Here is a 125,254-nt window from a genome sequence, read left to right on the forward strand (position 1 = left end):
AACGGTTTAACCGCTTAACCCCGGGTTACTGGGATGGTGCAAGTCTAAGCGGAACCTAAACGCGGGCTATTTTATCTCTAAGGCGTAACTTTTATTAGAAATGGAATGGAAAAAATATGAAATGATAAATAATTCAATATGCATTGTTATTATAAGGATTGTTAAAAAAAGTAATAGATTATTATTACCCCTCAGGGCTACAATAATCCGCGTTTACGGAACTTATGATAAATTCAGATGTATCCAACCTCTCAAATGTATTGTATTATTGTATATGTATGTTTGATAACTAAAATAAGCAGCTTAGTAACAGCAAAGATGCATTGATTGTATAAGATTGTAAGTCTAAAATAATGTGGCACAGGATAAATAATAGTACTAACTACCATACAGAAAGGACACTTCCTACAAAACCGAAGTTTGACAGCGATTCAGGGACGAATCATGCTGTCCCTTTCTAATGTATGGCTATCCCTTTCCGCTATTTAGGGTTGTCAAAATTCAGGTCATCTTATCTGTGGTCGTGCACGCAAAGGGACGTCAAGTTGTGCCAACCCTAATAATTGCTCTGAGCAATGCTGAGCCGAACGGAGCCGAGTTTGCCCTAAAGGAGTGTCGCCCCACTTGTTGTGTGGTCAGTTGGTCACTCTGTCAAAAGATGACATTTGACAATTCAGTTTCCACAAACGTATGACGACAGCGCCATCTACTGTCAAACTCGTACACGATTTTCTAACTTTACACTATACACATCTTATAAAATCAATGAATCTTTGGTAACAGTATTGAATCACACGCATTTACTTAGTATTATTTTACGATAATAGACCCTAAGTCTTCGCATTAGAGACCAAAACCAAAACAGTATTATGTTCTACGACCATTTTAGAAATATCACTAGATTTAAATAGGTAAGTTTTATTTAATTTACTTATCATTCTTATTTAATTTACATACAGGAAAAAACATTTTACCAGTGACAAGTGAAAAAAGAAGTGTACAGTTTGGCAAATTTGTATTTTTTTTTACATGACTCGTTTTAAATGTTCAAATTATGTATTTCACTCAAAAGAACTTGATTTAAGTACATACAAATATTAAGTAATGAAATAAATAATATTCATGAACTAATTCAAATTCGATGTATTCTTTAAATACATAAATCAATATGTACAAAACTGCCACTATTTCGTTTTTTCTATAGGTACTGTAATTATTGAGATTATATTAAGACTTATTTTTACCAATTGACAAGTATTCAACATGAAATAAAACCAAGTTTTTTAACAAACATGTTCCAGGGTCTAACCTAACATAACTATATGTATCTAAGTTGTATGTTGGGCCTTGGTAATTATGGTCGGAGTTTGGTAACATTGACTATTGACAATTTGACAATTGTGAATTGACCGTTATACATATATATGAAGCTAAGACCTACCTTTTAAGTAATGTCATAATCCTTAGCTTAATATACACAGAGTTTTTTAGTTACTTATTTCCGACTATACATACTTTGGTGTATACAACAACTCTTAATATGGGTCCCGAACCCCGATAAAGCAAAAAAAAAACTTGTCTCCTACATTTCGACTCATGTGATTCATATGTCAATATTTTCTATGGAATAGTAATTTTTTTCTTGGGTTGGCTCTGGCTGAATAGTAAAAGCTGTTCGATATGACCTCGGAGTATTGTCAGATATAACAAAATCACTGTATTTAACTGTAAAATCCCAACTGTCACAACACAATTCTTACAAATCTCCGACTAAGTATATAACATTTATAATGACTTACAGACGCTCTCAAATGCGGGTTAGAGGTTTAAAAACGAGTCGTTCACTAGGCAATACAATTGCGATGTAAAAATCGGGTTATTTCACTAGTTTATTACAAGTTCTCAGGTGGTATAAGGTGATTATAAAATTACCTGTCTCTTAGTGCGAAAAACCCGTAACGTCCATAAGCTATGGCAATCACTTGCTAGTATGTAGGTCTTGGACCTTTTAACCTCGTGGTATATCACAATTATTACGATTGTACTACCTAAATCTAAATGAACGACAGATCTTATTTCTAAGTGTACATAAAATAATTTTAGAAATGATTTTAGCTAAGAACCTGTATATATTTAGTATGAGCCATTTTAATAATAAGTTGTCGCATGTAATGATCAAACTATTTATGATTTTATAGAATTTGTTTCATGAAAATGTATTTTTAAACCTTTGATCGCCAAAGACGTGAATTCACGCGCGCGTCTACATCCTAATATCAACCTTACTGCATTCCCACAAGGTTCACGATGGCGTGGCGTTCAAAGGGTTGTGTCTAAATCCAAGCAATATTATGCCTGTATTTATGAAATAGCATAAGTGACGCCTGCTTAGACGTGCCTTACGTTTATTGACTGAACTTAAACACCACACAAAGTGAAAATACATAATTGTCCAAATAAAAAACACATGAAAAGTTACCTGTTAAGGGGCCCACCGATTACCAGTCCGCCGGACGATATCGGCCTGTCAGTTGTTCGGAACTGTCACCTTTTGCGTTTAACTGACGGGCCGATATCGCCCGGCGGACTGGTAACCATCAGTGGGCGCCTTTAAAAAATAACTGTCGTTATTGAAAAATATGGAAAACCCACAATAAGCTAACTTAGAAAGTAGAAGTTTGATATTTACATAAATTTCACTTTGTGGCACAGTAATGAAAAATTCTCTTTTTTGGTTATTTTACAAAGCACGTAAAATGATAAAATATTAGAGCTGTGTAACATGCTACTATATAGCCGTTTCGAGGGTAACTTTAACTTTGCCATAATATTGAGGTTATTATGAAACAAACGCATGCACGCGTATGGCAAAGTTACCCTCATTGTATCCATGGGCAATGTTGCCCAGGTATTATAGAATAGACATATGTAATACTCTGCATTTGAAATGGATTACATTTTGTACAAGTACTTTTGTAAATAAACAGTATTTTAATACAAGAGTTGTTTTCTTTAACCTTTTCCACGCCGTGTCAAACACAAATGCTGTCACTCAGACGCCACATCCTTGAAGTGTCAAAACTGAAGTTGAACTTTATGTATATGCACGTAGGTCGATGTTGCTCTGTGGTCTGTGACCGATTAATCGGTCTTTCGAATCGAATCGATTAAAGGTTAACCGTTTGACCGCCAGACGTGAAGCGCGCGGCAGCCCAATATCAACCTTCGTGCATTCTGATAAGACACACTGCCAGGCGTGGCTCACTCCGCGATTTCGTCGCGTCGCTACAAGTACATGCGGCCCACACCAATTTTGGTGTCTAGCCATAGATGAGCCATAGCAGTTGCCGCGCATCGCTACGGAACGGACTGCTCGCGCTTGCGCCACCTAGCGGTCATATTTAGCCTAATACACACGTTTTAGAGAGTAAACCTTCTACACTTAGTACTATTATTTATTCTGTGACACTGCAAGTCAGGAAAACTGGGACAGAATAGAGGTATCATCTTGGGTCGACCCATTCGTTTTTCGTCAAGTTCTTAAATTAGTCCTATTCTGCTTTCGTCACTCATTCTACATTCGTCACAATCGTCGGTGGCTTTCAATGTAGAATAAGTGACGAAAGCAGAATAGGACTAATTTAAGAACTTGACGAAAAACGAATGGGACGACCCAAGATGATACCGAAAAATCACAGACGATAGGGAATTTGTCAAAGATGGGCTCATTTAGACGGCGCACGAACTGGTACCCGATTTTAGTTACATTGCGGACCATTGAGGTTACATCAATTCAGCCGACCGATCAAATGACGCAATGTAATCAAACTCGCATGCGAGTTCTCATGCGTCTAAATGAGCCCTACAACTCGAAATGAAACAAGTAATATAAATCACGTATTTAATTTCATGCTACATTTAATCGAGTGAGACACCAGGCCGCCCTTCCCCTTCTTCGAGCAGTTGCATAGGTGACACCTGTCAATTATAAAACAAGAGTTTCAATAATGGATAATTGTATAGAAGTAGACTGGTGCTGCTACTTGACAATAGATGCCGCGACGAACGAAAAGTCTGATGCTCAACAATGGGGTTGGCCGGTCGAAGTATTTACAGGCGTGTCTCACTCCGCGATTTCGTCGCTTTGCTACAGGTAGCTAAAAGTACATCCGTTCCACACCAATTTTGGTGACTAGCCATAAGCCGCGCGTGGCGCTGTCGCCACCTAGCGGCCATATCTGTGCTGATCGTAACAGACGCGTTTTGTTAGAGAGTGAGTCTTCTGTACCTAGTACTATTATTTATTCTGTGGTATTTAGCAGATAGCGCCATCATAGCTTGCCCTGTCGATCCCTAGGATTGTGTCAAATTTATGTTTTTTAATGCCCTTTGAGCCAAATCTCATAGAAAAAGGGACACGCTATAATGGCGCCATCGATGCAAACCTTTGACAATAGTTGCCAACCCCATTTTCAGCTAATATTAAAACCGGATTCACCAGAACTCTATTTTCAACTCCTTCTGTTTACAATATTAGTTTCAAATTGACGAGCAATACACTTTTTGTCAGTCGCGACACTCGTGACATCTAGTGTCAAGTAGCAGTACTGATAAATCTGCTACTTGATGCTGGATCAGGCGTGTCTCACTCCGCGATTTCGCCGCTTTGCTACAGGTAGCTAAAAGTACATCCGTTCGGCCCCAATTTTGGGGAAAGCCATAAGCCGCGCGTGGCGCTGTCGCCACCTAGCGGCCATATCTGTGCTGATCGTAACAGACGCGTTTTGTTAGAGAGTTAGTCTTCTGTACTTAGTATTATTAATTATTCTGTGGCTGGATGTCGACTACGAAAATCATAAGCGTTTTGGTAACAAAACTGATGTATGGAGTGAACACCCTATGCTTAATTATTTTATTTATCTATGACCATGGATTTGGATATGTTACCGTAAAACTGGAAACACTCGTCAGTTTATAATCTCGCTAGAGATTATACACTAATCTAACCTACGTTAGATTATAAACTAACGGGTTCACAATCTTACGGTGTCAGATACAAAGTCCTTGTCGAAATCTTAGATACAATGTTATTATCTCACCTGGTTTTGAAGTGTTGTATCAATTCCTTCAGAGTTTCCACACGGTGGTCACACTCCGTGCACTTGTAAGGTTTTCCCTTCTTATGCATGCTGTAATAGGAAATAATGTAGAAGTTAATATTACAATGATAAGAAAATACAGACTATATAACCATATACTAACCCATACTAATATTGTCGTAAGAGTTTTATTAGCTCCGTGCGCCATCTAGTTTATTAGTGTGAACTAAACATTTGCCTACAAGTTTATGATACTTAGGACGGTGCGCTTTTTTAGTATGGGATTGGGTATCTCTAGTCTCTACTAGTATTATATGATCTATGCTAATATTATAAATGCGAAAGTGTGTCTGTCTGTCTATTACCTTTTCACGCTTAAACCGCTGAACCGATTTAGTTGAAATTTGGCATAGAGATAGTTTCAGTCTCAGGGAAGGTTAAAGACAGTTTTTATGTTGAAATTTACCCCTACAGGGGGTGAAAGATGAGTGAAATTGAGATAATTAATGAATGGCCTGATTGATGAGCAATTAAGCTATGCTCAAATTGATTGCTATTAGACTTTATCCAGGCACTATCCTTACTCTAGCTCAGTGGTTCCTAACCTGGGGGTAATTACCCCCGTGGGGGTAAAACTGGTATTTTACAGGGGTAATAAGTTAACCTAATATAACAATACAAGAAACGTACACGTTTTATTTTTTTATTACCATTGGGAGGAGGGGTAAAATCAGGTTCCCTAGTTAGACATAGGGGTGACCGGACTGAAAAGGTTAGGAACCAGTGCTCTAGCTGCTGTTACTAATTCCACGCAGACGAAGTCACGGGCAAAAGCTAGTATTTAAATACATAGAAAACTAGCTTTTGCCCACGACTTCGTGTGCGTGGAGTTAGTAATTTGGGTAGCTTATTTTTACCGAATCTGCTTTTTTCGATTTTCCATACAAATTTCCACCCCCTTAAAGGGTGATTTCTGGATACAAACTACCCTATGTCCTTCCCCGGAACTCAAACTATCTCCATACCAAATTACAACTAAATCGGTTCAGCGGTTTAAGCGTGAAGAGATAACAAACAGACACACTTCGCATTTATAATATTAGTATGGATTATGACCACCGATGAACTTACCTCATGTGTATCTTCAAACTCGATTTCCTCTTTGTGTAATAACTACACTCCGGACACTTCTCAAACTTCTCTTTAACGTTACAGCACGGGCACGGCACATACCGTGTCTTCGGTGCCGGCCGCTCCGGCTTCTTGTGTGTGAGCGAGTGAGCCTGCATTGCATCCTTCTTTAGCGTTGCGTAGCCGCATATGCTGCAGTGGTACACCGCTTTCAGCCCCCGTATTTTGACGTTGTTTGGTATTTTGGATAGAGGCCTCAGTTCAGTTAAGCTGCAATTTTAGAAAGGTTACTGATCTGTGGTGGAGGTGAAGGAAAGTGATAATTGGCATGATAATGTTTCATGATTTCGCTTTTAATTCAACGGTATTGAATACAGATGTCTACAGATTGTTAAGCTAGCTACCACACGCGTCAAATAAATAAATAAATATTATAGGACATTTTTACACAAATTGACTAAGCCCCACAGTAAACTCAAGAAGGCTTGTGTTTTGTGGGTACTCAGACAACGATATATATAACATACAAACACTTAAATACATAGAAAACAGCCATGACTCAGGAACAAATATCTGTGATCATCACAAAAATAAATGCCCTTACCGGGATTTGAACCCAGGACCACGGCTTCACAGGCAGGGTCACTACCCACTAGGCCAGACCAGTCATCAAATCTCTCACAAAGTAGACCATTTTATGGAATACCCCTGTCAATAAATTGGAAGTACTTAGCTGTTACCTATAACAGTTGCATCTTCAACTACAGATGTAGTGCATAATTATTTTCCTTCATATTTTCATGGAAACGTACGAACCTGTCTTGCTATTTCAGTCAGTCTCAGTACAAAAAGTACTGAGATTGACAGAAGTAGCATGACAAATACGAATGTTTCCGAGAAAATACGATGGAAATAGTTATTTGTTTTACAAGCGGGCAATGTTGTTGTTTAACCGCTCGTGCTAATATTGATACCCGAGCAAGCGAAAGATTTCAAAACTGAACCACGAGCGTAGCGAGTGGTTTGAAAATTGGAATCTTGAGCGTTGCGAGGGTTTCAAAGCACGAGGGTTAAAGAAAATTTGCCCCCAAGTGAAACACACAATTTTTCACCACACCAACCCGAAGCAAATATTAAATGTAAAATATCAAACCAAATCAAATTCAAATGAATGTTATTAAATATTTATCATCTAAAATCATCATTTAAAAGTCAATTCTACCAGCAAACATAAGAAAACAACTCAAAATTTGCATTTGATTACATGTGAATTACCGATAGCAAAGTGCAGCTTTGCTATCCGTTTTTGAGGTGCAAAGTAAGCCTTTCCGAGCTGGTGTGGTGAAAACTGTTTTATTATGCACTACATCTTTACTATTATGGAGACTAGAACCTTGAACCCAATTTTCTTAGATACACATACTTCACTGTGGGTTAAACAAATTCGTACTTACTTATAATTGTGGTCTAATAACGGATCAGGCAGGTAGGTCTCGGTCGTCTCGACTTCCACCTCTATCTGCCCTGGAGACACCTCTTCCAGAAACATAACAGGGCTCTCAAAATCCATGACAAAAATCGGTGTCACACACTTGAGATCTGCACTATTATTAGTTATTGAGATCACTTGGAAACTACTTGTATATTTAAAATAGTATGTGCAATGTTTATACACTTTATTTCTTGAAATATGCAGTGAAAATTACGATGCTAAAAAGCTAATTAAAATTTTTATTTATGAATTTTGACATATGTCATATGTGACATTGATAAGCGCGGACCGTTCAGAAACTAGAAGTTCTTGAAGATGTAAAATTGTAGCGATTAATTTTCATAAGATATAATTTCAAAAATACATTGCATTATTTTATTTTGTTATGTTTTTTTTTATGTATTTTAAATATTTAATATATAGGGGAATTAACTTAACTTGCTCGTGGCCGGTTATCTTAATTTACTCTTTGTCGGCTATCAAAAGAAAATCATAAATAACGGGCTTAATCTGAACGCATTGTGTGTGTTGCCAGGTCTATGGTATTCCTGCCCTAAGTAATAAATATCCTGCCACCCAAAAACGAAACCGCCATCTCACTATGAATGTCGAAACCATAGAGAAAAAAATACATAGAGTGCTCACTCCATACATCAGTTTTAGTACCAAAAAGACTATTAGCATCTAGCATCGAGTAGCGGAACTATCAGTACTGCTACTTGACAATAGATGTAGCACCGACCGGAAAGTCTTATGCTGTTGAGATAAGACTTTCCGGTCGGTGCTACATCTATTGTCAAATAGCAGTACTGATAGTTCCGCTACTCGATGCTAGATGTAGATACTGAAATTAATAGTCTGAACTGATGTATGGAGTGAGCACTCTTGTCTTACTTATTTCTCTATGGTCGAAACTAATATAAATCACTGTACAGGTCAAAGATGGCGCTAGTAGTACTTACTATAAACGCTGTTTTTTTTGTGACAATGGAAAAAAAATGTTTAAGTTCTAATGTAATTTTATTTACATTCATGCAATGCACATACACATGGAATAATATATATATTATAAAAAGACGTATAAAAGTAAGTATTATTAAACATTTAATTACTGTAACGTGATTGATTATCTAACGTTTATGATACAATATAATTTACAGTATTTACACATAATTCAGTTCAGTTCAATAATTCAGTCAGTATATATAATAATTTTGCTTATTTCTTTCACATCAACCTCACGAAATTTATCGTCTGAACCATTGTGCCCTAGAACAGAAAACAAAAGGAGCAGATTTTTTTAACACTTTACCTTTCTATTACAATCAATAACTCTTTGCTCATCACAAACATTTTCAACTCCAACTGCAATCCTCATTACGTACAAGGAAAGCTTTCTCATCAGATATACTCATACAAAACTTCCTCTTAGCGTGCCTGTAAAAAGTGTCTTTCCTAGAAAACTGCGTTCCGCACTTATTGCACGAGTATGGTTTTATCGCACTATGAGACAACATGTGTTCGTTCAAATCCGCAGACCGAACAAATTCCTTACTACATATGTTGCAGGCATATGGTTTTTGCGTATGCGTTAACAAATGTATTTTCAAACTATACTTCTGTTTAAATTGCTTTTGACAAGTGTCACAAGTGAAACGTTTCTCGTTATTATGAGTGTGTCTATGGTCCTTCAGAGCGCCGGCGTTGGAGAAACATTTTTCGCACATTTCGCACAAATAGGGCCGTTCGCCGGTGTGGATTCGCGTATGTCGTTTTAATTCGTACGCTTCTTTAAACTCCTTATTGCATATATTGCAGGAGTATGGTTTCTCTGAGTGGAATCTTCTGATATGGTTCCGTAGTTTCTTTCTTGTTAGTAAATCTTTGCGGCAGATGTTGCAATATTGTTTTTCGTGCGTTTGCTGGTGGTTTTTCAAGTTGTTGATTCTGTTGAATACTTTTTGGCATATGTCGCAAGTGTGCTGTTGTGTGGGCTGTTTTCTTTGGGGTTTCTGTGGGGTGTTTCTTTTTTGCTCAGCTTGTTTTAGTATACCTGGAACAAAAAGTACCTACATTTAATATACTTGGTCAAGCAAATCTTGTCAGTAAAAAAGGCGCGAAATTCAAATCTTCTATGGGACGATATCCCTTCGCGATTACATTTTTCAAATTTGTCGCCTTTTTCTACTGACAAGATCTGCTTGACCAAGTGTATGTTAAAATGTACTCTGGCACACCCACTTTGTCAGTAGAGAAGGCGGCAAAATTAAAAAATGTAGGCGCGAATGGTTGACCTTCCATAGAAAATTTGAATTTCTCGCCTTTTTCTACTGACAAGGTGTTTGAGGATATAATAAAATGCATAGAGTCTGTGCGGAAAGAGAAGAGTCGTGGAAAGTATGGGGGCCAATACATTCCACGACTCTTCTCTTTCCGAACAGACTCTAATAAATGTGGCCGAATATTCGGTGTTTGACCAAATCGCAGACATCCTTCCCTTGTTTTGTATACCTACCTGATTATCAGTTAATCCTATAATTTACTTACTATAATATAATATGAAATGTCAATTAGGCCAAACACAAAACTTGCCAGTCTTGCCACTGAAAATATTATGAAATAAAAAACAGCGTGCGGTTTTCAAACTTTTTATTTATTATATATCTTGATTACTCCTACAAAAACAAAATGAGATTTGTAAACGTTTTTTTAAATAAAACACTTTTTTTACAAGCTTTTATTTAACTTGCATGTTCGGGTCAAATATTGCAAGCTGAATTAGATCCACTTTAAATTATTTGATTGAGCTGAAATTTCACATATTCGTCCATATGTAAGTTGCGTGACAATGCAATATTATGGTACCATCAAGTTGATCTGATGATGGACACACAGAGGTGCCATAGGAACTCTGTGACAAAACAACGCAACCTAATTGTGTTTGGGTTTGTTAGAATTGTCTTCATGTCATGAGTATTAGTTGCCTGTTGAAACTGTCAGCGATAAAAGCTTGTAGGTATTTAAAGTGTTTTTTTTTTACAAACATCTCATTTCTTTTACTGTTGTGGATCCACTTTTTTGAACTCGTCTACTGCTTGAGTGAGCTTTTTAGATGTCCTCAAAAACAGAAATTAGTATTTTAACTCACATTTATAGGCGGGTCTATCGCGAAATTTATCCAATTACCTTATTTACCGACGTTTCGACACAGGTTTCACTGGTCGTGGTCGCGGCTAACTCTAAGCAAGCAGCAATTAGTTTTGTTACTACCGTTTTCAGTCTTAATTATACGTCTATTACATCTTCATATTTTTCCCCTACATTGTAACGCAAAAACAAAGCTTTCATCTCGCTCAATGTTCTCATTTAAAAGTAACAGAGCCATATTTTTAACTTTTTTCCATATAAAAACTGAAATAGATGTCATATACTAAAGAAAAAGCGACGAAACCCTCCAGTGGAGGCCGGATTCGAACCGTCTTTAGCTATCGCGGCTAACCCCCAGGCTATCCGCCACGGCGGTGCCCGTCCCAATTTCTCGACTACGCCATCTTGGAAAGACTAGGCGTCTTTGACCAACTCTAAGGGCGAGCAATTGCCTGCACTTCCTATGAACCCTTTACGGGCTTACGAAGTTACGAGAGATTTTCTCCTTTTCTCGTTTCCTTGCAGCTTTTTCTCGCCAGACCTCCCTTGCTTCCTTTTGTTCACGGGGACTTAAATCCTTGATTGTCCTAATCAAACCTTTAGTTTTCTTCTCGAAGTATCTTTCTCGGTCTTTTTTCCTTCTCTCCTCAAGTTCTTGTTCTGTCATTTTTGCTCGCGCCCGCCGATTGCTCATTTTTTTCTCTTCTCGGCGAAGTTCTTTTTTTTCTTCTTCGCTTAACTCTATTCTGGATCTGATTGTGCGTCCCATCTTCTCTGAAAGAAAGAAACACCCGTAATGTTTGTTAAGAACCAATACTAGACAGTATTGGTTCTTAATAACTAGAGCTGCGCAGAGCGAGGATTGGTAAACGAAGTTATTCTATTGGTTCTTAACAAACATATCCCTCACTATGCATCCGCGCATCTGGTTGAAACGCAGCCTAAACGCTTTTGCATTCAAGTCAAATGACTGAGTGGCTAAGTACTCCGTGTTACCAGTATTCCACTTTTTTTCTCTTTTGTTAGTAACTACAAAAAAAAGCTACATAATTCTTATGGCACCAAAAGCAATATATAGAACGTAAGAAAACTTTTTTGGTGCATTTTGTGTTTGACCCAATTGCAAACTGTGTGTGTGTGTGTGGCGGTCGTACAATACGTGAACACGCCATAAAGAGCTTATCATGTGTATGGATGTATGTAACTGTACATAATTAGGCATTAAAACACGAGAGTGGGTTTATGAAACGAGCGAAGCGAGTGTCACAATAATACGATCACAAGTACCTATAGTTTCATATTAAGACCACGACTTCATAATAGTACGTGAGTTACCCGTCTAAAATAATTTTAATTGTTATAATAAGCCTTTAACTTATAAATATTTGGGGACACTCTTACACAAATCAACCTAGCCCCGAGCCCCAAAACTAGGCAAAGCATGCACTATGGGTACTAGGCAACAATACACACTTACTTAAATATGAGAGCATTATCAGTACCGTCTTTACCATAAGGGCACACGGGGCCCGTGCCCAGGGCCCCCATCCTCAGGGGGCCCCCAAGGACAGACAGTAACAGTATATTTAATTACCCATAATAAATAGAAGATCATAGTAGAAACATGTTAGTTTAATTAGCTTTTTTTATTTTCCAAAAGGGCCCCAAAATTCTTATGTGCCCAGGGGCCCCAGTATAGTTTAAGATAGCCCTGAGCATTATAGTAAGGTACTTTACTACTTACTTTCAGTAGAGACAATTTAGATGAGAATGAATTACTGCACGTCGAACTAAAGGTGACAGTCCATTTCCAACCACAGCTGCGCTACTGTTCATTTTATTATGGAAATTGACAGTAACAGCGACGCGTTCCGTACCAGTAGTGCAGCTGCGGTCAGAGGGCCTACCGCGAACCACGTCCGACGTGTTTTCTCCCTGTCACACTTACGCACGAACTTACAAGTGCGACAGAGAGGCAACACGTCGAACGTGGTTCGCGGTAGGCACTCAGAAATGGAATGGTACCCTAAAGGAGATAAATATGAGGACAAACTTCAGAATGTCAGACTTAAGTCCAGTTCTGTCCTCAAATCTGTTCTGCAGGAGAAGATTTGAGGAGAACAGTGTGGGACTGCCACTGGAACAGGAACCTGCTCCAACTCCAGGGTATTGGGTTACATGATTGCAACAAGCGATCATCGAAAGACCAGGCGTCCCTGCACTACATCTAAGGTACTTACTGCAGATGCTGCTCTAATGAGATGGGACGATGACATCGCGCAGGTAGCTGGCCGTTCCTGGAGTAGAGTGGCAATAGATCGGAGAGAGTGGAGAAGGTTGGAGGAGGCCTTTGGCAAAGGGCAAGCAGACAAAGAATACAAAAGATGGGAGATAATAGAGAGACACTGCAAGTGTTCTTTATTCTGTAAATAAAGGCTAATTTATTTTTATTTATTTATTACTTACTGCAGGCAATAGCCGCGGCTGCTTTCAAATGCCCCGGCCTGAGCTCTCTCTTTGCCCGGATGGGGTGCGGTGTGTTTCCATCCTGCTGAATAGTGTGCGGTGTGCTTCTGTCTTCCCAGACGGGGTCTGCCTCGTGTTCAACTGTCAAGGAAAATTTGTTTTTTGTCAATGTAATTGGTTGTTGTCGTAATGACAACAGAGATCTCATAAACTAAAATTCAGCAAGCTGTACCTGCACCTTTTTCATTACTTACACAATTTTTTGCACAATGTTTAGATAAATACTTACCTACTTACTTCATATACCTAAGATGGACTAATTACCTACCTAACCCTTATATTTATTACACAAAGGGGTCTACCGCGATATAATTTCATTGTTTTTACCTTTAATTCCGACGTTTCAGCTGAGTTGCACCACAACAATGAAACAATATCGCGGTTGTACACAATGATACAATGAAATTATATCGCGGTAGACCCTTTGTGTAATTAAATATGTTTAAAGTGTTATAACCCTTATATTATACCTAAGAACTGATGTAAAAAGTGATGAAATAAATGCATTTGTATTGTATTGTATTGTATTGTAAACTACCTATGTTACAACATCGAGAAATATAAGTATAAAGAGTGGTAACTCCATACATCAGTTTTCTTACCAATTTTACAAAAACGCGAGTTATTTCGTAGTTGACATCTAACATCAAGAAGTGGACATCAGTTCTGCTAGTTGACAATAGATGTAGCGGCAAACAAAAACTCTAATGCTCGACAATTTTTAGCTAATATCATAACCGGATTAACTGGAAGTCTATTTTCAACTCCTTCTGCTTATAATATTAGTTGTAAATTGTTTTAGTAGTACATTTTTCGTCAGTAGCGACAGGTGTTGTGACATCTGGTGTTAAGTAGCGGTACTGATAGTTCCACTATTTGACGATAGATGTCGACTACGAAATAACTCGCGTTTTTGTAAGAAAACTGATGTATGGAGTTACCACTCTTTCTTTACTTATATTTCTCTATGATTGTATGTGCTTGCTTGTAGCACTCTCGTTCTACGCGCGTGCGCCACGCTTCCGCCTACGCCTCGTGTGCCGAGTGCCTTAGCGTGGGCTTATGTGGATGCGTGGGCTTATGTGGATACGCGTTCTTACAGGCAAGTTTGTGGATAGTTAGCGTGGTCAGAGTGTACCAACTCACCTGCCAGCATCCCCGACACTTCAGGCTCCACCACGATCTCTTCTTTCACCTCATTCTCATACGTCCTGCCTTCCGTCTCGCTCGCACCCGGGCGCGAACTGTCCTCATCTTCACGTTCCACCTTTATGTATACTTCTACGATGTCACTCATTTTTTTTTATTGTTTTTTTTAAAAGGTGACTTAAGTAACTGTATTATGCCTGTATCTCTGGATATTACCAAAAATTCTATGCTTAATAGCACAGGAAAACATTTATTTCAGCAGCATTTTTTACTAAATTATTAATACATACATGTATGTAAATTTCAGATATTGGGCATGTCCAAGTGCTCGAAGCTATATTATTACTTGTAAGATCGTTGTGAATAATATAAGCAACAATAGAACAGTAAGAAAACGCGGAATTATACAATAAAATCAAATATAAATTAGCGTCACTAACAACATAAAATCCTCGTAAACGCTGTGGCAGTGACACTGACACTGACTGACAGCTCAGTTCAGGTGTGACCAGTTTTGGATTATAAAAACTACTATAGTCTGTTAAGCCATTTCAATCAGTAGAAAAAGGCAGCAAATTAAAAAAATGTAGGCGCGAAGAGTTATTGTCCCATAGGCGGGTGGCCTGGCCTATGTACGCGAACCATAGAAGGTAGCATCCTATAGAAGTGGTCTACGCGTGCCTCCGTGAGGGACAAAACATATAAATTCGACCAATCTTAGCGTCGCATTGCGCCGCTATGATTGGTCGAATTTATTTGTTATGGTGGGCAACAAATGAATTCGACCAATCACGGTGGTCAATTTACGGTGGGGAATAAAACAAGATGTGAGACTGTGACAAGGACAAACAATAATAGCGCTTTCGCTGCTACTCCTACTGAAAGATACATAAGACTATCCCCTTCTGTCAGTTATCCCCACCACTCATGCCCAACGCGAACACAGAAAACACGTAAATCGAAGTTTGCAAATTGCGGCTATCTCTCTCTGTCAGTCTAATTACAGACACTGGGCAAGACAGGACAATTTTTCGCCCAATCTAATTAAATTGTCAAATTAGTTGTGTCGTGTAGACGTAAAGACTTGGTATATTTTCGAATTAAGGTTTTAAGTTTTGTAGTTTAGTTATTTAATTGAATATGTATTAAATTTGTACCTATGTTAATATTTCTTAATAATCTTAAAATTAATAAAGACTTGTACGATTATGACCCAACACCAACGTTCGCAAATTGTGGGCATATTTCGTCTTTTACTCTAATTAAGGCGCAATTAGAGTGACAGAAAAAGAACCTGTTAAGAGAATGATGCTTTCTTCAAGAAATAACTTTGATGCTGACTATATCTACATTAAATAACATAACGAGTTGGGTAAAAATAAAATAAAAAACTGAGCTCTTGTACTTATATTGTTTTATTTGTTAAAATTTAACAATACTTATATACATAATAATTACATTTATATTAATTAATTACTTCGCCTTTACGAGTAAATTATCGTAAATTAGTTAATAACATTACAATTGTACACCATTTGAAGAAAGTCAAACAGTAGTTAATATATTCTGTCTACTTTAACTTATACACCAATACAAAAATAAACACAGTGAAGTCGGTTAAAAAGATATAAGGTAAACGTACTAGTGCTCGACATGCTAATGATGACACCCTGCTGTCACCTCTATTGACAATGACTTAAGTTTCAAGATGACATGTACTGGGACCGCGTCGAGCACCTGTACATTTAACTTACTTCCATAATTAAAATCGCGCCTTTTTCTAGTTGACAAGTTGGAATGGTGCGTTAATTAACTGTCGTGTTGTCGTGTATATAAATAAACTAGCGACCCGCCCCGGCTTCGCACGGGCATGCACGGGTTTGATGATTCTAACATACATATATAGGGACAGACAGACAACGGGAAGCGACTTTGTTTTATACCAGGGATGTTGCGAATATCCGCATCCGCAACCGCGGAACTTCCGCATTATTTTCAGCATCTGCATCCGCATCCGCATAAAATCGATGCGGAGTTTAATACGGATGCGGATGTGGAACAGGTCGGTACAGGAACGTCTTAGCATCGGCGTAAGTGCTAGACTGCTAGGTAATTTAGTCATTAGCCAAAAAACCTATTAGAAATGAGCAGTCAAGCGTGAGTGGGACTTAATGTACGGAACCCTTGGAACACGAGTCCGACTCACAATTGGCCGATTTTATGAAATAAAAATTACTAAAATGTAATATTTGACGTTTTTTATGTACTTACCTATTTTGACATCCGCATCCGCATCCGCGGATGTGAGCCTTTAAAAATGCGGATGTCGAAAAATCGGCATCCGCAACATCCCTGTTTTATACTATGTAGTGAAGAAAATAATGATTAAAAGTAAAACCTATCTACGCGGACATTTTGGCGGCGGCCGCGGCGGCTAGAGCCGTTGCCTTATTCTTCTTGACCTGAAGCTTCGCCTGAAGCTCGAAAACTATTTAAGGGTAATCACGGTTCATATCCCGTTCCATATAAGTGATATAAGTCTAGTGAAACTAATCGTGAATCATTCAAAACTGTTAAGTCAAACAGTAGTTAATATATATATTCTGCCTGCTTTAACTTATACACCAATACAAAAAGATACACAATGAAGTCGGTTAAAAATATATACATGTATACATCAATAGAACATTTTATATTAATGTCGCCCCTTTTTCTAACTGACAAAATAGATGTTTTATTAATTTAAAATACAAAATAGATTCTAGACAATTTATTTACTAAAAAAATAGTTATTTACGATACAAGTGCGGAAAAGAGAAAATTCGAAACGGAAGAGAGTGTTTTAAATCGACACGAGTTGCGAGTTACCTATTCGCACGTGTATCGTACCACGTTTTACAGTACATATTTAAACTTTTGACATACACACGAAGAGTGCTATTTTACTCACTAGTGCGGGAAAATAGGGCCATATGTACTGTAATAATTATTTAAAGTAAAGCCTATCTACGCGGACATTTTGGCAGCAGCCGCGGCGGCTAAGGCAGCAGCCTTCTTTTTGACGGCCAGCGCGGTCCGTTGCTTCGCCTGGATCTTCGCTTTCTGGCTCTTTGAGAGCTTACGCTTCTTGTTAGCGTCGTTTGTCGCTGCTGTGGACAAAGTTTTATTTGAATTTTGTAAAATAGTTAGCAAGTTCGATAGAATAACACTTGGGCTGAATTACTATGTAGCGCAGGGCGGACACGCCATACATCAAAAATCATTTTAGATGTGTGCACGGCACGTCTGTACACGCATCATTGTGTATGTGTGGGTAAGTCGCTATACTGAGAGTACGCCAGAAGTCCGTCAGATTCATGTCGCGGCCAGTCGCGGGGCGAGGTAATGCGAGTCGGGGCGGGGCGGTGCGTGGCCGTTGTGTATGATAATACTATTACTTATTCTGTGGTTACAGTCGACAGTCATACCTTGATTAAGCGCGTGCCTGTTCGCAGCAGTACGAGCAAGCTCGCCGAACGTGTTCGCGAGCGCGACGCCGAGCCGCGAGCACTCGCCGCGACCGGCCGAATGTGCTCGGAGCGCTAGGGCCGCTAATCTGTTGAAGAGAAGTTAACTGTTGTAAACAACAACCACCCGAGTAAACGATATTTTAAAAAACTGGAAAATTTGACCGTAGAGAGGTTTTCAACTTTACTTGCAAGGCATAAGAGGCAAACAAACTTAAGCTGAGTATAACATAAAATTATTCATCTCGCCAACGAGAGAAAAACTACGCGCACAGCACTAGAGTCACAATTTTAAAGCCATAACACATTCCCGCACCGTTCAAGGTCACGGTGCGCCGCACCCATTAAGTGAGAGCGAGTAAAAGATATCTCTTTCTCGCTCTCACTTATGGGTGCGGCGCACCAAGATCGCGCTGCGGTGCGGTAGTGTGTTAAGACTTTTATCTTAGCCTACCTTTTTAACCTCCGATGCAAAAAAATTTTGGCTTTCGGCTTTTTTTTTTAGGTAATTTAATAGTTATTCACCCTACTTCTATGACTTCTATCTAATACTCGTATTCTGTGTTAGAGACATAACGTACCTTCCAGCGAGGTCCTGCTGCTCCGTGTCAAGGTCGCAGCTGACAGTGGTGGCGTTCTTCGGCTTAGGCATCTGCGAAAGATACTACATTACATTTGGTTATTCAGCTCTACTGAAGAATAAATAAATAAATAAAAATAAATATCATAGGACTAAGTAGCTCAAGAAGGCTTGTGTTGTGGGTACTCAGGCAACGAACGATATCTATAATTTACAAATACATAAATATATAGAAATCACCCAAGACTCACGAACAAAATTAAATATCTGTATTAATCACACAAATAAATGCCCTTTCCAGGATTCGAACCCAGGACCGCGGCTTAACAGGCAGGGTCACTACCCACTAGGCCAGACCAGTCGTCAATAGAAGAAATAACAGTTATTGTTATGTTTATGTCATTTGGAGTATTTTGGAACGAGGTTCTATCGCACGGTACGGACTTGGCGGATGGGGGTAGGCGAAAGGTAAGATAAGATAAGATAAAAGATAGTTTATTCAAGTACCTACCTAGGCTAGGCATATGCGCTTATGAACATCAAATAAAACTACACCGGCTTCAACGCTAGACCTCTGCCTCGAGAAGATTTAAATCCAGGGGGGATTTAAATCAAATGGGACCGGCAACAAACTAACCGGAAAAAAAAGCGTAACGAGTTTACGTCACGATAAACATGGCAACAATTGAGTATGGAAATTTCTTAAAGGCGTATCCAGATTAGTCAATTTTTCGCCAATCTGATTCAATTGCCCGATCGAATCAGGAGGTGCGGACGCAAATACCAACTTGGCTCGCCGAATTCAACCGCCGATAATGACCGATATTACCGATAAAATGAGGTGCAGACGCAAGAATACCAATTTGTGGGGCCAGTATTTTCGTTCTGGGGCATTTTTTCAATTTAGAGGGCTTTAATATTGTAACATGGCAAACCTGCATAGTGCAGCCACCGCGCCCACTGGCCGGTTGTAAAAAATAAAAACTAAGCCATGCGCCCGTCTTTTGTTTTTTCTCATCAATATTCTATTGGAATTCTGTTGCGAATTGCACAACTTTGATTTTATTTATTAAATACATATTAAATAAGACTCGATGCTTATGATTTGTATTAAAACCTAGATACGAAGGCTGCCACTAATGCAGCCTTTTCTTCTACCTTTAAGTTAAGTTACTACTAGTTACTACTTTAAGTTTAAGGTATTACTGTTGCTGCTTATTTTATGGATGTTTGCTGCTGAAGCTTTGCTCTGCGTGGACCTTGCTAAGCCTACGTCATCGGATGCGGTAGCACCCGCGGCCAGAATTTATCGTTCGGTTCGACAAAGATCGGGATTCAAGAACGTTAAGGCCAGTGACGATATTTTATTGGTTTAGGCTCACGTACTGACGAAAATTACTTTATTTTATTGTACATATTTTTAATATTATATTGTTTTACTATAATAACCTAGTTTCATTTTCTACCGCTCTAGTTAGCCGGCTACAATATCACCATAAATCTAATATTGGAAATTGACGCCACTTTCATTTCTGATCGAATCAACTGATTTGATCAGAGCGCCTACCGCGATTCACGTTCGACCTGTTGCCTCTCTGTCGCACTTGTAAATTCGTACGTAAGTGTGACAGGGAGGTAACGCGTCGAACGTGGTTCGCGGTAGGCCCTCAGTCCCGTCTGGAATCTGGATACCATTTCAGTTCCATTTTATTTAATTTCTACTTTTTTATGTCGCACTATTAAGCACCTGTTGTAAGTTGTGGAACAATTTGTTGCAAGGTATGTAGAGCCCATAAAACAATTGACAGCTACTGTTTTGTTGAAATATAGTTCAGTACGGTGTGTAAATAAACTAGAAACGGCCATTATAAAGCCATAAATGCGGACATTTGCAAACACTCCAGAACGACCGCAGACCATTAAACACGACGTTAAAGCTATTTACAGAATTCATAGTTTCTTTGAAATGTAAATGTGGGAAATGAAAGTTATAGCTAATACGAGAATATCAAAAAAAGAAAACGTACTGACAGTCAAATTGCGATTTTCGGTATTCGCGGTATTATTGAACTTACATAAAAATACGGAACCCTAAAAATTACTCATCTAGGGCCAAAATCCAGAGAGGAAAATGTAGAGAACGTTTGTAATGGAATAAAACCGGCCAAGTGAGATCAAGCACGAAGGATTCCGTACCATTACGCAAAAAACGGAAAAAAATAACACGTTTGTTGTATGGGAGCACTTAAATGTTTATAGTTTTTAGTATGTGTTCCTATAGCAGCAACAGAAATACATCATCTATGATAATTTCAACTGCCTAGCTATCACGGTTCATGAGATACAGCCTGGTGACAGACAGACAGACAGCGCGGGGTCTTAGATAGTGTTCTGTCTACCCTAGTGTGTGTGTGTGTGTGTGTAGTGTGTAGTGTTAGTGCTGATCATCTGTTTGGCTGTTTAAGGGACCTATGCCTTCATTTGATATGGCCATTTGAAGTTTTAAAAAGTTTGGAACTCGTTAAATAATGGAATTTGTATGCGACATTGCAGTCCCGAAATCGAGACTGCAATGTTTTTAACTTTTTAATTTTTTGAATGACCATAAACTACGCACTTCGCGACCTATTTTTTAACCGGCAACGTCGACTTTGCCGTCCATTTTTGAGAAAAAGCTATTTACAGAATTCATGGTTTCTTTGAAATATAAATGTGAGAAATGAAAGTTATAGCTAATACGAGAATATCAAAAAAAGAAAACGTACTGACAGTCAAATTGCGATTTTCGGTATTCGCGGTATTATTGAACTTATATAAAAATACGGAACCCTAAAAATTACTCATCTAGGGCCAAAATCCAGAGAGGAAAATGTAGAGAACGTTTGTAATGGAATAAAACCGGCCAAGTGAGATCAAGCACGAAGGATTCCGTACCATTACGCAAAAAACGGAAAAAAATAACACGTTTGTTGTATGGGAGCACTTAAATGTTTATAGTTTTTAGTATGTGTTCCTATAGCAGCAACAGAAATACATCATCTATGATAATTTCAACTGCCTAGCTATCACGGTTCATGAGATACAGCCTGGTGACAGACAGACAGACAGCGCGGGGTCTTAGATAGTGTTCTGTCTACCCTTTGGGTACGGAACCCTAAATCACCACTATAATGTATCCTCGTAAGCTGTGTAAACATACCTTGTAGCCGCTCGGACACATCCCGAAGAGGTACTTCTCCAGGGTCTGTTTTAGTTCGTCGGCGAACATCAGGGGGGCGCCAGTGTTGACCTGAAAATAAAAACAAATGAATACCTAGCTTCTGCCCGCGACTTTGTATGTGTGGAATGATTGAATTGATTGATAAAAACTACCCTATCCTTCCCCGGGCCTCCAACTATCTCCATACCAAGTTTCATGTCTATCGGTTCAACTAAGCGTGGTAAGGTGACAGACAAGAGTTACTTTCACTTGAATAATATTGGTAGGTACCTAAGTAAGGAATATCGGAATCACCCCAAGACGCCTAAAATACACAAATAACCCCAAAATCATTTAGTTCGCTGAATCATTGCAATCTGTAATCCGCGCTAAAAAAGCAGTAACGCGTTTAATTCACCGCAGACGCGTTATACATAAATATTAATAATCTGCCTGGCTCCAGGCCAGATCGCGAAGTTATCGAGAGGGCTGAGATACGAGCCAATATGTTTGGGTGCTGGAAAGTTGATTGGAAACATTTTCATTATGACCTTAACCTCTTTATATGTTTTATCGATCAAGTAATACAGACGACGGGGGAGAAAAAAAATTGAGGTATAGCTGGTCAAGCAAATCTTGTTAGTAAAAAAGGCGCGAAATTCAAATTTTCTATGGGGCGATATCCGTCGCGACATTTTTCAAATTAGCCGCCTTTTTCTACTGACAAGATTTGATTGACCAGCTATATGTTGACAACGCATCTGAGGGCCGTGAAAAACAAAAATCTAAATTTCTCTGTCAGCCTCCCTATCGCTCGAATTTAGAAGAGCAATAGAGAGACAGATAGGCCCCCTCATTATGGGTCGTAGGACCGATACAGACGGACTGCTGCCCGACTGCAATTTGCATGGGAACTGCACGCCAACTGCAACGTCGGTGTGCAGTTCCGTATCGGCCCGTAAGTTACTAAATTAATTAAGCATGTCTTTGCTGACTGCTGAACTAAAGGGCCCACTGATTAGCAGTCCGCCGGACGATATCGGCCTGTCAGTTGGAACAAAAAGTTGACAGCTCCGAACAACTGACAGGCCGATATCGTCCGGCGGAATGGTAATCAGTGGGCCCCTTAATTTAGGCCACCTTAGGCCGTTCGTCGATTACGCTACTCATTCTTGTGATTATCCTGAGTCGCGTCGCTTGACTATGGTGTGGTATAATAAAAGATCCGTTTAATAAATAATCTAAGTATCTTTAGACGTCGAATTTAAACTAGAGATGGGCCGAATATTCGATAATTATTCGATATTCGGCATATTCGGCGTATTTTTCAATGTTCGTACTCGGCCGAATAGTTCGGTTCTAACTGCCGAATATATACCGAATAAACAATTTAACGTCCGTCCGTTAAATAGCGCGGATACACTTCGCGATCAGGTATGAGATGTTTCGTCGTTTCATAAATCATGGTTGCAATAAACAATTATGATTATTATGGAGAAGGGTCAAAAACACGTTATGAGTGCAGACCGCGGACCTGAATGAACTCGTTCAGCGTTTTAGGCAGTTTCAGCCCAACCGAATATTCGGCCGAATATTCGTATTCGGCCGAATATCCGGCCGGCAAACTCCGTAGAAAAAGCAAAATATTAGCTTTTAATGACTTTGACGTGGTATATATTAATATACCGTATTTTAAAAGTAGAAAAAGTCAGTCTCGGGCGAGACTTGAACTCGTGACTCTGGATTACCTACTAGCCCATCGCGCTGCCAACTAAGCTACTGAAACTTCACTCGAGGACATCGAATATTATTTCAGTTTATTTCTAAGCTTTAATATGTAAGCAGTATGAATTATTCTGCTTAATTGCTGTATTTTTTTGGTGCAATAAATAATTATCACTATCACTACATAGTATAATTAAACAAAGTCGCTTCCCGCTGTCTGCCTGTCTGTCTGTATGTATGCTTAGATCTTTAAAACTACGCAACGGATTTTGATGCGGTTTTTTTAATAGATAAGAGTGATTCAAGAAGGTTTATGTATAATTTGTTAACCCGTGCGAAGTCGGGGCGGGTCGCTAGTTAATTATATTTTACAACACATAGGTGAGGTGTATACCTACGGGTGGTGTGGCCAATACGACCACTAAAGCAAGGCGCAAACGAAATATGTCTCAATCCAAACTTATACATGAATGGATACTGTTGAATGCAGAAATTAACTCCACACCTGCGTTGGGCGATTAATTCTCGAATATCGCTGGAGCTGCCAAAAACAACACTCCGATACAGAGTCGAAAGATACACAGAGGTACATTCAGCAGCAGAAGTTGCTAAGCGGGCGAGGTGTTCAAAATTACCTTGACACGCTCTTATTCTCTTAACAATAAAGTCGCGTCAAGATCATTTTGAACACTTCGCCCGCTTAGCAAGTTCTGCTGCTGACTGTAAGATAGCTCAAGATTAAACTATGGCATCTATGTGACAAGCCGTGTTTTGATCTCACACTCATTTATGGGGTTCAAGCAAGCTAGGGCATCCAATATCAAACGTATCTCGTAATTCTCGTACCAGTCGTACCTCTTGTACCGGATATATTCGTATTGAAATCCGAGTAAATTGCCTCTGTAGAGCCTTATCTAGATACATAATTGAGAGTACTCTCTCTAGGCAGGTACATACCTATTGTGCCTGGGGACCGAAGTCCACCGAGAGTTGGTCAGGAGTTGTATTTTGGTAACTGACATTGCCATGTGACAGAGGAGACGCCACCCCTAATACCGGAATCAATACCGGTATTGGACCATTTAAAATGCTCTTTTAAGATTAAAGGTTACTACTTCTTTTTCTATAAATAATGCAGTATATAAATTATATATATAATATATTATTATAATCGGTCTAAAAAAAAGAAGATATAAGTATATATCGATAATTCTGCAGTTGCATTTTGTAACGTGTCAATAAGTCACGTCACATACTAAACACATATTTAATAAAGTTCTCCATGAGTTAGCCTACATTTGTTTAGATTTATTTCCAAATTAGAAAATATTCCCAATTCCTGTTTTATTTACAACCATTCGCTTGTCACTTTGACGTTTGACAGCGAACTATTTGAGTTTCGTTGTCTTTGACAGATTCGGTAACTTTCATTCCAATGCCTTTAAAATTGTCTCAAACGTTTTCATATTTGATAAATTCTTCTTTTCGTTTAAATTTCGCAAGTGGTAGTTTTGTTTTAGGAAAAATAGATCCGACAATATTTGATAATATATTTAATAATATATTCGTCAAAAATTGTTCAAAATTTATTACAATTTTAGCATTTTGGTTAGCAAAAATCATTCTTATTTCGGATCTGGTAACATTTCTTCTTATCGATGGTTCGATGTGAATTCCGTCTTGTCATTTTACTGTCAGCTTTCTCATTGGAAAACAGATAAAATTTTGATCCGAGAAAATCATTGTAAATTTCCATTATTTTGGTGAAATACCGGCAGTGCTTTGTTCCGGAGGTTTGCTCCGTCCCTCAGGTATGTAGATTTCTATTAGTATTTCCATTTTATATGAAAATTCGGTCTCGCCAGATTTCACATGGAATTCCTCTTTGTTATAGGAATGGATTAGGGGCGAAAATAATGCCGCCACGGCAAACCCCGGCAACCTAATGAAGGGCTAACGTAAGTTTTTCCTCAATTTCCACAATCGTCTTTCGGAAAATGCGATTCCTTTTAAATTTTCCGGTTCGACTTTAGCTGACTCGCGCCATTTTTCTTTTCCAGATAAGGGGCGTGTTAGCCCTTATAACCCTTATAATCCTTTTAATTTAAAAAAAAGAACCTTCGTCTCCTCCATTTTCCCGCCGCTATGCGCCGGTTATGAGATCGCGGCGAGTGAGCTCATGATGCTTTTCTAACCTCCGTACCCCACGTGCTCGCCCGGGTCGGCGATGACGGAACAGCTCTAACCGCCTACACCTGCGGGAACGCTGATGACATCCTTTCCGGGCTCTACGATCTTTGACTCCGCGCAGTGGAGCTCGTGCCGCGTGAGGACCTCTGCCCAAGGCATCCCGCGGGTATTATGTAGTGCCCACCCACAGGTCGGTGACCCTTCTTTATTCAATGTGTCTCAAAAACCTTATTAGATTTATTTAGCTCAAATTTAGATACCACCTTCTGTGGGGCTGCAAAACCAATAACTTGTCAACCTAATTGTAACCCGCCTCCTCGATACAATATAATTTATAAGGCAATAAGTTTGTTTCCTTTCTCTCCTAGCCCTCCCTAGTATTAAAAGACTATTTTGCTCATACGAGGTATCTGGTCATTTAATCTGTTTCTGTGCTTTCTGCCAGGCGCCCGAACCTTTAGTTAAGACTTAATTTCTTTCTTTTTGTACTCTGGTAGGGTCTTTACCCCCTCCATAATTTAGTTGTTCAAAGAACTTCTTTAGGCAGAAGGTACAGACAGAATGATTTGTTGGAAAAAGTGGCTTGGCGGCCGCTCACTGAGCCTCAATCAGAGTTACATAGGGTAAGCCAATAAGGGTCGTTACATATTTGTCGTCGCGAACAGGGACTTGACTTTTTCTTGCTTTTTCAAACTTATTGCCTTAGCGGGAATTTAATTTTCATTAGAATATTGTACCTTTGAATTTAAGTTTGAGACACCTGTGGTATATTGTTTATTGTATTGTTTAATACTGTGTTTATCTTTCTTGAATTCCTGTGTGTGTTCCACAGCTTGTTTTGTAAAAATCTTCCACTTAAAAACTAAAGTTTTACATACAGTGATATAAAAAATAGTTAATCATTTGCAATTAAAATAAACTTAGTGACTAGGTATAATACCTACTTCAGGTCAACAACTTTTTTATATACAGGGTGATACTCGTTTAAGAATATACAGGGTGAGATTGAAATTGAGATTGATAGTAATTAAATTAAATTAAATTTTGAACTTAGAATATTTTGGCAACTGTGACCTTTGGTTATACAGGGTGGTTTAAATTTTTGTGAAGGTTTTAAAAAAAATTTTTCGACTTAGAAACTTTAATTGAATTTTAAATTCGGATTTATTTTGGAGGAACTTTTAGATTTTTAACTTTGAACTTTGTCTTGTTGTACATCCACGTAGTCGGTTTGATTTAATTTCAAGATGTCGGTCAATGGGGATCGAGAACCTGAGACTGCCCCAGGGGTTTCTCATCCTTCAATGGAGTCGATGACTACCGGTGAACGACACATTAGTGGTGCGGGTGACCAATTTCAATTTTTACCATCTCAGGGAGATTTAATAACACTCTCCGGATACCCTGGTGCTGGTCACAACAGCACGGACACCGGTGCGCAGCGACTTCCAACTGCACTCAACTTACCTCCTGTTAACTGAAACTGTATTGTTAGGTATATTTAGACATAACATGTTACCGTCTTTAATGGTACACTTTGTTGGTAAAACCACTTATGATATGGATGTTATTGTGCGGCTTAGTAAGGAAATTGATGCGTATACTATGACTGTACCTTCACAGCATCAAAGTACGTCTAACTCTAATTTGGACAAGCCTACTAGAAAATACAATCCCATAGACGTTGTTAAACCCTTAACCTGTTTGAAATGTGAAAAGAATGGTCACCACTATAGGGATTGTAAAACAATAAGAGGCACTATTTGCTTTAAGTGTAAAAAAAGGGACGTCACCACCCTAACCTGTGATATATGTAAGTCGGGCACAACTGAACCGACGAAAGTAGCGTCTCCAAAAAACGAGTAGACGGCGGTCGAACACCATTTCGTTCCGAAGTGAGGCGTGTTTCGGCCGGCCGTGATAACAATTCCATTCCCAGTTTAAAACCCTCCTCGGATGTTATTAAGTCAGAACTTCAAAAGTGTTTAGATTTCATTAGAGTTTATTCCGGCCTACATAGGATAGCGCCTATGTTGTTTGTAAAGGATGATGATATTAGACCCTTCTTGACTTTCCATGTGAACGGGGTAGAACATTCCGGCTTGTTGGATAGTGGTGCGTCTACTTGTGTTCTCGGTTGCAATATACATCGACGTTTTCTGGAAGCCGGTTATACTATAGAACCTAACGTACAGTATTACTTCATTCGTAAAGATTCTCCTTAGTAAATTCTTTGGTTATGTTGTGGACTTTCTTTTTCTCGTACTTTTTTAGGATTTCTCCCCATGTAGGGATGGGTAGTAGAATACGTTTCCCTACCGCAGCCAGAAGCGTGACGTAAGAGGCGTCTAACTGTGCAAACCAGTTCCTAAGTTCAGAAAAGGGACTATTCTAGTTTAGAAGTCCTTTTCCATTTCTCTCTTAACTTTTGTTGTAATTTAGCTTTTCTCTCCGCATGATAACTCTAAAAATTCCTAATTTATTCGTTCAAGTAAAATGTAGTTATTAAAATTATAAAATTAGATGGCCGATCGGTTTAGTATAAATTTAGCATAAGTATATTTCCCGGATTTGACTTTTACCTCCCCTCATTGGATCCCTGAGGAAGGACTCGGACTTTACTCTCACCACTTCCTCAGCGAAGTTGGTCATTTAAAAGGCTACACTATTTAGTGCTAGTTCCTTTCCTTCCATTGTGTAAGGAAAGCTGGTGGTGGTGTGCCAGTCACAATTGGTTTATTTGAGTTGTCTCAGTACACTCATCACATTTTATTTCATTTCCTTCCATTGTGTAAGGAAAGCTGGTGGTGGTGTGCCAGTCACAATTGGTTTATTTGAGTTGTCTCAGTACACTCATTACATTTTATTTCATTTCCTTCCATTGTGTAAGGAAAGCTGGTGGTGGTGTGCCAGTCACAATTGGTTTATTTGAGTTGTCACAGTACACTCATTCCATTTCCTTTCTTTTTCGATAGTCAGTGGTGACAGTACCTAACTGCACTCTAAATTCCCTTTTATTTCCAAATTAGTCAGCGGCGATGGTGCCTAGCTGCACTACCCCCTTTGTTAGTTAATAACAAATTCTTCTTTAACTGTAGGTTAATTTGGCATGTAAAGTGAAACTAGTCAGCGGCGTGGGTGCCTAACTGTACTAATCATCTCCTCGTTTTGTATTACCTTAAGTCTCTAATTAAATTAAAATAGTTCAGCACGTCAGCTTAGCATAAGACAGTGGCAGAGGTGCCTAACTGTATTATAATTCCCTTAACTTAGTATACTATAAATTTTGTTTCTTCATAAATAATAAAATTTAGTGGTAACCTCGTTTTCGCATGTTAGTAATTCCAGACAGTGGCTTTGGGGCTCAACTGTCTCTAATTGTTAGTTAACTTAATGCATTGCATCTGCACGAGTAGAGTATAATTGATTGGTTAGTTTTCATTTTACATCCCTTAAATTTAAGTTTGTTTAATTTCAATTCTCCTAAAATCAATGTAGAAGCGGAATTGAACTGTTGATAGGTGGTGCTGAGGCCCGTCGTTTCTCACTCTTTCCCTCTTGTACCGTAGAACCATTAATAATAGCAAGTTTTAAAGTTAGTCACAGGATTTTCAACTTTAGTTTTTCTATGTCCTATAATTACAATAATTACTCTTATAAGTTTACTCTAGTATTCCGCCCAAAGTATTCCTTGATAAACTCTAAGCTCTGCAGTTCAGTTCTAGTCTAGCGGTTATTTTTGAGTTAGCTTTTGTTTTCTTCCATAAAAAATAGTTCCTATTTTTTATTTTTCACAGAAAGGGGGTAATGTAACGTGTCAATAAGTCACGTCACATACTAAACACATATTTAATAAAGTTCTCCATGAGTTAGCCTACATTTGTTTAGATTTATTTCCAAATTAGAAAATATTCCCAATTCCTGTTTTTTTTTTTTTTTTTTTTTTGTTAGAATGGCTTTTGCTGCCAGGGCACTTTGCCAATGTCAAGTTTAGTTATAATATAAGGACAACCTGAGGAGTGCACCTAATATGATTTAGCCCAGAATTTTGAATTTAGAGAATTATACACTTATAAAAATAGTTTTAATAATATAACATTAGCAATAAACACATATATAGCTGAACATACATAAGAAATATTTATAGACTTATATTATTTTTATCAATAAAATATGCCAACAGTTTTAATACATTGGGTTCAGAACTAGCCAGAAGAGATTTGACATTACAGGGGAGGCAGACTTTGAATTTTATCAAGAGATCGTATAAAGAAAGACGGTTCAACGGACATTCGAAAAATATATGTTCAATTGTACCTACACCATACCCACATTGGCATTCCGGGCTACCTTTTACATTAATTCTAAATAGAAACTCCGGAGAGCACACATGACCCATTCTAAGGCGAATCAGAACACTTGTTACTTTTTTTTTGAACCTATGTTTATAAAACCAAGGTTTACGATAAATATTTTTTTGAATTTGAAAGAATTGTAATTTGTTATTAGAAACCCAAAGATCCGACCAAACAGAAAGTAGCTTTGATGACGAAACTACGTCCAAGTCCTTACTGAAGCATTTAAAAAAGGACCTACTACCATTTGTAGCCGCCTCTTTGGCAGCTTCATCTGCTTTTTCGTTACCGTGGATTCCTTTGTGGCTTGGAATCCATGATAACTGTACTTCTAAATTTAACAAGTGGCAAGAAAAAAGAGCTTCTTTAATTAGGCAAATTATAGGGGCTTTTGAGCAATTTTTGATAGAATTACAGGTAATGGCCTGGATCGAGCTTAAACTATCAGAAAAGATTACCGATTTGGGCACCTTGAGTTCTATTATATATTTAACTGCTTTCAAAATGGCTACGCATTCTCCGGTGAAGATAGAGCAAACTGAGGGAAGTTGAAATTTGCGGGTTGTCATCAAATTATCATGAATGAAGGCACATCCAACTAAACTATTGTTAGATTTTGAAGCATCCGAGAAGAGTAAATCCCATTCCTGCCACTTAGTTCTTACTGAAGACAGGAATCTGTCATTGACGTCAGTCGAACTACGGTTGACGCCAATGTTCACTGATTTCTGCTGGAACGTGAGGGCCTCGAAAGGAACTGTATAAATGGGGATCTTAGAGAATTTAGTTAAGGGAACCTCAATATTATTTAATCTAACTAGACTGGTAACAAGATTTGGTTTTGGTCTTCTCAGCCATAACCGATTCACATCAACATGGGATTGTAATATTTGAAGCTTTGGGAAGATAGGGTGGTTTTCTAATTGAGCAACACGGAATAAATATCTATCAGCTAGATACTGACGACGAATCTTTAAGGGGGGATCAGCGCATTCTACTTGAAGCGCTCTAATGGGGGAAGATCTCATGGCACCGGTAACTATTCTGAGGGCTTTAGATTGGATCCTATCTAGTTTCTTAAGATCTTTTTTGCGACACGGCTCAATTATAATAGAACCGAAATCGAGAAGAGACCTGACTAAGGCGTTATATAATAATTTCTGAGAATATGGGTGGGCTCCCCACCAGGAGCCAGATAGGGCCCGGATTATATTTAAATTTTTTTCACACTTTCCAATTGAACTTTTAATATGTTCGATCCATGATAATTTGGAATCAAAGATAACACCTAGAAATTTTACATTACTATGGACCGGGATGATTTGAGAACGAAAAAACACATTAATAGGAGGGCAATTTCGGCCTCTGAAAAAGACTAGAGCTGAGCTCTTAGAAGGAGACAAGTCTAAACCATGGGCCTCTAGCCAAAGACCCAGAGAGGCGAGAGAATTGTTTATGTAATGGGTCGCATCAACGACGTTCCTATGAGCCGAATATATTGCAATGTCATCCGCATACTGGAGGATATTGCAATGCTGATTGATGGACTGATCTAAGTCAGAGGTATATATACTGTAAAGTAATGGACTTAAAACCGAGCCCTGTGGAAGACCTCTCCAAACAAGTTTTGAATTATCATGCATGTTAATTACTCTTAATGAAATTTTCCTGCCTGATAAGAGATTATTAATGAAAAGAACAACTTTCTCCGGAATTCTCATGGAACGCAGTTTCCTGCAGAGTACCGGGAGAAGAACATTGTCATAGGCAGAGGATATGTCAAGGAAAGCAGCAACAACGGCTTGCTTTTGAGAAAAAGCTATTCTGACATCTGTTGATAATAGAGCATGGCTATCAGTAACACTTCTTCCTTTTCTAAAACCAAATTGGGTCTCCGAGAGAAGCCCCGAGCTCTCAACATACCATTCCAATCTGTTTTTAAGCATATGCTCAACTATCTTGCATAGAACCGAGGAGAGAGCAATGGGACGATAAGAGCTGAAGTTCTCAGGATCTTTTCCCGGTTTCAGGATAGGGAGAATGATTTGAAGCTTCCACAATTCAGGGACATCACCTGACTCAAAAGTTTTATTAATTAAATCCAAATAGAAATTAAGGCACGCTGGGCCAGCTTTTTTCAAGAAAGAGTAAACAATACCATCAGAGCCTGGGGATGAGTCAGTTACTGCAGCAAGAGCCGTTTTGAGTTCATCTAAACTAAAATCCTTATCCAATAAATTGTCCGATTTGTTAAAAGAGTAAGTAGCTGGAATATCGAGCTCATTAGGAGCAGTAGGAGGAGCTAGTTTATTTAAAAAATCATTTGTCCAGTTGAGAGACGATCCAGAGGCTGTTACAGGAGCAATGCCTCTGCGAAATCTTCGTATATTCCTCCAAACTGTCGTAGAGGGAGTGGAGGGGGAAATAGATTCGCAAAACGAGTTCCAACCATCAGATTTCTTGGTTGAGAGAATTTTACGACATTTCGCTCTAATTTTTTTGAACTTGATGTAGTTTTCAATAGTTATATTTTTAGCGTATTCTAATTCAGCCTTATTTCGTTCTTTTACCGCGGCAGAACACTCTGAGTCCCACCATGGTTGAGAAGGTTTATTATTACGACGGACAAAGGGTTTTTTGAGAGGGATAGATTCCTCTGCTGATTTGTGGATAGCAGAGACGAATGACTCGTGAGCAGAATTTAAGCTTGGGTGGGTGACAGAGAACAGGATCTGAATGTTGTCATCCAAAGTGGAAGAATATTTATCCCAGTCTGCTTTCCCTAGTCTATATTTTAGTAACGGAGGAAGAGAGGCTGAAGGATTAAGGTTTCCGGGTAAGGAAATAAATATAGGGAAATGATCACTATTGTGAGATAGTAAAGAGATATTCCATGATAATTGAGGGGCTAAATTGGAGGAACATAGAGTTAAATCCACTGCTGAGGAAAACTGATTTGGGGCCGTACGTCTAGTTGGTCTGCCATCATTCAGACAACAAAGGTTCAATTTATCCAATAAACCAAGTAAATACCTGCCATTTCTATCAGAAGTGCCTGAACCCCAACACGTATGGTGACAGTTCAGATCACCCATAATAACAATCGGATTGGGAATATTCTTTATTATAGAGTAGAATTCGTTCAGATTGGCTATAGAAGGATGTGGAATGTAAATTGAGACATAAGAAATATTATTAATGCTGGCTGCAACAATAAAAATGTCGTTAGAGTGAACGGGAATTTGTATGTGGTGGAAGGGGATTTTGTTATGAATTAAAAGGGCGGAACCATCCCACCCATCTATCCTATCATCTCTTAGCGCTAAAAACCCCGGCAATTTAAAGAATTGCTGGGGTTTAAGCCAAGATTCGCTTATGGCAAAAAGCATTGGATTATATTTGTTGCAAAGGAATGATAATTCCGATTTTTTGTTTAAAATACTACGCGAATTCCATTGCACTGCCGTACACATCTTGTAGTCTTTTGTTAAGCAATACACACAGGGATTCTATTTTAGGAGCAGCGTGGTACGGTAAATTGTCTAAACTAAGGAGCATTAGCAAGGTAGTTAAAAGAGAATCTAGAATTTTGTCATCTAGTTGAGCTTTCCCGCGGAAAGCGTTTTGGGGTTGACGGATAGTCGGAGGAGAGAAAGAGTTGGCACTGTCAAAATGATTCTCTAGGTCTGCGTTCGGCTTTTCGCGGAGAGCGCAACCATTTACAGGATCAGGGATTCTGTAACTATTTATTAATGCTTGATGGGCTACCTTGTCATATCCCGGTTGAAGAGGAGCTCTGGGTTTCCTGGTGATAGTAACGGTTTTCTTGTAGGATGATGGAGTAGCAGATTCGGCAATTTCAGCGTAGGATCGTTTTGATGAGGGGAAGAGATGAGAGGCTGTTCCTGTTTTATTTACAACCATTCGCTTGTCACTTTGACGTTTGACAGCGAACTATTTGAGTTTCGTTGTCTTTGACAGATTCGGTAACTTTCATTCCAATGCCTTTAAAATTGTCTCAAACGTTTTCATATTTGATAAATTCTTCTTTTCGTTTAAATTTCGCAAGTGGTAGTTTTGTTTTAGGAAAAATAGATCCGACAATATTTGATAATATATTTAATAATATATTCGTCAAAAATTGTTCAAAATTTATTACAATTTTAGCATTTTGGTTAGCAAAAATCATTCTTATTTCGGATCTGGTAACATTTCTTCTTATCGATGGTTCGATGTGAATTCCGTCTTGTCATTTTACTGTCAGCTTTCTCATTGGAAAACAGATAAAATTTTGATCCGAGAAAATCATTGTAAATTTCCATTATTTTGGTGAAATACCGGCAGTGCTTTGTTCCGGAGGTTTGCTCCGTCCCTCAGGTATGTAGATTTCTATTAGTATTTCCATTTTATATGAAAATTCGGTCTCGCCAGATTTCACATGGAATTCCTCTTTGTTATAGGAATGGATTAGGGGCGAAAATAATGCCGCCACGGCAAACCCCGGCAACCTAATGAAGGGCTAACGTAAGTTTTTCCTCAATTTCCACAATCGTCTTTCGGAAAATGCGATTCCTTTTAAATTTTCCGGTTCGACTTTAGCTGACTCGCGCCATTTTTCTTTTCCAGATAAGGGGCGTGTTAGCCCTTATAACCCTTATAATCCTTTTAATTTAAAAAAAAGAACCTTCGTCTCCTCCATTTTCCCGCCGCTATGCGCCGGTTATGAGATCGCGGCGAGTGAGCTCATGATGCTTTTCTAACCTCCGTACCCCACGTGCTCGCCCGGGTCGGCGATGACGGAACAGCTCTAACCGCCTACACCTGCGGGAACGCTGATGACATCCTTTCCGGGCTCTACGATCTTTGACTCCGCGCAGTGGAGCTCGTGCCGCGTGAGGACCTCTGCCCAAGGCATCCCGCGGGTATTATGTAGTGCCCACCCACAGGTCGGTGACCCTTCTTTATTCAATGTGTCTCAAAAACCTTATTAGATTTATTTAGCTCAAATTTAGATACCACCTTCTGTGGGGCTGCAAAACCAATAACTTGTCAACCTAATTGTAACCCGCCTCCTCGATACAATATAATTTATAAGGCAATAAGTTTGTTTCCTTTCTCTCCTAGCCCTCCCTAGTATTAAAAGACTATTTTGCTCATACGAGGTATCTGGTCATTTAATCTGTTTCTGTGCTTTGTGCCAGGCGCCCGAACCTTTAGTTAAGACTTAATTTCTTTCTTTTTGTACTCTGGTAGGGTCTTTACCCCCTCCATAATTTAGTTGTTCAAAGAACTTCTTTAGGCAGAAGGTACAGACAGAATGATTTGTTGGAAAAAGTGGCTTGGCGGCCGCTCACTGAGCCTCAATCAGAGTTACATAGGGTAAGCCAATAAGGGTCGTTACAATTTGCTCTGTCGTCAGCAATCTAAGTTGAGAACTTGGAATCTGCAGTTTCGCAAGCGCTAAACAGTTTTAAGACAATAACTTGGCTCTCAACTTATATGTAATTAGAGTAGTTCGTAAATCGTTTTATGTTTTGTACGAACAAAGATGTGTTGGACTATTTTATGTCTAAACAAAATATTTGCAAAAAACTCAGTTTAAGTCGTCTATTCATCATTTTTTGTAAAATGATAAACCAAATTTCAATACCGGAATACCAAATGTCCAATATTCTGATTTTTCAGGATTCCAGAATTCACAGGAACTATTGAACTTAGGCGGTTCGTCGATTACGCTACTCATTCTTGTGATTATCCTGAGTCGTGTCGCTTGACTATGGTGTGGTAAAATAAAGATCCGTCTAATAAATAATCTAAGTATCTCAGCATTGACTTGAATACAGATTCTGGGATTTCTGGGGCATGAATACAGATTCATGCCCCAGTTAGAGTTGTAAATGTGTGCGTGTCGCGCGTAAACACGGCGGCGTAACATGGAATCAGTTTCGTCTTACCGATTTTACCTCTGCCTGTTTATCAACTCTGTGATCTTTGGGCTCGTGACGTCAATAGGTAATGGCTTGATCCTTGTACCATAATAATAATACTCGTACATTTTAAACAGCTCATTTAAGTCTAGTACGTAAGGGACAACAGATATATGTCAACGATTTCTCTAATGGCGCCATTCATTTATTACGCCTGTTTAATAATGATTACGTAAGAATCTGTAAGTAATTTAGATTTTTTGATAATAATAATCCATTTTTGTTTTATTTTAAAGTTTTTCTTTCATTCGTCTTCAAATACGATTTTGATATGTCCAGGGACACAAAACCCAATCAGAAAGTAGATCTGCCACGGGAACTTCTCTGAAACAATGGGGTTTTAAAGTATAATCTTAGCTTTGCGCATTTTTGTGATCTTACATATAAGAACTGTCAAAACCCCTCTTACCCCCTTATAAGAAAAGATAAGACATGGCCGAACCCTCCCCCCCCTAAATCGTCTTACGACTCTTACGTAACAAATGAATGGCAACTTTAAAAATAAGTACGTATATTCGCACCAAATCGTCCCCTTTGCGCTTAATGTAGGTAACTACTTAAAATGCTTTTTTGTTTCAATGCTCCTGTAAGGAGAACTATCTGTGTATGAAAAAGTGTCCATCAAAAAATCTTAAACAGGTGGCGCCACAATACCTACTTACGAAAGACCTAAAATGATACGTGCATTCTGGATTTGTAAGTAGTATTAATTTACGACTGTTATTTATTTATTCTGCATCCTTGGTACAATGCCTCAAGGGCCCATTTTAGATTCAAGCTAGTTTTTAATTTCTTTTAGTAATACCACTGTATATATCTTGTTTGTAAATAAATGAGTTTTTTACCACTGTTATTTACAAAAAATACAAAACCAATTGTCGTCATACAAGAAAAAATCCTGACATTGGTCACTATTTTAGTTTTACGTTCGTAAAAATACTTAGGATAAATTGCGGCGACAAGACGAGGCGATGACAATTTCATATCGTGAGGGGGCGTTCGAATACTAGTGGCACACTTTTTAGGGTTCCGTATAAAACTTTGTTCACGGAACACCAAAGAGTATAGTAAGTAGCGGAACATTTATGGGATCGCTTTGGTCTTACTAATCAGTTATTTTATGAAAATTATAGTTAAGCCCTTGCTACACGGTCGCCGACAAGCCTTCTAACCGTCTGACCTTGGTCTGTCCTTGGTCAGTTTTGGTCAAATTTTGTTGGAAACAACTGTCTACACGGTCCGTCCAGACCAAGGCCACGCGGTCTGAGGGGCTTGTCGGCGACCGTGTAGCAAGGGCTTTAGGCATAGGTACTACGCCAATAAGAATACTAGATACTCGTACTCATATTTTTTGTGTGACAGTAAAAATGTTTCTTAAAATTCTTATTCTAAATAGGTAAGTAGTGGCCTATTGATATTCTACCGTTCCGTATGAGTTCACTGAACTGTGTCTTATGATTTTACTCTCCGGGATCCGAAACGGGACCCTATTACTAAGACTCCACTGTCCGTCTGTCTGTCTGTCACCAGGCTATATCGAATGAACCGTGATTGATTAGATCAGCCATTCTCAAAGTGTGTTCCGCGGAACCCTAGGGTTCCGCGACACCCCTGCAGGGGTTCTGCAAGAATTTAGAATAATATAGAATAATAAAATAAGCATAATTATTATGCTTATTAATAAAGAAATTCTTCTTCTTCTAAAAACTATTGTTTTATTGTAGGGTTCCATCAAGTATTTCGCTTTCCAAAAGAGTTCCGTCAAAAAAAAAGATTGAGAACCGCTGGATTAGATAGTTGAAATTTTCACAGGCATGAATTGTTACCGCGGCCGCTGTAACAACAAATACTAAATAACAGAATAAAATAAACAAACGTGATCATAATCATAATCATAATCATTTAATCGCAATCCATGGTATTACAGGTGTTAACTTAGATTAGGTACAGCATGGACCCTACAAGGGCGTGGCAACATAATAATATTATACATAAAGTCTATTTTTTTATTCGGTAGACTGAAATGACAGTTAATAGTATGAAATGACATTTCATGTTCATACTATTAACTGTCATTTCAGTCTACCGAATAAAAAAATAGACTTTAGGTATATAAGGGAAATTAAACTAATTAATTGTCCATAAACTCTTGCAGAGTGTATGGGCATTCGTGATTTTTTTTCCGTTTTTTGCTCGATATTACGGAATGGTACGGAACCCTTCATGCGCGAGTACGACTCGCACTTGGCCAGTTTTTGATACGATCATGATGAACGTCTCGGCGATTGGTCGACTGCGACGGCGACGAAGTGAGCAATCTTCAAGGTCGTATCAAAACAAAATCAAAACCATAACAAATAATTGAAACAGAATGAGCCTCCCGTTGTCTAGCCAGTGTCAAACTGACATATTAGCTGACGTCTGCGTATAGAAAGTAAGTTACGCAGACGCTAGCGAATATGTCAGTGTCCAGTGTCTGGTGATGGTGGTACCAGCGGTGGTAGGTAGAAACAGCAACATTCTTAACTGTCCATCGGTGGACCTTTTTGTAATTAGGTTCACGACCTGTCAGTTAACAGTGTGGGCGATGGTACTCACTGATCTCTGCCATCGAACGATTTGCCAAAATACTCTCGAAATATTTAAAAATCAACAAAAACATGAGCACACCTTCGCGTGACTGAAAATAAATATATTTATTGTTTACGTAAATTGAAGTTAATGGCTTAATTCTTTCTAAATGTGGATTATTTATATTGCAATTAACTACGCTCTATTTATTTAAAATATGCATTGGAATGTTTATCGTGTTATTTTTACCCGGCTGCTTAAAATGCTGTGAATTTGTATTCGATATATCGTCCCCTATAAACGTCATGTTTTTCCTGCGCCGAAAAATTCACGAAAAATCTGATTCGAAATTGATTAAATTCCTTCTAGAGTAAATGAAGAAAGGATAACCAAAGAAAAAGTGTATAGAGGGTTATTGTCATAGTAAATTTTGTGGTCACAGTAAATTTACTGCCATCTTTCGCTACAGGATTAATAATTAAAATGAAAATGAATAAAAATATCAAATATATACTTGGTCAACTAGATCTTGACAGTAGAAAAAGGCGGCAAATTTGAAAAATGTAGGCGCGAAGGGATATCGTCCCATAGAAAATTTTAATTTCGCGCCTTTTTTTACTGACAAGATTTGGTTGGCCAGCTATATTTATGGATAAATGATTATTTTTTTCACAAATAAGCCACTCGACATTATTCAATTTACAAATCGTCATCATTTTGATATTTGTTTTAAGAAAAACATAACCGAAAAATTAAACGTGTTGGTTAATAATAGATTTGGCAACAAACTACTAAAAGTGGCCCAAAAAGCAGTCCATATTATATTAGGTCAAGAGCAAGCGACGCGATAATCATAAAGAGTTTACTTTATTTTTGTAGCATAGGGACATTTTCTGCCTAGTTTTATTAAAATTAGATCTGTTAACGTAAAAGTGGTTTTTTCTCTAGAATTCTACTTAAAACAGTACAAAAAAAACATTAAACCTAACGATAAACTATAAACATATTAAAACGTTAACGTTATCTAATTAATTCTGAGTCTGCGCATAAATGGGTCAAACACAAAACTGTGTTAACGTCTTTTCTGTAGACATACCCGAAAGTTAAGGGCTATAAAGGTAATTTTTTTTATATATTTAACCCGTCGAACGACCATCATACAACAAATTGATGCAAAGCAATTTGACCCATATCAGGCGTGTCTCACTCCGCGAGTTCGTCGCTTTGCTACAGGTAGCTAAAAGTACATCCGTTCCGGCCCCAATTTTGGGGAAAGCCATAAACCGCCCGTGGCGCTGTCGCCACCTAGCGACCAATTGCTGATCGTAACAGACGCGTTTCGTTAGAGTGAGTCTTCTGTACTTAGTACTATTATTTATTCTGTGCCCATATTGATCTGTAGTAACACACGTCTGAGTCTACACGCTACGACCCAAATTGAGTTAGTGTCACACGTGTGATACTACAGCGCTCCACGGGTTAACCCTTATTCTTATAAAAAGGTACTCCTTTTATTTCGATAAGTATAATCAAATCATTACCTACATGCCCACAAGCTGTTAACTATTGTCCACTGGAGAGAAAACTTGATCAACCAGGTGAACTTTTTAGGCTGGTTTTAGTGTCATGCGGACCGTCCGTACGGATCGCTCCGCACCGCCAAATTGTATGAGAAAGCTGTCCGTGCGGACGGTCGTCCGCGCGGACCACTCTAAAACATTGGTCCGGTGCGGAGCGATCCGCACGGACGGTCCGCGTGACACTAAAACCAGCCGTAAGCATATTATAGTGTAAGTGAATTTTTATTGGATAATTTTGATAATTAATGGTTACTGTGCACAGCATGCAGTCATAGTCCATAAATAAATAATTGTATACCTATGTATATGACACCGTAAGATTGTGAACCTGTTAGTTTATAATCTAACGTAGGTTAGGTTAGGTTAGATTATAATCTCCCTAGCTCCCTACCGTCAGTTTATAATGTAACTAGCGAGATTATAATATGACGAGTGTTTACAATTTTACGGTGACATATATAAATAAATAATTGTATACTTATGTATATAAATAAATAATTGTATATCCATAACATAGTGATACCTATGTTAGACAAATAAATGTTTATGAGTTTTGACTTTTTTTACTCTACCAGCCCAAGCCGAAAAGTTCACCTGATATTATTAGCTCTACAATTCTCATTTAGCCATTCATTCAGCGAATTTTCGACCTTCACACGTAGGACAGTGTTATTTTCGAGTATATTTATATAAATCCTCAAATAAACGATGTTCCATTTATTTATGCCCGCGTAATACTCATAAACATCTATGACACCCGTAATAAAAGCTTTTTTTGTTCTGCGAGTATAATAATGTGATAATATTGTGATGACTTATGATTTGCGTAGTAAGTTTTTTTTAAATAAAAGGTGTCTAATTACAGAAAGATTTTGATATTACAGATGGTGTTGTTTTGATAGTGTTTTTCTCTGAAGTAAAGAAATATTTTGCGAAACAAGAACATTAACTTAAAATAATGTTGTATTGCATATACTTACTGTTAATTTATTGATTTATTTTAGTAACATAGGTTAGAAGTATTTCATAAGTTAGTTTTTTTTATTGTACAATATATTTAAAAAGATACTAGATAGGTACTAGATGAAATTAATATAAATAATTAATTAAATAACTAATTACTAAATAATTCTACTGTTACTTAGATTTTACGGTTTAATGCTTAACGGTGCAATCGGTGCATGCATTAATTTTACTGGTTTTAGCCAAAAATAATAATGTTTAAAACAATTATTATATTTTCTATATTTTAAATTCGAATTAAAATTTACTGTGAAAATTCTAAATTAAAAATACCCCCCCCCCCCCCCAGACCCGACCCCAGATGAGCTGGGAAGAGGGTTGGCCAAAGAAGAAGAGAAGATTCTAAATTAAAAATACCTATTATTTTAAACTGAATAAATTTTAAGATTATAAAAAATGAAATAAAATAAAATACCTTAGCAGTATGTTTAGTCTCTCCAACAGGCTCCGTCATTTCCGCCGAATCCTTCGCCATGACCGCACAAATAAATACCAATAAAATCATAGGCGGCAATCTCAAGCCCATTTTCAACACCATCATTATTCAAAAAATTCACCTTTCAATATAAATTTAAATAACACTATAATTTCAGTTGTTTGAAATAAAAAAAGTATTTTACGAAAATGTTGCGAAAAGCGCGGCAAAGTTGCGATTGCAATGGCGGCTTCCAGCAGACTGGAGGTGCGTTCGGAAACCGATAGACTGCAAGACGCGGGTATTTTTAGACGCATCGATGGGGCGTGATGGCGTGCGTCAATAAACGTGAACTTTGATGTTAAACGTGTTATTTATGCCGGTCTGCTGAATAATATGACTAACGCTGACAATCAAGGTGTTCCTTGGTTTTAGTTGCTTTGTTAAAAATAAATATATATTTAATAAATTGCCACATAAAACCATAAAACTAAAAAAAAATACAACATAATAAAACTTACAAAATTAAAATATAGTTGAGTTCTTTGGTCGCTGACTGTACTTTTCTTTCAACCGGCAACTAATACTCATCGAGACAATTCTAACATTTCTAACAAACACAATTAGGTTGCGTTGTTTTAATCACAGAATTCTTATGGCCACCTGTGCCCATCATCAGATCAGCTCGAACATGCATACAAACATTGCAAGGTAAATAAAAGCTAATAGTAAATATAGTATTAAAGCAGATTAAATAGAAAATAAAATGAAATTACGGAGACAAGTGGACAGTTCGTAGCCAAGAAATCCGTCCCGCTCAAATAATTGGAGTCGGTGAATCTGGAAGGCAATTGCCTTCACCTAGTTCACTTTCGGGTGGTATTCCACCTGTCCAATTTCTTTGTCCAACGTGTTTTGTCTCACATTTTGCTTGAGAGAGAGTGAGACGCTATGAGATTGGACAAACTGGAGAGATGGAATACCACCCTTATAAAAACACATATATAAGGTCACACATGCGCAACGTTATTTTTAGAGTTCCGTTCGTATCTTAGACTTCTAGAGTAGGGTTGCCATATGTGTGGGGACTCAGACCGGGACATTTAAAGAAAACCGGCCAAGTGCGAGTCGGACTCGCGTTCGAAGGGTTCCGTACATTACACAATTTTTAACAATGTATTTTTTCATGTGAAACGTGAGTGAAATGTCTATAAAAAACCCGTAGCATCAAAAACTAAGTAATTAAGTCCGACTCACGCTTGACTGCACATTTCTAAAACGTTTTCCTGTCATCGATAGGTAAAGAACTACTTATTTTGTGTTTCTTTTTTCAAAATTTTAGCACAGTCGTTTCGGAGATAAAATTTCCATGTGTTTAAATGACTATTCATTGACCAGTCAAGCTATCATGTAGATTCACAGGGTCAACCAGCAAAAAACGCGAGCACAGCGAGCGCGAATTTTTTTGTGAAAAAATTGTAAAAGCGTGTTGTAAGCGACGCGAATTTGTTTTGTATTTTTTTATATTTTATTAAAAGGAGGGTGCCTGGAAGTCTGAGTGGTATGTGCCGGTTCTGGGCGACCGAGGGGAACGGCCAGGGGAGGGGGACAAACGGATTTATGCTATTGGCTCTCAGCGGTCAGTCGATCAATGCAATTACGCGCAAAGGCACATGCTTCTCGCTGTCCAAACGCCCTTACGATTGTTACTTAAAAAACCTGCATATTATTTCACCACGTCATCTACAAGCTGGTCTTCGAACCGAATTCTGAATTCTGAATGATCCGGACTCCGAAACGAACAATGGTGAACACACGAAGCAGTGCTAAGAAACAAGAAGAAAAGCAAAAAGAGCTTAAGGCTGACAAGGAAATACCTACGCCGAAACAGGAACCAGTTTGCCAAGCGACTCAAAGCGACGAACCTGCAAAATTAAAGAAAAAGGAGCTACTCGATAAAACAATGACTGTCGATGTGGGTAGTGCAAGTGGAAAGTGCAAAATGGATGTTACATCTATAAAATCTACTCGAAAGTCGAAAGCATCAGGTTCTGCGCGTTCTTCAGTCGTGGCCCGAAAGAAGTTGCTAGAATTAGAAGCGGCAGAAGCGAAAGCGCGTATACAAATGGAATTAATCGACAAAAAGCTAGCGGCGGACCTAGCACAATTGGATGAAGAAAACGAAGAATACAGTTCACAATCGGAAGCTAGTGAAATTCAAACTAATAAAGAAGTGGAGAAATGGTTAGAACGTAGTCAACTAGAACTGAAAGGGCAGCCTGTGCCACCAACGGAAAATACATTGGACAAGCTGCACCCGCCGCCCGCGCCGCCGGCTGCACCAGCGCGCGACGGCACCGAAGATACAGTTCACCTACTGGCAACTGCACTCAAGGACATAGCCGCAGTCTCCTCTACTAACGGACCTAACGCTCGAATGTTGAGCCGCCTCTGCACGCCGCGAGATTTACCCTCGTTTTCCGGTGACCCAATGGAGTGGCTCCAATTCAAGCAGGCGTATGACGAATCAACTGAAGTGTGCAACTTCAACGACAAAGAAAACCTGTGGAGGCTACGAAAATGCCTTCAGGGACCAGCTAAGGAAGCAGTAACCTCTTTGTTAATTGGAGCCACCGCACCAGATCTGGTGATGTCTACTCTAGAGCTACAGTTTGGGAATCCCGATATTATTATATCAAAAATTGTACAAAGCATCAACAAACTGCCGGTGATGTCTCAAGAGTATCATAAGGACATAGTGTCATTCTCCGTGAAGGTTAAGAATTACGTTGCAGCAGTAACAGCTATTGGCCATGATGAGTACCTAAGGGGGATGAAAATCATATCTGTAATTCTGTCAAAATTGCCAACTGTGTTAATATCCAAATGGGTCGACTACAGTTACCCGCTTATCAACGAGGGCAAGAAACCACGGCTCGCTATTTTGTCAGAATTTTTAAATGACGAAGCTCTCAAAACTTCAAAAACAGCTGTTATCCTCGCGAACACTTACGGTGATACTAAACGTAAACAAAGTGACTTTTACCGCTCTCAAACCGTGCTAGTGCAGAATGAACTAAGTGACGATTTGTGTAAATTTTGTCGTACGTCTAAACACGACCTAACAGACTGTAAAATGTTCAAAAAATCGCTTCGCAAAGACAGGTGGGCTTATGTGAAACGTCATGGATTGTGCTATAAATGTTTAGTGTCGCGCCATAACAAAGAAACCTGTCCTGCGCCCTGTTGCGATAAGGAAAACTGTGGACAATCTCATCACCGCTTGTTACATTACATTTCGCGCGCTAATAATAATTCAAATCTTCAATCTAGTGTGAACATTACGGAAATAACAGACACCGATGTATGTGAAACGCGATCTGAGACTGTTACAAACATTAACTCGACAAGCTGCAAAGTTTTGTTACAAGCTGTACCTATTTACATACACGGACCTAACGGTATAATTAGTGTCACTGCATTATTGGACAATTGCTCAACGATATCACTGATAAGCGCCGACCTCGCCGCCCGCGCCGGATTGCATGGGACCAAACAAAAAATGTGCGTTAGTGGGGCATGGAGAAATACCGAACTTAAGTGCGAAAGTGAGGTAGTGGACTTTGATGTGTCAAACAAGGATGGACAGATGTTTACGCTACGTGCTCGCAGTGTTACAGACTTAGACTTACCTTCGCAAAATGCATCTAAAGTGAACCTTATGCACTATGACCTTAAGGTTGAAATTAAAGATCAGTTATGTAACACTCGTTACGAGAAGCCTCAGCTGTTAATAGGGCAGGATCACTATCATCTAATGATGCCACTGCAAATAATAAAGGGCAAGTCCGAAGGATCTTACATAACTCAGACTGTCTTAGGCTGGTGTATCCACGGTCGCACCACAGCGCCGCGCGACAAGGGCCAGCGGCTAGATTCGACCTTATTCATAACTGAGGACCTGCAAGTTGAAAATGAGCGTGCGCTACGGGAAATACACGAAGAAGTACGCCGCTCTTTTACCGTTGAATCCATGGGCGTCTCATGTAATCCACGCCAGAACTCCGAGGACCTGCGTGCACAGGAGCGACTGGAACAAACTGCTAAATTGCTAGAAGGCAGGTGGCACGTTGGGCTTCCATGGAAAGATCTTAATTGCAACATGACTGAATCCTATGGTAATGCACTTTCTAGACTTAAGGGAGTGGAAAGAAAAATGAAACGGGATGCTGGTTATGCATCAAGGTACACTGAAAGAATAAATCACCTGTTCGATAACGATTACGCAATGGAGGTCAGCAACCCTAAGCTCACGCCAAAAACATGGTTTCTGCCGCATTTCGGGGTTGACAACCCTAACAAACAAAAATTAAGGCTCGTATTTGATTGCGCATCCAAAAATAATGGGGTTTGTTTAAATGATTACCTGTATAAAGGACCTGACCTGCTCGTATCATTATACGGAATAATGCTTCGATTTCGCGAAAATAAAATCGGAATAACTGGAGATATCCAAGATATGTTCCTAAGAGTGAAAATCATCCCTGAAGATCAAGACGCTTTTCGTTTCCTGTGGAGAAACACATCTGAAGGCTCCGCTACCCCTGACGGCCCTATAAAAACATATAAAATGACATCTTTAATATTTGGAGCAAATTGTGCACCATTTATTTCCCAGTTCATAAAAAACAAGAACGCCGTGCGCTATGAGTCATCGATGCCGGCCGCTGTATCTGCAATATGTAAACAACATTATGTAGACGATTATATCGATAGTTTTGAGGACGAAGAAACTGCAATAAAAGTGGTTAAAGAAGTGGCTTATATACATAAACAAGGCGGCTTTAACATTCGTAACTGGACGAGCAACAGTGGAACATTAATAAACAGTTTACCAAAAGAGAACTTAGGTTCAACGGCCATAAGGTTCAAAATCGATCAACAAGATGATGGCGAACGTACACTCGGATTAGTTTGGTTTCCAAAGGAAGACTTACTTGGGTTTGATGTCTCTTTCAAACGCATACCGGAGGCAATCATTTCTGGAGAAAAGATACCTACAAAGCGAGAAATGCTGAGAGTTGTTATGTCGATATTCGATGTCTACGGGTTCCTATCACCGATAACAATAAGAGGAAAAATAATAATCCGTGATACCTGGAAACAAGGATTACTTTGGGATGACATAATTCCGGAAGAATTATTTAAAAAGTGGATTGAATTCCTCGAGCTATTGAAACGTGTAAGTTCAGTGCGCCTGCCCCGATATTATCAAAACGCCGTGCGCGCGAGTGAGACAGACGATGCACCGAATGCACCGAATAGTGAAGGCCGCCCGCCGGCTATGTATACTAACCTACAACTGCATTTGATGTGCGATGCGTCATCGCAAGCCTTATGCGCTGTAGCGTACTGGCGCTGGTTAGATAACAATAACAGCTGGCAATTAGCATTTGTTTCTAGTAAATGTCGAATTTCACCTAATAAACATAGAAGTATTCCACGATTAGAACTAGAAAGTGCATGCCTAGCAGCGAGACTGGCACATAGCATTATCAAAGAGCACAAAATGACCACAGAGAAAATTTATTACTGGACTGATTCGACCTGCGTGCTTCACTGGATTTATAACGATGCACGTACCTATAAAGCGTTCGTGGCGCATCGGCTCGGGGAATTAGACGAATTAACTCAATCTACTCAATGGAGATACGTACCTACGAAAATGAACGTAGCTGATATTGCTACACGAGACACCTGTGAACTCAGAATGCTGGAAAATGAATGGTTTCACGGTCCCGACTTTTTGTATAGCAATGAGGAAACTTGGCCTTCAAATAAACAGCTGACGAAACCTAACCCTATGGATCTAGAATATACAATGATTGTAAATGTATTTCCTGAAAACTTACCAGCGGTTCCTGAACCTGAAAGGTTTTCGTCGTGGTTAAGATTAGTTGGAGCTACCTGCGCTATACTTATGTTTATAAATAAATGTAAAAAACTTACCTGCGAGATTAATGGAGACCTGAAAGAAAAAGCGGAGCGCTTACTAATCCAATATTCTCAAGCGCAGTCCTTTCCTGAAGACCTGGAGAACCTGAAAAATAAAAGAAATTTAGATCGGAAAAGCAGATTACTTACCTTGACACCATTTCTCGATGAACACGGTATTCTGCGCGTTGACGGACGTATTGGAGCGGCCCAGGAGGTACTACCGGAGACAAAACAACCCGTAATCCTCGATGGAAGTAATCACGTCACTAAGTTGATTGTAAAACACTATCACGTGACGGCCGCACATGGGAATCGAGAAACAGTGGTAAACAACCTGAAACAGAAATACTGGATTATTCGAATTCGGCCAACTGTGAAACATGTGAGCAGCAAGTGCATGTTCTGTAAAATAAAAAAAGCGCAACCGCAACCACCTAGAATGGGTGACTTACCTCCTGCTCGCATGGCCCATCACCAGCGCCCGTTTACGTTCTGTGGTATTGATTTGTACGGACCAATGGAAGTAACAGTATTGAGACGCCGAGAGAAGCGGTACGGAGTTTTATTTACGTGTCTTACCATGCGAGCTGTTCACATAGAAATAGTCACGAGGCTCACGGCCGACGCACTAATTATGGCTCTGCGAAGGATGGCGGCGCGTCGTGGTTGGCCTCAGCAGATTTTCTCGGATAATGGCACCAATTTAAGAGGAGCTGATAATGAACTTAAGAAGTGTATCAGTGAATTGAATGACGCCTCATTAAAAGATTTAACCTTGAAATATGGCACCACTTGGAAATTTTTGCCACCAGTCAGCCCCCACTGGGCTGGCGCGTGGGAGCGACTTATCCGATCAATAAAGGCATCACTTAAGGTGGTATTAAAAGAACAGGCTCCGCGAGATGAAGTTTTGAGCACGCTCATGGCAGAAGTCGAACAGATGGTAAACAGCCGCCCGCTTACACACGTCACAGTTGAACCGAAAAGTGATGAAGCCCTTACGCCAAATCATTTTTTACTTGGCAGTTCTTCCAACTTACCTACTCTCGGTTCATTTGATCACTCCGACATGTATCTTCGTAAACAATGGCGAACCTCTCAACGACTTGCAGACCTATTCTGGAAGCGGTGGGTACGAGAAGTACTGCCACAGATGATCCCTCGCCAGAAGTGGCACCAAGACCAACGACCCTTACAAGTGGGAGATCTGGTATTGGTTGTGGATCCTGCGTCACCCCGTAACGTTTGGCCTAAGGGAATAATACAGGAAGTAATTCCGGGGAGAGACGGACGCATAAGAGTCGTGCAGATAAAAACCAAATCCGGAACACTACGTCGATCAGCTGCACGCGTCGCATATGTACCTACTGAGGTTGAGTAAGTGCTGATGCAGCACTGGGGTGGGGTATGTAAGCGACGCGAATTTGTTTTGTATTTTTTTATATTTTATTAAAAGGAGGGTGCCTGGAAGTCTGAGTGGTATGTGCCGGTTCTGGGCGACCGAGGGGAACGGCCAGGGGAGGGGGACAAACGGATTTATGCTATTGGCTCTCAGCGGTCAGTCGATCAATGCAATTACGCGCAAAGGCACATGCTTCTCGCTGTCCAAACGCCCTTACGATTGTTACTTAAAAAACCTGCATATTATTTCACCACGTCATCTACACGTGTTAAAAAGGCCGGGCCGGGCCTAAAACTCCGAAGTTCCCCAGTAAGGCGTGCTCTCATGCGAGGTCGAAGCCGTGCTTCAGGTTAAGCTCAGATAGAGCATAGACGCCAACCAATGTCCATTGTATTGAAAAGCGAGACCGCAGGCCGAGCTTGACGCAGCGAGGTCAAAGGGTAAGCTGAAGAAGAGGAGATTTGGAAGACAAACCAAAAATTTAGGTAAAAAGTGAGGCTGAAGGTCGAGCTCAGAAATTTTCACATTACTTTATAAGCCCGAAGCGTACTTTATAACCAGCGCGGTGAGCTTTCATGCGAGGAAAATGCCAAGCTTTTGAAACAAATGTTTACCTATATTTGTTAAAAATTAAGTGACGCCGAAGGTCGAGCTGTAAGAAAGCAGCGCTCTAACACGAACCAATCGTCAAATGTTACTCAACAATAATATGTGTCATATGTACAAGAGTTACTCGGAGGGCCGAAGTTGTTACATTGATGAGGTTTTAGGCCCTCGGGAGCCTGAAATTCGAGCTCTACATTACAGACTTTAAAAGCTATAAAATATCATAATTTACATAATCATCTAATGATTGTGTGTCTGAGAAACTGATATTGGACATTAGGTAAAAGTAGGTACCATAAAACATTTTTTTTTAAATTTTGGCCATATGAAACGTAGAAATGTAGGTATATTATTATTTACCAAGTCCAGCCCCCTACTAAATAACTATGATTTTTAAACCGGGACAATTTCCTTATCGGCCGGGACGCCGGGACACCGTGCTTCAAACCGGGACATGTCCCGGCGAACCGGGACGTATGGCAACCCTATCCTAGAGGGTACCCAACGGAACACTACTGTTTATTAAGCCTTCACTGTCTGTCAGTCGTCTCGTCTGTCTTTCAGCGGACCGTATCTCATGAACCTTAAAGGGTCAATTATTGTATTTCGTAAACTTTTTTCGGTGTTTTCTGGGAACACTCCATTTTGCGTAGTCCCGTTTAAAATAAACGGAAACTGATGTTTAGGGAAAGGGTGTGGTTGATGGTAGTGTCGGTTCCTCAGATTTCTTTAAAGACCGTGAATCATAGGTTTCTGGAACTTTCTGATTCGTATATTATTTTTGTGCAAATAGGTAATTATTTTGCGTTTATAAACTGTTATTTCTCAAATCGTTATTCGATAAGTAAACAACCATGATTGAAAACAGTCTTGTCAACCCACAAATATCGATTTTTACGACTATTTTTTCCCGCCAACCGCGCTGTCGCCCTGTTTGCGTTCCAAACCGCGCTAACGTCATTTATTTACCTTCGCTCACGGACCTAATGCCTTCGCTTTTTAGGGTTCCGTACCCAAAGGGTAAAAACGGGACCCTATTACTAAGACTCCGCTGTCCGTCCGTCCGTCCGTCTGTCCGTCTGTCACCAGGCTGTATCTCACGAACCATGATAGCTAGACAGTTGAAATTTTCACAGATGATGTATTTCTGTTGCCGCTATAACAACAAATACTAAAAACAGAATAAAATAAAGATTTAATGGCTCCTCTACACGTTGGGCCAACGCCGGCCACTCCAAGGGACGCATTTATGCGTTAGAGGGAGCAAGTGATATTGCTATCTCATTCTACCGCATGACTGCGTCCCTTGGAGTGGCCGGCGTTGGCCCATCGTGTAGAGGAGCCATAAGTGGGGCTCCCATACAACAAACGTGATTTTTGACCGAAGTTAAGCAACGTCGGGCGGGGTCAGTACTTGGATGGGTGACCGTTTTTTTGCTTGTTTTATTTGCTTGTTTTGCTCTATTTTTTGTTGATGGTGCGGAACCCTCCGACCCCTCCGTGCGCGAGTCCGACTCGCACTTGGCCGGTTTTTTAACGATTCGAACGTTAATTTAACGATCGTTTGGACATCATTGACGTTTTTATTCCGGCAAATACAAGTTTATTTTTACATCTGTCGATGGCATTCACGCATAAATTTTGTATTAGATCTAAATTTAGCCGACAGCATTAGATATCTTTGTACATTATCAATAGTTTGTTTTCTTTGCGTAAAAATATAAACAGTCGGAGTATTGTTTGAATTTTCCGTATTTCAAACAGGTGTCAAACGTAGACTGTTTTACCTGCCGTAAAACAGTTTAGTCTGGAATAGACACCTATAATTAGTAAAGAAAATAGAAAACGATTGTAGTTGGCTGTCGAAAAACTGGCTTCACGAAATTAGGATTGTTTTACGGAAATATAGTTGGTCAAACCAATTTGTCAGTCAGTAAGAACCAGGAAAACTATACTCATCGTTTTCTTTTGGGTGCTAGTACTAGTGTAAGGCAAAGATAATATAATTATGTCTGTCTATACTATGTTTGAAATGAGGCAGTCCTTTGACAAACTATATTCCTTTACCCAGCCTCTCTATCGCTCGCAAGAGTGATAATACTTAATACATTATTACAATTTCAATGCATTTGGGTTAGCCAAATAGATGGCGTAAGTAGTTCTCGAGTTAGCAGTGTGACAGACAGAGGCTCAAAGTTGTACCGTAAGGGTTTTAGGGTACGGAACCCTAAAAAGCTAGTATCAGATATTTTTTTGCGTGTTGCCCTGTCAGAGATAATTGCAGACAGACTGTACCAGACGCCATTGCCCAGGTCTGCCTGTCTCAACATTACACCAATAAGTCTAACTCGGATATATTGTCAGAGCCTAGTAAAAAATATAAACTGTCAATCTTAAGGTTGACTGGTAGAAAAAGCCGTATGGCATTAAGTTCGCCCTTTGTACATTAACAAGCTTTGTGTATAGCCATTTGACGTGATCTCCGACCCATAATTAGGTATTGTTGTAACGCTCATTTTCAAATTATTTCATGTTCTCTCCGAAAGAGTAAATATATATGTGCAACTGTGCAAGTAAAGTAACTACAAAAGTTTCCAAAAATTTCTTGAAACTTTCACATGAAACAGGAAACTTAACTTATGGAAATGAAAAAATTCTGTTCTCATTAGCGAATAGAACTCTAAGTATATAAATAAATACATATTTATAATGTTTATAATAGATACATATAAATAAACTCAAACTTAAATACATAGAAAACATCCATCCATAACTCGGGAACAAATATTTGTGATGAACACACAAATAATGCACTTACCGGGATTTGAACCCGGGACCTCCTGCTTCGTAGCAAAGTCTACCGACTAGGCTAGAAGACTCTTGGTTAACGCCATCTAACATTAGCGTTAATTAGGTACTTGAAGCCTCTAAGCACATCACTGTTAGTACTCGAGTTATATTAATACCAGTTAGAGCGAAACTCACCGGATGGCATTTAAATCAATAAAGAAAAACTCAATGACATTACATGTAACAGTTTTTCATGTAATGTCATTGAGTTAAATGAGATGATGGCCATCTAAATATTACGGTCACGTGATCGTCTTACGTTGTCTCGAGTTTAAAAAAATTTCCCCACCTCAAAAAGGACACAGCGCCGCTAAAGAAGTTTTCACTTCAAAAAGGCGCGAAATTCAAATCTTCTGTGGGACGATATACCTTCGCGCCTACATTTTTCAAATTTGCCGCTTTTTAGGGTTCCGTACCCGAAGGGTAAAAACCGGACCCTATTACTAAGACTCCGCTGTCCGTCCGTCCGTCCATCCGTCTGTTACCAGGCTGTATCTCACGAACAGTGATAGCTAGACAGTTGAAATTTTCACAGATGATGTATTTCTGTTGCCGCTATATAACAACAAATACTAAAAACAGAATAAAATAAAGATTTAAGTGGGGCTCCCATACAACAAACGTGATTTTTGACCGAAGTTAAGCAACGTCGGGCGGGGTCAGTACTTGGATGGGTGACCGTTTTTTTGCTTGTTTTGCTCTATTTTTTGTTGATGGTACGGAACCCTCCGTGTGCGAGTCCGACTCGCACTTGGCCGTTTTTTTTCTACTGACAAGATCTGCTTAACCAGCTATAGATACTAAAGAGAATAGATAGTACAGTATAGACTGCTATTAGTCTTTATTTTACATGTCTCTGTTTGTATGTACAGAATATAGAGAACCAAACCACTTGACACTTTTATGCGAGCTCTGACGGAACGCAGGCGCGACTGAAATAGAATGGCAATTAAACTGCTAGATGGGTGGGTATGCGATATTATTATTTAAAAACCGGCCAAGTGCGAGTCGGACTCGCGCACGGAGGGTTCCGCACCATCAACAAAAAATAGAGCAAAACAAGCAAAAAAAACAAGCAAAAAAGCAGTCACCCATCCAAGTACGGAGGGCCTACCGCGAACCACGTTCGACGTGTTGTCTCTCTGTCGCACTTGTAAATTTGTACGTAAGTGTGACAGGGAGGCAACACGTCGAACGTGGTTCGCGGTAGGCCCTCTGACCCCGCCCGACGTTGCTTAACTTCGGTCAAAAATCACGTTTGTTGTATGGGAGCCCCACTTAAATCTTTATTTTACTCTGTTTTTAGTATTTGTTGTTATTTATAGCGGCAACAGAAATACATCATCTGTGAAAATTTCAACTGTCTAGCTATCAAGGTTCGTGAGATACAGCCTGGTGACAGACGGACGGACGGACAGCGGAGTCTTAGTATAGGGTCCCGTTTTTACCCTTTGGGTACGGAACCCTAAAAAAAAAGAAACAAAAAAAATGCAAACTTGATTATTTCTTAAAATGTACTTCTGAGAGATTTGTGCCCTTAGGTATAAAATTATCGTAGGTACTGAAATTTCGTGAAATTTGATTGAAACCGTTAATGTTATGTACGAAATATCATTTGATATTTACCCACAGACAAGACATCCTCTAGACTAAGCATAGTAACGCTACCCCAACTGCCACTATATACGGTAGTTTTACTCCATCTTCGAGTCAAAGTGTCAGAATCCCGTGCCGTAATTGGTCCGTGTCTTTGAACCAGGGATGTTGCGAAGTTAGTAACTGTTTTTGTTAGGTCATGCCAATGTAGTGAACGAAACGCAAGTCTCCGTCGCACTAGTAAAGACGCGATAGAGAGAGAGAAGACTATTACGCTACGCCACGAAGCGTTAATGATTTGCATGTTGGCTAGCCACCCTGAAGTTTAACAAAACTGTACTAAAACGCTGTCGATTGCCGTAAACACATAAACCGTTTATTAATAACGGGTGACGGAAGCGTTTTAATGCGGCTTCCATTCGGTACCAATAAACACTATAAATGTAAAGTCAAACTTGTTTACGTTGCAAACCTTTGATGAGATTGATTACTTACATGAGAACTACGTACAGTCAGCAGCATAAGTTGCTAAGCGCGCGAGGTGTTCAAAATTACCTTCACGCGCCCTTATTCTCTTAACAATAAAGTCGCGTCAAGATCATTTTGAGCACCTCGCCCGCTTAGCAACTCAAGTCAAGAAAATGTGACATGTTGTGACAGGGGGAGGGGGGAGTCACAAACTTTGTGACGTCACTTTAACTTATTTAAATTATTTAATTCGCTATACAGTTAAATAACAAGTTTTTTGAAAGATAATAATTTTTATTCGTTAAATTTTCTTTCCTAATCAGTTTTGGGTTATAAAATGACTAATATTTCTTTTATCAAAAATATTTTGATAAAATATTAATAACAAAAACCTACTTCGATTTGCAGGTCTCGTTGAAAAAATGTGACGTCACACCAGGGGGGAGGGGTTTGCCAAATGTGACCAAGTGTGACAATGTGGGGGGGGGTAAAAAAACCTAGAAATTCGTGTGATGTAATTAATGGATGACCCCTAGGTAGGAAAACTATAAACTACAGTAGTGTTTTTAATGACATAACAATATTATATCTTATCATTAGTGACAAAGTTAATCATACTGTTAAAAATGGCATATCTGTTTAATAAATGTAATAATCTAAACCACTTCAGTATAAGATAAAGATGCTTACAAATAAAATCACTTGAATTATTATCTTTGTGACATTACAACGTATTTACTATTTATACTGTAATTATAGATATTTAAAACTTTAGTACTTTAACCTGACTTTACTTAACGATCACTTGAAACTATAGTTTGTCAAAGGACTGTCTCATTTCAAACATAGACAGAGAGAATCATACTATCTTTTTCTTACACTAGTACTAACGCCCAAAAGAAAAGGATGAGTACCTATATATTTTTTTGTTGTTAGGTATTTACTGACAAATTTGGTTTGACCAACTATACATAGAATGTAGCCTATAATTACGCATCTAAATTTGCATCTGAGAATCACTACATATTTTAGTATTAAAACTCATTATATTCTTTGGATTTAAGAGCACAGAATCAAGAGTAAGGTTAATGTATAAGTAATTTGTTAACCCGTGTGAAGCCGGGGCGGGTCGCTAGTAAGATTATAAAGACGACGTACATACGAACAGATAAACAATATTATGGTAAATATAAACTTAACTGATAACGAAGAAACGTGATAAACTCGACTGGCTGTTCACTTCTCGTTCCTGTGCCCGGCGAGTCAGACGTACTGAAAAAAAATGGTGAAGGTTCCGGTCGTTACGTTTAACAATGGGAAAACTATTCCCGCCATCGGTCTTGGGACGTGGAAGGTTAGTTAAAATGTCACTGGAAACTTTTGGAATAGGCTAGTTTTTTCATTAAATACTACATTTTTAGGGTTCCTTACCCAAAGGGTAAAAACGGGAAAATAGGGTCCCGCTATTACTAAGACTCCGCTGTCCGGAGTCCGTCCGTCCGTCCGTCCGTCCGTCCGTCCGTCTGTCACCAGGCTGTATCTCACGAACCGTGATAGCTAGACAGTTGAAATTTTCACAGATGATGTAGCTGGTCAACCAAACCTTGTCAGTAAAAAAAGGCGCGAAATTCAAATTTTCTATGGGACGATATCCCTTCGCGCCTACATTTTTCAAATTTGCCGCCTTTTTCTACTGTCAAGATCTGGTTGACCAAGTATATTTCTGTTGCCGCTATAACAACAAATACTAAAAACAGAATAAAATAAAGATTTAAGTGGGGCTCCCATACAACAAACGTGATTTTTGACCGAAGTTAAGCAACGTCGGGCGGGGTCAGTACTTGGATGGGTGACCGTTTTTTGCTTGTTTTGCTCTATTTTTTGTTGATGGTGCGGAACTCTCCGTGCGCGAGTCCGACTCGCACTTGGCCGGTTTTTATTCAAATTTGCCGCCTTTTTCTACTGTCAAGATCTGGTTGACCAAGTATAGTTTGTAGGCCCTATAATTCGTACCGCGTTTTACCAAATTGACCGTCCCTTAAGTTTTTTTTTTAAATTAAACCGTAGAGAAAAAAAAATATATTTCTCTATGATTAAACTCTGGTTTATGTAGCTATTCGACACTAGATGGCGTTGATTCAGTTTATAATTTATGATCAATTGTATTACTAATTACATAGCTAATTCATTTAAGCTTATCCTTATTTCATCTCAACCGTATTATGTTTAGTCACTTGTTTTTTATATACATTTAGGAGACATTTTTATTACTTAAACTATTATAAAAATTTAAACTATTAGTCAATCCACCACGTCACCGGCATCCGGCATTTTGTCGTTCTACTACTTCTACTTGTTCTGTCAACAAAAGTGTGAAAAGTGTCAAAACTAACTCCAAGTTTTCTGTGAATTTCTTCTTTTCGCGTCATAAGTTGCTATATTCGCTCGTAGAATTTGAGTTCCTCGGTCTTTTGCTATACTTCAAGACGTTTCTAACTCTATTTACGAAAATGGCTTCAAAAGTGCCTAAAGTAGCCTTCAACAACGGATTCGAATGCCCTATACTTGGCATCGGTACATGGAAGGTATTGTATGTTTTAAAATGTATTATACTGTAATGGTGGCTCGTATGTGATAGGATATTAAGCAAATCTGTTTATTCAATCTTTGTTGGTTCCAATTACAACCGGTTTAATAGTATAACCTCAAAAGTTGTTCTTTATTTAAACATCATCACATTATTGAGGCTGTTGTGAAACAAATTGTAAAAATTGTATCTTTGTGTTATTGTATGAAAGACTTAGTTTGTTCCTCAATATAGGTATTTTTATTTGTACAAACTCATTGCAACAAAAATATTTGGAAATGCCTGTGTAAATAGACATGATCAGATATTTTTGAGCAACTTTGTCACCCCAATATGTCTAGTAGCATCCAATTCCAGTATTAAAGTCTGGTTGCCACAATCATATCTATAAATCTGAACAACTAGTAGAGGCAATTAACATAGTTTGCTTATCTTCATTCTTCAATACCCGATAAACCATAACAGATAAATTGGTGTAAGCTGCATTTAAACAGTCATAGTGCCATTTTCACAACTGGTCTGGCCATGTTGGCCTGGCTTATCATCAAGGCTCGGAAAAACGCCCGTCATTTTGAAAACATTACCCAGTTCCGTACAACACAGACTTCTTTATATCAATGAGAATGATTACATATGCCTCAATGACATCCGTAGACCGTAAACGAACACTTTCGACTCGTAAATGGATCCTAAATTCATCATCATCATCATCATCATCATATCAGCCCTTTATCACCCACTGCTGAGTATGAGGCCTCTCTTCGAGTACGCCACTTATCCCGGTCCTGAGCCAATCTCATCCAGAAGTGACCCGCAATCTTCCGAATATCGTCTACCCAACGACCCAATGGACGCCAGACGGATGCGGGTCCTAAATTATGATTTGTTTTCAAAATGATGGGCGTTTTTCCGAGCCTTGCCTATCATCAATTTAAATAACTATTTTAAGAGTCCAATTTTAGAAATTTTGTTTTGATGTTCAATAAAAGTTTTTCACAAAATACTACAATAATTGCTTATGATGTTAGATTTTATTCTGATCGAATTTCTACATTGTAGAAGTAATTCAAGTATACATACCTATTAGGCCCATTAAAAACACTTCAGTTTACACGCATTTCTTATCAGTGACTTACATAATATGTGGGTTATCAACGTGACTTATCAGCCATGGGAGTACCTATGGTGTCTTGACCTCTTGGCAGTGACCATAATCATGTTATTTGTGGAAAATATGGAATAAATAAGAATAATATGAATAAGTCTTATGATAAGATGATGTAACAATTTATTCTATTGAATATAGATGACAATGAACAGCTTAAAGTTGGTCCAAGCATAGAGAAATAAGTAAGCATAGAATGCTCACTCTATGTAGATGTAGATGTAGTCATAGAGAAAAAAATACATAGAGTGCTCACTCCATACATCAGTTTTAGTACCAAAAAGACTATTAGCATCTAGCATCGAGTAGCGGAACTATCAGTACTAGCGGAACTATCAGTACTGCTACTTGACAATAGATGTAGCACCGACCGGAAAGTCGTATGCTGTTGAGATAAGACTTTCCGGTCGGTGCTACATCTATTGTCAAATAGCAGTACTGATAGTTCCGCTACTCGATGCTAGATGTAGATACTGAAGTCTGAAATTAATAGTCTGAACTGATGTATGGAGTGAGCACTCTTGTCTTACTTATTTCTCTATGATGTAGTGTAGGGACGCCTGGCCGGAAACAAGCGGGCTGTCGATCACGTGTCGCGTTCATTCAGCGCAGTTCCCTGGAGTCGGAGCTGCAGGTTACTGTCCCGGCGGCATTCCCATACCATTCTCCTCGAATCTTCTTGTTTTCCTGCAGAACAGAAGGACATCTTTAAGTTCGACGTCCTTTAGTTCGTTTTCTTTCAGTGTATCTTTCCCGAATGTACTATATCGCGGTGCCGTATACATAATACATTCCGCTAGTAAGTGTAAGCTAGTCTCCTCCTTACCACAGTGTGGACAGGAGGCGTCTCTGCTAATTTCCATTATCTTAAGGTGTCTGTCTGTGCTCACTCCATACATCCATGGGACCAAAACAGCACGCACCCGAGCTGCATACATTGCCATTGTTAGTAGCTCGGTACTACTTACAGGGCTAGTGTGTCCTATAGTAAGTCAAGTGTAAGTCTTGGGCAGCTATGTAAAAGTCTGTGACAACCCTACTGTGTTCTGTGTGTGACATCAGTGTTTGAAAGGATAATCAATGATAGTTATCTTGATAATTATCGTGATTTTTATGCCTGATAATTATCGATTTGATAATAACCTAAAATTTATAAAATGAGGTAACAAGTTTAAAAACAAATTACTCAAAAAAAAAACTTTATCTTTTACTATCAAAGAATTCAAAGAAAATAAATATAGCACCATCTATACCTCGGATAATTATCCGATAATTATCAAAGACTAATTATCTGGATAATTTCGAACACTGGTCGGCATTTAAGCAAACAGGCGTCGGTCCACTGTTACTTTTTACACTGTGCCTCGTTAAATACGTCTACGAGCACAGAATAAGTAATAGTATTATCATACAGAACGGCCACGCACCGCCCCGCCCCGACTCGCATTACCTCGCCCCGGACCCGCCCTGACGGACTTCTGGCGTGCTCTCAGTAAAGCGACTTTCCCACACCCCACACATACACAATGACGCGTGTACAGACGTGCCGCGCACACATATAAACGCAAATGATTTTTGATGTATGGCGTGTCCGCACTGTGTCTACACTCTTTAATAAATCTTTACATTGTTGATTATAATAATTTCAGTCCAAGCCCGGCGAGGTGACGCAAGCCGTGAAGGACGCCATAGACATCGGCTACCGGCACATAGACTGCGCGTTTGTCTACGGAAACGAGCCGGAGGTCGGCGCTGCGCTCAGCGCCAAACTCAAGGACGGAACTGTCACGAGGTAAGCTTAGTTCTTAATAGACACTAGATATACCGGCACATAGACTGCGCGTTTGTCTACGGAAACGAGCCGGAGGTCGGCGCTGCGCTCAGCGCCAAACTCAAGGACGGAACTGTCACGAGGTAAGCTTAGTTCTTAATAGACACTAGATATACCGGCACATAGACTGCGCGTTTGTCTACGGAAACGAGCCGGAGGTCGGCGCTGCGCTCAGCGCCGAACTCAAGGACGGTTGAGGTTAGCCTTATAGATTTAGATATTTATTCTCATAATACGAAATTACATTATAAATTATGCTAAACTAACCTACATGAATTTATATCATAAAGTAATAAAAATTCAAGTCTGTGATAACGCAAAGAAAACCGGCCAAGTGCGAGTCGGACTCTCGCACGAAGGGTTCCGTATCATTACGTAAAAAACGGCAAAAATATTACGATTGTTGTATGGGAGTCCCATTTAAATATTTATGATATGCTTTGTTTAGTATTTGTTGTTATAACGGCAACAGAAATACGTCATCTGTGAAAATTTCAACTGCCTAGCTATCACGGTTCATGAGATACGGCCTGGTGACAGATGGACGGACAGCGGAGTCTTAGTAATAGGGTCCCGTTTGGGTACGGAACCTTAAAAAGAAACTGATTTGACTATAGTTCGTTTTTTTTAGCATTAGAAAAAAAATAAACAATCTTGACGTGTCTTTTTATTGAAAAACACTTTTGAAAAATAAGTCACGGCAAATATGTAACTAATGTAACAATTATGAATTATACGATTATTTACATTATTTTGCTTTCATATGTAATAGTTACTGATTTTTAATTAAAAAGCGTTTTTCAATTAAAAGACACGTCAAGATCGCTTTTTTTTTCTCTAATGCTAAAAAAAGTTTGTAAATTCCGCCGTTCAGTGTTGCACCAATCGTCCGCTAGATGGCGCTGTTCCCGGCACCAACTAGTTAACGGTATTCGTCTTTAAAATGGTTACTTGATTTTATAAACGTAAATAAATTATTGTTTGTTCGAAACAAGGTATAAATCAATTTATTTTTGCAATCGATGTTTTTATCATATACGTCGATATGGTTATTTTCGATACAAGTGCGAAATAAAGAGGAAATTCGAAACGAGTGGCGATAAATTAAAACACGACCAAAGCATAGAGAAAAAAATACATAGAGTGCTCACTCCATACATCAGTTGACTATTAATTTCAGTGCCTACATCTAGCGTCGAGTAGCGGAACTATCAGTACTGCTACTTGACAATAGATGTAGCACCGACCGGAAAGTCTTATCTCAACAGCATAAGACTTTCCGGTCGGTGGCGACATCTATTGTCACGTAGCAGTACTGATAGTTCCGCTACTCGATGCTAGATGCTAATAGTCTTTTTGGTATTAAAACTGATGTATGGAGTGAGCACTCTATGTATTTTTTTCTCTATGACCAAAGGGAGTGTTTTAAATCGATACGAGTTGCGAATTACCTATTCGCACGTGTATCGAACAACGTTTTACAGTACATATGCCACTTTAAAGTTTCGACATACGCACGGAAAGTGCTATTTTACGCACTAGTGCGGAAAAGTAGCCCCATATGTACTGTAAATTATGTTTAGATACAGTACATATAGTTTGTCAAAGGACTGTCTCATTTCAAACATAGACAGAGAGAATAATACTGTCTTTGTCTTACACTAGTACCCAAAAGAAAAGGATGGGTATAGTTTTTTTTGTTCTTATTTACTGTCAAATTGGTTTGACAAACTATAATTATGGTGCTACCACAGAATAAGTAATAGTACTATCGTACAGAAAGGACACTTCCTAGAGTCTGTGCGGAAAGAGAAGAGTCGTAGAATGTATTGGATCCCATACATTTCACGGAAAGCGCACAGACTCTACAAAACCAAAGTTTGACTGCGATTTATTGACGAATCATGCTATCCCTTTCTTATGTATGTGCTATCCCTTTCGGCTATTTAGGGTGGTCAAAATTCAAGTTCTTATCTTATCTGTGGTCGTGCACACCTCAAGTGGTGCCAACCCTAATAATTGCTCGGAGCAATGCTGAGCCGAACGGAGCCGAGTTTTCCCGAAAGGAGGAGTGTCTCCCCACTGGTGCTACCAAAGATATATTATATAGATATATAAACTAGCATGGCATAATCTATATATTTAAACATGAAAGACCTGATTGACTTAAATCAACGCACAGCCCAAACCGCTGGGACTAGAAAGTTCAAATTTGCCAAGTAGGTTCCTTATAAGGTCTAGGGGTCCACTAAGAAAGGATTTTTCAAAATTCATCCCCTAAAGGGGTGAAATAGGGGTTCAATTAAAAATCTCCTGCGCGTGCGAAGCTGCGGGCAAAAGCTAGTCTATAATAACGGCATTTAAATTAATGTTAGTTTCAGTGTTGCACCAATCGTCCGCTAGATGGCGCTGTTCCCGGCGCAAACTAGCTAACGGAATTTGTCTTCAAAATGGTTACTTTTTTTTATATAAATTCAATTCCAGTTAAGTTTGTTTAAGGCAATTCTTATAGTAGTTTATGCAACAGTGATATAATAAGGGTTCTTAAAATTCAAGGGTCGAAGTTACAAAACGAGACGTAGTCGAGTTTTGTAAAAAAAGACCCGAGAATTTTAAGAACCAATTATGAGCTGTTGCATACATTACTTTTTCTATGACAGCTGCAGCAAAAAAAAAGAGTTATTATTAAAAAAAAAGTTATTATTTAAAAAAAATTGAGTTATTATTAAAAAAAAAAAGAGTTACTATTGTAAATGAAAACATACCTCTTTCAATCAAGATGATCGGAACTTGTATCTTTAAAAAAAATAAAGCAGTTGTATTATACTCATAAGATGACTGCTAGCAGTCATCTTATGAGCCTATAGACAAATCATTCAAATGACATTGCTTTAGATATCACTGTCAGTCATTTAATTGACACATTTAAGTGCTGGAGTAGAAAAATTATTTTTGCAATCGATGTTTAGTATTTAAATACATCGTTTATTTTTATTTCTACTCCCGTACTTTTATTTGTAATTTAAAGGGTCGTGCACACACCTTTAAAAGTTAAAACCCTACCTTATAGTTGTCAAGACAAGTCTTTAGTCTATTCCCCAAAAAAGAATTTGTGCATACACGCAGTATCTATTTGGCGATTTTACGATACTTCGTATAATGTACACTTAAAAAATATTGAATGGAATACAGTGTTGCCAACCTTATTTTAAATGTCATCTCTGACAAATAAGTGAATACAAGTGACTTGTTTTTTTTTTTCATTCATTCATTCTTTTCACGCCCGTGCCCTCCATTTTTGCTACTTCTTGAATTAAAAATATTTGTTAAATTTACAATTTTATTTCAAAGTAAGTGCTTGGTCGTAGAAAAAGTATTGTATGCAACGTTGTTTAACTGAGTCAAAAATACTCGTGGCGTCTTTATTAACAATATTCGGCTTCGCCGCAAATTGTTACTCACGCCACTCGCCTTTTTTGACCCCTCTTAAACAACGGTTGCATAAAATACTATTTTCTACTCCCGTACTTTTATTTGTCATTTAAAGGGTCGTGCACACACCTTTAGAATTCGCCTCAAATTGTTACTCACGCCACTCGCCTTTTTTGACTCAGTTAAACAACGTTGCATACAATACTTCTTCTACGACCAAACACTTACTTTGAAATAAAATTGTAAATTTAACAAATATTTTTAATTCAAGAAGTAACAAAAATGGAGGGTACGGGCTGGAAAAGAATAATGAATGAAATTTAAAAAGAAACATGTCTATGGTTCACTTATTTGTCAGAGATGACATTTAAAATAAGGTTGGCAACACACATTTTTTAAGTGGTCATTACACGAAGTATCGTAAAATCGCCAAAAAGATGCACACATTCTTTTTTGGGGAATAGACTAAAGCATAGAGAAATATAGTAAGACAAGAGTACTCACTCCATACATCAGTTAGACTATTAATTTCAGTGTCTACATCTAGCATCGAGTAGCGGAACTATCAGTACTGCTACTTGACAATAGATGTAGCACCGACCGGAAAGTCTTATCTCAACAGCATTAGACTTTCCGGTCTACTCGATGATAGATGTAGACACTGAAATTAATAGTGTAACTGCTGTATGAAGTGAGCACTCTTGTCTTACTATATTTCTCTATGACCAAGTATATGTTCGCAAATTACTCCGTTCAGTGTTGTACCAATCGTCCGCTAGATGGCGCTGTCCCCGGCGCAAACTAGCTAACGGTAGTAGTTTTTAAAATGGTTACTTGAATTCATAATTAAACATCGGTTTATCTATTCTATATTTGAGACCAATGTAAAAACGAATTTTTGCCATCGATGGTTTTAATTAAATACATCGTTTTTATCACTATCACTAGTATATAACAAAGTCGCTTTCCTGTCTGTATGTATGCTTAGATCTTTAAAACTACGCAACGGATTATGATGCTATTTGTTTTAATAGATAGTGATTCAAGAGGAAGGTTTATGTATAATTTGTTGACTATAGATTTGGGTTTTGGGATTAAACTGAGCAACTTTTACTATGGCACCAACCCCGAAATCGCAAAAAAAAATTTGGCCGTTTCATACGTTTTGGCTGGTCCATTTTCTATGGAAGGGTTTTAATTTATCGCCAGTCGCTACTCGTTTCGAATTTCCTATTTTTCGCACGTGTATCGTAATGTACTGTTATGTAGGCGGGTAGCTAGTTTCTTTTTTAAATATAGTGGTTTGCGATTATTTTTATTGTGTAACTTATCTTTTTACTCTTTTTAGTTAGGTGTAAGAAATATTCGGTAACCAGCCGAATAGTAGGCAACATTCGGCCGAATACCGAATATTCGTCAAAGTGGCCGAATACCGAACAGTTGCCGAATATTCGTGGCATCTCTACTAAAAAGTTTCATCAAGTTTTTTTTAATGCCTAACCCTTTGTTTTCAGAGAGGACCTCTTCATCACCTCCAAGCTGTGGAACACGTTCCACCGTCCGGACCTGGTGCGTGGCGCGCTCCTCAAGTCCCTGCAGAACCTCGGCCTTCAGTACCTGGACCTGTACCTGATACACTGGCCCCAGGGCTACAAGGTACGTCATATACAGATGTAGGGGTCTCTATTGTTTCAGAGAGGACCTGTCCGTCACCTCGAAGCTGTGGAACACGTTCCACCGACCTGAGCTGGTGCGTGGCGCGCTCCTCAAGTCCCTGCAGAACCTCGGCCTTCAGTACCTGGACCTGTACCTGATACACTGGCCCCAGGGCTACAAGGTACGTCATATACAGATGTAGGGGTCTCTATTGTTTCAGAGAGGACCTGTCCATCACCTCGAAGCTGTGGAACACGTTCCACCGACCTGAGCTGGTGCGTGGCGCGCTCCTCAAGTCCCTGCAGAACCTCGGCCTTCAGTACCTGGACCTGTACCTGATACACTGGCCCCAGGGCTACAAGGTACGTCATATACAGATGTAGGGGTCTCTATTGTTTCAGAGAGGACCTGTCCGTCACCTCGAAGCTGTGGAACACGTTCCACCGACCTGAGCTGGTGCGTGGCGCGCTCCTCAAGTCCCTGCAGAACCTCGGCCTTCAGTACCTGGACCTGTACCTGATACACTGGCCCCAGGGCTACAAGGTACGTCATATACAGATGTAGGGGTCTCTATTGTTTCAGAGAGGACCTGTCCATCACCTCGAAGCTGTGGAACACGTTCCACCGACCAGATCTGGTGCGCGGTGCGCTCCTCAAGTCCCTGCAGAACCTCGGCCTTCAGTACCTGGACCTGTACCTGATACACTGGCCCCAGGGCTACAAGGTACGTTATATACAGATACATACATACATACAATCACGCCTATTTCCCGGAGGGGTAGGCAGAGACCACAGATTTCCACTTTCTAAGATCCTGACATACCTCTTTCGCTTCCTTCACTTTCATAACATTCCTCATACACGCTCGCCGGTTTAGGGTGCTCTTGGCCAGGCCTTTCTTCAGGATTTCCGCGATCTGATCAGAGAAAGTCCGCCGAGGTCTGCCCCTTCCCACTCCCTCTTCTACTTCTCCCTTATACACTCTCTTTGACAGCCTTCTTTCACTCATTCTTTCCATGTGTCCAAACCATCTCAACATACCTTTCTCATTTTTTGTCACTACATCTTCGTTCAGTCCACACTTTTCCCTTATCACACTGTTCCTAATTCTATCTTGTAATCTCACACCACAGCACACACTTCTCAACGCTCTCATTTCCACTGCATTCACTTGGCTCTGATGCCTCTTCTGCCATATCCAACTTTGGCTACCATATATAAGTGTAGGCACCAACACCCCTCTATGCACAGCCAACCTTGCTTTCCAGCGATTCACGCGATTTCCAGCATTCACTATCCTTTCAATAGTTTCAATGTCTACAAACATATGTCTATGTGATGTATACAGGATGGATTTTCTTTTTGGGTCAGTGAGGGCAGCTACCAGATCCCGTGCTGCTACGAGAAAACGGTCTAAGAAGACCTTCCCTCGATTTCAAATTAATGAAGATTGGCTTTTACAGATTTTGGAAAAAACATACAGGGTGCGAGAAAAAGGTCATTTTTGACAAACTTTTTTTTTGATGCCAATCGATCCCATTCCTATTAAGGATCAAAAGCTTGTATGGAACCAAAAAAAAATTTCCGGCTAGAAAAGCCACAAATCGAGGAAAACTTTTCCCATACAATTTGTATGAAAATGAAAACTTTTATTTTTCACATGCTGTTTTTGTATGCCAATCGATTCCATTCCTATCCAGTATCAATAGTTTCCTAGGGGTCAACTTACGGTAATGTACTAAAAAGCCACAAATTAATAAAAACTTTTTCCATACATTTACTATGGGGAAAATGTGAAATGTTATTCTCAGTTTTCTATCTCGCCCATCAGTCCTACAGCAATGTCTTCATACAGTATTATGGTCCTTAAATTAACACACACAGTGTTTGTAACAGGACTGATTGGCCAGATAGAAAAATGTGAATTAAATTTCACGTTTTCTCCATAGTAAATGTATGAAAAAAGTATTTATTAATTTGTGGCTTTTTAGTACATTACCGTAAGTTGACCCGTAAGAAACTATTGATACTGGATAGGAATGGAATCGATTGGCATACAAAAACAGCATGTGAAAAATAAAAGGTTTCATTTTCATACAAATTGTATGGGAAAAGTTTTCCTCGATTTGTGGCTTTTCTAGCCGGAAATTTTTTTAGGTTCCATACAAGCTTTTGATCCTTAATAGGAATGGGATCGATTGGCATAAAAAAAAAAGTTTGTCAAAAATGACCTTTTTCTCGCACCCTGTATGTTTTTTCCAAAATCTGTAAAAGCCAATCTTCATTAATTTGAAATCGAGGGAAGGTCTTCTTAGACCGTTTTCTCGTAGCAGCACGGGATCTGGTAGCTGCCCTCACTGACCCAAAAAGAAAATCCACCCTGTATACAGATGTAGTGCATAATATAATAGGGTATATTACGTGAAACTCTAGAGGGCGCCACTACCACAATCTGAGGGTCTACCGCAAACGAAAGACTCGAAATTTTGTTATCTAACCTCTCTAATACTCTTGCATATTCGAGCGATAAAGAGGCAGATAGCTGAGTTTCGATTTCGCGTTTCCCGGTAGCATCCTTGTAAATAAACCGCCTTGATGTATCAATGTCATATTCGATTGTCTGTGAAAACTTGACAAAAAACAGTTTAAGGCACTATGTTTAAGTTACTCTATGGTTTACGATGGGTGCTAGTGCTGCGCTCTGGCGGCAGAACATTGCAGTAATATTCCCTATTGTTTCTGAAATAACTAGATTTTATTTTTAATTACAGGCTTATTCCAAGTAGGGCAAAAAACATCTGATCTTAGTTCCTATCATAGAGAAAAACATAAGTAAAGAAAGAGTCGTAATACATCAGTTTTCTTATAAAAACGCGAGTTATTTCATAGTCGACATCTAACGTCAAGTAGTGGAACTATCAGTACTGCTATTTAACACCAGATATCACAAGTGTCGCTACTGACGAAAAATGTAGGTACTACTAAAACAATTTACAACTAATATTATAAGCAGAAGGAGTTGAAAATAGACTTCCGGTGCATCCGGATATAATATTAGCTGAAAATTGTTGAGCATTAAAGTTTTACTTTGCCACGGCATCTATTGTCAACTAGCAGAACTGATAATTTCCGCTACTTGACGCTAGATGTTGACTACGAAATAACTCTCGTTTTCGTAAGGAAACTGATGTGTGGAGTTACCACTCTTTCTTTACTTATATTTCTCTATGGTTCCCATGCCTAATTTTTTTAACACAATTTATTTTACAGGTGTATGTGAAGTCCCCAATCCGCATTGGGCTAGCGTGGGGACTAGCCCAAACCCTCTCGCGCATGGGAGGAGGCTTGTGCCATAGAGAAAAAAATACACAGAGTGCTCACTCCATACATCAGTTTTAGTACCAAAAAGACTATTAGCATCTAGCATCGAGTAGCGGAACTAGCGGTACTGCTACTCGACAATAGATGTAGCACCGGCCGGAAAGTCTTATGCTGTTGAGATAAGACTTTCCGGTCGGTGCTACATCTATTGTCAAATAGCAGTACTGATAGTTCCGCTACTCGATGCTAGATGTAGACACTGAAATTAATAGTCTGAACTGATGTATGGAGTGAGCACTCTTGTCTTATTTCTCTATGCTTGTGCCCAGCAGTGGGACGTATATAGGCTGAATTATTATAATATTATTATTATGTTACAGGAAGACGGGGAACTGTTCCCGACGGACGCGGCCGGTAAGATCCTTTTCTCCGAAGTGGACTACGTGGACACTTGGAAGGCTCTGGAGCCCCTGGTCGCCGAAGGCCTGGTGCGCTCACTCGGGCTGTCCAACTTCAACTCCAAGCAGATCACTCGAGTGCTGGAGGTCGCTAAAGTCAAGCCGGTCGTCAACCAGGTACAGACAATTATATTATATAACCATAGATAGGTTATACTCATACTTGAGGAGCACAAAAAAAACTTCCATATTTATTTCTGTGCCTACGAAGAAATCTGTTATTTTTGATTAATTTTCTCATTCCATCCATCTTTGTCACATTCGTTGTTAAACATAAGGTCGTTTCTTGCTCTTTCGGTGTGCAGGAGCTCGTTAGCACGTGCACATTTCTCGTTTGTCCAGCCGCGTCTAAAGGCAACTTGTGACAAATTGTCACAAGTTAAGCGCTTCAATTTTGGAACGCCTATAACCTATCTTGAGTTATAAATCATTGGGTACAGACAACATAATCCATACCACAGGGCGGACACGCCATACATCAAAAATTATTTGCGTTTACATGTGTGCGCGGCACGTCTGTACACGCGTAATGACGTGCCATATGCGTTGCATATGCATATGAATGAGCATGCCAGAAGTCCGTCAGATACACAATGGTGTATCTGACGGACTTCTGGCATGCTCTCAGTAGAGCGACTTACGCACACATTCATGTCGCGGGCGAGGTGATCCGAGTCGGGGCGGGGCGGTGCGTGGCCGTTCTGTATGATAATACTATTACTTATTCTGTGTCCATACTCTCTGTGTCTGTCTGTTACCTCTTCACGCTTAAACCGCTGTAGTTGAAATTTGGTGTGGAGATAGTTTGAGACCCGGGGAAGGACATAGGGTAGTTTTTATATAAAAATCACCCTTTAAGGGGGTGAAAAGGTGGTGGAAGTTTGTATGGGGAATCGTTAAAAAGCAGATTGGGTAAAAATAAGCTACCCAAATTACTAACTCTACGCAGACGAAGTCGCGGGCAAAAGCTAGTAGGGGCTAGTAGGGGGGGGGGGGGGGGGGATTTTGATCTGGGAGACCGAGCTTTACTTGGAAAACATCAAAACTCAAAATGCACGTTTTCCCAGAGATAAATAAGACCTAGCTAGATCGATTTTTCGTCCCCGAAAACCGATATAGTAAATTTCATCGAAATCGTTAGAGCCGTTTCCGAGATCCCCGAAACTCGTTTAAACGTATAAATATAAGATAGATGTGTACTACTAGTCAAATCAGTTTCTTTTTCGAACTGTCAAAAATAATTTGCGTTATTTTAATTATATATTAATAATGTATTTAATAATTGTTTTAATTGTGCACATTAAACAATATTACTATTACTATTTTGCTGCTATGGAATTTATATGAAACACTAGCATGTGACGTCACGATCAAATAACCTACTCTTTATAGTTTTATACGGGTTTTAAAATAGAAATTGTGTCTAAAAATAACTGCCGTCTACGTTTCTCTATTAATCTTCTGGTGCTTTATTTCATGCATGGTGTAAAATAATTTATTTTAAATACGATCAAATACCCTATTGATTCAATTATAATATGCGTGTGCGAAAAAGTTTTACATTCTAGCATAGAGAAAAAATACATAGAGTGCTCACTCCATACATCAGTTTTAGTAACAAAAAGACTAAAATTAGCATCTAGCATCGAGTAGCGGAACTATCAATACTGCTACTTGACAATAGATGTAGCACCGACCGGAAAGTCTTATCTCAACAGCATAAGCCTTTCCGGTCGCTGCTACATCTATTGTCAAATAGCAGTACTGATAGTTCCGCTACTCGATGCTAGATGTAGACACTGAAATTAATAGTCTGAACTGATGTATGGAGTGAGCACTCTTGTCTTACTATATTTCTCTATGATTCTAGCCACTTACATATTATATTGAAAAAATCTCAAATTCTCATTTCCAGGTCGAATGTCATCCGTACCTCAACCAGCAGCGCCTAAAGGACTTCTGCGAGGCCAGGGGAATCAAACTGACGGCCTACTCGCCCCTGGGGTCCCCGGACAGACCGTGGGCCAAGCCCGGAGAGCCTCTGCTCATGGAGGACCCCAAGCTCAAAGCTATCGCTGACAGACTTGGCAAGACCCTTGCTCAAGTGCTCATCAGGTATTAAACACTCGCTAGTCTCGGTGTCCATTTTACGCTGCTCGTTCTTTGATAAAAGCACTAGTTACGCTTGTTATTCAATTTCGGGTCCTGTAGTAAAACGCCATCATTATAGAAACCATCTCTGCGCTTAATATCCAATAGAATAATAGATATTGTCGGTAGATGGCTGTACTAGACACAAACGGACTAAATCGTCAGATGACAAGCAGAACTCACTAATTACCACCACAAGTTAATTGCCATAGTAAACCATATTAGTACTAAAAGAAGGTTGATTTTGTTTAAATATTTTTTTTTGTAATTTGTGTTTTGCTTGTCACCTGACGAAATGTGTACCTTATCTTGTAGGCGATGACTTTTATTTAATGTGATTTCTGACACAATGGTTGAATTTTATTATGAATAAAATATAGCTGGTCAAGCAGATCTTGACATTAGAAAAAGGCGGCAGAAAAATGTAGGCGCGAAGAGATATCGTCCCATAGATTATAGGACATGTGAATTTCGCGCCCTTTTCTACTGTCAAGATCTGGTTGACCAAGTATAAATGAAATGTATTCTATTTGCTGGTACCAAAAATGAATATTTTGCCAAAAAATTCCAGATACCAGATCGACCGCGGCGTCATAGTGATCCCTAAGTCCGTGACCGCGTCCAGGATCGCGTCCAACTTCGACGTGTTTGACTTCAAGCTGTCCAAGGAGGACGTGGACCTGGTCGACTCCTTCAACGTGGACGGACGATTCGTCCCCATGACCGCGTAAGTGTTTCACTTAACCCTGTCAACGCTTTACGTCATAAATAATATTAACACATTCATTGCCACCCCGCCAAACAAGACATCCGCGCCAGGCCACAAAAATATCGTCATATAAAGCTGTAGCAGGCGTGTCTCACTCCGCGATTTCGTCGCTTTGCTACAGGTAGCTAAAAGTACATCCGTTCCACACCAAATTTGGGGAAAGCCATAAGCCGCGCGTGGCGCTGTCGCCACCTAGCGGCCATATCTGTGCTAATCGTGACAGACGCGTTTTGTTACAGAGTGAGTCTTCTGTACTTAGTACTATTATTTATTCTGTGGCTGTACCACGATCCCGACTATCGGGTCGTCCGGCCTGGGAACGAAATCATAAAATACCCGATAGTCGGGTTTTCGGCACTGAATGTGCTAATATTAGGGGACATCTTACACAGATCAACCTAGCCCCAAACTAAGCAAAGCTTGTACTATGGGTGCTAGGCGACGATATACGTACTTATACAGTGTGTGGCCTATAACGCGGGCGAAAAATTAAAACGTAGATTCTACTCCTCAAACTAGACTATGTTTGTTCAGCGACTTTTAAAAATAACTTGTGGTTTGTATTTTAAAACACTTTAAAATTTAATCGAACACGCAATGTATTACGAAATTGATTATGCCTGTACGGTGACAAGACTGACGGGCAATGTCAATTAGACGGAATTTAAAGTACATTGAAAATATTATTTAGTTTGTTTGAAAAAGGGACAATTTTAAGACTACATAATTTCAAAAAGTTGTTGAACAAAAGTTTTATTGTTTGAGGAGTAGAATCTACGTTTTAATTTTTCGCCCGCGTTATAGGCCACACACTGTATAGATAGGAAACACCCATGACTCAAGAACAAATATCTGTGTTCATCACACAAATAAATGCCCTTACCGGGATTCGAACCCGGCTTCGCTACCCACTAGGCCAGACCGGTCGTCAAACTACGGTCATAGAGAAAAAAATACATAGAGTGCTCACTCCATACATCAGTTTTAGTACTCCAAAAATACTATTAGCATCTAGCATCGAGTAGCGGAACTATCAGTACTGCTACTTGACAATAGATGTAGCAGTACTGATAGTTCCGCTACTCGATGCTAGAAGTAGACATTGAAATTAATAGTCTGAACTGATGTATGGAGTGAGCACTTTTGTCTTACTATATTTCTCTATGCTACGGTCGAAAGAACTCTCGTTTTGGTAAGAAAACTGATGTATGGAGTTACCACTCTTTCTTTACATATATTTCTCTATGGCTTCATACAAAAATCCATCTGAGTTGAACAGATCTCGCCATAACTTGTTTTTTTTTTGTTACAGATCTCTTGGGCACAAGTATCATCCTTTTGAAAACGACGACTTCTAAACTATCTATAAAGGTCCCGTTATGTTTATAACTTTATATGTATATTATGTTGGTGCGTGCACATTTTATCTATAATAAATTGTTGTAAATAATTGTGTTTCATTGTTAAAATTACCATACAAAATGACCTGTTTCCATTGACTGTATAATATACTCATTTGCTTTTATGGGTGTATGTGAGTTAATATTGAATCGAACTCGTCAAATTGGCTACTTTCCTACTAGTCAAATCAGCTTCTTTTTTAGAACTGTCAAAACGATTTTCTAATATGGAATTTATTTCTAATATTTTATATTTGTAAATATGTACGTGTATATAGGTGGGTGATTCTTAAATGTGTCCAAAAAATTTTTATTTTCATAAACGTTTTTATTTTTCACATATTATTACATATATCAAAAGTACATACAAAAAAAAATATGGATTTATATGAAAACGTGTGTAGTGACGTCACGGTCGACTCACTTTTTACGTTTCAATCCAATTTATTAAAATATAGAAATAGTATTTTAAAAATAACTGCTATCTAAATTTTTCTAATAATTATCTGGTGCTTTATTTCGTGCACGGTGTGAAATAATTTATTTTAAGTAGAGGTGTATATGAGCGTTTTCCAAAAAAAGTGTACATTTCATTCATGTCTTCAAAATATTGACTTTTTGGGCTCATTTTACTCAGAATCATTTGTACATTCACGCCTCATACATAAAAAAATGTGTCCAAAAATTTCCTTTCCTGATCGTCACGTTCTTGTATGATTTTTTTTATTTGTATGAACGTGACGCACTGGAAAAAAAATTTTTCATACAAAATTTTGGGACACATTTTTTCATGTATGAGGCGTGAATGTACAAATGATTTTGAGTAAAATGAGCCCAAGAAGTCAATATTTTGAAGACATGAATGAAATGTACACTTTTTTTGGAAAACGCTCATACGCAATAAATCATACAAGTCCAATAAAACCCAATTTCATTTCTATAGGAATGCTTTATTAACAAAAATGTCTACACGTTAAAAAAAACAGTACAAATATTTCCAAAATTGCTTAAGAACAATTAGAAACTAATAATAAATAAATACATTCTAAATGACTGAATTGTACGCCTCGGCGTAGTGGCCATGTTCTAACCTTTTGGACGCCAATGACCGATATATACGCACCGCAGGTCCAACGCCAAAGACGTATTAATCGGTCATAGACCACAAAGCAACATAGACCTAGGCGCATATGCATAAAGTTCAATTTCAGTTTTGACACTTCGGTGACGTGGCGTCTGAGTGACAGCTTTTGTGTTTGACACGGCGTCGAAAAGGTTAACAGTATCTTCGTAAGGCTTAAAGCCTACCTATAGTACTTCTTCCGATCGATGAAATTTAAATCATATTCCATTGGAACAGAGTCGCTTTTGCATTGCTACATTCAGTTTTCAAACAATGCAAATTCAACTCTATTTCCTAGACTGTAGGTTCAAATTCCAGTGGCAAATTAATTCCAAATTAGACTATCAGTTTGACAATAAAGTCTCATTTAGAACTAATACAGTCAGCAGCAGAAGTTGCTAAGCGGGCGAGGTGTTCAAAATGATCTTGACGCGACTTTATTGTTAAGAGAATAAGAGCGTGTCAAGCAGGGTTCGAAATTATCCAGATAATTATAGTCTGTGTTAATTATCTGATAAATGTCGGATAATTATCCCATGGTGCTATATTTATTTTCTTGATAGTAAAAAATAATGATCGGGGCGTTTTTTTAATTTTAGGTTTTAAATTCTAGGTTATTATCAAATCGATAATTATCAGGCATAAAAATGACAATAATTATCAAGATAACTATCATTGATAATTATCCTTTCGAACCCTGGTGTCAAGGTAATTTTGAACACCTCGCCCGCTTAGCAACTTCTGCTGCTGACTACCAAAACGGTAACAAGTCCTCATTAAATTCTAATGTATTGTCTATTCAATGTTGTAGCCTAGAAATTATAAAAAAGTATCAAAATTATGCAATCCTTGCCTGCTACAGGTTTTTGAAATTGCAGTTTTCCAGCTTCAACTTTCATTAGCAAAACCAAAAAGAATAGAGTTTATAGAAAGTTATTGTCATGATAAATTATGTAGCCACAGTACATTTACCGCCATCTTTCGGCAGAAGATTAAAACTTTTAGAACGCCATTTGACTTATTCTTTCACTGATATGTGTTAAATGGGTTAATCAACTTTTTCTTGTCACACGTTGCTATGGTTACGGTCTCCTGAGTCACTCTTAAAATTTTAGGTTTTTCGTATTTAAATGAACCAAACTTGCATTTTATGGTAGTTATAAGACGTTTCCATAATGGGACATCTACTGAGCATGTTAGTAGAACATGGTACAGCAGTTCTTCTAACAATCTATGCTACTATTGTCTCCTCGCTGATGGGACAGAATAACAACAAGAAATTGTTGATTGACCCAAATATCAAAATAGTAATATCATCTACTCGAGACTAGGCAGTGCAATCTTGGCCTAACACATATCAGTGAAATAATAAGGTTCAAAGTCAAATGGCGTTCTAAAAGTTTTAATCATCTGTCGATAGATGGCAGTAAATTTACTGTGACCACATAATTTACTTTGACAATCCGTCTCTATTTCAAATTCTCTTTGGCCTGACTCTAGAAAATACAAAAAATTCCAACTAAAGATGGCAACGCGTAAAAATCCTTTTATACAAACAGTTACGTTCAGTAAGTCAGTTGTCCATCTAAAAATACATGATTTTAGGGTAAAATTGTGTCAAAAAATTAAGACAGTTTCAACCAATAACATCTGAAAGTAAAATCTTCAAATTGTTAAACGTTTTTGTTTAAAATTGTCACCCCAAGTGTAAATTTCATTCGATAGCGTGACGTGACGTACGCGTTAAGTGTCATTTTGTATGGGATTTTGAGTTTCCAAAACGTCCCGCTTGGCGCGCTGTTCAAAATCACATACAAAAATAGACATAACGCGAACGCTCGTCACGCTATCGAATGAAATTTACACTAGCGTTCAGTAAAACAAGGGTCATGACACCTGAATTACAGTTAGTATAAGACTTTTTTTTTAAAGACTTAGCGCCACTTGCACCATCCCACTAACCCGGGGTTAACCGGTTAAACCGTTAACCCAGTTTCAAATAGTACTGGTAACCATGGTATCTTCAGGTTTAACCGGTTAACCCCGGGTTAGTGAATGGTGCAAGTGGCCCTTAAGGGTTTATCGGTCGTAACTACGCATTAAGACTGTATAGAATGACAGCCGTGACTCTAATTACATTAACCCTTTGATCGCCGTTGGCATGTATACAAGACAACGATTGAACGATACACTGGCGCCGCTGTCTTGTATACAAGCCACAAATTCAACCGCTCGGTAAATGAGAAAAAAACATCAATTGTATTTTTTTTACAGTCGTGTTAAATGTTTTGGGTCCTTGATTTTTAAACTCATCCCTAAACTTTTTATTAGTTGTTTACTTAAAATTTATTCTGGCGTGTGAGTGAGCGTCTTTGCAGACTAGGTCCGGCGGCGAAAAGGTTAAAAACTGTGTCATTTGCTTTTTAATGTTTAAAACAGTGGCCCAGATTAAAACATAGCTGGTCAAGGAGAATCTTGTCAGTAGAAAAAGGTGGCAAATTTGAAAAATGTAGGCGCGAAGGAATATTGTCCCATAGAAAATTTGAATTTCGCGTATTTTTTTACTGACAAGATTTGCTTGACCAGCTATAGGTACATAATTATATGGTGGAGTTGTTCTGACAGCGGACTAGATGGCGCTGCGAACGGCATTTTCCAATAAAATCGGTTCAGTAGATTGTACACTCGCCTTCAGATATATCGAGGCGGCCGAGGTGCTCACAAATATCTGAACACGCCTCTATTGTCAAGGCGCTAGCGTGCGTGTTTAGATATTTTTGAGCATCTCGACCGCGCCGATATATCTGATGGCGACTGTAAGAGATGTAACGTTTAAAAAACTTATATCCTAACGGCGTTATTCATAAACGTCTGCTAACTTAATCAGCTGATGATCGTCGTTTGTCCCTCTCTACGGCATAACGACAGATAGGGACGTGACGATCATCAACTGATTAAGTTAGCAGCCGTTTATGAATAACGGCATAATAGGCTACATGACTAATTTTAATTTATGGTATCAATCGATCGGGTTTGTTTTTAGGATCAAATGTCTATATGGGACCCATTGCATTAAAGTAACACAAAAGTCAGAAATTGTAGTCAAAGTCCGACAGTCGTACTTCACTCGCGAAACGCCCTATACAAAACGGCCAGAGGCCGTGACGTCATCGCCCATCTTGTAGTATGGACAAAACAAGAAAATTGCGTTTTTGTCGGTGAAATATTGCGTTTATGTATATAGTTGCTATACAATATTTTTTTGGATGAAATGTAAGGAATCGAATGGTATCCTTACTTTTATCGTTTTCGGAAGTTAAAAAAAACTTAAATTTTGAAACTTTCAGGTCCTGTATTATTGTAATTTTTCAATATTTTATTTTAATATCCACATTATTGTGATAAATTGCTCGTTTGCTATCTATTTTACTATACTGGATCAACCAAATCTTGTCAGTAAATAGGAACAAAAAAAACTATACTCATCCTTTTCTTTTGGGTGCTAGTACTAGTGTAAGACAAAGATAGTATGATTCTCTCTGTCTATGTTTGGAATCAAACAGACCTTTGACACACTATAGATTTTGTTATAAAATTCAACATGTGTCATCATCCCTATTATAGCATATTTTTTGTTATTTTAGAAATCATTCAAAAACGATTTTGCTCAAAAATGGATATGGGACAAACGTATTCTCAACCGGCGATACGGGAGCGGCCAAGGTGCTCACAAATATCCGAACAAAGCCATAGTAGTTGCCGCGCACCGCTACGGACCGGACGCCTGCGCGCGCTTGCGCCACCTAGCGGTCATATCTGTCGTAATAGACGCGTTTTGTTATAGAGTGAACCTTCTGTACCTAGTACTATTATTTATTCTGTGACAAAGCCCCTATATTATCAAGATGTTAACGTGCCTGTTCAGATATTTTTGAGCGTTTTGCACGCTCCGTTGTATCTCGATGGTGACTGTAACAGCTCTGCTTATTTTTATCTATATCTTAAAGTTTTTCATTCATTTTCTACACCTGTATGTTAAATTTAAAAAATCAACATTCTAATAGTTCATTTTTTTAGCATTAGGAATAGAGAAAAAAATACATAGAGTGCTCACTCCATACATCAGTTTTAGTACCAAAAAGACTATTAGCATCTAGCATCGAGTAGCGGAACTATCAGTACTGCTACTTGACAATAGATGTAGCAGTACTGATAGTTCCACTACTCGATGCTAGATGTAGACACTGAAATTAATAGTCTAACTGATGTATGGAGTGAGCACGCTTGTCTTACTATATTTCTCTATGCTATAGCTAAGCAATATGGCTTCAAATATACACAATACGCTTAAAGCGTAACTAAAAAAATACTAACAGGTATTTCCACTATTTTCCATACAAAACGTATACTAGTCATAATCATAACTCACTCACTTTCAAGTCACTGTTAACACTCAGTACATTTCCCTGTTCCAGGTATCGGCTGGTATTTACCAAGTATTTTTACCTGTTACTTTAACCAGGTATTTTCATTCGCCTTTTAACCTTTTGCTGAATTCTTCTTGCTGTAATTCTCGCCATTCTTTTTTCGCTTTCATACGTTTCAGTTGGCCGTCCCTGAAACAAAATAGTTTATTTACTTAATTATATTTATTAGTAACAGTATGTTATACATATATTTGTGATCTACTCACAAAGCCCTTTCATTTGATAAAAAGTTTGTACTGCCATAGAGTAATATAGTAAGACAAGAGTGCTCACTCCATACATCAGTTCAGACTATTAATTTCAGTGTCTACATCTAGCATCGAGTAGCGGAACTATCAGTACTGCTACTTGACAACAGATGTAGCACCGACCGGACAGTCTTATCTCAACAGCATAAGACTTTCCGGTCGGTGCTACATCTATTGTCAAGTAGCAGTACTGATTGTTCCGCTACTCGATGCTAGATGCTAATAGTCTTTTTGGTACTAAAACTGATGTATGGAGTGAGCACTCTATGTATTTTTTTCTCTATGGTACTGCCGACTTTATGACGTCACAGCAACTACCCTCACCACTTTCGCGCTTGTCATCTCATATATTTGTGTTCAGGGCGTTACACTGAATGCATCGATACCATATTCACCCATATCCGAGACGACACGAGCGAAAATCGACTTCCAGAAGACTTTGCGTTCCCTGACCGGTTTATTTATATACATACAAGAATTGCTGGATTAAAGGTATAATATCTGGGTGACCGAGCTTCGCTCGAAAAACATATAATAACTCGAAAATGCGCGTTTTCCCAGAGATAAGACCTAGCTAGATCGATTTTTCGCCCCTGAAAACCCCTATATACCAAATTTCATCGAAATCGTTAGAGCCGTTTCCGAGATCCCCGAAATATATATATATATATATATATATATATATATATATATATATATAAATAAATAAACAACAATTGCTCGTTTAAAGGTATTAGATAATATTAATTCATAAGTGGGTAAGGACACGCTGAAGCGCTGGTGGCTTAGCGGTAAGAGCGTGCGACTTGCAATCCGGAGGTCGCGGGTTCGTACCAATGAGTTTTTCGGAACTTACATACGAAATATCATTTGATATTTACCAGTCGCTTTTCGGTGAAGGAAAACATCGTGAGGAAACTGGACTAATCCCAATACGGGCCTAGTTTACCCTCTGGGTTGGAAAGATGGCAGTCGCTTTCGTAAAAACTAGTGCCCACGCCAATTACTGGGATTAGTTGCCAAGCGGACCCCAGGCTCCCATGAGCCGTGACAAAAATGCCGGGACAACGCGAGGAAGGTGATGAAAGTGGGTAAGGACAAGATGATTAATACGTTGATTGGCACACACCACTGCAGGTCTATAAGTCCGCCTCGTGCCGCCACGGCAGCCTTCACGCGGTTGGCGAACGCGACCGCATCTTCCCTCTCCCCCCTTCTCATGGGGGGTAAATACCACACGTCGCAGACTATGGCCCAAGAGGACATCATGTTGAGTAGGTAGTGTAACATGCCGTAGCGGGAACTATTCCAGAACGCGTCGCCGAAACGGGGGTCGTACCTGGAAAAGAATACCGTAGAATGGGGTCAAAACTGAAAATCAAACCTCGATAACATTTTATTTTTACATATGAAAACTGAATGGTGTTACAGGAAGCATCCTGTAACAGGAGCAATAAATTTAACTGTAGGCTGTACTCCTCAAACTGACCAACATTTGTTCAGCTACTTTTAAAAATTATGAATCCTTTAGACTTCCTCTTTTGCATACAAAATAAATATTGCCTTCAATGTACGCTAACATCAGTGTGTTTGACGTTGCCTGTCACGCTTTAAACGTAACAAAATTTGCAATACATTGCGTCTTAGAATAAACTTTAAAGTGTAATAAAAATCAAAACCTGAGTTATTTTCAAAAGTTGCTGAACAAATGTTGGTCAGTTTGAGGAGTACAGCCTACAGTTTAATTTATTGCTCCTGTTACAGGAAGCACTCTGTATAATAAGTGTTCCGGACGTTTGTATTTTAGTTTTTATTTTATTTTGGGTAGTTCCATTTCATAACTTTGACGAAGAGGAAAACCCACCTCACCCCGTAGTGCCTCGTATTTGGGGTTAGAGGGGTTTTCATACAAAGGTGATTTTGGAAGATTGTTGGATCGATTTTTTTATTATGCGTATTACTATAGCTCCATTTTAAATTAGAATACATTATTTTTGTAGCAGTAGCCTTAAAATCCCTTCTCACCCCCCTCTCAAACCTTCTCTCCCCTTTCATAACCCACCTCTCCCCGCGAAACCTACTCACCCCGTTTTACGGTATCGCAAATGTTTACTTTGTATTAACACATTCAGTGCCGAAAACCCGACTAGCGGGTATTTTATGATTTCGTTCCCAGGCCGGACGACCCGGTAGTCGGGATCGTGGTACTACAGCTTTATATGAAGAATTTTTTGTGGCCTGGCGCGGATGTCTTGTTTTGCTGTGTGGCAAAGAATGTGCTGAGCAAACATGTCTGTAAATAACACAGCGGCGGGCTGGTACCCCAAACGTTACGTACAAATAGCCATACATTTGACGTGCCCCTCCCCGCAAAAATCGGCAGATTGTTTTGTACACATAAATAATAGACAAGGCGTCTCTAGTTGTTAAATTCTCTAAGTTTATATCCCAGAAATCATCAATTCAGTGGTAGTTACTAGTTAGTATGGGGACACAATTAAAAATAGATTGAATAAAACATGACCTACCCAAATACTAATTCAACGCAAACAAATTTGCGAGCAAAAGCTTTCAGTACATAGTATAAAACAAAGTCGCTTCCCGCTGTCTGACCCTATGTATGCTTAGATCTTTACGCAACTGGCTTGACGCGGTTTTTTTAAATAGATAGAATTATTCAAGAGGAAGGTTTATGCACAATTTGTTAACCCGTGCGAAGCCGGGGCGGGTCGTATGTTATTTATATTTGTTAATGGGGTTGGCCAGTCGAAGTATTTAGCAGTAGGCGCCATCATAGCTTGCCCTGTCAATCCCTAGAACTGTGTCAAAATTATGTTTTTTTTTAATTCCCTGGATGCCAGCCCTTTAAGCCAAATCTCATAGAAAAAGGGGCAAGCTATGATGGTGCCATCTATGCAACCCTTTGACAGTTGCCAACCCAAATTACCCCAATTACCAAAGAGAATAGATAGTATAGAGGTCCTGTCATAGTAAATTTTGTAGTCACCGTAAATTTACTGCCATCTATCGACACACGATTAAATCTCAAAATGAAAATGTTTAAAACTGTTAAAAAATGTATCTATGTATATGGATAAATTATTTTATTATTTTGACCTATGTTCTTTCACTGATACCTACGAGGGGTGTTCAAAATATTCTCGGTATGAGAATGAAAACAAACAAGTACGAAAAGTTTGATATTTTTATTTTTCAATATACTCCCCCCCTATGTTCATACACTTAAAAGATCGATCAATTATTTTTTTTAATCCCTCGTAAAAATATTTTTTATCTTTCGTGTAAAAATGCTCCTCCACTGCCGCCTTCAATGCTTCATCGTCAGAAAATTTATTTCCACGCAGATCCTTTTTAAGATTGGGGAGCAAAAAGAAGTAGCTGGGGGCTAAGTCCGGACTATACGGTGGGTGAGTAACAGTTTTAAACCCACATTCAACAATAGCTGCCTTGGCAATATGAGCAGTATGGACGGGGGCGTTGTCATGCAGAATCAGAATACCTTTGGTTAACTTTCCTCGCCTCTTTTCTTTAATTACATCCTTTAATTGACGTAGAATGTTAGCGTAGTACTGTCCTGTGATATTTACACCTTTTTCTTTATAATCGATTAGTAATACTCCTTCACAATCCCAAAATATCGTGGCCATGACCTTGCCAGCTGAAGGGATGACCTTGAACTTCTTGGGATGAGCTGAACCCTTAATGTGCCACTGCATGGACTCTTGTTTACTCTCTGGGTCATAATGATGAACCCAGGTTTCATCTCCAGTAACTATTCTTTGCAGCACCTCATCAGGATTTTCACCGCACAGGTCAATAAAATCGGAACAACAAGCTACACGCATGTCTTTTTGAAGCCGAGTCAGCATTCGCGGAACCCATCTTGCACTTACTTTTGACATATTAAGATGGTCATGTATAATATCATGTACGGTACCAATAGAGAGATTGGTTACTTGTGCTATAGATTTTACCTTCACTCGACCATCTTCCAATATAAGTTTTTCCACTTTATCAATATTTTCTTGTGAAGTAGCTACTACAGGCCGGCCAGGTCTAGGGTCATCTTCAATACTCTCCCTTCCGCGTTTAAACTCGCTTGACCACTTTTGAATGGTAGATAAAGAAGGAGCAGACTCACGGTAAACACAATCCATTTCCTCTTTTATGGTTTTTTGATTTTTACCCTGTTTTGTCAAGAATTTTATCACGCATCGATGTTCTAATTTAGTTAACATTGTCAATTCGCACATGATGTTCATGTTTGTTCAGCAATTGCAGAAAAACAAAAGACCATCTCGGTTCGAATTATACTTTTTTTTAATGTCAATGAATAAACCTTAGCGGCCAGTAACGAAAGAAATTTTAGAAGAGGTCGTAAGATATCAATACCGAGAATATTTTGAACGCCCCTCGTATGTGTTAAAATTGTTAAATATGAAACGGTGTCGTCAACGCCGAGGCACGTTTTTTCCTTAGACTTTATTCATCTTATACGGAGTTACATATGTCTTTGCCATTACAGTACAATCTCACTAATCCGGCAATAATGCTGACACACGACAGCCGGATTACTGGAAAATTCGGATTACTGGAAGTTAGAGCAAATCTGCATATTGATGTGTTTTTTAGTATGTCGTAGATATACATTTTACTAAAATACTAAATTCAAAGAAAATTCTTCTCTTTTCTGTAACTTGGCCATTTATGAAGAGATCGGAGGGCGAAAATGTAACTGCACATAGTAAATTAGGACAGAATGATTATTTGATCATCCCTATTTTAGTGCCGCATTACTGGGTATAACCAAGGACCATAAAAGACTGGACTGACATTCTCACACAACAAAGTGTAGCTCCGAAAAAGTTCAAAATTCGGTATTAAAACTAGATGGCGTTGCTTCGTAGCCTGGAAGTGGCAAAAATGTTATTTTCAGCTATATTTTTACGTGTTTTTTTTATTTATTTAAGAACAAACGTCATACTGCTTTATTTTAAGACCATAATATCAGTTCAATACACAATTTTTTAAGATTATATTTTTTTGTCGTCAATAACGTAGTAATACTCGAATTCAATAGATGGCACTACCTCTGGAACCTTTGATTGCTGAAGGTTGCTCGCGCGTTCGCCACTTTTTGTTACACAAAATAATGGTCTTTTATGGTCCTTGGTATAACGGACCATCGAAGTGCCGAGGTTTCACTGTACTCACTTAATGGCGACGGGGTAGATCCAGCCTCCGACCTCGAAGCTGCCCTTCTTGAACTGCATCACGGACGTGTTGTTGATGCAGGTCCCCTCCGGGAATATCAGGATCGGGGGGTTGTCCGGGACCGAGATGTGCTCTTTTAGTCTGTGGACAACAACAACTTACAAATACAAATACAAAATACAAATACAAAATTCAAAATTCTTTATTTCATTAAAAACCATTACATATTTTTAACAATGGCTGGTGTCTCCCTGTAAGTTATTCACAAAATAACCTGTGCTGGGAGGCACCGCTCTTCCATATCTAATTTACAATTTATTAAGTATTATACTATTCATTATATACTTAATTATAATGTGTGTGTGTGCGAGTGTGTGTGTGTGTGTGTGTGTGTGTGTGTGTGTGTGTGTGTGTGTGTGTGTGTGTGTGCACTTGTGTGGCCTGGCTAGGCTACATATTGTAGCGATGCTACACGGTTTCCCATACTAAAAACATACTACACAACCTGCAATGAATGAGTGTCGCATTTCCGACAAAATAACATATACCAAAGTATGACAATTATGTAAAACTGTAGTATACCTTCTCAGCTGTAGGTTGATCAAAATACCCCGCCTCCTGGCTGGCTAGATTCGAAGAAACAAGCCCAAAGAGAATGCCACTCGAACGGAACTTGTCACCCGGGTTGTGCTGAAATTACTGGACTGAACCTGGCTTTGCGCATATCAAAATGATCCTTGTGATCCACTCTAACTGCTCAAATAGGTCACATCCTAATCTAATTAGTATTTTAGAATCATTTATAAAATTGCTTAAAATTATAAATCATAAATATGTGGGTCCTCCATCGTTCGACAGAAGAAACGTCAAAATAAACGAAGGTTTCGTTACTGCATAGGCAGGGAAGATATTCCGAACGAAACAATGTAGGAAATAGTAATAAAAGATGTAATTATTAATTATTATTGTTAACAACTTAAAATAATTCAAGTATTAATGAACATTTGTATTTTACAAGAATTACTGGATTTAAAAAATGCTCGAGTTGGTTTGAAGTTTAATGCATTGATGTGAATCGAAACGCAATTGACGGGTTGGTGGACTTTTCGAGAGGTGACAGGTCAGAACACTTGGGGGGTTTTTGGTTTGTCGGGACGACGTGGGCTGGAAGCTTGTCCTAGATCGATTGTGGGAAAAATTGTCACGTCTCCTCCTGCCGCCCGGCTCAGCCGGTGGGAACGCGGACTATGATGTAGGCCCGTTTCCGTGGGTGGATCGCGTGGGTGATTCGCGTGAGTGAAGTGCGCGTTCCGGTGTACCCTTCGCCGCCTTCCGAAGGGGAAACATGGTGGACAGTCGTGCCCCCGCGCACATCATCGAACTCCACGGCGCGGCGTACCCGCGCCGTCCCATAGCCGTAGGGCACGGCCCCGACCCGCAGACCGTGCGTCAGGCGGCCCAGAGCGCCGCTTGACGATCCCGAGGCTCTTCATGCGGTCCCGCCCGCGAATATACCGGCTGCCGCGGACCGTTCTCGCCCTGGCTTGAAGAAGTTAAGGCTCGACGAACGGCCGCCGCCTTCTGACCACATCCGCCTGCTGCGGCCAGCAGTAGTGTTTCTCCGGATAACGACCTTGCGCCGGATTCGTGAGTGCACCAAACTTTAGTGTTAGATTTTGGCCAAAATCTCGCGTCCCGTTTGATCTCGCGGCCGTATTTTTAAGGCTCTAGGACTATATTAACGTTCCCCCTCAGCGGTCGGGGTATTCTCTGTTTCCCAGCGCCCGCATCTAGCGAGGTGCCATGTAAATAAGGTCTGTCACCGATTTGGAAAGTAAATTGCATGAGACACATTTGGCCTTATCCTTTATAGCGCCCTATCCCTACTCTCATAACCAGGTTTAAAGCAACAAGAGGTCCTTGTATTTCAATGGTTCAGTGTCTTGCTGCGAGCCTTATCCGGCATCTATTGTTGAGCATTTAAAAGTGTTGAAAGCATAATCTTAACAAACCACAACTATTCGGCCATCGCCGCTTCAAAAAATCCTCATTTTTATACACTACAATATCCTAGCAAGTCTTCCACCTGATCGTAATTTTTATCTTCTAACCAATTTATTATCTTATTTTTTACATCGTATTGTAGCTTTGATGTAAAAAATAAGATAATAAATTGGTTAGAAGATAAAAATTACGATGAAACTTAAAACTTAGTGATGTTATGACCGTTTAACTCTCAGAGCGTCTCGCTAGATGGCGCTGAATTTTGGAAAGTAAAATAAAAGTTTTTTGGCAAAATAAAATATTTTTGGCACAGTCGCCGTCAGATACATCGGAGCGGCCAAGGTGCTCACAAATATCTGAGCTCGCCTCTATTGCCAGGGCGTTAGAGTGCGTGTTCAGATATTGTGAACACCTTGGCCGCTCTGATATATCTGATCTAATGTCGACAGTACAAGCTTTTATCTCTGATTGTACTTTTCTTTCCACAGGCAACTAATACTCATCGAGACATTATAAAATTGTACAACGGGACTTAATCGCGTATTTAAGTTTTAAAATTTACCTCCGACGTTTCGAGGACGGCGTTGTCCCCGTGGTCTCGGAGAAGACTGGCTAAAATCCAACGTGGTTAAATGTTCAAGCTGATAAACAAGACTAAGTGCGGGTAGTTAAAAAAACTCGCGTGGCTAGAAAATGTTTATGTCAACTTTAATGTGTAAAAATCGTGACTGATTTAAACTTATTAGTGCTCATCGAGACAATTCTAAAAACCCCTAACATAATAAGGTTGCGTTGTTTTATCACAGAGTTCCTATGGCCACCTCCTGTCTCCATCATCAGATCAGCTCGATGGTACCATAATATTACATTGTCACCCGACTTACATATGTATGTGTGTAAATTTGCGTAAGCAAATTCTCAGCTTCATTGGAAACTGGGAAGTGGGTCAAATTTAACTTGCAAGATGTGGAATCCCTTTCTTACGAATACATAAGTCAAAATGACAGATAATTATAGACAAACGATTTATAGCTAATTCAGGCCAGGACGCGTTTATGAATAACACCATAAATGTTTGCCTGATACGGCACTAGATGGCGTTACTAGTATCAGTCATGTCACCGGGAGCATAGAGTAATATAGTAAGACAAGAGTGCTCACTCCATACATCAGTTCAGACTATTAATTTCAGTGTCTACATCTAGCATCGAGTAGCGGAACTATCAGTACTGCTACTTGACAATAGATGTAGCACCGACCGGAAAGTCTTATCTCAACAGCATAAGACTTTCCGGTCGGTGCTACATCTATTGTCAAGTAGCAGTACTGATAGTTCCGCTACTCGATGCTAGATGCTAATAGTCTTTTTGGTACTAAAACTGATGTATGGAGTGAGCACTCTATGTATTTTTTTCTCTATGCCGGGAGCGTTACCTCCTGGCCACGGCGGTGCGGTCCTTCACCTCGGACCTCTCGAACCAGATGTGCGGCGAGGCGCGAGCCAGCGCCCTCTGTAGGAGACCCAGGAAACCGCCGTGACGCTGTCCTATCTGAAAATTAAACGTAAGTACTAGTTATTAATAACTTTTTCTACTCCCGTACATTTATTTGTCATTTAAAGGGTCGTGTGTGCACCTTTAAACCCCTATCTTATAGTTGTCAAGACAAGTTTTTAGTCTATTCCCCAAAAAAGTATATGTGCATACACGCAGTATCTTTTTGGCACTTTTACGATACTTATATTGTATGAAATACATTGTTGCCAACCTAATTTTAATTGTCATCTCTGACAGATGAGTGAACCATAGATATGTTTTTTTTATTTCATTCATTCTTTTCCCGCCCGTACCCTCCATTCTTTGCTACTTCTTGAATGAAAAATATTTGTTATTTTTACTATTTTCTTTCAAAATAAGTGCTTGGTCGTAGAAAAAGTATTGTATGCAACGTTGTTTAACTAAGTAAAAAAATACTCGTGGCGTCTTTATTAACAATTTTCGGCTTCGCCTCAAATTGTTACTCACGCCACTCGCTTTTTTTGACCTCTCTTAAACAACGGTTGCATAAAATACTATTATAATTATTATTTTCTTTAGACGCTCCAAAAACTTACGGCTCGGCCACGACATTGAGCGACTTACGACGGCGGCAGCGATAACCATAGGTTGGAGCGAGACACAGCGATCGGACCTTTCGTTCCCGCCGTTCGGTTGTCGCTGCCGCCGACATATGGAAAGTTATAAACTAAAGCTATACTTGTAGCTATACATCATCCCAAGCACATATATTTAAACATATTTACCCACTTTTTAGGTCTCATGCCAATACCATAGAGAAATAAGTAAGGATAGAGTACTGATGTATGGAGTGAGCACTCTGCTTACTTATTTCTCTATCTATGCTAATACTAAAAATCCTCTTTTAAACTATTCACTTACCGATTGAAACGATTAACATTTCAGATATAATTGTCAGTAAACATTGTTGGATCTATGGTCGGATTGTCAGATTTGTCCTGATTGTCGGAAACATCGTATGATTGTTGGATCTACAGTCATATTTACATTACAATAGGGTATTTGACTACTAGTCAAATAAGTTTCCTTTTTCGAACTGTCAAAACGATTTTGCTGCTATGGAATGTATATGAAACACTAGCATGTGACGTCACAATCAATTTACCTACTCTTTATAGTTTTATAAGGGTTTTAAAATAGAAATTGTGTCTAAAAATAACTGCTGTCTACTTTTCTCTATTAATCTTCTGGTGCTTTATTTCTTGCATGTTGTAAAACCATTTCTTTTTCATTTCTCATGCTCTGAAAGAGGCTCATTGTTGTCCTTAAAGGTGTGCAGAAAATGATACGTTTCTGCACTAGAGCATTTTACGTTCCAAGTACGATTTCTTTATTTAACAATAGGCAATAGACATTTATGGATTTTTTATAAAATTTCCATTCTGATATTTAACTCTCCATTCCATAAATAAAGACACTTTTGCCTAAATTGTTAATTGAATATACCCTCAAGAAATGGGCTTTTTCTAAAATAAATATTGAAAACCCGATTCTCACGGATCCTGGTGTTTTTGGGTTCTTTCAACTCAGAATCACTAGCATATTCAATCATGATGATAAAAAAAAATGTCCCAAAAATTTGTATGAAAATTGTACATTCCACTACGTCACGTCCATGCAAGTGAAAAAAATTCTCATAATAAAACGTGACGTAATGGAATGGACATTTTGGGACATCTTTTTTTAATGGCGGGATGGAGAATGCTGTCGATTCTGAGTAGAATGAGCCCAAGAACGTCCAGATTTGAAAGAATCAGGTTTTCGATATTTATTTTAGAAAACGCCCAAATACTAAAAAATGTATACCTACTTAGTAATGTTTTTAAAAAACGCACGCATTTTGCTTTCCTCGTGTTCGAAATGAAAAGTAGAGTGTTTAACTCGGGTGAAAGGCATCTTTTCAGCCTCGGACTATTGGCGCTCTCACTGCGTCCGAGCACCAAACTACCTCGGCAGAAATGAGTGTCTTCCATCCCTTGGTCAACAATCTACTATTAAATACGGTCAAATACCCTATGGCATAGAGAAAAAAATACATAGAGTGCTCACTCCATACATCAGTTTTAGTACCAAAAAGACTATTAGCTAAGTATCGAGTAGCGGAACTATCAGTACTGCTACTTGACAATAGATGTAGCACCGACCGGAAAGTCTTATGCTGTTGAGATAAGACTTTCCGGTCGGTGCTACATCTATTGTCAAGTAGCAGTACTGATAGTTCCGCTACTCGATGCGAGATGTAGACACTGAAATTAATAGTCTGAACTGATGTATGGAGCACTCTTGTCTTACTATACAGGGTGGCGCATTCAGATCGGTCAGTATGGGAAAATCTGAAACTATAAGACATACGACGATCTCTTCTTAGGAACCATGTCATCGATTTTAGTAACAAGAAAAACTGCATTCATACATTTAAAAAAAATGTGTACTCAGCTCGGGAATCGAACCCGGACGTTTTGAAAAAAAAAAATCTAAAATTATTTCTATTTAGATATCGATTGTGTAGGTCTTAGGCAGTAAATGTTACTATGAAACATGATGTCTGAAATGAATAAAATGCATTGTTTTCATATCCTTTAATTTATTTTAGTATGTTTTCGAAATGGCCACCATTTTTTTCAATACATTTTACATAAAAAAAATTTAAATGTATGAATGCAGTTTTGCTTGTTACTAAAATCGATGACATGGTTCCTAAGAAGAGATCGTCGTATGTCTTATAGTTTCAGATTTTCCCATACTGACCGATCTAAATGCGCCACCCTGTATTTCTCTATGCCTATGGTCTTACCAGCGAGTACGTATTATCGCACATAAGCACCAACGCGTCTATAGGGCTGGTGTGATTAGCGACACAGATGCCGCTCCTCGGTTTGTTGCTGTCATCGTGGTATGTGATGACAGCGCTGATGCAGCGTGACAGGAAGTTGAAGCACATGATGCTGACGCCATAGTTGACACGTTGTTTTAGACGCCCGTCCGGTAGCGTGCCTACGCACGCCGTGCACAGCACCAGCCACCATACCTGACCCAATCAGTGAACATGCCGATGCTACCAGAGACACTCCATACCATAGACAATAGCAGACGTGCAGTCACCAGCAGAGTGGCCAAGGTGGTCACGAATATCTGGACACGCGTTCTAACGCCTTCGCAATAGTGTGTTCAGATATTTGTGATCACCTTGGCTGCTCCGTTGTATCTGATGGCGACTGTATAGTGGAGGTTTTGACAGCTGAACTATGTAGCAGTAAGTTATGACAGAGAGAAACGTAAAGTGTAAAGCTTTGGATTCCTCCGAAAACGGTGCCGTCATATTACGGCCGCTATATAGCGTTGACTGAAGTCACTAGAACGTTGTCTATGTAAACAAGATGGCGCGGTTTCCCAGACGGCGTTACGTTACGTTGATTGTCAACGTAACGTAAGATGACGGCCGTCATGACGGTGTCGATAGTTTCGTGAACGTTTTATTAGATAGCGGTGACGCCATTTTGAATAAATGACACGAGATTTGAATAAATGATTCCGTACTACGATTATTTTTGTCTTCTGATGATATTTCATCCTCCAAGTAAATTATAGATGATCAAGCAAATCTTGTCAGTAGGAAAAGGCGCGAAATTCAAATTTTCTATGGGACGTTATCCCATCGCGCCTACATTGTTCAAATTTGCCGCTTTGACCTTGGTGGATGACGGTGTGTTATGACGCCGTGGTACTTTCCACATGTCGCCACCGTAAAGACGGCCGTCTTTTGCGGCCGCTATATGACGGCCGTCATATGACGGCACCGCTTTGGAGGAATCCAAAGCTTAACGCCATTAGGAAATGCAATAACCGGTCAAAGTTCATAACCGCTTTCGGTTACGATTATGCCCGAAAAAAAAACCGATAATCGGTTACGGTTATTTTGACAAGGAATGATAAATTTACATTATAAATAAAGGCCTTGGACGTGATACAATATTCAATCAAAATAATTCATAAATAAGGGAAGTAAATTTGTATATTTTCGTTATTAAAATACACGAATGACAAATAATATAAGTAGTCACAGGCGTCATAGCCAAAACAGTCAGGGTTTTGTAGTAATTAGAAAATCAATTCATAAATTTTAAGTCATAAATAAATAACCGAAAATAACCGTGACCGAGATTCGAATTTTCAATAATTGATTATGAAATTTTGTCAAAATAATCGGTTATAACTTATAAGTAACCGATTACTTCGGTTACGGTTACATATAACCGATTTGCATTCCCTTAACGCCATCTACTTCAATTGTGAAAAAACTTCACTAAACACGTCCATATCTTGTCTATGATACAAAGTTTATGTCTCTGATTTTCAGAACAACCCAATGATCTCTAAGGGCTCCACTCACGTTGCAACAAATTACATGCGATTTAAGATAATTGTCTGATTTGTAACGTATGTGGAGCCCTTAACCAGACACATTCGGCGAAAAAAGCGACGAACACAAATGAAACATAGAATAAACAATAGACAATACAGCACACCCGATAGCCCGGAAAAAAAAAATATACCATAGAGAAACACTGATTGGAGCTTAAGACTGCCACATCTATAATTGTCGTGTGGTTGGCAACGCAGATCCCGCCTTTTGGCATGTTCTGTTTGTCGTGGTAGTCTATGACCACAGATAAGGAACGTATCATGATACGTATGGATATCATGTAGGACATCATGCCTACGAAGCGCTGTATTCTGCCTGGTGGCAGCGTGCTCGCGACAGTTGTCATTGTCAGCATGAATATTATCTGTGGTTGGTTAGTGGAAATAGGTTAGTAGGTGTTTTTAGAAATAAATCGTCCCTTTTGCGAAGAATCACGAAATTGACACAATTTACTGATAGTTTGTCAAAGGACCGTATCATTTCAAACATAGACAGAGAAAATCATACTATCTTTGTCTTACACTAGTACTAGCACTCAAAAGGATGAGTATAGTTTTTTTTGTTCTTATTTACTGACAATTTGGTTTCACCAACTACGTATAGTTAATAAATAACAGAGCGCTTTTAGAAAAAAAAAATAGTCTGGCAACTATGGCTACAATTTAGTATGGATTATTTTTAGTTTCATTTAATTTAATTTCTACTATGTATTTTTATTTTATGTCGCAATATACATCGAATTTTTGATATTACTTTATAGGTTTCGACGAAAAAGTAATCAGCACTAGTTTTTTTCTAAAAACGATAAAGAATAAATAGAAATTAGGAGTAGACAGAAATATCGTTGAGAATATGTTTAACAAAAGAAGAGTATTAGTAATTAGTCAACATAATGAATTAACATAAATAAAATAAGAAGTAAATACAATGAAATATAAGTTATTGCAAAAATTTCACTTTTGGTACAAGCTTTTATCACTGACTGTACTTTTCTTTCCCCATGCAATTAATACTCATCAAGAAAATTCTAAAAATCACAGAGTTCCTATGGCCACCTCCTGTCTCCATCATCAGATCAGCTCGATGGTACCATCATATTGCATTGTCACCGGACTTACATATGTATGCAAATTTTCAGCTTCACTGGAAACCAGGAAGTGGGTCAAATTTAACTTGCAAGATTTGACCCGTACAAACATAGTTACATATATACTTACATAGATACAGTCGCCATAAGATATATCAGAGCGGCCAAGGCGCTCACAAATATCTGAACACGCCTCTATTGTCAAGGCGTTGTAGAGTCGTGTTGAGATATTTTTGAGCACCTCAGCCCCTCCGATAATTCTGATAGCGACTGCACATTGCAAGTTAATAAAAAGCATTTAAAAAATGTCCTCCTTTCTTCATAGATACTGAAATATAATTTCAGATTGAGCAGTAGCAAAATTTTGGGAACAGAAAAGTCCAATGAAATCTTAGTAAGGGCGGTTTTTTTCCCGATACGAATCCGATTCGAATCCGTGAAAATATGGTCCGTCGTAGCTGTAGAACTATTTCTATGGTAAGTTACGCACTACATCTGATCTCCGTCGTCCGATTTCTTTCCGTCATTCTAGAATCTCCATTCCGGAGAAGATGTTTGACGGACCGAAGTAGCCTTAGTATTATTTGTATGAACGCTCGCGCACTGCGTCCGAGTTAAAGCCGAGCTGCGTACGAGCAGAGAAGCAGCGGGGCGGGCGGGGTATTCGGATAGGACATAGGACTAGTGCGTAAGCCAATATACGAATTCGGTCCGAGTTAGACCCATATTTTCACGGGTTCGGATAGGACTAGTGCGTAAGCGAATATCCGAATTCGGTCCGAGTTTTCTAGACCCATATTTTCACGGGTTCGGATCGGATTCGGATCGGACGTAGTGCGAAACCGCTCTAAGAATTGTAAATGTGACAGTTAAGTGTCCTCACCCCGATGACGAAGATCATGATGCGCAGCGGCAGCAGGAAGAAGTACCGCACCACGAACCCCATCATCCAGATGATGGTCAGCCGCCAGGACAGAAACTCGTACTGCCTGCAAACAAATCATGTCAAGGCTACATGACAAATTTTCATTTATGCTATCAATCAGGTTTGTTTTTAGGATCAAATATCAAATATCAACATTTATTCAGCAAATAGGCCACAAGGGCACTTTTACACGTCAATATGGAATTTACATACAGCAAAAAAACACATCAATAATTATAAAATACAACTAAGCCGTAAATATCAAATCAAACTAACATAGAGATGTATAAAGCCTCTAAATGTCGAATTACAAAAAACGCAATAACAATTATTGAAAAAAAAAACCACAAAGATACAAAAACTATAATCTAAAATTATTTAGAGATGTAAATGTCTCTAAGTGTCATCATAACTAAAAGATTACAATATATAGTAGTTAATCAAATTATCCTTAGAGATGTATAGGGTCTCCAAGAGTCAAAATCCTGTATACCTAATGAAAACATTCATTAAATTAAAGAAAATGATAGTAAAAATAAAATAGCATACGAGAACCGAATGAGGTGTGTCCATGTAATTATACTCAAAAATAAAGTTACTAAATATAATAGCTCGTGTTAGATCAAATGTCTATATAGGGCCCATTGCATTAAAGCAATACAAAAGTCAGAAATGATAGTCAAAGTCTGACAGTCGCACTTCACTCGCGAAACGCCCCTAACAAATCGCTAACGTGACGTCAAGGTCACTGAGAGTGCATCTTGAAGTATGAACAAAACAAGAAAATTGCGTTTTTGTCGGTGAAATATTGCGTTTATGTATATAGTTGCTATACAATCTTTTTTTGGATAAAATGTGAGGAATCGAATGGTATCCTTACTTATTTCGTTTATGAAAGTTAAAAAAAAACTTAAATTTTGAAACTTTCAGGTGATGTATTTTTGTATTGATTCCATATATTTTTTTAATATCCACAATATTGTGATAAATTGCTCCTTTGCTATTTATTTTACTAGATTTTGTTATAAAATTCAACATACTGTGTCATCATCCCTATTATAATGTGAATTACCTGTGTTAAACAAATACACACACAGAATTGATTAGCCTTATTTTTAGCTGTGTTTTAAAAAATTATATTAGCATGCATTTCTATATGTTTTATGCAAATTAATGATTGCGCCCATCGTGAACCTTCTTACAACGATATAAAAGCCGGTATTGCTTGTATACATACATGTTGGTCCTGGTGAGCAGGTTCCAGCTCCTCAACTCCTCGGCCTCGAAGACGGAGGTGACCTGGTCCTCGATGATGGACTCCATGCCGGCCTTCACCAGGTCCATGCAGTGGTGCAGGTGGAACTCGAGGTTGTTCTGGGGAAACACTGGCATAAGAAATTTGTCGAAACACCAGTCTACAATAGGCTAGATGACAAATTTTCATTTATCAATCAATCAGGTTTGTTTTTAGGATCAAATGTCTATATGGGACCCATTGCATTAAAGCTATACAAAAGTCAGAAATGATAGTCAAATTCCGACAGTCGCACTTCACTCGCGAAACGCCCTATACAAAACGGCCAGAGGCCGTGACGTCATCGCCCACGTTGTAGTATGGACAAAACAAGAAAATTGCGTTTTTGTCGGTGAAATATTGTGTTTATGTATATAGTTGCTATACAATATTTTTTTTAGTGAAATGTAAGGAATCGAATGGTACCCTTACTTTTATCGTTTTTGGAAGTTAAAAAAAAACTTAAATTTTGAAACTTTCAGGTCCTGTATTTTTGTAATTTTTCAATATTTTATTTTAATATCCACATTATTGTGATAAATTGCTCGTTTGCTATCTATTTTACTAGATTTTGTTATAAAATTCAACATGTGTCAACATCCCTATTCTACAGTGATTTTCTTATGTATGATACAGAGGGGGAGCCGGGTCAAAAAAATCCTTAAAAGCGCCTCACGTAATGAATGGACTCCTATTAAATACCTTGTATCAAAGAGAATTTGAAATAGAGGCGGATTGCCAAAGTAAATTATGTAGCCACAGTAAATTTACTGCCATCTTTCGACAGATGATTAAAACTGTTGGCAGTAAATGTACTGTAATGTAATGTAGCAAGCGACGCTCAGCTAAGCGTGAGGCTAAAGGCCAGACCACCTGTGGCCATCACATATAATTACGTCGGAGGGGTGCTGACCTGCAGCGAGTGTGGCCGCACATTTGCTGCAAAGATTGGCTACCACGGCTTTGCAAGATTTGCAAGATTGGCTAGCGCACCAGTGACGCTCTCAGCTATAGAATAGCAGTCGTTGTGGCCGACAACGGCTAGGCGATAATTTACCATGACAGTAACTCTCTATATATTCTATTCTCTTTGCTTGTATTAAATTATGTTATGTTATACTTCTTAGAAATAGTTTTATAGATGCATTGGGCAACTGTTATGATAGCTGTACCATTATTATCAATAAATAAATATAAAATAGATACCTCTTTCGTCCCCTCCCCTTTCCCCGTGGTGTCAGGCCGCACACCGTTAGAAACCCTCTCTTGGCTCGTGCTTCTTTTATAGTTGAGCTCCGGCGACGGACCCAGTATCTCTTCTCGCTCTATTACTGTCATCTTCGTGCCTGAAATGTATCAATACATATTATAAAACAAAGTCCCCCGCCGCGTCTGTCTGTCTGCATGTTCACGATTAACTCAAAAGCTACTGCACGAATTTTCATGCGGTTTTCACCTATTAATAGAGTGATTCTTGAGGAAGGTTTTGGTGTATAATTTGTATTTGTGTAAATTCGTTGAACTACCCGTGCGAAGCCGGGGCGGGTCGCTAGTAGCTTAATAAAATATAGTTTGTCAAAGGAGTGTCTCGTTTCAAACATAGATAGAATCATACTATCTTTGTCTTACACTAGTACTAGGAGACTAGGACCCAAAAAAAAAGGATGAGTAATAGTTTTTTTTTGTACTTATTTACTGCCAAATTGGTTTGACCAACTATAATTATTAATTTTAGTTTTTCAATGTGATAGCCATTATTTACAATTTATTCAACAAAAAAATCTATCATCATATTAATATAGGTACATAAGTGTATTAAAAAAAATATGGTTGTCTGTAAAGTCGGTTTACGGACGATAATTTTGCGTGAAAAGCTCATAAGAAAACATTGATGAAAAATTGCATACTTTTATACGTTACTATGGAGATCTGTCCACAACGTGACACTTTTTCGTGCATGCTACCGGTATTCATCTATATATATATATATATATATAAACGTGAAAGACCTGACTGACTGACTTCAATGCACAGCCCAAACCGCTGGGACTATTAGAACGTTCAAATTTGGCAAGTAGGTTCCTTATAAGGTCTAGGGTCCACTAAGAAAGGATTTTTCAAAATTCCTCCCCTAAAGGGGTGAAATGGGGGTCCAAAGTTTGTATGGGGAAAATATACTAATCCACGGGTACGAAGTCGCGGGCAACAGCTAGTCGATTTATAAGACGTTGTCACGTCAAAAGTCGAGATTACTTAGGTTTATGTAAATACGTGAGCGATTTACCGAGCCAATTGGCTAAACAAAGGAACATTATGCAACCTCGTTGTTGACATAATGTGAACATTAGTTGAATTGAGATAACAACTGTCACGTGTTTCTAATGTAACAAATACGGGCAACGGTCGTCTATGTTATTTAATGATATACGAGGCAAATGGGCAGACGAATCGCTTGATGGTAAGCGATTACCGCCGCCCATGGACACCAGGAACACCAGAGGGGTTGTAAGTGCGTTGCCGGCCTTTAAGATGGGAGTACGCTTTTTCTTGAAGGTTTGAAGATCGTATCGGTCCGGAAATAATGAAATGTGTTAATGTAATTTGTACTGTAATCATATGTTGTGAAATAAATAAATCTAATCTAATCTAATACCGCAGGCGAAAGTTCACTCCACAGTTCACCTGTGTGAGGCAGGAAGTTTCTGGAGAAACGCACAGTTGAGGACTGCCAACTATTTAAGTGGCGAAGATGGAAATGTTGTCAGTATTTACAAGGCCCGAAGATATTGTAGAAGGGTGTCAGGTGTGCGGGGTCAATTACAGTGTTGCCAGATCGTACCTTTTAGTACGGTTTTGCGTACTATTTTGGACCCTTGCGTACCTTTTTTGTAAGCAGCGTACATCGTACTAAAACCGTACCTTTTGATGTACGATTGTTTATCAACTTTTTTTTTCGTTGTGTTGTGGTTGTATTGGTTCAGGATGGTTTGTTCAGGGCAAAATATCTAATCTGACAACAATAGCCACCATAAAAAAGTACCATGTACTATAGAAAATACACGTTTCTATAGTTGCAGTCGGCAGTTGTGTCTTTCTTACCTGTGCTTTGCTAATAGTAATAGTAATATCGTTTATGTTATGCAAACCATGTTAACCATGGTACAATAGAATAGATGTTACAATGGAAATAGATGACATGGCACCCTGGTAGGGTATTGGCAATTATCCATTAAACTACATTAAATAATTTATGTGTAATATTATTAATATTGCTTTGTGATTGCTTCTAATGCAGTGCAGTTGCTCGAAGAATAATAAAAACGCTAAAAGAAGTTAAAAAATTATAAAGAATTTGTTCTCGGGCTGTCAGGTACCTAAGTCATGTCATGTCCATAAAGCCTACTTGTTTATCTTACCAATCTTCTTCACATGCATTTCTTTTTAATTTATATATGTACATTTGCATATCCAGTAGAAAGTTACTTAGTCATCTGAGTGTATTTCGTTTTATTTGGCATTATTATCCAGATTACAAAACTCAGGTAGTCAAAATTCAGCCGGCCATTTATAGCCGGTCAAACAACTTAGTCAGTATAAAATGGCGCGCAATTTAAGTTTTCTATTCGACCATAATCTTTCGCACCATTTTTTTTTAAATTTGCCGCTTTTTTCAACTGACGGAAATGTTAATGCAAACAAAATTGGTTAACTATGACGTGTACACTACACTTATAGTTGGTCAAATCAATTTGTCAGTCAGTAACAATCAGGAAAACTATACTCATCCACCCACCATACCCCCCACCCACACACTCACATATAAATATTGTTTCTGTAAGAAAATTTTACTAATAAAAAACCGTACTTTTTTGATGAAAATCGTACCTTTTTTGACGTACGACCGTACATAAGCTGGAAGCGCTCTGGCAACACTGGTCAATTAATCATATTGGAGAGAGTGGGCAATAGTGGGCACAGTGGGCACTGACAGTTGATGCCATTCTCTTGTCGTGAATGACATCTAGAGGTGTCCCTCAACGTTTAGGAGCATACTGGAGAGTGGGCAAAAGTGGGCAGAGTGGGCACTGACCGTTGATGCCGTTCTCTTGTCGTGAATGACATCTAGAGGTGTCCCTCAACGTTTAGGAGCATACTGGAGAGAGTGGGCAAAAGTGGGCAGAGTGGGCACTGACCGTTGATGCCGTTCTCTTGTCGTGAATGACAGCTAGAGGTGTCACTTAACATTTAGGATAATATTGGAGAGAGTGGGCAATAGTGGGCAGAGTGGGCAAAACTGGGTGGAGTGGGCACTGGCCGTAAATGACATCTAGAGATGTCCCTTAAAGTTTTGGATCATATTGGTGAGAGTGGGCAAAAGTGGGCACTGACCGTTGATGCCGTTCTCTTGTCATGACATCTAGAGATATCCCTCTAAGTTTAGGATCATATTAGAGAGAGTGGGCAAAAGTGGGCAGAGTGGGCACTGACCGTTGATGCCGTTCTCTTTAAAGATGGCGGACGGCGGCTTGTCGTCCGGCACCGGGGGCTCCTCGTCGTCCGAGCTGTCGCTGCGCTGGAGCTTCTTTGCCACTTCGATGTGTTGGCGGCCATACTGGATTTAAAAAAAAACACAGAATAAGTAATATACTACCTTGCACCAAGCTGTTTGTCATCGTTAAAGAGTTCGAATTAATAGAAGGGATGTTTACAAAAACAACATAACTGCTTAGAGCGGTTGACACTTTTTTAAGAACCAACATTGTTAATCGTTTCAGGTGTCAACCAGTGTAGTCAGTTATGTTGTTAGGGTTCCGTACCCAAAGGGTAAAAACGGGACCCTATTACTAAGCCTCCGCTGTCCGTCCGTCCGTCTGTCACCAGGCTGTATCTCACGAACCGTGATAGCTAGACAGTTGAAATTTTCACAGATTATGTATTTCTGTTGCCGCTATAACAACAAATACTAAAAACAGAATAAAATAAAGATTTAAGTCGGGCTCCCATACAACAAACGACTGATTTTGACCGAAGTTAAGCAACGTCGGGCGGGGTCAGTACTTGGATGGGTGACCGTTTTTTTGTTTTTGCTTGTTTTGCTCTATTTTTTGTTGATGGTGCGGAACCCTCCGTGCGCGAGTCCGACTCGCACTTGGCCGGTTTTCTAAACATCCCTTCAATTGTATGGAAAGTTTCATAGTAAACCGCCGGGTGACGTTGACCAGTCCGTCATGTGCGGATGGTACAACTGGCACTAAGGCTCACTTGCACCATCCCACTAACCCGGGGTTAAGCGGTTATCTCGTTAACCCAGTGTCAAATTGTACTGGTAACCATGGTAACTCCAGGTTAGTAGAATGGTGCAAGTGACGCTAATAGTATAGTAGGTAATATTTCATACATTATTATAACTATGTTTGCCATGGCTACGCCAAAATATTTTCAACTGACAGCCTTAAGATTAACTTAAACCTTTGACCGCCACAATGACGTCAACTAATATACAATAGTTATTTGTTTTACAAGGGGGCAAAGTTGTTGTTTAACCGCTCGTGCTAATATTGATACCCGAGCAAGCGAAAGATTCCAGAATTGAACCACGAGCGTAGCGAGTGGTTCGAAAAATGGAATATTGAGCGTTGCGAGGGTTTCAAAGCTCGTGGTTAAACAAAATTTGGCCCCGAGTGAAACACAAAATTTTTCACCATACCAACCCGAAGCAAATATTAAATGTAAATTATCAAACAAAATCAAACCAAATCAAATTCAAATGAATGGTATTAAATATTTATCATCCAAAATCATCATTTAAAAGTCAATTCTACCAGCAAACATAAGAAAACAACTCAAAATTTGCATTTGATTACTTTGCCTCACATGTGAATTACTGATAGCAAAGTGCAACTTTGCTATCCGCTTTTCAAGTGCAAAGTAAGCCTTTCCGAGCTGGTGTGGTGAAAAACAGCCAAACAAGACATCTACGCCAGGCCACAAAAATATCGTCATGTAAAGCTGTAGTACCACGATCCCGACTATCGGGTCGTCCGGCCTGGGAACGGAATCATAAAATACCTGATAGTCGGGTTTTCGGCACTGAATGTGTTAAGATGGAAGTAAGCTCTTTTCTTGAAGGTATCGACAGGCGTGTCTCACTCCGCGATTTCGTCGCTTTGCTACAGGTAGCTAAAAGTACATCCGTTCGGCCCCAATTTTGGGGAAAGCCATTAGCCGCGCGTGGCGCTGTCGCCACCTAGCGGCCATATCTGTGCTGATCGTAACAGACGCGTCTTGTTAGAGAGTGAGTCTTCTGTACTTAGTACTATTATTTATTCTGTGGTATCGATCCGGAAATACCGCAGGCGAAAGTTCACTCCACAGTTCAACTGTGCGAGGCGGAAAGTTTCTGGAGAAACACACAGTTGGGAACTGCGAACCATCTAAGCAATATATGGCATTGCTCTAAGCAATAATTCTTCATCGGAAGATGAACTCTCTAGTCTAGTGACATGTTGCATGCAAGTTGCATGTATTACGAAGGCACGAACGAAATCAGAACGCGAGAATTTGAACGCCACTTGTGTGCGTCGGAACTCTTGAGCGGTCAACGGTCACCAGAACGCGGAAATCTGACCGCTCTCGCTCTGCGTACGCTCTAAGTGTAAGGCCTGAGTGGACGCTTGGAGCGGAGCGCTCGGCGGGGCGTGCAGCGTGGCTGTGGGCTCACGCGTGATGTGAGCAGCGTGCACTAAGGCCGCTCCTATACGTTTGCATTTGTTTAACATGCACGCCGCACGCCCCGCCCCGCTGCACGCGCAACTCGAGCGTCCACTCAGGCACACTAAGTGATCGTAGGTGGTAAATGACTCGTTCGCAGTAATGTCCTCTGTGATAGATAATGAGGCAAGGTGGCTGCACTTTATCTCAAGTTTACCTTGTTTAAAGTTGAATGAATGAACCATACAGGCTAAGAGAATTTGAAATAGTCAAAGTAAATTATGCAGCCGCAGTAAATTTACTGCCATTTTTCGACAGAAGATTAAAACTGTTAGAACGCCATTTGACTTTGATCCTTATTCTTTCACTGATATGTGTCAATTTGTTAAATGTCCAAAAATTAACACCATCTACTCGTGACTAAAGTGTCATTCAATAGAACTTGCTAACTATGTAAACAAAAGTTACTAGTAATTTGACATTCAGTGTCAATTACTTATTAGATTGAAATCTTCTCGGGGCAGAGGTGGTAGGGTTGGAGCCGGTCTACCTAGCTTTATTTGACGTTCATAAGCGCATTGTAATTATGCCTACTTGAATAAACTATCTTTTATCTTATTTTAATTTTAGTATGGCGGTTTGTTTACATAGTTAGCAAGTTCTATTGAATGACATTTTAGGCCCAAAGGTATGGTGCAATCTTTTCGAGCGATGACCTTTGGCCTACTAAAAGTTTTGGCTTCTAACAGTTTAAATCTTCGAAGATGGCAGTAAATGTACTGTGGCTATAATTTACCATGACAGTAACTCTCTATACACTCTATTCTCTTTGATACAGGCATGTATTCCTTTACAAAGGATTATAATGATTGAAACACATGTTACTGGTTGCACTGGCACAGATAAGATACTTATAGGATTAAAGGCTGGTATTATATGGATCGAGAGGTCAATCAGGTTGATAAGAAGCAATAACAACGTCGTAAACATGACGTTAACAAGTATTCTAATACAATATTGTGACTAGCTTCTGCCAGTAACTTCGTATACTTACATAATAGAATAAATTAAATTATTTTTCAGAAAATATTTCAATTTGTTATTATTCCAAGTAGAAACACTACTACTGAAATAAATGTCATGTCTAAGAAAAAGCGGCCAAGTGCGAGTCGGACTCGCGCACGGAGGGTTCCACACCATCAACAAAAAATAGAGCAAAACAAGCATAAAAAAACAAACAAAAAAACGGTCACCCATCCAAGTACTGACCCCGCCCGACGTTGCTTAACTTCGGTCAAAAATCACGTTTGTTGTATGGGAGCCCCACTTAAATCTTTATTTTATTCTGTTTTTAGTATTTGTTGTTATAGCGGCAACAGAAATACATCATCTGTGAAAATTTCAACTGCCTGCTATCACGGTTCGTGAGATACAGCCTGGTGACAGACGGACGGACGGACGGACGGACACTGGAGTCTTAGTAATAGGGTCCCGTTTTTAGAACCCTAAAAAGTGACCCAGGCCCGGAGGCGATGGAGCGCCCATGGATTCGAACCAGCGTCCTCTGCTATCGCGGCAGGTGCCTGTTGCCACTCGGCCACCGGCGGAATTTTCGCGCTTTTTCGAGTTATAGTTGGTCAAACCAATTTGTCAGTCAGTAAGAACCAGGAAAACTATAATACTCATCCTTTTCTTTTGGGTGCTAGTACTAGTGTAAGACAAAGATAGTATGATTCTCTCTATGTTTGAAATGAGACAGTCCTTTGACAAACTATATATTCAAATATGGCGCGCAGAGTTTAGAGCTTTTTAGGATTCCGTACCCAAAGGGTAAAAACGGGACCCTATTATTAAGACTCCTCTGTCAGTCTGTCCGCCTGTCTGTCACCAGGCTGTAACTCATGAACCGTGATAGCCATAACCAAATTGATCTTCCCTTAGGGCTCATTTAGGCGATGCGAGAACTCGCACGCGAGTTTCATTACATTGCGGGTTTTGATCGGTCGGTTGAATTGGACGTAACCAACAGTCCGCAATGTAACTAAAATCGCATGCAAGTTCGCGCGCCGTCTAAATCAGCCCTTAATCGTCATTAGGTTAAAAATTACAAATTACGTATACTTCACTCCGCTAAAAAAATCTTATCTCTAAACGTGATTTTCGCATTTTTATCAACTCATTCGTCACAATTTTGTTTCTAAGTAGAATTATCTTCGTGCAAATATATGGTACAGATAAGTATAATATATTGGAAAAGAAAACAAAAACAGTAAATAATGTACATTTTTATATTCTATGACAACAGCTAAATATATTCCGTCAATTTACATACACGCACGACTGGGTGCAAAGGTTTTATTTACATTTTTTAATAGCAAGGTTGTAGAATAATCGATTTTTTTTTCGCTAGTTCTGGCATAGATATAAGTAGGTAAAGAAAGAGTGGTAACTCCATACATTAGTTTTCTCACCAAAACGAGAATCATTTCGTAGTCGACATCTAACGTCAAGTACTGGAATTATCAGTACCGCTACTTGACACTAGACTAGATGTCACAAGTATCGCTACTGACGAAAAGTGTATCTCAACAATTTATAAGTTTTATAACTAATATCACAAGCAGATTGAGTTGAAAATAGAGTTCCGGTTAATCCGGTTATAATGTTATACCTGAAAGTTTTTGAGCATTAGAGTTTTGGTTTGCCGCGACACCTATTCTCAACTAGCAGTACTGATAAATTCCGCTACTTGACGCCAAATGTCAACTACGAAATAACTCGCATTTTGGTAAGAAAACTGATGTATGGAGTTAGTGGAGTTACCACCCTTTCTTTACTTATATTTCTCTATGGTTTTGGATAAAATTTGGCTGGTTTCTCTGGTTCAATTTTGGAATCTTTCGCTTGCTCGGGTATCAATATTAGCACGAACGGTTAAACAACAACTTTGCCCCTTGTAAAACAAATAACTATTTCCCTATTTGTCGACCTCAAGCATTGTCAAAGAATGCTTGAGGTCGTCTATTTTTAGACAAACATTATTTTCATGTAATAATTGCCGCTTTGTCAGTTTGATACAAGCTTACAACGAAACTTGCATGTCATTCACTACCGTATGATAGTATGACACAGCGTTAGTGGGAGTGTACAGAAAAAAATGTTCCATTTACTTTTTTTCGAAAAACTATCAACTTTTGGGTTATTTAGACTCAGATTCACGAGTACTAGAGTCTGTGCGGAAAGAGAAGAGTCGTCGAATGTATGGAGCCCAATACATTCCACAACTCTTCTCTTTCCGAACAGACTATATATATTGAATGAGACAAAGAAAAAGTGTCCCCAGTTGTTCTTACAAATTTTGGATGTTAGTTTTGTAACGATCCATACAAAATGTAGGTATGTGAAAATGCAAAAGGCGTTACAAAACTGTTTTTTTTTCTTTTTAAATCGACAATCCTCGTGATTCTGAGTAGAAATAACCCAAAAGTTGACGGCCGGATTTTCGAAAAAAAAAAGTAAATGGTACACTTTTAAGTGAAAATGCCCTTACGTAATATACGAGTATGTACGAATTCGCTACGTACTGAGATAAGTAGGTAAATATTCTTTACGTACGTAACGTACGTTACGTTCAGTAGTTTTTGAATTTATAGCGAATATACATACCCAGAAACAGTTGCGCCGGGGCGTCTTTGTTTTATAAGGTGTAGTGATTTATTAAATTGATTTACCTTTAAACGAGCAATTCTTGTGTATTTATATATATATATATTGAAGATCTCAAAGATATTTTACCTTCAACTCCCCTGCTGACATAATTTACGCCGGAATTAGATAAGCTAAATGATTAAAACAATCAACTGATAGTATTTAGCTTTAGCAATCGTCAAAAACAAATTATGTACAGTCGAAAGTTTTAATTTATGACCCATGTTGTATCTTGTCACAGTGACAATAGTATGAGGTAAATATTGACCGACTTTCATATTGATAAATAAATAATATTATAGGAAGTCATTCTTACACAGATTGACTAAGTCCCACAGTAAGCTCAAGAAGGCTTGTGTTGTGGGTACTCAGACAACGATATATAATATACAAATACATAAATACATAGAAAACACCCAAGACTCAGGAACAAATATCGGTGCTCATCACACAAATAGATTCCCTTACCGGGATTCGAACCCGGGACCGCGGCTTCACAGGCAGGGGCACTACCCACTAGACCAGACCAGTCGTCTAAAGCGGGGATGTTGCGAATATCCGCATCCGCATCCGCAACCGCGGAACTTCCGCATTATTTTCAACATCCGCATCCGCATCCGCATAAAATCGATGCGGATTTAATGCGGATGCGGATGTGGAACAGGTCGGTACAGGAACGTCTTAGCATCGGTGTAAGTGCTAGACTGCTAGGTAATTTAGTCATTAACCAAAAAAACCTATTAGAAATGAGCAGTCAAGCGTGAGTGGGACTTAATGTACGGAACCCTTGGAACGCGAGTCCGACTCGCACTTGGCCGGTTTTTTGAAATAAAAATTACTAAAATGTAATATTTGACGTTTTTTATGGTACTATCTTGACATCCGCATCCGCATCCGCATCCGCGGATGTGAGCCTTTAAAAATCCGCATTCGCATCCGCGTCCGCGGATGTCAAAAAATCGGCATCCGCAACATCCCTGCTTTCGACCGTACTTTGTAACAAACAAAAACAGTAGTCTTACCGAGTGTGACAGCTGACATATTCGCTAGCGTAATGCCTAACTTACTTTCTATGCATCTCGCTCATACTGGCATATTAGTGCGAGCGAGATGTAGCGTAATTTAAAAATGGCCTCCATTAGATCGGATAAAATCTTACAATTGAATCAAGTGGGATTTTCATTTTTGGCGAGGAAATTTCATTTTTGCATCCACACCACCTGATTTGATCAGATTAGCGAAAAATTGTCCCGTCTGGACTGACTTATAGCAGGCGTGGCTCACTCCGCGATTTCGCCGCGTCGCTACAAGTACATGCGGCCCACACCAATTTTGGTGTCTAGCAGTAGTAATTGCCGCGCACCGCTACGAAACAACGCCTGCGGGTGCAGCAGGGTAGCATTTTTATCGCTTGTCACCATGCCTGCCACGTTCTAACAAATATGTAAGTACGAAAGTGACAAGCAGTGACAGGCGATAAAAATGGAACCATGCTGCGCCCGCTGCTCGCGCTTGCGCTCATATCTCTCGTAATAGACGCGTTTTGTTAGAGAGTGAACCTTCTGTACCTAGTACTATTATTTATTCTGTGCTTATAGACACTATAGACAGTTATGGTGTGTCATGGGCGGCATTATCACCAAAGCAGAGCCTCAAGCAAGCAAACAAACAAAGCATTCGGTCAAAAATCAACAACAAATTCTGGATAAAAGACACAATGGATAATGTACTGTAACATATACACTATGCCAGGCGTGTCTCACTCTGCGATTTCGTCGCTTTGCTACAGGTAGCTAAAAGTACATCCGTTCCACACCAATTTTGGAGAAAGCTTTCCGACCTGCTTTTCGACAAATAAATTAATTGAATTGAATTGAAAGCCATAAGCCGCGCGTGGCGCTGTCGCCACCTAGCGGCCATATCTGTGCTGATCGTAACAGACGCGTTTTGTTAGAGAGTGAGTCTTCTGTACTTAGTACTATTATTTATTCTGTGACTATGCGAGCAAAGATAGTCGTATAGAAAAGTTTAATGTTTTATGAGTAAGTATAACAGTATAATTTTACGGTGTTATTCATAAATGTCTGCTAAGTTAATCAGCTGATGTTCGTCGTTTGTCCCTATCTATGGCATAACGACAGATAGGGACAAGCGACGATCATTAACTGATTAAGTTAGCAGCCGTTTATGAGTAACGCCATTAGTGTATACGTCGGCGGCCGATCGTAAGATCAGGCATATCGTGAAACGTGAAAATCTTTGACCCGTTCCTTGGGTCGACGGTATTTCTGGGCAGTTTGCCCTTCGGGCATCTAAACTAAAGCAACCTAACGAACCTATCCTACCAATATATTGGTTTAATGTCACTATCGTCAAAACATTACAGAGGAACATTACGACCTGCCTGATCTTACGATCGGCCGCCGACATATAAAATAACTAGTGATATCACGTGGATATAACATAATATAATATAAAATAAATAAATAAGTAAACCAATTGCATACGACCTTTGACTTGGCCGTATCTCTCTTTGTTTAACACGTGGTCAGCCACCTTTCGCTCTTTGCCCCGAGATTTTAGTATAGTAATAGCACAGAATAAATAATAGTACTGATAGGTACAGAAGATTCACTCTCTAACAAAACGCGTCTATTACGACTGTAGTGTATACTAGATATAGTTATGTACGTAGTTCATAGGATATATATAAGGACCATTTACTCATGTATTTAGTGCAGTAATAAATCATCATTATAGCTGAACACTTGTTTGTACTCAGCTCCGAATCCTCACCTTACATGGCGATCCTGCCATATACGGTGTCGCGCGTGCGGTCAGTCACCGAGTGATATTGAGAGCTCAATTAGTTACAATGTAAACATGCTCAAGTGGACGATTAATAGAACAATTAAATAATGTAATGCTGTTTCTCACGGTTAAGTGGTTACGCTGTTGCTGATTCAAAGTTTCATTATGGGGGCTACAAAATCAAAAGAAGAGGTTATCATCGCACAAACTGCGGCCGGAGGTGACAATAAGGCTTCTGCGGGCACCGACGAACTTCGATTCCACGCAAGTACCACTAATATTATCCTGGGTATAATGCTCGTCTTATTCGTCATTGGAGGAGGCTACGCCCTGTACAGAAGGTGTAAGAAAACCCACAAGAAATGGATGCGCCAGGAGGTCGCTCTAGCTGAGCTGCAGCGTGCTGCTCGTACGGCTCCTATAAGTGTTTGAGTGAAGTGTTAACGGATAACGTATATCGTGTAGTGTGTGTATCGGATTTTGTGTTATGATACAATTCAACGGACCGAGAAACAACTGTTGCTAAGTGATATAGTGAACAAAGTTTCATATGAAGCAAATTAAGGACAGTAATGTGACGCCAATGTAAGTTAAAACACGTAGGTATATTAAAGTAGTAGGTATAATTTTGTGATGGCAGATGAATTATTGAAATGTTACGAAGAGTTAATCGTAATAAGAAAATATTTAGTTAAAAAAGGGAAATCAAGGTTTGAAGGTAACATAACAAAAAATCAACTGTCAAAAGTTAATGATATTATAGATAAGTGTAATAATTTTATCGCACAGTTTTCCCTACTAAAGGACGTAAAATCAGGAGTTATTGAGGAGACCAACAAATTGTATGCTAATATTACTAGTTTGCATAACGAAATATTAGAGTTATGTTCAAAGTCTGAGGTAGAGGAAAGTACAAGTAGCGATAGCGAATACAGTGAATTCGACACCATGGAGTTCGATTTAAAGTCAGCGTGTAGTCTTATACCACTTATGGATGGTACTGAGGAAACAACAAAGAGATTAATAGATGCTGTTGATATGTATTCGGGTATGTTAAACGAGACAGGTAAAAAGTCGCTAATTACATTTGTGTTAAAAGGAAGGTTGTCTGAAAGTGCGAAATTACGTATGTCAGTTACTTATACGACCGTAGAGCAACTTATAAGGGATTTACGTAACTCACTTTTACCTAAAAAGTCCTTTACAGCAATCCATTCCCGACTTCAAAATATAAGTCAGGGTTGGCGTAGTATAGATCAGTATGGATCCGAAATAGAGAAACTTTTTTCTGAGTTGACTATAACTCAGGCAGAAGGTAATTCGGCGAGTTATGATGTGCTAAAGCCGCTGAACGAAAAAATGTGCATTAAAAAGTTCACAGATGGTTTGAAGGATCCAAGGCTCAGCACCATCATTGCGGCGCGGAACTTCAGCAGCTTGAAGGATGCGATCCAGGCTGCGCAGGACGAAGATGTATCGAGGCCGACAACGTCCAGCCAATCGGAGGTCATGGGTATGTACCGCTCACAAAACTCTTTTAACAGGTACCACAGAGGCTTTGCTCACAGCTCGTACCTAGGTCATCGGCATCGTAATCAAAGGGGTCCGCGACAGTACTCCTATGGTCGATATCCTCAACCCCAACAAGGCAACTCGCGAGGAGGTGGCCGTGGATACAAGTCACGAGGCAGGCCGGCATGAGGGGGTTCGTATTTCGGGTCCCGTGCCCGAGGGGTCACCGCTCGTGGCAGCCTGCACGTGATACGGCACGCCGAGAATGGCTCGACCGGTCAACACCCGAGTGCACCAAATACGGAATCGCTGAATCATTTTTTTCGAGACTGATGTTATTTACACGTGTAATGATTTAAATAGGGTAACCTTAAATATAGGGAAAACCGCTTACAACTGGCTATTGGATACGGGAGCATCTTTATGCGCGATAAAGTATGAAATCATACAAAATTGGGACATTCCGTTCCATAATAAGAGATTATGTGTCACAGGTATAGGCGGACAAGTAACATCTAACGGATATGTTATGTTAAAATTAAATTACAATGGCTGTGAGTTCGAGCATTCATTTTTTGTTTTTGAGAATTTATCATGTAGCGCGGATGGTATTTTAGGACAAGATTTCTTTGCGAAGCATAAAGCCAATATTGATTTTGAAACAAACACTGTACGATTACTATCGCGACATGGACAGTTAGCTAAGATAGGGTTTAGAAGCTCATCAGAACCGGCAAATAGTTATTTAACTATACCCGCTCGTAGTGAAATCATTCATTACATGGATACTAGTATTACGGAGGATTTTGTAGTAAATAGTCAGGAATTATGCGAGGGAATATATGTTGCGAGTGCTATAGTTAAACCAATTCAGGGTAAAATACCAATTAAAATATTAAATACAAGGGATAGCGACGTAAATTTAAGCCGATTTACAGTTAATAAGAGCAGATTGAGCGATTTCTTTATTTGTGAATTTAGTAAGCCAACTATGAATGCCGAAAGGGTGAAGTTGTTGTTTTCTGCTTTAGATTTGAGTAAATTAAACGAAGAGGAACAGAAATCCATTGAGAATATATGCGCAAAATATCCGGATGTCTTTTTCCTACCGGGTGATAAATTAACCACCACAAAGCTTTATAACCAGACGATAGAATTAAAACCAGGTAGTTCACCAGCTTATGTAAAACCTTACAGATTACCTTACTCGCAAAAGGCTGAAATTGATAGGCAGATTAAAGGAATGTTAGATGATGGAATAATTGAAGAGGCAAGAAGCGCGTGGTCGAGTCCGTTATTGTTAGTTCCCAAAAAATTAGATTCCTCGAAACAGAAGAAATGGCGCGTGGTCATCGACTATAGAAAGTTAAATAATCAGATAAAAGACGATAAATTCCCACTCCCTAATATAACTGAAGTTTTAGACTCCTTATCAGGATCTATCTATTTTTCGCATCTAGACTTGTATCAGGGATTTTATCAAATAAATTTAGATAAATCAAGCCGCCCCCTTACAGCTTTTCAAACTAGTAAAAATCAATATCAAATGACCAGACTCCCCCAAGGCTGTAAAACCTCCCCTAACGCTTTTTCACGGATGATGACCGTGGCCATGTCCGGTCTAAATTATGAACAGTGTCTGGTATATCAGGATGACTTAGTTGTTTTCGGAAGAAGTTTAGCTATACACAATCAAAACTTATTAGACGTTTTCAGCAGATTAAGAAAAGTAAATTTAAAGCTCAATCCTGCCAAATGCCAATTTTTACAAAAAGAAATATTATATCTGGGTCATGTAGTTTCAGAAAAGGGCATTTTACCAGATCCCGAAAAAACGAAAGTTCTATATAATTATCCGACTCCTCAGAACGCCGACGAAGTTAAACGTTTCGTGGCATTTGCTAGCTACTATCGTAAATTCATTGTCAATTTCGCAGATAAAGCATATCCGCTCAATAAGTTGTGCTGTAAAGATGTACCATTTATATGGACCCAAGAGTGTGAACAGTCTTTTCAAATATTAAAGTCTGCTTTAGTTAAACCACCAGTACTTCAATATCCAAATTTTTCGAAGGAAAACCAATTTCTTTTACAATGTGATGCGTCAGGAAAAGCTTTAGGATCAGTTTTATGTAACGATGATGGTCGACCTGTAGCTTACGCTAGTCGAAGTCTTAATAAGGCAGAATTAAATTACCCTACAGTTGAAAAAGAGTTATTAGCGCTAGTGTGGAGCATTCGCTATTTTAGACCCTATCTATACGGCAGAAAGTTTAAAGTGCAAACAGACCACCGACCACTAGTGTATTTGTTTACTATGAAAGACCCTACCAGTAGATTACTAAAGTTCCGATTACAATTAGAGGAGTATAATTTTACGGTTGAGTACTTGAAAGGTTCTAAGAATTCCGTGGCAGACGCTCTGTCTCGCATAAATATTACGTCAGAGGATTTGAAACAAATGAATGAGCAAGTTATAAATGTGATGACACGAGCGCAAAGACGAAAGATCGAGAGTATGCAAGGTACAGACAGTACAAGTTCTTCGGTTGTTAATATACCCACTAATTTGAGGCCTGATCACCCAAGAATTGTGGATATCATTAAAAAACCGGAAAATTTTACTGAGTTATGTGTTATGTCATGTAGGGATTATAAAAAAGCTATGAGAGAGAATTTCGTGAAAGAGACGTCTAAATATTTTAATTACGTGCCCAGCAAATCGTGTGTTTATTTCAATTCAACATCTCAATCGCTATTGTCGCGAGCCGAATTAGCGAGAGATTTGGATTCAATTTGCAAGAAAATAAATGTAAAAGAGTTATGCATAATAAGAAACGAATTAAATAAAGATTTTATTGCGGGCTTAATACAAGAAATAAATAGCTATGACGTTTGGTCCGGACCGCGAATATGTGTGTTAAGTAATGTACAAAGAATAAATAATTTACATCCTCACCTTACACGACAGATATGACCGTTAGGTGGCGCAAGCGCGAGCAGGCGTCCCGTTCCGTAGCGGTGCGCGGCAACTACTATGGCTAGACACCAAAATTGTTGTGGGCCGCATGTACTTGTGGGTACTTGTAGGGACGCAACGAAATCGCGGAGTGAGCCACGCCTGTACGGCTACCATCAGTTTGGCACTGACATAAACGCCGTCGAGAACGTAATTTACTTTCAAAACATCTCGCTCGTACTCGCATATTAGTGCAAACGAGATGTATAGAAAGTAAATTACGTTCTCGATAGCGTAAATGTCAGTTTTGACACTGTCAGTGACTCATGGTACGGGCTCTGGTAATAGTAATACGAGTAAATCAATAATTAAAGTCAGGCCAAGCTAACTCGGCAGCGATTTTGATAGCACAGACTGTGTGTCAATGACAGTATTTTAATCGTCATAAGTACATAGCAGTTTGATGTTTAAAATAACACTTGCACAGTCTGTGCTATCAAAATCCCTCAGCTTGATCTGACTCTACTACTACTACACTCTGGCAAACCCACTTTGTCGGTAGAAAAAGGCGCGAAATTCATATTATTATTCTACTTTTACTGACATACTTGTTTGTCAGACATATAAAACCTAAATAAAAACAATACCTAGTCACGTGGCTTACGACGTCTCACCTTTGCCCTTCACTAGAAAAAAATACCAATGCGTGTCAGTCAATTTTATTTACATTAGAAATTGAACTTTGTAACACGATCCGATTTCCTGTTACGCGCTCATTCAGGTTATCACATAAACTTTGAACTAGTGTGTCATTCGAGTAATATCTGTCTAGCGTCTGTTCGGAAAGAGAAGAGTCGTGGAATGTATTGGGCCCCATACATTCCACGTATAAGCATTTTTATATTCTGTGATACTTTTATATTATATAGTATTATTCCAAGCTTATCAACGTAACGGTTTAATAAAACAATATGGCCATACAGTGAACCAACATAAGGTGCTTGTAATATTAGTTCTAATGACAGTTATTGAAAGCCCGCCAAATCTATACTTTGAGTGATATATGTTATCTGTGACACAGCTTTTGCCTGTCAACTTGTAGAGAATTACCGCAAGATGAGAAACCAGCTTTGTACAACGAATATTAATTATAAACCTGACAAGAAGAACATCGTCTTTACATTTTTAAGCAGTATACGAATCCCCAGAGCGAAGCCCACAGGGTGAGCTAACACACGACTCTTCTCTTTCCTAACAGGCTCTATATGAATTTCTCACTCGGTTCACTTCACGGTACCTACAAGTTCGCAAATAGGGTATTTGACTACTAATCAAATCAGTTTCTTTTTTCGAACTGTGAAAACGATTTCGCTACTATGGAAAATCAAACCTATCTAATACCTTTAAACGAGCAATTCTTGCATATTTATTTATTTATATATATATTTCGGGAATCTCGGAAACGGCTCTATTTCGATGAAATTCGGGGGCGAAAAATCGATCTAGCTAGGTCTTATCTCTGGGAAAACGCTAATTCTTGAGATTTTATATGTTTTCCGAGCAAAGCTAGGTCTCCCAGATATTGGAATTTATATGAAACACTAGCATGTGACGTCACGATGAAATTACCTACTCTTTATAATTTTATACGGGTTTAAAAATAGAAATTGTGTCTAAAATTAACTGCTGTCCATGTTTGTCTATTAATCTTCTGGTGCTTTACTTCATGCATGTTGTAAAATAATTTATTTTAAATACAGTAAAATACCCTATTGCGGGCATCTTTCTCTGTCACTCTTATTACGTTTTTCTACTCCCGTACTTTTATTTGTCATTTAAAGGGTCGTGCGTGCACACACCTTTAAACCCCTATCTTATAGTTGTCAATAAAAGTCTTTAGTCAATTCCCCAAAAAAGTATTTGTGCATACACGCAGTATCTTTAATTTTGGCACTTTTACGATACTTCCGTGTAATCACCACTTAAAAAATATTGTATGAAATACATTGTTGCCAACCTAATTTTAATTGTCATCTCTTACAGATGAGTGAACCATAGACCATGTTTTTTTTTATTTCATTCATTCTTTTCCCGCCCGTACCCTCCATTCTTTGCTACTTCTTAAATGAAAAATATTTGTTAAATTTATAATTTTATTTCAAAGTAACTGCTTGGTCGTAGAAAAAGTATTGTATGCAACGTTGTTTAACTGAGTCAAAAAATACTCGTGGCGTCTTTTTAATATTCACGCCACTCGCCTCTTTGACCTCTCTTAAACTACGGTTGCATAAAATACTATTATTGCAATAGAAAAAAAGTTAAATTTTATTTGCTAATTTATTTGTGGTTATATTAGGCTGTTATTTCGAATATTTCCATTGCGGTCGAATATTGTGTTAGTTAGGCGGTTATCACATTGGATGTAGACGTACGAATCAGGGTCCGAAAGGATAATTATCAATGATAATTATCTTGATAATTATCGTGATTTTTATGCCTGATAATTATCGATTTGACAATAAACTAAAATTTAAAACCTAAAATCAATCATTATTTTTTTACTATCAAACAATTCAAGGAAAATAAATATAGACCATTCATGCCTGGGAAATAATCGCGATAATTATCAAAGACTATTATTATCTGGATAATTTCGAACCCTGGTATTAGTACCTGGTTTCGCATCCTTTTCATACAAGAAAAAAAGTGTCCCAAAATTTCCATACATTTTTCTAACTTTCCTTTTTGTTACCACCATACAAAGTATATGGGGAAATGGTAACACAATAGGAAAAACCTATGGGACATTTTTTTACCCTATTAGGATCGAAAGAGCTCGTGATTCTGAGTAGAAATAACACAAAAGTGGCAAAAAAGGTCACAATAAATAAAAAGCGGCCAAGTGCGAGTCGGACTCGCCCATGAAGGGTTCCGTATTTAAGCGATTTATGACGTATTAAAAAAAAACTACTTACTAGATCTCGTTCAAACCAATTTTCGGTGGAAGTTTACATGGTAATGTACATCATATATTTTTTTTAGTTTTATCATTCTCTTATTTTAGAAGTTACAGGGGGGGGGACACACATTTTACCACTTTGGAAGTGTCTCTCGCGCAAACTATTCAGTTTAGAAAAAAATGATATTAGAAACCTCAATATCATTTTTGAAGACCTATCCATAGATACCCCACACGTATGGGTTTGATGAAAAAAAAAATTTTGAGTTTCAGTTCGAAGTATGGGGAACCCCAAAAATTTATTGTTTTTTTTCTATTTTTGTCTGAAAATCTTAATGCGGTTCACAGAATACATCTACTTACCAAGTTTCAACAGTATAGTTCTTATAGTTTCGGAGAAAAGTGGCTGTGACATACGGACGGACAGACAGACGGACAGACGGACAGACGGACAGACAGACAGACAGACATGACGAATCTATAAGGGTTCCGTTTTTTGCCATTTGGCTACGGAACCCTAAAAATGGCTAAAAATTAAAGAAACGCTCATACCAAAACAGTATAAATGTGTAAATGTGTGTAGCAAGTATAAATTCAAATAATTTCTGAGTTAAGAAAGTAGAAAAAAACTATAGGGTAGGTGCGTTAGTTTTCGTCCAGCTCTAGTTTTCGTCCACTTGACGAAATTTGAATATTAACCTACATTGCTGCACAAATTTGGACTTATTGCAATCCTTAATGTTGAAACCATACTACATAAAAAACCGGCCAAGTGCGAGTCGGACTCGCGCACGGAGGGTTCCACACCATCAACAAAAAATAGAGCAAAAAAATCGTGTTTGTTGTTTGGGAGCCCCCCTTAAATATTTATTTTATTTTTAGTGTTTGTTGTTATAGCGGCAACAGAGATACATCATTTGTGAAAATTTCAACTGTCTAGCTATCGCGGTTCATGCGATACAGGCTGGTGACAGACGGACGGACAGCGGAGTTTTAGTAATAGGGTCCCATTTTTTACCCTTTGGGTATGGAACCCTAAAAATGATATTTCGCAAGTAGCAAATTAAATATCAAATATATTATTTGCTAATCTGTTGAGTGGACGAAAACTATAGCATGGACGGAAACTGGCACAATGACCCTCCCTATTAGATGTATCTTTTTTTTAATGGAAGATAGGCTAAGTAAGGCCTTATTTTCACTTAAGAGTGGTGTTAAAGTTAGTTTCTGTAAAACTTTATAAATAGGATAAGGATAAGTAAACAGAATTCAATGAGATCAGATGACATTCATGTGTCATCAGTTAGAATAGTTAGATAGATAGCTGATTGAAGTCATTTGTTGATTTCAACAGAAATTAAGTTATCTACATATATATTGTCATAAAACCGTGTATTACTATTAATTTAGGCGTTTTACACCTTTACTTGTCTAAAACTTGCAAGAAAATAAAATTAAAGGATAATAAAATAAATCTATAATCTTTTTTTAAACCCATCATAAATCAGGCAAGATAAACATGGCAAAGGAATTTTAATCTGCAATCACAATGCCAAGCATGATAATTTAAAGAAGTGGGCCAGAAATTTTAAGAAATTTAAGAGGAGGGCCAGAATTGCAGCTAAAATGTATTTTTATTTGCGATTATCATGGTATATTGCCATATAGGTACTAATTATTTCATAGGACCGGATCGGAACTGGCCCACGGGCCGTACTTTGTCCACCACTGATTTCAACATAGGGTTCTAATGAGTCAGATAGGGGCCAGCACGGTACGAGTACGACCTAACCTTTCGTAACACCTGATGCCATTATAGCCAATCAAAATCTAAGAAAAACTCATTAACTACGTCATACGCATCGATTCAAAAATAAAAACACGCAATAGTCAATTTACCCGGACGTTAATTCCAGCGTCCTCTAAAAATATTAAAAACGCACCGCACAATATTCTTTTTAAAAACATGGCACAGGCACTTACCTCGAAAAGTTTGAGTAATATGTTCACATATAGCCGACGCACGCCCAACGATTTTCCGATAGAAGCCAGGAATATTATGCACAGAATGAGAAGAAGGAACGGCGTGTAAAGTATAGTCACCGCGACCGACACAAACGGCATGATTAACGCCATTTTGACGACTGATTGACTAAAATTTTCGACGTCATTCATAGCTCATCGCTGACTGTCAAAAGGTACTGTGACAAGTATCACAGCTGGCTACGCTGATTTAAAAAATAATTTTATTAATATTTACTCTGATATCAACCTTATTTGAAGTAACTAAGGAGTAAAATTTTGAATAAAAATGTTTTAATTGATATTAACGTAAATAGCGGATACTTAAACAGGATTTGACAACTACTTTACGTTCGGAAACATCACAAATCACAATACTAATCCTCAAATATAGTTGGTCAAAGCAATTTGTCAGTCAGTAAGAACCAGGAAAACTATACTCATTCCTTTCTTTTGGGTGCTAGTACTAGTGTAAGACAAAGATAGTATGATTCTCTCTGTCTATGTTGAAATGAGACAGTCCTTTGGCAAACTATACCCAAAATGTACCTACATTTTTTACATTTGAATTTTATTAAAGTCATACATATATGAGTGATTTAAATATAACTTATTTCGTTTTCTTTTTTATAATACTTTATTATAGCCACATATTTTTTATTTATAGTGTGTCAAAGCCCAAAGGGCTGTTTGATTTCAAACATAGACAGAGAGAATTATACTATCTTTGTCTTACACTAGTACTAGCACCCAAAAGAAAAGGATGAGTATAGTTTTTTTTGTTCCTATTTACTGACAAGATTTGGTTGACCCAGTATAAACATTTTTCGATTTTTTGTTGTGGCATCACGATCACGACTTTGCAGAACTATCAGAAGGGAATCGTCCTAGGATTTCTACGAAAATCCTGTTTGGATTCGTAATTAATTCCCGATAATAATAAATAACACAATGTCGGCCCTTCCCTACGGACCTCCCGTGCGAGTTTCTCCTCTGATCAGGGTATTTATACATTTTCATTCAAATATACAACCTCCATCATTATGTAACATTATGTTTTTAAACGAGTTTTCTAAATTCGAAATTCCATATCTTTTTAAATTTCATCGCATATTTTAATGGCTAGTATTGTAATTTTGTATTTAATGCTTTGCTGCCAGTAACATTTACATATAAATATAGTGCCATTAAATTCTAACCTCTACCCAGTCATCGATCAGTTTTTTCTAAACTTGAATGTGTCTTTACTCTTCTGTTGCAATTAAAATCGGTGTTTAATTATGTAATTTTAAATAAGTGTGGCCCTGATGATATTTTGATGATTTAAATCTTAAACCTTACTTCCAATCTTACCTAACATAAAACAACTAATAATGTTCAATTAAGTTTAAATAAATAATAATAAGTTACTAAATTTAAACGTATTGAAAAGCTGTAATAACTAATGTTTCTAGCATACCTACATATTCAAAGCTGCTTAAACAATTATTGTTTGGAATGAACCCAAATTGCAGTGTTATTTCGTTATGAATTAAGTTACTGAGCCTTTTATTGCGTTATAGAATTTCGAGTTACGAAAAGAAGGTGTTTTATAATATGATACATATTTAATCACAGTCAGCCAATTTTAATGTTATAGATAGACTTTTAGTTAAAATGAACATTATACTGTTCAAATTTCCAGTTTGGTCGCTGGTCACTCCTCACCGTGGGCATTGCCTACGGAGCATTCCACCAGAACAGGCTCTCTAAACGGGAGGCCAAGCTCCGGGAGATCGAGGCCAAGGAGAAGCCCATCAGAGACGCCAAGATCAAGGCAGAAAAGGCACTTGCGGCTGCGGGTAAGTTGTACAAACACTCTGGACTGTCCATTGGTGGACCTTATGCCTTTTGTAATAAGGTTTACAAACTGTCAATTAACAGAGTGGGCGATGGTACAGTCTGCAGCAGAAGTTGCTAAGCGGGCGAGGTGTTCAAAATTACCTTGACACACTCGTATTCTCTTAACAGTAAAGTCGCGTCAAGATCATTTTGAGCATGTGGCCCGCTTAGCAACTTCTGCGTCTCACTGTACTATACGTATAATCGTATATATCAGTGTCCGATGGAACGGGATTTTTCACCAAAACTGAAATTGAACGTTAAATTTTGCTCTAGTTTCCGCCGAAAAATATTTTTTACGCCGAAACCGAAATTTCAGTCTGGCTGTACCGAAAATACAGTTCGGCGCCTGAAACTTTCGCCACTATTTGACCGAAATGAAACCTTCGGCCATAAGGGGTCGTCCAGAAATCATGCGATCATATTTGGCCTATTTTTCAAGGGGTCAACTGAGGCGCACGCTTAAATTAATTAACTACAGGACTAGTTGGGGCTATTCATAAATTACGTCATTTTAAATTAGGGGGGGGTCTGGACATCGGATGATGGTAGCAGGACGTAGGAGGAAATGGGGTCATTCGAAGCATGATTTTGAGGGGGGGGGGGGGAGAAAAAAATCGTCAAAAATAGATGACGTATTACTGTGACGCCCTTGGCAATTTGCCATTTTTTTGCGACGCCCCTCTGATCAAAAACTACCTGCCATACAAGTTGTAGTTATCGACATGGCATAGATCGCCTCACGACGCCCCAGGGCGTCGCGACGCATAATGAGGGAAGCTTGTAACTTGTTATACAAGTGGAAATCCCTTTCTAACAAAAGCTGTCAAAAAGTGACATCCGCTTGTATTACAAGTTACAAGCTTTTGAGAAACGGGTCCCTGAACTACAAAGCCAATCCACAATACGAAAAGTTTACAAGCTTTTTAAATTTATTTATGCAATTTATTTTGTTTCAGCCGAAATCAAGGCTCTGGAAGAGATGGTTAACAAGAAGTAAACTAGAGTTAAGGCGTTTCCACACTTAGTGGCCAGGCCACCCGGCCACCAATCATTGTAAAGTTATTTAATGAAATATAGGTAATTATATACATATGAGTTTTATTTATTATCCTTGGTGCTATTGAGAGGTCTCGAGTTTGTTTTAGGGTTCCGTACACAGGGTAAAAACGGGACCCTATTACTAAGACTCCACTGTCGATCTGTCTGTCTGTCACCAGGCTGTATCTCATGAACCGTGATAGCTATACAGTTGAAATTTTCACAGATGATGTATTTCTGTTGCCGCTATAACAACAAATACTAAAAAGTACGGAACTTTCGGTGGGCGAGTCCGACTTGAACTTGTTCGGTTTTTTTTAGAACGCAATATGACTTTGAACCATTGTTCTTTCACTGATGTGTTAAAATTGTTAAATATCAAACGGTGTCGCCATCTACCCGAGTATAGTCCAAAGGTATGGCGCCGTCTATTCGAGCATAATTTTTCATTCAAATAGCATTTCATACTGTTTTGAGAAGTCGGTTTTTTGTATTCATGTTATTTTTTTTCATTTATAGTGAAAGTCTATGTACGATATGGTACGATTGTCATCTTGGCCAGGCGTGTCTCACTCACGCTTTGCTACAGGTAGCTAAAAGTACATCCGTTCCACACCAATTTTGGGGAAAGCCATAAGCCGCGCGTGGCGCTGTCGCCACCTAGCGGCCATATCTGTGCTGATCGTAACAGACGCGTTTTGTTAGAGTGAGTCTTCTGTACCTGTACCTAGTACTATTATTTATTCTGTGTCTTGGCTGCCTAGCCCCGGTCCCGTGGCTTATAAGCTTCCCGCTGTCTGTCTGTCCCTATGTATGCTTAGATCTTTAAAACTACGCAACGGATTTTGATGCGGTTTTTTTTAAATAGATAGTGTGATTCAAGAGGAAGGTTTATGTATAATTTGTTAACCAGTGCGAAGCCGGGGCGGGTCGATAGTAATACAGTAGCGACCGGTTATAACGACGCCCAAGGGAATGTACAAATCAGTTGCTAGATGGCGCTGACACATGCGGAAACTAGATAACGACTTAATACCTTACATATCTAAGTCCTGTTTACTGTCATTCATATGTATACTTTTTAAAATGATGGAGTTAGACTCCGACGTATTTTTGGGGCCTTTACTCGCGCTTGACGCTATTTTGTGAAGGCAAATAAATATATATAGTTTGTCAAAGGTCTATCTCATAGGTATTACATTTTTTGCACTCATCGCAAATACTTCGAATCACTCGCTACACTCGTGGTTCCATTTTAGAATCTTTCGCTTGCTCGGGTATCAATTTTAGAACGATGAGTTTAACAACTTGGGCCCTTTGTAATACTTAACAATATGTTTATAATTTCTAGCTACTATATGAACTGAATAAGTAGGTATACTTGGTCAAGCAAATCTTGTCAGTAAAAAAAGGCGCGAAATTCAAATTTTCTATGGAACGATATCCCTTAAAATATGTATGTTAGGGTTTATTTCATCTGAATAAACGATTTATTTATTTATTTATTTATTTTTTTTTCGCTCCTACATTTTTCAAATTTGGCGCCTTTTCCTACTGACAAGATCTGCTTGACTAAGTATCATTGATCAAGTATTGAGGTCATATTTCAGTGTTTTTCACCTGTCTAATATCTTGGTCCAATGTGTATTTGTATATTTTGTATCTCACGTTTTGCGTAATTAAAGAGTGAGACACAATCACATTGGACAGGAATATCAACCTTAGGTCGGTAGGATAGGTATTTTTACTCAACAGAAAAAATAATAGTTCGAGAAAAAATAATTTATTTCAAATACAAAAAATGCTTTTAACATTAAATACTAAATCCATGCTTATAACTAACTAAATATACTATAATTCACAGACTTGCAAAGAAAGAGTGACCACATAATTTTAGCAGCTTTTTAATAATATAAAATGATATTATTTAGATATATAAATGTGACGTTATCTATGAAAAGGGACCTTATTGTCGATGGCGCTTACGCCATTATTAACGCTGCTCCGATATAAATACAATGCCGCGCGACGCTGTGCGGCGTAAGCGCCATCGACAATAAAGTCCCTTTTCATAGATAATGCCCCATATTATTTAGATATATAAATATTATCTTAACTCTCTTTTAACTAATATACAGGGTGTCTTTATGATCCGAAATGCCAATTTTAATGTTAGTTAATATTAGTACAAAAATATCGCCAACGCAAAGTGAAGTAGTGCCTTTTGTCTAATTAGCTTTAGAATATGAAATTTAGGTTAAATTCCAAATGTGGAACGTCAACTTGTCTATACATAATTACATATAGTCTGGCAAGCTAGCTTTGTCACTAGGAAATGACGACAAATTTGAAAAATATAGTCGCAAAAGATCGATCGCAATCAAAATTGGAGTTCTCTGCCTATTTGATAAAGTTGTTTTGCCAGAGTATACCTACTTAACCCCTCGGGCCTCGACCCATATCAATAAACAATGTCTTGAAAATCCCATCACTACATAGTATAAAACAAAGTCGCTTCCCGCTGTCTGTCTGTCTGTATGGCGCATATACTGTAATATCAACCTGTACATACATATAAGCATTTAAATGTAAACATACATATATAAGTTAAACATTCACACTCATTTGATTCTTCAGCATAAAGCCGTATCCAGATGAGCTGGGCAAATCGACCGATTTGATCAGGAAAATAATTGGCGCCAATCTCATCTAGCGTCCACACGTACACAATTTAAACACCAATTTGCATTCCATCGATACTAACTTCGAAAATTGGTATTTTTGTGTCCGCACCTGCTGATTTGATCGGGAATCAATTTGGCGTTTGCGTCCGCACGGCCTGATTCGATCGGACAATTTCATCAGATTGGCGAAAAACTGTCTCGTCTGGACTCCACTTAAGTGAGATAAACGTTTCTGCTGTTTTAAATACAATTGCACTGAATGACTTTCATTAAAATAGCTAATATAATATCTTAGGATGGTATTTCATCTGTCCAATATCTTGGTCCAATGTGCATTGCGTCTCACTCTCTCACTGAGCAAAATGTGAGACGCAAATACACATTGGACAGGTGAAATACCACCCTTACAGACAACAGTACTAAGTTGCCGTTGTTTCGCCACCTGCTACTAGATGGCGCTAGTAGTATTATATTAACGAGTTTTTAATCGTAATAGTAATAATTATTAGCAATGTTATTTTTTACGAAGTATATTAATGAAATTAGGGCTTGCAATTCGAATATTCGAATTTGTCGAATATTCGACCTGTTTTGATATTCGAATATTCGGCCGCTCAGGTTTCGAATATTCGAATATTTTTTATTACTATAAAAAAATCTATGTCATCCGCTGTAGTCACAGTTTCTGTGTGTTTTACGGGTATTTACAGTGAATGAGGAACGGTAGGTACCCAAATAGGAAGGAAATAATATTTTTACTGTATTCCTCTCGATAGACTTCGTGAATACAGTGAAACCTACTCAATTTAAAAGAAAAGGAAATCAAAAAGTATGTTATTTTTACGGTGCGTAAGTTTTAAGTTAAAGGGTCATTCTGTTTATTCAGTACAAGCGTACGTTAAGCGAATTTTTGAAGTCTAAACCTTGCCACTTATCGCAATTCTCACATTTAATCATACCCAACCTGCCCAACTTGGTAATCTAACCATGCACCTTTAGCTGACGAATAATCCACCCAGTACTCAACTAACTTTTTCCCTTAAATATTCCAATATTATATAATTAGCCGACCATTAGGAATTCTTACCAAAACAAATAAAGTCAATAAAGATTCAAAATACAATGAAATTAAAGGCCTTTTTACAGGCCTCTGAGTGATTACAAGTTAATTTAAATCGGAAAATAATTACCTACTGAAA

The 125,254-nt window shown here is 38.8% G+C and overlaps 6 protein-coding genes and 2 long non-coding RNA genes across 12 annotated transcripts; 4 read left to right on the top strand and 4 right to left on the bottom strand.

Annotated features, from left to right (window-relative positions):
• Window positions 1-3,887: 3,887 nt before the first annotated feature.
• Window positions 3,888-7,793, bottom strand: LOC134659618 (zinc finger protein 809-like). The gene is made up of 4 exons (XM_063515298.1): window positions 7,685-7,793; window positions 6,231-6,500; window positions 5,100-5,189; window positions 3,888-3,978 (listed from the first exon to the last, which is right to left on the bottom strand). Exons 1-4 carry the CDS (start codon window positions 7,777-7,779, stop codon window positions 3,894-3,896), a joined length of 540 nt encoding a protein of 179 aa, XP_063371368.1. The 5' UTR covers window positions 7,780-7,793; the 3' UTR covers window positions 3,888-3,893.
• Window positions 7,794-9,055: 1,262 nt separating this feature from the next.
• LOC134659847 (gastrula zinc finger protein XlCGF52.1-like) lies at window positions 9,056-14,692 on the bottom strand. Its single transcript, XM_063515554.1, has 3 exons — window positions 14,542-14,692; window positions 13,336-13,476; window positions 9,056-9,775 (listed from the first exon to the last, which is right to left on the bottom strand). The coding sequence occupies exons 1-3, from the start codon at window positions 14,690-14,692 to the stop codon at window positions 9,078-9,080; spliced, it is 990 nt and encodes a 329-aa protein (XP_063371624.1). The 3' UTR covers window positions 9,056-9,077.
• A 2,858-nt stretch (window positions 14,693-17,550) lies between these two features.
• LOC134659616 (uncharacterized) lies at window positions 17,551-42,094 on the bottom strand. 2 transcript variants are annotated; one of them, XM_063515295.1, is made up of 5 exons: window positions 41,676-42,094; window positions 21,830-21,919; window positions 18,632-18,714; window positions 18,012-18,139; window positions 17,551-17,693 (listed from the first exon to the last, which is right to left on the bottom strand). In XM_063515295.1, exons 1-5 carry the CDS (start codon window positions 41,799-41,801, stop codon window positions 17,551-17,553), a joined length of 570 nt encoding a protein of 189 aa, XP_063371365.1. In that variant the 5' UTR covers window positions 41,802-42,094. The 2 variants fall into 2 exon arrangements, with proteins under 2 accessions (XP_063371365.1, XP_063371366.1); XM_063515296.1 differs by having other exon boundaries at window positions 18,632-18,702; window positions 41,676-42,092.
• Window positions 24,788-25,657, top strand: LOC134659632 (uncharacterized). The gene is made up of 2 exons (XR_010097821.1): window positions 24,788-25,365; window positions 25,449-25,657. It is a non-coding gene; the product is annotated as an uncharacterized LOC134659632 (long non-coding RNA).
• On the top strand, window positions 34,013-34,768 carry LOC134659645 (uncharacterized). The gene is made up of 2 exons (XR_010097826.1): window positions 34,013-34,476; window positions 34,560-34,768. It is a non-coding gene; the product is annotated as an uncharacterized LOC134659645 (long non-coding RNA).
• Window positions 42,095-55,812: 13,718 nt separating the features above from the next.
• LOC134659606 (aldo-keto reductase family 1 member B1-like) lies at window positions 55,813-73,414 on the top strand. Of its 2 annotated transcripts, none has more exons than XM_063515284.1 (7): window positions 55,813-55,948; window positions 59,996-60,138; window positions 65,124-65,265; window positions 68,967-69,161; window positions 70,960-71,159; window positions 71,767-71,922; window positions 73,277-73,414. In XM_063515284.1, exons 1-7 carry the CDS (start codon window positions 55,877-55,879, stop codon window positions 73,320-73,322), a joined length of 954 nt encoding a protein of 317 aa, XP_063371354.1. In that variant the 5' UTR covers window positions 55,813-55,876; the 3' UTR covers window positions 73,323-73,414. The 2 variants fall into 2 exon arrangements, with proteins under 2 accessions (XP_063371354.1, XP_063371353.1); XM_063515283.1 differs by lacking the exon at window positions 55,813-55,948 and adding an exon at window positions 57,016-57,179.
• A 5,389-nt stretch (window positions 73,415-78,803) lies between these two features.
• Window positions 78,804-118,699, bottom strand: LOC134659599 (glycerol-3-phosphate acyltransferase 4). Of its 3 annotated transcripts, none has more exons than XM_063515274.1 (10): window positions 118,411-118,699; window positions 100,256-100,379; window positions 96,974-97,113; window positions 95,711-95,847; window positions 94,432-94,537; window positions 90,833-91,066; window positions 87,896-88,011; window positions 84,458-84,598; window positions 80,352-80,561; window positions 78,804-79,103 (listed from the first exon to the last, which is right to left on the bottom strand). In XM_063515274.1, the coding sequence occupies exons 1-10, from the start codon at window positions 118,600-118,602 to the stop codon at window positions 79,016-79,018; spliced, it is 1,488 nt and encodes a 495-aa protein (XP_063371344.1). In that variant the 5' UTR covers window positions 118,603-118,699; the 3' UTR covers window positions 78,804-79,015. The 3 variants fall into 3 exon arrangements, with proteins under 3 accessions (XP_063371344.1, XP_063371343.1, XP_063371345.1); XM_063515273.1 differs by lacking the exon at window positions 90,833-91,066 and adding an exon at window positions 92,592-92,825 and having other exon boundaries at window positions 118,411-118,696; XM_063515275.1 differs by lacking the exons at window positions 90,833-91,066; window positions 100,256-100,379; window positions 118,411-118,699 and adding exons at window positions 92,592-92,825; window positions 99,858-99,867.
• A 593-nt stretch (window positions 118,700-119,292) lies between these two features.
• LOC134659783 (ATP synthase subunit e, mitochondrial) lies at window positions 119,293-121,396 on the top strand. The gene is made up of 3 exons (XM_063515487.1): window positions 119,293-119,451; window positions 120,134-120,290; window positions 121,290-121,396. Exons 1-3 carry the CDS (start codon window positions 119,401-119,403, stop codon window positions 121,328-121,330), a joined length of 249 nt encoding a protein of 82 aa, XP_063371557.1. The 5' UTR covers window positions 119,293-119,400; the 3' UTR covers window positions 121,331-121,396.
• The last annotated feature ends 3,858 nt before the right edge of the window (window positions 121,397-125,254 follow it).

The sequence above is a fragment of the Cydia amplana genome, chromosome 25, assembly GCF_948474715.1.
Source record: "Cydia amplana chromosome 25, ilCydAmpl1.1, whole genome shotgun sequence".
In the NCBI taxonomy this organism is placed as follows: Eukaryota; Metazoa; Arthropoda; class Insecta; order Lepidoptera; family Tortricidae; genus Cydia; species Cydia amplana.

Bases quoted from the DNA above. Each gene is read 5' to 3' on its own strand.
- LOC134659618 (XM_063515298.1), bottom strand. From the start codon at position 7,779: ATGTTTCTGGAAGAGGTGTCTCCAGGGCAGATAGAGGTGGAAGTCGAG. The intron at 6,501-7,684 runs GTAAGTACGAAT...CTAAAATTGCAG, and splicing joins TTATTAGACCACAATTATAA to CTTAACTGAACTGAGGCCTC. The intron at 3,979-5,099 runs GTGAGATAATAA...TATAATTGACAG, and splicing joins ATACAACACTTCAAAACCAG to GTGTCACCTATGCAACTGCT.
- LOC134659847 (XM_063515554.1), bottom strand. From the start codon at position 14,692: ATGAGTGACATCGTAGAAGTATACATAAAGGTGGAACGTGAAGATGAG. The intron at 13,477-14,541 runs GTGAGTTGGTAC...TTTCCTTGACAG, and splicing joins AGTGTCGGGGATGCTGGCAG to TTGAACACGAGGCAGACCCC. The intron at 9,776-13,335 runs GTAAGTAATAAA...TTTTTGTTCCAG, and splicing joins AGCCGCGGCTATTGCCTGCA to GTATACTAAAACAAGCTGAG.
- LOC134659616 (XM_063515295.1), bottom strand. From the start codon at position 41,801: ATGATGGTGTTGAAAATGGGCTTGAGATTGCCGCCTATGATTTTATTG. The intron at 18,715-21,829 runs GTATGTTTACAC...AATGTAATGTAG, and splicing joins TGTGTCCGAGCGGCTACAAG to TATCTTTCGCAGATGCCTAA. The intron at 18,140-18,631 runs GTACGTTATGTC...TCTCTTCAACAG, and splicing joins CAGCAGGACCTCGCTGGAAG to ATTAGCGGCCCTAGCGCTCC.
- LOC134659606 (XM_063515283.1), top strand. From the start codon at position 57,105: ATGGCTTCAAAAGTGCCTAAAGTAGCCTTCAACAACGGATTCGAATGC. The intron at 71,160-71,766 runs GTATTAAACACT...AAAAAATTCCAG, and splicing joins CTTGCTCAAGTGCTCATCAG to ATACCAGATCGACCGCGGCG. The intron at 71,923-73,276 runs GTAAGTGTTTCA...TTTTTGTTACAG, and splicing joins CGATTCGTCCCCATGACCGC to ATCTCTTGGGCACAAGTATC.
- LOC134659599 (XM_063515274.1), bottom strand. From the start codon at position 118,602: ATGAATGACGTCGAAAATTTTAGTCAATCAGTCGTCAAAATGGCGTTA. The intron at 100,380-118,410 runs GTAAGTGCCTGT...TTTTAAATCCAG, and splicing joins TATTACTCAAACTTTTCGAG to TATGGCCGCCAACACATCGA. The intron at 88,012-90,832 runs GTAAGACCATAG...TTTAATTTTCAG, and splicing joins GCGATAATACGTACTCGCTG to ATAGGACAGCGTCACGGCGG.
- LOC134659783 (XM_063515487.1), top strand. From the start codon at position 119,401: ATGTCGGCCCTTCCCTACGGACCTCCCGTGCGAGTTTCTCCTCTGATC. The intron at 119,452-120,133 runs GTATTTATACAT...TCAAATTTCCAG, and splicing joins GAGTTTCTCCTCTGATCAGG to TTTGGTCGCTGGTCACTCCT. The intron at 120,291-121,289 runs GTAAGTTGTACA...ATTTTGTTTCAG, and splicing joins AAAGGCACTTGCGGCTGCGG to CCGAAATCAAGGCTCTGGAA.